The sequence below is a fragment of the Oryza brachyantha genome, chromosome 5, assembly GCF_000231095.2.
Source record: "Oryza brachyantha chromosome 5, ObraRS2, whole genome shotgun sequence".
NCBI lineage: Eukaryota > Viridiplantae > Streptophyta > Magnoliopsida > Poales > Poaceae > Oryza > Oryza brachyantha.
In genome coordinates, this window is record NC_023167.2 from 2,767,976 (window position 1) to 2,906,964 (window position 138,989).

General features: G+C 41.3%; 13 protein-coding genes across 20 annotated transcripts; 5 read left to right on the top strand and 8 right to left on the bottom strand.

Annotated features, from left to right (window-relative positions):
* Positions 1-1,456: 1,456 nt before the first annotated feature.
* Positions 1,457-2,668, bottom strand: LOC102721930 (fasciclin-like arabinogalactan protein 11). Its single transcript, XM_006654956.3, has one exon. The coding sequence runs from the start codon at positions 2,579-2,581 to the stop codon at positions 1,754-1,756; it is 828 nt and encodes a 275-aa protein (XP_006655019.3). The 5' UTR covers positions 2,582-2,668; the 3' UTR covers positions 1,457-1,753.
* Positions 2,669-4,441: 1,773 nt separating this feature from the next.
* LOC102703213 (E3 ubiquitin-protein ligase MBR2-like) lies at positions 4,442-11,789 on the bottom strand. 3 transcript variants are annotated; one of them, XM_040524699.1, is made up of 9 exons: positions 11,580-11,765; positions 9,909-10,042; positions 9,672-9,818; positions 6,852-6,992; positions 6,082-6,762; positions 5,294-5,754; positions 5,107-5,184; positions 4,886-5,029; positions 4,442-4,784 (listed from the first exon to the last, which is right to left on the bottom strand). In XM_040524699.1, exons 4-9 carry the CDS (start codon positions 6,931-6,933, stop codon positions 4,647-4,649), a joined length of 1,584 nt encoding a protein of 527 aa, XP_040380633.1. In that variant the 5' UTR covers positions 6,934-6,992; positions 9,672-9,818; positions 9,909-10,042; positions 11,580-11,765; the 3' UTR covers positions 4,442-4,646. The 3 variants fall into 3 exon arrangements, with proteins under 3 accessions (XP_040380633.1, XP_040380632.1, XP_006654083.1); XM_040524698.1 differs by having other exon boundaries at positions 5,107-5,205; XM_006654020.2 differs by lacking the exons at positions 9,672-9,818; positions 9,909-10,042 and having other exon boundaries at positions 5,107-5,205; positions 11,580-11,789.
* Positions 11,790-14,785: 2,996 nt separating this feature from the next.
* On the bottom strand, positions 14,786-19,769 carry LOC102722216 (acyl-coenzyme A oxidase 4, peroxisomal-like). The gene is made up of 13 exons (XM_015837813.2): positions 19,651-19,769; positions 19,457-19,549; positions 17,439-17,545; positions 17,114-17,191; positions 16,881-17,004; positions 16,695-16,768; positions 16,528-16,587; positions 16,312-16,421; positions 16,027-16,186; positions 15,834-15,910; positions 15,577-15,748; positions 15,362-15,454; positions 14,786-15,062 (listed from the first exon to the last, which is right to left on the bottom strand). The coding sequence occupies exons 1-13, from the start codon at positions 19,664-19,666 to the stop codon at positions 14,934-14,936; spliced, it is 1,293 nt and encodes a 430-aa protein (XP_015693299.1). The 5' UTR covers positions 19,667-19,769; the 3' UTR covers positions 14,786-14,933.
* Positions 19,770-35,494: 15,725 nt separating this feature from the next.
* On the top strand, positions 35,495-37,714 carry LOC102722496 (transcription factor bHLH51-like). Its single transcript, XM_040523904.1, has 4 exons — positions 35,495-35,664; positions 35,787-36,122; positions 37,154-37,479; positions 37,567-37,714. Exons 2-4 carry the CDS (start codon positions 35,826-35,828, stop codon positions 37,712-37,714), a joined length of 771 nt encoding a protein of 256 aa, XP_040379838.1. The 5' UTR covers positions 35,495-35,664; positions 35,787-35,825.
* Positions 37,715-39,942: 2,228 nt separating this feature from the next.
* On the top strand, positions 39,943-46,011 carry LOC102703681. Its single transcript, XM_015837472.1, has 10 exons — positions 39,943-40,240; positions 40,705-40,836; positions 40,909-41,060; positions 41,779-42,050; positions 42,137-42,267; positions 42,617-42,734; positions 43,046-43,138; positions 43,218-43,295; positions 45,574-45,661; positions 45,784-46,011. Exons 5-10 carry the CDS (start codon positions 42,185-42,187, stop codon positions 45,798-45,800), a joined length of 477 nt encoding a protein of 158 aa, XP_015692958.1. The 5' UTR covers positions 39,943-40,240; positions 40,705-40,836; positions 40,909-41,060; positions 41,779-42,050; positions 42,137-42,184; the 3' UTR covers positions 45,801-46,011.
* Positions 46,012-48,421: 2,410 nt separating this feature from the next.
* On the top strand, positions 48,422-63,150 carry LOC102722772 (6-phosphofructo-2-kinase/fructose-2,6-bisphosphatase). 3 transcript variants are annotated; one of them, XM_006654959.3, is made up of 23 exons: positions 48,423-48,783; positions 48,870-48,933; positions 49,564-49,862; positions 50,457-50,672; positions 51,008-51,214; positions 51,498-51,590; positions 51,933-52,031; positions 52,140-52,169; positions 52,750-52,803; positions 53,386-53,439; positions 53,513-53,590; positions 53,801-53,892; positions 54,222-54,279; positions 54,379-54,453; positions 55,093-55,140; positions 61,090-61,187; positions 61,414-61,489; positions 61,635-61,697; positions 61,783-61,874; positions 62,312-62,380; positions 62,511-62,574; positions 62,649-62,714; positions 62,806-63,150. In XM_006654959.3, exons 1-23 carry the CDS (start codon positions 48,544-48,546, stop codon positions 62,881-62,883), a joined length of 2,313 nt encoding a protein of 770 aa, XP_006655022.3. In that variant the 5' UTR covers positions 48,423-48,543; the 3' UTR covers positions 62,884-63,150. The 3 variants fall into 3 exon arrangements, with proteins under 3 accessions (XP_040379773.1, XP_006655022.3, XP_040379774.1); XM_040523839.1 differs by lacking the exon at positions 55,093-55,140 and having other exon boundaries at positions 48,422-48,783; XM_040523840.1 differs by lacking the exon at positions 51,008-51,214 and having other exon boundaries at positions 48,424-48,783.
* Positions 63,151-63,240: 90 nt separating this feature from the next.
* LOC102723057 (E3 ubiquitin-protein ligase ATL41) lies at positions 63,241-64,463 on the top strand. The gene has a single exon (XM_040523841.1). It carries the CDS (start codon positions 63,751-63,753, stop codon positions 64,246-64,248), a length of 498 nt encoding a protein of 165 aa, XP_040379775.1. The 5' UTR covers positions 63,241-63,750; the 3' UTR covers positions 64,249-64,463.
* Positions 64,464-74,620: 10,157 nt separating this feature from the next.
* LOC102703864 (phosphoserine phosphatase, chloroplastic-like) lies at positions 74,621-78,913 on the top strand. Of its 2 annotated transcripts, XR_001550247.2 has the most exons (9): positions 74,621-75,008; positions 75,827-75,959; positions 76,054-76,161; positions 76,603-76,693; positions 76,860-77,624; positions 77,715-77,901; positions 77,964-78,080; positions 78,488-78,561; positions 78,648-78,913. XR_001550247.2 is itself a non-coding variant. In XM_040523834.1 (5 exons), the coding sequence occupies exons 1-5, from the start codon at positions 74,960-74,962 to the stop codon at positions 76,881-76,883; spliced, it is 405 nt and encodes a 134-aa protein (XP_040379768.1). In that variant the 5' UTR covers positions 74,622-74,959; the 3' UTR covers positions 76,884-77,104. The 2 variants fall into 2 exon arrangements, 1 of the variants encoding a protein (XP_040379768.1); XM_040523834.1 differs by lacking the exons at positions 77,715-77,901; positions 77,964-78,080; positions 78,488-78,561; positions 78,648-78,913 and having other exon boundaries at positions 74,622-75,008; positions 76,860-77,104.
* A 4,131-nt stretch (positions 78,914-83,044) lies between these two features.
* On the bottom strand, positions 83,045-83,992 carry LOC102699508. Its single transcript, XM_006654961.3, has 2 exons — positions 83,135-83,992; positions 83,045-83,050 (listed from the first exon to the last, which is right to left on the bottom strand). Exons 1-2 carry the CDS (start codon positions 83,990-83,992, stop codon positions 83,045-83,047), a joined length of 864 nt encoding a protein of 287 aa, XP_006655024.3.
* A 12,381-nt stretch (positions 83,993-96,373) lies between these two features.
* On the bottom strand, positions 96,374-101,040 carry LOC102704057. 2 transcript variants are annotated; one of them, XM_006654023.3, is made up of 5 exons: positions 100,031-101,029; positions 98,208-99,778; positions 97,880-98,128; positions 97,043-97,426; positions 96,374-96,963 (listed from the first exon to the last, which is right to left on the bottom strand). In XM_006654023.3, the coding sequence occupies exons 3-5, from the start codon at positions 97,982-97,984 to the stop codon at positions 96,721-96,723; spliced, it is 732 nt and encodes a 243-aa protein (XP_006654086.2). In that variant the 5' UTR covers positions 97,985-98,128; positions 98,208-99,778; positions 100,031-101,029; the 3' UTR covers positions 96,374-96,720. The 2 variants fall into 2 exon arrangements, with proteins under 2 accessions (XP_006654086.2, XP_006654085.2); XM_006654022.3 differs by having other exon boundaries at positions 97,043-98,128; positions 100,031-101,040.
* A 184-nt stretch (positions 101,041-101,224) lies between these two features.
* On the bottom strand, positions 101,225-111,914 carry LOC102700341. Of its 2 annotated transcripts, XM_006654963.3 has the most exons (10): positions 110,992-111,903; positions 105,658-105,789; positions 105,419-105,564; positions 104,316-104,585; positions 104,096-104,226; positions 103,302-103,419; positions 102,694-102,786; positions 102,540-102,617; positions 101,680-101,767; positions 101,225-101,562 (listed from the first exon to the last, which is right to left on the bottom strand). In XM_006654963.3, exons 1-10 carry the CDS (start codon positions 111,791-111,793, stop codon positions 101,546-101,548), a joined length of 1,875 nt encoding a protein of 624 aa, XP_006655026.3. In that variant the 5' UTR covers positions 111,794-111,903; the 3' UTR covers positions 101,225-101,545. The 2 variants fall into 2 exon arrangements, with proteins under 2 accessions (XP_006655026.3, XP_015692818.2); XM_015837332.2 differs by lacking the exons at positions 101,225-101,562; positions 101,680-101,767; positions 102,540-102,617 and having other exon boundaries at positions 102,734-102,816; positions 110,992-111,914.
* Positions 111,915-119,493: 7,579 nt separating this feature from the next.
* Positions 119,494-122,072, bottom strand: LOC102700623 (zinc transporter 6). The gene is made up of 2 exons (XM_015837005.2): positions 121,102-122,072; positions 119,494-119,935 (listed from the first exon to the last, which is right to left on the bottom strand). Exons 1-2 carry the CDS (start codon positions 122,011-122,013, stop codon positions 119,621-119,623), a joined length of 1,227 nt encoding a protein of 408 aa, XP_015692491.2. The 5' UTR covers positions 122,014-122,072; the 3' UTR covers positions 119,494-119,620.
* Positions 122,073-124,288: 2,216 nt separating this feature from the next.
* On the bottom strand, positions 124,289-132,684 carry LOC102704517. Its single transcript, XM_006654024.2, has 12 exons — positions 132,663-132,684; positions 130,339-130,459; positions 129,206-129,369; positions 128,791-128,972; positions 127,030-128,697; positions 126,845-126,901; positions 126,046-126,391; positions 125,762-125,961; positions 125,335-125,411; positions 125,154-125,255; positions 124,855-125,041; positions 124,289-124,774 (listed from the first exon to the last, which is right to left on the bottom strand). Exons 1-12 carry the CDS (start codon positions 132,682-132,684, stop codon positions 124,685-124,687), a joined length of 3,216 nt encoding a protein of 1,071 aa, XP_006654087.2. The 3' UTR covers positions 124,289-124,684.
* Positions 132,685-138,989: the final 6,305 nt, after the last annotated feature.

Below are 138,989 nucleotides of genomic sequence, written 5' to 3' on the forward strand. Positions count from 1 at the left end.
AGTTTTCTTTAGACTCGATAATGAATATAACCAGTGCCAAATATCATTTTGTACCATAATTGGTATTTTCTTATTGAACTTAGGTTCTCAAATGGATATCTCTAATATTATGATATTAAGCCTAGCAATACGATTACTATAAAAAAACTTTTCAATGATAAAGAAACACACAATATTATTTGTGGCCTTATAAATGTTGCTAACCAATCTTTTATCATGTTTATAGGTTGAGTCATAAAAGACTTTGTTCTATGTTTGATTATACCGATGGATAGGAGCTAATAAAACTCATCATGTTTCCTACCCCTTATTTATTATCCTCACATGATTACTAGGGGGAGGTAAATCTGTAGACGGTAGACCAACAAAAGATATGTCAAGATTTTGTCATAGTAGGTTTAGGTTCTGGTGAGAGTAAGTATTTACGAAAAACACACCGTCTTTAGGAAATTTTAGGATTTTTCAGAAAAAATGCACGTGAATATTGTAAAATCTAAGAGGTTTGTTAATTGCTTCTACTAGTCAAAATAATTCGACGTTTAGGACAATCCGATTGGGTTAAACTTTAAAATTACAACCATCAATCTTGATGTCTTCATTTTAGAACAAAAGAAATGATATACAATAATTTATCTCAAAAAGCTATTGCATAGTACCATAAGTTTATTACTTGTAAACTTACTCTAATATGAATTGACTGTTAGAATCATGAAATTTTGATTGAATCTTGTCTACATATCAAATATTTATGACAAGAGGGAGTAGGATTCTTTTATGTGGTTTTAATTATATATAAAAAAGAAATCACGTACTGGTAAGAATCAAAACCACAATTGAAACAATTTTCCAACAAATAACTGACTCAAGAGAATCTCTTAGCACAAATTTATGTTTCTTACCAAATTTAATAGTAGTACAGGACTGCAAAATTTTAGAGGAAGCATTACGGTGCAAAGACTACTGTCGCATCGATTCAATTACAAAGACACTTCGGTGAAGTGTGAGTTTGCACTCTGCATGCATTCAAGAATAGAGCATAGATGCCTCAGATCATACAAGAATGCTAGTATATGATTCTAAGATCTTAGAGGTGGGTATTGCTTACCTAACGGAGTTATTTGAATCTTCACTAAACACATTGCTTTTTCTTTTTCTTTAAAGGGAGCACAACAAATTGTGATGGGTAAATTTCATAAAACTACATATACTTGCACTAAATTATCACAAAACTACGAATTTAAGATGTATCACGGAACTACATATTAACATTAACTTTATTGCAAAACTATAGATTTAATGTAAAGTATTGTAAAATTATAAATTTTGTAATTAGTTTATTACAAGACTATAAATTCAAACTCGATATTTTTGTGAGGAAAATAGATATTTTTTTTGGTGTCCAATGTGTGTTGTAGCTTTCTTCAACCAAGTAGTAATAAGAGTGAACTATGCCAAATGACAATGAAGTACCACAATATACAAGCACTTGTTATTACAAATAACAACCACAAACAACTTATTACAAACACACACACAAAAATAAAAACTCTAAAAGATCAAACAGGGAACACAAACATAACAAAATCCTACCAAATCATACATACAAAAAGAATAGAAAAAAAAACAAATGAACAAAACAATTTTAACACCTCTCCACAACTTCTTTTTTTTAAAAAAAAAAAAGAAGAGAAAAAAAAATCCCATGGTGAATTGGCAATCGATGTCCAGCTCCCACGTTCGCCGCCGTTCACCGTCACATGCCACACCACGCGACCGCCACGGCGACGGCCACGCCGAGCAAGCCGCGCCGCGCCGTCCCCCGCGCCGCCGCCTCCGACGCCGTCGTGGTGGTCGTCGTCCCCGCGGCGGCTGCGTCTCCCGTCGGTGCGTCCGCCACCGCGACGGGGCCGGCCTTCTTCTTGGCCTTGTCGGCCGGCGACGGAGCCGGCGCGGGCACCGGCGGGCCGTAGAGCGCCCACGGCAGGAGCACCTTGTCGACCTGGTAGACGACGAGCCTGTCGCCGGAGTAGAGCGTGTTGTCGACGGTGGCGTTGACGACGCCGGTGGAGATGTTCACCCTGGAGCCCTCCGCCGTGACGTTGAGCGGGTACTTGCCGGCGGCGGTCTCGCCGGCCTGCGTCCGGAGCGGGTTGCTCACCGTGTCGAACTGCGCCATGGGGAGCAGCTGGGACACGACGTGGAACTGCACCAGCGACGTCTTCTGCTGGTCGGAGAGCTTGTTGAGCGTCCCGGTGGGCAGCGCCGTGAACGCGTTGTCCGGCGGCGCGAACACGGTGAGCCCGCCGGAGGAGGCCTTCCCCTTGATCTGGTTGTTGATCTGCTCCCCGGCCTGCGTCGAGCTCAGCAGCTGCAGGAACTTGGTGAACTGCCCGGCCTTGGTCAGGACCGCCGTGATCGTCTTCGGCGCCGCCGGCGCCGGCGCCGGCGCGGCCGCCTGCCCGTTCGCCACCGGAGCCTCCACCGACAGCACCAACATCACCACCACGAGGACGCTCGACGCCGCCATGGACACCATCTTCTTCTTCTTCTTGCTCTCGCTGTTCTTGGCTAGTGCATACATGCGATTAAATCAATGGTGCAAATGAAAGTGAGATTATGCTAATTATATAGGGTTTTGTGTGTGTATGTGTGTGGTGTTGAGGAGTGAGATGGAAGGAGATTAGTGAACTAATGGTGGGGTGTCATCAAGAAGTATTAGTGAGCTGAGCTAGGGGAAATGGAATATTAACACCTTATTTTTCTTTTATGCTTGTAAGCTAGAATTTAAGTTTTCAACGTTAAATTTAGAGTTAATTTTTTACCGTATTTTATTTTCTAGATTTGTCTTGTTTGGTGATCATATAGGGTTTCGTGTGTGGTGGTGAGATGGAAGGAGATTAGCGTGACAAACAACATATTTGCAAACCAAAAATAATTTATAAATAAAAGTTTTATATACATATTCCTAACGATCTAACAGCAAGGACAAGAAAAAATAAACCTAAGCGAAAAAACCTTAAAACCAATTTCAAATTTAAGGTTAAAATTTTAAATTTTGACTTATAAGCATAAACGAAAAGATAAAAAGTCAGGGATGTGAATTAATGGTGGGGTGTCATGAAGAAGTGATTAGTGAGCTGAGCTGGGGGAGATGGAATATTAAGCCATTAGTTAGCTGGTGTGGTTGCTTGATGGAGCAGCAAGAGTGGGGTTGGGGTTTAAGGATCGGGATCTCTGACACTCGAGGTGGATTTAGGTGGTGATGATGGACACAACGACTGCTTAACCATGGACATCGATGGATCGATCGTTCCGCTGGAGATCATAATCTTCACCATTTCAGCAACTTGCCGGCCCTTTTTCCGAGCTGTAATCTAAGGTGAGTGATAATTAATAATGCATATAATACACTTTGTAGCCGTCCTTTAATTTAAAACCAAGGAATTTGGCAGCTGTCCTTTGAAACGGAGTTTTTGTAGGATTCAAATCGTATAGAACTAGATGAGTTCTGTATTTGATCCTTCAAAACAATGGATGGCCTCTTGGAGCTTTTAAAATATTGTAAAGTTTATTTGGGATGGCACAGTGATTTTCGAAGAAAGTTAACGCTCTTGAATTTTTTTAGCATGTCTTTTATCAGACGGACGTTTTTTTTTCTATTTCAATGTTTAATCTTCTTTCGGTCTTTTTTTTTCTATCAAAATATGACGTTTTTCTAGTACCACATTTTACTATTTGTACAAAGGGGATTATCCTGACTCGATCAAAACCCGACGTTTTCCCTATTACTACGTAGTTGTGTTCTAGTTTTTTCTTAGTCTTTTTCTTGACTGTTGTAAACACGATTCTTAAACTGTTAAATGATTTGTTTTTTAAAAAAAATCATCATCCCACATGTCTAAAATAGAATTTTAACTTAGTTAATTTCAGCATTTATACTATTAAAATAACTATCAAGCAATCAGAACACGTTTACGTTTCACCGTTTGTATGATTGGAAGGTCATCCTCACTTGAGATCCGGTACCAGAAATGTTTCTTTTTTATTTTTTCTGTGGCTTGAAATTGAGGTTTCCTGAGGTGGATTGTTTCTCGAGCAGGCACAACATTGCACCATCCACAACCAACTCTGTTGTTCAGTAGGGTGGTGCATCCATCACAAGCAGGTAAAATTGGTGTGGTAGCATGCAGCATGCAGAGCAGGAGATCAACGGCCAACTCGACGAGATGGCAAGCACTGTCACCGATGGTGAACACCGAACCATCCAGTGAGGGGCTGCAGCGAGCTGGCAAGAGAACAGCCTCATAACGGCCGGCCCCCTCAATCATGAGATGAGATAGATAGGCCATTGGCCCTTGTGCAGATGTGAACAGCAAAACCATCCAGAAAGAGAGATCTCCATGTTTGAATTAACCGCTCAACAATTGGATGCTTCGAGCAATCGACGAACTTGAAAGATTTACATTGCACACATGACAGCATGTTTTGGGTTGAGTTTTTAATAGTCTTGACTCACAAATTAATTCCATTTCGAGATAACTTATTCACAAGAGCCCAGATCGCGGAGCAACGAAGGCAGGCATAATTCGGCCTGACCTGAACAACTACGTCATATAAATGGAGGGGCAGATCAAATTGGTCCCTCATCAGCTGAAGTCATCTGCGGCAGCTGCTTTGCAAACTGGGCAGGTGTTCTTCAGCTGCAGCCACTTCTTGATGCAGTTGGAGTGAAACCCGTGGCCGCATTTCAACCTCCCAAGGGAGTCCTCGTGCTTATATTCCTCCTGCAGTGAAAAGAGGTCAGGATTAATTAACTTGTGTTGCGCCAAGTGCGCTGTGGGAACTGCTGTCATAGTAGGTAGATTGCTACCATCCAGTATCTTACCAGGCAGATTACGCATCTTTCAGTGTCCTGATCCTGCAAATGACTGTTGCTGCAGCAGGCTATCTCCATCACACAGCCTGAAATTTTTTCATCAGCGAGGCCAGTGTTCACATTTCCTATGCGCTCTTCCAAAGCCAGAAGCTCCTGTGTGTAGAAAAAACGCATTTGATTGAATAACATTCTGAAGCTGATGAATAAAGAGAAGTTTGAACTTTTTCTACCTCGTAGCTCATGTCATCAATGTCCAGTCTCATGTCCCAATGAGGATCGAATGCCTCTCTTGATTCATGGATAACTAACTGATCCAACATCATAAACCGCTTCAAAGGGTGTGCAAATAAATTAGACGCAAGTTCAAATTTTACATCATGCTTACAACATTAGAAGAGGACAGAAAAGAAAATCTACCTCAGCGGTTGATCTTCCCAAATTGTTGTCCTCAATCATCATATGATGAAAACCATGATATGAATCTCTCATCCTTCTACTCCATGCACTACCACTGGGCCCCACAGATACATGCCTCGGATGCCTCAAAGATGCAGCAGCTTCAGCATGAAATGGCTGGACACTCGATGATGCTGCAGAAATTGCAGGCGGATAGCTAGGGGCAGCAGGTGGATAACTAGGAAGAGCTGGCTCAGGTGGATAGTTAGAGACTACCCCAGAGTTGGAAGGCACAAAAGCTGGTGGGGGGTAAGTGCGTAAGTTGTTACAATGAGCTGATCTAGGAACATACCCACCATGAGCAAATGGTGCACTGTCACAAGAACTAGGAAGTGTTGGCACAGGTGCACTTATGTTGGTGCTCTGCGGAGCAGGATAGTGTGGCCTCTCTCGGAATGCTATGCTACTACTTCCATCAGTCCCTACACAAAATTAGAGAAAACTAACTTGTTGAACAATATCAAATTCAGAGAATGGGTACAACACCTTATTTGGAAGCACACATTTCATTAAAAACTGGACAAAATGGAAATTGAGGGAAAAGGATGCTATGCCTGTAAGGAACTAGTGGCATTTGTCTACTGTATGAATGATGGTCAGTTATAACTCATAAGACCTGAAAATAATCTCGATCAACAGAAGAAAAAAATTCTAGTTGACATCTAAGATATGATTAGTACAGTTCAAACTAAAGTCCACATCATATTAGATCAGTAGCAGAAGATAGAAGAGAAGAAATTAAAAGTAACCTGGAGGAAGAATCCTTGGATGCACAGTTAAAGGAGCTCTGTCACGCTGTACTGGTGTGCTTCGAAAAGGACCATTTGCATTTGGATGGTAGGGTGGCACACTAATGTTGCTTGATGGGCAAGCTGTAGCTGGATTTTGTTCGAAATGGACAGAGCTATGATCATGTCGCCCTCTTACATTCCTCTGAGATCCTTCATGATTAACATAGAAATGATCATTCCAGTGGCTCGAACCTACGTGTGAGTGCATTCGAACACAGGTCTCAGGTGGTGGAATAGGATTTGGAGGCATGGGATGAGAGAACTGAGGATTGGAAGAGCTGCCAGCATAATAGTTTCCAGCACCAAATCCATCTGTAGGACGATTGATGGGATTTCTTCTCTTCAAAGCAACCCTTCTGCCATCCACATGAGAACTTGGAATGAAATTATCCTCGAGTCCATGTGGATAGTTTAAAGCAGGCATATGTTGAGTATTGTATGGTGCATAGCTGCCACTAGAGCTTCCAGCAGGCGCATGGCCAGAATATGAAGCATGCACCGGAGCTCTATTCTGCTGACCATAAGCTTGGCCAGCATAACTTGAAGATGGAAGATCATTTGATCTCATTGTTGTACCCACACAACCAGATGATCCAGCTCCATTAGCTGGATCACTCCTAGGATGCATATATTTTTGACCTGAGACAACAATGCACAAGTGAAATAAATTACCATACTTGAGATGTATCATGAACACTTAAGGCAGTACTTTGGTTTAGTCCACGTACCAAAAGGTGGAGGTTCATTGTTTAGCCTGTCCATATGATCCATGCGGGACATCTTGGAATTGTTATACTGATGTCCAGCCATAAGATGTGATCAATCTTATCAAATATGGCTGTGATCAATCTGATCAAACTTGGCTTAGTCTGGAAAAAACAGATGCTCAATATTAGTTTTCCTGCAAACCAAGCAGATGCAAACGGACTGGAAACATGACATTTGAAAGAAGAAAAGAAGGGCAAGATAATATATGCATAAACTTAGCATTTCAACCTTAGAAGCATTATATTTGAGATCTGAGTCACACAAATCTGAGATGCCATAGCCAAATGATTCATCATGTCCAGTGTCTTAGTTAATTTTACACAAAGCATTCTACACATATGAAGTTCCTGTCATACATATCCAGGAACACTTTGAAGGAAATCTGAGCATTGTATTCAGACAAGGAAGCCAAAACAGAAAGAAAATGCATTTATCACATAGTAGCAGTTCCAGATGTAAACCAGAGAATGGGATTGCATACCAATCTGTTACAGAAAGCAATACTTTGGCACTTAATTTAAGAACCAGAGCATAAAGACACTGCTTTGATAAAGGCACAGCTGATAAACAATTTTAAATCCATCAATAATTCATTACTATTTTGCAGTATAACTATGATACCAATAAGATTTTCTCAGGATACTGACATATCCAACTTAAGTCTAAATGGTACTGAGAATATATTCTGCCCGTAATTGAGGTTTGAGTTGTACATATACAATTTATTTGCACCTTTCCATACACAGACTTGGTTATATTTCATTGTGGTGGGGTGGGGGGAGGATATAGTCAACAAAAGACACGGTTTATTAGATTGCAGCAATTTCATTAAAAGTGGTAGCTAAAAATATTGGTTATGCTATATGTTTAGATCCTAAGCATCTGGTGGTTTTTACTATGTTTCAACTTCAAGCTCAAAAGCCCAGATGCAACATTTTCACACTATTCACCTATCAATATAATTATTTTACATCTTCATGGATGATTTGAGACAAAATAGGCAAAAAGATGTAGACTGCATTGGCAAACCAACGTAATAGTGAATACATATTACAATAGCATGAAGAACATGAATCATTTAAAGCAGAAAACTGCGAATGTGGATACTGAAATAGCCTTATATTTCCTTTTTTCCCCAAATGATAGCAAGTTCAATAAGAAGAAGACATCAGAGCATCAGGAAACAGAAAAATGTACAGCAACATATGTAACAATGACAATACAAGTAGAGGAAGAAGTTGAAACAGATTTACAACTAATTCATGTGGCAACACTCTTCCAACAGTACAATTATTATTTAAATCTCAAATATTTACATGGCTAAAGACAAAGCCCTTGTCATAATGAGCTATGACATGTGGGAGAGATATTTGTACATAGCATTAGAAAAAAACAAAAGAACAAATTTGGATGTGTAAAGACTTTAAAGGTGTATCACTAGCTATTATCTTCAGAATAGCCAGGGAATATCATCAAGGTAGATGGTCATGGCATAACCGTGGAAACAAGCCCCATTTTAAAAGATGCCAGATGTATGGCGTTGCTAAGATGCCCGCCATGAAATTGTTGTGCTTGTTTATTCTGCTTATGAGTAAATGCATCTTGTTTCAAACACCATCAGTTGACCTATTCTAGCCCCTCTTTCCTTCCACTTCCCATCAAATGGATATCTCCAGAGAAAATGCTCTTAGCGCAATCAGTTCTGACCTGCCATTTCAAGGGTCCAGCTACCGCCATCATAAGTCAATTCTATATGCTAAGCTGATTTTGACTTGGGAAGCACCTTCGGATCAACTAGTTTGGTAGAAAACATTAGCTCTTAAGTTTTCTTTTCCAGATTTTACACCCATCTATTGGTGAAGTACCTCACACTCCTCCAATCAATACTTCCAAGCTCAAAATCCTTCTCTACGTGTTAGCAATGGGTCATGAGACTATCAATATGATCTTCATATCCACCATCACTAAAGAAATATATGCTAATCATCGTAGGTGTCCCCTTTCAAGTCGTCATAAGAACAAAAAATTCAGCATCGATTGCCAGTGGAGCAATTGCCTCTTCCAAAACCACATTGGAAGTCCTGACTTGTAAATTTATGATATAATTACTGTTACTATCTTGCAATAGGTGTCACTTTCACCACTCTAAGGGCGATACAACTCCATTATTGATGTTAAACCAATGAGCTTATACTGAGGACAAAGCACATGTCCTCAAATTGCATATATCAACTGGAAGAGATCTTCCATTTGCCGCACCAGTAGTCAGCATTAAGCATTGTAAAATGATTATGGAGCTCAAAACACCCATTTGTTTTTGTTTCACCTTGGTGCAAGCTTGATTTACCGAAATCAAGGAAAACAAAACTCTCCTTTACAGAGAAGGATCAACTAGTACCTGCAATGTCATTAGTAGCTCAGTTCAAAGTATTAATACCCTGGTCAAAAGGTATTGCATACCATTTGTATGACGAAAACTAGGTAAAATTCCCAAAGAAAAAATTCCTGTTGTATTACTTTTCAGCATTAGAGTTGGAACAGCAGTAACATGGAGGAGTTAGAGAAAACAAAAGAAACTACTAAAACAGTTTGAGAAAAGGGAGAAGAATGAGAAGGTATCTGCCCTTTTATAATAGTGACAATGGCATAAAGAAAAAGATTATCAAATATGATACCTTCCAATTTACTCATTATAATAAATATGTAACTAATATTTCTGGAACCAATCACAAACCTGAATACCTGACCTCAGATAATTGGAAGAAACGGCAATTGCTTACCAAACTAATTCCCGCATGTGCCCCCAATGTGGAGTCAAACAAACAACAGAACTGAATCATGTTCCAAAGATTGTGTCCAACTCTAATAGATCTTAATCACTGCTTTCAAGGTTGTGGGTTATTGTGGAAGCCAATTCTCACTATAGCCTGCATTTCCATAAGAAATGGTGGTTTCTGCGGCATTTCTAGTAAAATAAAATACTATATAGATAGTCTTGGAATATTAACAAGGAATACCTGAAGATTCAGAAGACATGTTGTGCAAGTGATATTCAATTTCAAAGCAAAGGACATGGAGTTGTACCTTTGACACATTGAATAATTCTGCTTCTAAGAATAATTTGAGGCTGTACAACTTAGATTTTCTCTGTCTGATGGAAGAAATGGAAATTAAGAACCAATATGGATGGAATAGTTTAAAAAAATGCCTTCCTTCAGGAGAAGGATCACGAGAAGAAGGTACATTTCAGGGCTGAGATATAGCAGTTATACATGATGTAATATATATATATATATATAATGCAGTGAACACTTAGATATTTAGAAATAACCTAGAGGAAACTTCGACCACATTAAATAGTGTAATGCCTGAACAGAAGGGTTCCCTGAATACAAGCTATGTGAGTCAAATGTCAAACAACTCGTTTTGCTTGAGTATTTCTAGATGGACAATATGAAAAATGAATGATCGCTTTAGTTGGTCTCATGTGTGGGTTTTTGAAGTAAATATTACAAGGTACTAGGTCAATAATGTGCCTAAGAAGGAAAACAAGAAAAATCTCCCAAAGCTATAGTTAGTGGCTCAAATATGTATGGGATTCTCGAACTAAAGAGTAAGGACTCAAAAAATGCTGGCCAGGAGATGCCGAGTCCTTTATAAAATCAACTGGTGATCTGTATAGTTTGAAAGCTTCGACAGGAAAGTAGCATATTTAAGTAGAACAAAGCGATAATCATGTTTACAACCAATACACCCAAAGGGTATATAGGATACAATGAAAGAATACCAAACAGTGAGTGAGGAGATGACAGGGAACACAACAGTGAGAGAGGAGATGGAAGAGATATGATAACCCAAATCTATATTCAGGCGACTAAAGATTATTATGTGTAGTCTTTATAGACATCAACCTAACATAGCTACAAAAATATTTCAGTGATGATGAACATTTTGCATTTACGGGGGACTATTTCCTATTTTCAGTGGTGTGATCTTAAAAGCTAAATCCCAGCCAGGCCAAAGACTCAATTTACTTTTCCGCTACATTCACAACTATAACCAATCCATAGAACCTAAAGCACAATGATGAAATTCCGACAATGATCAGGGGTGAAAGAAAGCTATGGCCGAAATATTTGACTGAGCTAAGGTAGAAACTCCTTCCATCCGAAATGGGACGGAGGGAGTAAATAGGTAATTGCAACTGGGCAAACAATAATAGTCAGGTATACACGATTGCTGCGAACAGCTTGTTAGCCATCAACAGATCGCCAATATTGAAACAAACAAGCTTTGGCGGAGAGTTCAGCACGGATTAGAGAGCGTTTCCAGTCCGAGGGGCCGCGACCTTCCTTCACAACCTAATTAGATGATCCCAAGCACTCTGGATCGGTCAATCGCACCATCGCACCACCGAAGCATCACGCCCTCCTCGTTAATTAATCCGACGAACTGAGTAATCCCCCCATCAATTCAACCACGACCGATAACCGATCAAGCAGCCCAAACCAAAAAAATAACCGATCAAGCAAAGGCTTCCCCGCTCCCGCTCCCGCTCCCATCACGCACCAACAATCAACCGCCGGAAACGGGATAAACCACCACCCGATCAGACAGACCCTCCGATTTATGCGGGGATTATGGGCAGGGGATCGAATCGGTGGGGGAAGGGAGGGAGGGGGCAGTACCTCGTCGGGGCCGGCCGATCCACCGGCGGCTCGTCCTCTCCGTCCCGCGCGCCGCGCTACGCCTCACCCCTCCCCCACTACCGGAGGAGGCGACGAAGCGAGGGTTTGGTTCCACTCCCCCCTCTCTCTCTCTCTCCTCCGCGCGAGCACGCAACCGCACCGATGGTTTCGTGGAGCGACGCCGTTTGCTTCCTCCACGGGGAAGAGAAAGAAGCCTTCCGGTATTTATAGAGAGGGCGGAGGGAGCGAGGGACCACCTGTCAGTGTGGGAGGCCGGTGCATTCGGGTCCACCTGTCAGTGGGCGCGGGCGCACGGGAGGAGCGCGTGGTTGGGCCCGCCGGTCAGTGGGGGTGGGTCGAGCTGGTCACTGTACATTTTTTGCGGGGGTTGCGACGAGGGGGAATGAGCCATGAGGATTGCGGCCGCTTTTCCGTGTCTGTGGGTGGTGTGCGGGCCCACCTGTCAGAGCGGCGTGCGGCTGGCGTCGACCGGGGGAGCCCGCCACGGTGGCGCCCACGTGGCACGGGCCAGGCCAGCTGCGACGCGAGGCTGGCCGTACGATCTGCTTTGATATCGGAAGCGGAGGCCCAAGGCCCACCAAGCTGAGAGGGGAAAACGTGGGGGAGGGAGGGAAGCAGCAAATTCCGGCGATGGCTGCGACCGCCTTCCGGCAAGGGCAGCGGCGCCGGCGGCGAATAGGCCAATAGGGCAGCAGCGGTGGCGATTGGGTCGTCCACCGGCGGCGGCGACGGCAGACGTGCAACCGGTAAAACAAACACAGGCTGCAGGGCACCTTGGTTGATTTGTCATCCTCCCAAGAGGCACATTTCCAAATAACACTTTCTTCGTGAACTTTAATATCATTAGTCTTATAGTTTTTGTTGATTCAATGTCATTTTTGCCTAGTTTTGTATGATTTTAGCTATATAGGATCTTTTATCTTGATAATAATTATTTTTTAATTGTTAATTTGAATTTAAAATTTTCTAATTATATTTTTACATAGAAATCATTTACCTATATTCTAAATGGTACTTGTTCATAAACTCTTTTCTACATAATATTTAATTTATAATTCAAATTCTATATACTTCTAAATTGTATTTATATATTGACCTTTTCTCTTAATTTACACATGGACCCTTTTTTATTTTTAAATCTTAAATTGTATTTCTAATCTGATTCACTGAAATTTTAGTTATTTACAAATTGTATTTATAGATGGACTCTTCTCTCAATATCAATTTTAATATCAATTGTTTTATTTGTAATAATTTTTAATATATAAATACAATTTAGAAGTATCTAAAATTTGAATTATAAATTAAATATTATGTAGAAAATATTTTATGAACAAGTAAAATTTAGAATATAGGTAAATGGTTTTCATGTAAAAATATAATTAGAAAATTTTAAATTCAAATTAACAATTAAAAAATTATTATTATTAAGATAAGAGATCCTATACAGCTATAATCTAGACAGAAGTGGCGCTGAATCAATAAAACCTGTAGAACCAGTGGCAAATAGTTAAAGTTCACGAAGAAAATAGTATTTGGGAATGCGCCTCCTGGGAAGATGGCAAATCATCCGAAGACCCTAGGGTGCAGACAGCCAGAAACCCCCCTTGCGTTTTGTTTGGATCGTGAATCTGCAATGCAAAACTTAGGACGCTATTTATTCTGAAATTTGAACTATACATGTAGATTTGAAATGTGTTTGAAGAATGCTGTCAATGATCACCGTCTAAATATAATTCTTATGTATGGTCAGTTATAGGTGATATTTTCTTATTGCCTTATTACTTAAAAGTTTATTTGCACTTGTGCACTCCACAGGCCGGGTTGAAATGGTTTTGATTTTGCTTGAGTAAATTTTTACTACTTATTAACTGTAGGGTTTTCTGTGCTACTGCCTAAATTGTATAATATCCCTTGCCTAGAAAGGTTCACTCCCTGTGTTACGTCACCTAGGGTACAATATTCTATTCCATCCGTTACATATTATAAGAATTTCTAAATTTTCATAAATTCATCTATTTATTCATGTATATATTTTATATATGTAGCTAAATTTATTTACATACATATGAATCTAGAACAGACTAGACTCTATAAGGTGGAACGGAAAGAATAGTTTATAGAGGTTACATACATAGCCATTAAGGTCTATAGTTTTATTTTCGTTCGTAGGGTACCTATTTTTTCAACCAAGATTATAGGGTACCTATTACCCCCATAAGAGCTCACCTAGATTCTAGAATGGTCAATAGGGTATTTTCATTTTCAATGTGAGCTCTCTATGATAGCTTGAAGAAATCTTGGCATTGGTGGCATTTCAAGTTCCAACAAACCCTGATCATGCATGCCTTCAACGGCCTGCCAACGCCTCCCCGATCACCGGCGACGAGGTCGACGGTGAGGCCCGCGGAAGGCGAAAGTGATCCTGACCTCCCGTCGATATGTGGCCACACGATCTGGCATGCTTTGAGATACGTGCAGGAACTACCCCCAAAGCCCGGGTGTTTTCTCTCAGCATTTTACTGGTTATTGTTCACTTGCAACTCTGCAAAGTTCATGTGGTCTTTTTTATTTTGTAATCCATGTTACTTCTCTGAGAATTTTACTGGTCATTCACTTGCAAGATCAGCCACATTCACATGGTTTTCGATTTGCTTCTTTTACATTTCATGCAAGTTTAAGCTCCTATTATCCATTCCCTAAAAAAACCACATTATTAGCACTTCTTTGGAGGCAATTGATCATAAACGGATTTGCTAATACTTTAGATCTTCAATGCCACATGTAGATATAACCTGATAAAAACGTAAAATGCCACATTTGAAATTTGATACTCCCTTCATGTGCTAATATATGACGTTGGCTAGTTCAATAAAAAGAAAGTTTGGAGGAAGTACTAGAATATATTTATGTTGGCTAGTTCAATAAAAAAAAGTTTAGAGGAAGTACTAGAATATCGATAATCAGACTATAAGCATTGAAATACTTATGCAAAATTCAAATAATTCGAAGTCTGAAACATACACTAGTTACATTTCCTGCATCTAGAATTTGATATTTTTAGACATTATGAACGATTGAGCACCTTGAAAGAGCTCATGGTTTTCTATTCAGACATCGCCCGCCTTTTTTTTTAACCTTTTGAGTTTTCCACCAAGAGAAAGAACAGAACCATTCAGAAGGAATTAGCAAAAGAATGCAAATAACTCTTGTTTTTCTTTTGTAAAATATATGATTTTCTATTCCTTTTATTGTTCCCATAAGAATACAGGGTGGAAGTTATATTTATTTGTTTGATTGAAGATATGAACATTTGAAATGAAAAAAAATATATTAAAGGCGGGATTTTGTTGATGTAGCAGGTTTGAAGCTCGCGATCCCGGTGATTTCTCTTCCGGTCACCAGACTGTTGATGTCATATGTGCCTTCGTACGAGAAGATTGGCTCAAGATCACAGAACGCCTGCAAAAATACGAAAGTGAGTATTGGGCCGTTGAAACATTGTCATGTCTAATATTTGAATCAACCTTTACCCAATAGTTATGAAAAAAACATTGATTCAAAGAGAACTGCAAAACTTGAAGTTGCTCGATAAGTTTGTCAAAGTGATGTTTCACGCTGATGCTTTCTGCAGCTACATGGATATCTTGGGTTCCTAATTACGCTCAAATGTGCAGACTGCAGTTGTATGACTGTATCTATTGCAAGGGTACTATTGAATTTGTATTTGTTGGGTCTTTGGGATAGCTTCCTAATTTTACCTTTGCTACCAGAAAATCAGCCAAAATTCCGTTGCCGCCCAGTAGCTCCCGGCCAAGAGAAACCACCTCCCTAGCCTTCCTGGATGTCCATGCCTGAATTAAAATATTGTCAGTACATTGTTTAAGGCGGCAAGTGAAAAGAAAACCAGACCAAACAACGCACGATCCAAAGGAGGATGCCATTTTTCTAAGTGCATTGTGAATTTTGTTATTACCTTGCCTAAACTAGCATGGCCTGGCGTCATTTTGCCTGATTCATACAGCTTGCACAGGCGCCAACCAACAAGAAGCATGGCTTGGATGTTGCCTAGCATCCGAACAAGCTTTTCTTGGTTGAGCTGAAAAGCTGCAAGCGGAGCTCCAAATTGCTTCCTTTCTTTCAAATACCTGTCCAATGGCAAAGAACGCAAGTCAATACATATTGTGCAGTACCAATTTGAAACTACAAAAGACTGAATTAAGGAGAATGCACCGATGACACATGTCGAAGACCCCCATTGATATCCCAATTGGCTGCCATGCCACCATAATGCGTGACATAGCAAGGACCTGATCCAGCAGTTAAAGTTGCAGCAAATAAAAATCACGTTAATGCACAAGGCAGTACATTCCAATTGACTTACGGAGAGCAGGATTGGTGCAATAAAAAGAGACTTCTTTGTTACCTTGTTTATGTCCTGAAATGAATTGATTCCAGTTAATCTATCTTCCTCAGGGACAAATACTTTATTCATAACAATGTCACCATTCTGAACCATTCTGAGTCCAATTTTGTTTTCAATTTTTGTACATTTCAAACCAGGAGCTCCTTTCTTGACAATAAATCTAGAGGAAGTTTATCATATCAATTATGGGTGGCCATATTGATGGGCATGGAAATGAGTTCATAACGGCATGTATACAGTGGTACACAAAATGATATCAACCATAGTTCAGTGGAAGATAATTACCCATTTAGTTGGTTTGTATCTGAATTCCTAGCCAAGATGATGAGCACATCTGCAAAAGTGCTGTTGCCTATCCAGCGTTTTTGGCCATCCAAATGCCAACCGCCAGGCACCTAACAAGGTAAAAACCATCAGACAACATATTGAGGTTGTGCAAAGATATTCAGATATTTTTCTTTACTGAGAAGTTAAAACTTTCATGATATGTATGCTTCAAACCTTGGTCGCTGCAGTCCTCAATGAACTTGCGTCGCTTCCATAATCCGGCTCTGTCAATGCCTACAGCAAGAAAGACATATTCTTCTTATGATGGCAATATATAAAACATCATGCTGAAACTTTAAAAGCTACAAAGGCTAACCACATAATAGGCGAATGCAACTCACCCAGCAACCAACTGTTCTAAACTGTGCCAGTGATGGTAAATACTTCTGCTTTTGAGCCTCTGATCCACAAAGTGCTATTTTTCACAGAAAATTGAAAGGAGAAAAATTGTGATCTCAGAAAGTACTTGTTCTTGGTCACTCTATAAAACATATAAACAAAATCTTTTGGATAAGTTATAGCTTTACCAATTGTGCTCATTGCCAAAGAGGAATGCACTAAAATAAATGTGGAGCAGCTTGCATCCACCCGTGCAACTTCTGCAATAGAAATAGCACTAGCTGTAAGTGAGAGTCCTGGGCAACCAAATCCCTGTAATGCCACGATAAATTCAAGAAAAAAAATCAAATTTCAATGAGCCAATGGGCGTATTGGTGAAATTTTACATTCAATGTAAAAACACACAGTTTACTTTATATACCTTTGTTGTCCCTCCAGCTAAGCCAAGAGCTGCAAGCTTGGGAATGGCATGGAAGGGAAATTCTGCTTTCTCCCAGTACTGCATATGAAAACCAATACAGGTTTATTAGTTATGACAAGATAAGCACCTAGCAGGCAACTGTCATTGTAACACAATAGCTAGTCAACCCAAGGGAGAGTTACCATCCATCAACGACAAGACTAAATTGTACTAGTCCTAGAAGATTTCAAATACATGTTTCATAATGGAACTGCTCAATATCATAAATATGTTCGGCAAGAAAACAGGGGATTAATAACAAAAACTATACATAGCAACAACATACCTCAGTCATAATGGGTGCAATTTCTCTCTCCATAATGCTGCGGACCTTCTTCCTAAGTGCCTTCTCTTCATCGGTAAGCAAATCATCAAACTGGTAGTAATCCGATACTGCAAAAGCAATTTATGAGCTTACAAACAATATGTAGTATGGAGTATATTGCAAAAATCATATGCTGTACATTTTCCTTCCTTACAAATGTTGAAAGATATGTTTTGATTTTTTACTTTAATGATGATTATATGAAGGCACATACAGTAATGGCTGTAAAATTTTTTGTAGATTGAATTTGCATGCATGCATGCATGCACAAGTGGCTTGAATTTGCATGAAACATTGAAGAGTATATTAAGCACAGACCAATGATTTATTAATATGAGCAACTTGGTCTTTTACCCTCTCTATCTCTTTACCTATTATAAAATTTCAAACTGTTTCTTTTGATATGTAAATAACTGGGCATATTCTTTTGATAAGCGTGTGAAGATTTTCAACTAGAGGAGGGCAAATTATCATATTTATGTTTTTCTAGAGAGAAAAGTCCATTTCACTCCCCCAAACTAATCCATCGGATCAATTAACCCCTTGAACTATTTTTTGGCTCATTTTACCCCCTAAATTATTGAAAACAGTTCACTTCATTACTTAATAGCATTTCTCTCCTTTTTTACTGTTAAAACAAGATGTATTTTAAACTGAATTTTTTTAGAGCCATAGATGACACCATTATCAAAGTTTAAAAATATTTTCAATATTTCCATGACTTTTTCTTGAACTTAAAAATATAGATTTTAAAATCAATCTAAGGTGCTTCCAACCTATGTAAACAGTTTGAAAAATCATAAAGAATTGGTGAGACGTAAGTTGTAATACATCTATCATCCCAACAAAATTTCAGTGCAAACTATGACTACTATAGAGAAACAAAAATAGAAGTAGCATAAGAGAGTAAAGGGAATTGTTTTAATAGTTCGGAGTGAAAAATGAGCAAAAGAATAATTTAGGGGCTAATTGCTTCAGTGAAATAGTTCGAGGGGAGTAAAATGGATCTTTTTCTTCTAGAAATGTAGACTCATTACTATTATTTTTTTCGTGAAGAAAGGCATTGCAGAGTAGTTTGGTGAAGTTGCATGGAAGAAATTTTCCATCTGAGTGGATGTAGAGAGCTCTTTTTTTTTATGAAGAGAGCTCTTTTTTTTCACCATATAGGTTTTGTAATTTTTCTGTTGTAACGCACAAGCACTTTGCTAGTTTCTTGAAATAAAATGTGCCTAACAAATCTAAATGGGGTAATGGGCAGCAATCCACGGATTGTTAGGAATATCCGGATAACATTGACTAGTATAAATGCCACGGAAATTAATTTCTCTAGCCAAGTAAGTTACAAAAGATTGCGAAAGAAGAGACCAAAATACTTGGCAACAACGTAAGAAAGGTACAAGACTAGTGCAAGCCGTGCAGGCAAGCTACACTACCTAATCACTATCCAATCGAATAAAGACGCGTGTATGGACCAAATATAGTTTTTAAACTTTTTCTACCAAGAAAACTAATCAGTTTTCTAAAAATCCATGCCCTAAATATTTTTGTTAATTATTAGTTTATTTAGAAGATTAAATGTAAAACTCCCTAAATAGCTAAGGAGAGAACCGACAATTTCCCAAACAAAATATCAACAGGGCTGAAAAGAGTACTCCAATAAGACCCCATTTTCCTCACCATAAAGTCCAATTTCCACTAACTTATAACAATACAAACGACGTGATATACAGAATTCGCCGAAATCGATCGGATCCCCAATCCAACAAAATTTCGATTTGTACGCCCCAGTTGAAGAACAGGGACCGCCACTCCCGAATAGTCAAATAATTGATGACCAATTCAATTTCGCCCAATTATTACAATCTCTCACTATATATTTCAAAACTGTAATATCTCGTTGTTATATCCAACAATGGGAAAGAAGAACACGCCACAGCTAAGAAACGAGAGCGAGCGAGCAGAGAGACGGGGCGACTCACCGGCGGGAGGGAAGAGGGATGCCGGCGTAGCCTGCGGGAACGCGAGCGCCACGTCCAACGCCGGCAACCCCACCTTGCCGCCGCCGCCGCCTCCTGCAAGAGAAACCAAACCAGCGATGCTGAGTCATCCCCAACGTTCCGGAGCACCGCCCCGCCCAGCGCACGCTGCGCCACCCCCACCCCCACCCACCCACCTGGCAAGCTCCCCATCTCCCCGGAAGCCTCCTGCGCGATCGGATCGACCAACCTGCCTCCTCCTCCCGCTCCGGCGAGGTGGCGTGGAGATTGAGAAGGAGAAGAGTCTCGGGCCGTCACGTCGCAAACTCGCAAGCAAAACTCTAACCTATTTTATAGTATAAAAAAGGAGAGGACGAGGTGGGCCCCCCCGGGAAGGCGGGATGTGCCCCCGCTGTCACTGACAAGTGGGGCGGGAGACGGCGACAGTTGCGGAGGCCCCACCTGTCAGCGAGGGTGTGGTCGGCAGTACGGTAGAAGAAAGGGGTCTATCTGTCTATCCAAATCCCACTGTAGTGGCGTGCACATACACGGCGGTTTCGGGCGGTGGCCCCAGCTGTCAGTGAAGGGAGAGGAGCCAACAGCTAGAGCGATGCAGGCCTCCGGGCATAGGCATACGGTTCCGTGTGGGTTTGATGTGACGTACTCCCTTTTACTTCGAAAACAATCAATTTTTGCTTGTTTAGTTCTCAAAATTTTACTAAAAACATCACATTAAATTTTTTGACACCTAAATAAAGCATTAAATACAGATAAAAAAAACTAATTGCACAGTTATGAAAGAAATCTTGAGACGAATATTTTGAGCCTAATTAGCCTATGATTAGCCATAAGTGCTACGGTAACCAACATGCGCTAATGATGGATTAATTAGGCTCAAAAGATTCGTCTCGCGGTTTTCAGGCTAGCCGTGAAATTCGTTTTTTCATTCGTGTCCAAAAACCCCTTCCGACATCCGGTCAAACATTTGACGTGACACTTCTTCTAAAAATTTTCTCAATCTTAACACCACCACCATAATAGTAGTATTTGGCTTTTCGGAATACTAAAAAGTTTAGGATTAATGTTTTTGTTTTTATTAGATGATAAAATATAAATAGTACTTTATGTGTGATCAATTTTTTTCTTAATTTCTTAAAATTATTTTACATAAGATAAATGACACTTGACACGAAAATAAAAAGGTTGGCTTTTTACGTATCAGTTGCATGTTACTGCCTCCTTGTAAACAAACGAAAACCATTTTATCGTTTCTATTTCCATGTCGGAATCGCAATAGAAAGCATTGCATATGAAAACAGAATGAATATAAAAACAAGACGAATGCGAATCAGATCGAATATAGTTTAGCAGTACACAAACCCTCGAACCGAGCTTTTATTTTTTTTCTAAAACAGTTAATAAAAAATTTCAAACGTTAGCAACTAACCATACCACCTTTTATCATTATAACTAAGTTCATTAGATCACTTTGTTAATGATTGTTTTAATACCAAATAAAGGTTATAGTTTATAGATTATTCCGAAGTACACATCTCACATATTATTACAAACTTTATATATCATATATAACAAAGTAAAGCGCATATTATACAAGTTATTATAAAGTAAAGTGTTTGTATATATGTTTTGACTAATTAAGGGCTTAAGGTTAACTTGTTGAAGCAGGCTGGGTTATTTGGGCTGATATTATGGATGTATGGTATATAGGCCAATAGAATTTCTAAAAAGTCTCTAAGAAAAATTTTGGAAAAATTCCAACCAGTTTCGTCGATAGCGTCCCTACCGTATCCGTTTAGAAAAAATCTGAATATGTTTCCGTTGCGAATAAATTTTGAAAAAAATCTGATCAACAATTTCAATCTCCCAAAACTAGTTCGGAATACGGAAATATTCCGAATGGTTTTCATCCCTAGGCCCCATCCCAATATAATTGTATTTGTGGATTTCCGTGTCTAATGTTTTACAATTTGTTTTATTTGATTTTTTAGAAAAACTTAAAAGATAGTCACACATAAAATATTATTTATATTTTATCGACAGGTAACAATAAAAATATTAATAATAAAACTTTTAAATAAGATGGTCGATTAAAAGTTCAACGTAAACAGTAAAAATATACTTACGAGGGAATTTACACCTCACTAAGTGATGTCAAATGCTTCGTAGGCTGATGCCGCTTGGCAAATGCCACGTAGGCTGATGAATGGTGGCGCTATTTAGCGTGCTGACGTATCTATATACAACAGTACAACACACCACAGAGCACTCCCTTCTTTCCGCTTTTCCCCATTTTTTCCGTGCTGCGCTCTCGCTCTAACCTTCGTAGGTCACAAAGTGCATGTACGTTGCAACGGCAAGAAAAACATTCAATTAAAACGGAAATACAGTTGCATGCTGTTTTTTTATTTTCTTAGCAAAAGGAGCAAATGGATCCAAAGAATTGTGCCATGCATATTGTATATCATAGCATTCTAAAAGTCAAAATAAAAAAATAAGCTAGGATAGAAACTCTTAAAATCAAATTTAAATTTTACCTTATAAGTGTAAGAAAAAACAAAAGAGAAGGAGCATGATGCACGTCTAACCAGGAGTATAGGATAACCAATGGCCGCACCGGCTCAGAGTGCTTGCAGGTGTCAGTATCCACACCTATTAAATGCCGTAATTAAATGTCTTTTGAATCAAGTGGTGGTTGTAAATTTCTCTCATAGGATATGTTCAACCCACAGACGGTGGTTGTCTCTAAACATCCCGAATCTATCATATAGACAGTTAAAAAGACATGTCATACAACCCAAAGTCTATTTCATTATCTATAAGATATTAATGTTTTTTATAGTTAAGATCAACAATAAATAAATTATTAAAAATTTATTATCTACAAGATATACAACAGTGCTGAACACATCTCTTCTCTCTTGAAACACGAGCCGTCGCCGTCACTTGGTGAGCAGACATGATGGCCGGCTGCAGGGCAAGCTAAGGGTTTTTCGTTACATGCATCAATATAAAGAATAACTGTCACCAACATAAATGCCAAGAAAGAGTTATAACCATCTCTTCATTTAGATTATCTAGGTGTATGGATGTATGCATGTAATGTGGTTGGACAATCTTGATAGTAAAGAATTTAAAATAAATCAAAATTAGAGAAAAATATATGATAGTTAATATATGCTTGCATACACACTTTATATTATGCAACAGAGAAAAAATAGTTATGTCTTATATTATGGGAGGAAGTATGTTTTTCGTTTTTTACTCAATTTTGTTATTTGCTACCGTGCATGGCAATAGTCATAGAACCCAGCCTGCCTACCTTCTAAATAGAGATTTCTAGTGGACTAAACAAGAAGCAAAATTCATGTCCAAACTTCTCATGCTCAAAGTAGCAAAAGCACCAAACCCGTGTTATTCATAGAATCAAAACTAGGATGCTTTCATATATAATACTTTTTCTGCTTTTCATACAACCTATACAAAAGGCAAAACTAGATATTTTGTCAAATTTTGAACTTTCATATTCCAAATTAGAATTTTCAGAACTATTCAAAATTTTATGGGGATCATCCTGCGTCAAACACTCAAACCACCTAATTTCGTGATTTTTATCGGTTTTTATAAAAAAAAACGTACACCCCCTCTTTTCGCTTATGATTATAAGCTAACATTTGATTTTAAATTTGGAATTGATTTTGGGTGGTTTTTCACCATAGTTTATTTTCTAACTTTACGATGCCATATGTCACTTATGAGCCTATGATCATGGTTGATAAATCGAAATTATATGCTATCATTGTTTCTAAATATATGATATTGTTGGCTTTTTAGCATGACATTTGATCATTTATTCTAAGAAAATCTTTGTAAGAACTATTTATTTTCTGGTAACTTATTCTATCATTACAAATATCATGTATGACTTGTCTTTTTATATTTACACTAAAACTTTTAATAAGACGACTTGTTTTCATCCCTTTCGTCCATGCAATAGAGTCGACAAGGTGCCGCCACAATTATATTTAAACTACATTTTTATTTTTTAAAATAATGGAATGGCATTTTGGCCATTGTCCAATAAACTACGACAAATTATTACAAAGTCCATAGATAAAACAAACTATACACACGTCGACATAATATAAAGAAAACACAAACTAAAAGACATCAACACAAGATAAAAAAAATCTCAATTACTGAATTCTATTCGAGAATCTCCATCCAAAGTTGTCAAAAAGGTGCACCATCGTCGATTCAAGTTTACAACACGTATAATTTATTAGCTTGATATCATCATCATACCTTTCTAGTTGAGTCCAACCACGAAACCAATATGTTGCCCTAAAAATACCTATAAATAAGTTTTCGATGGTGTCTTAAAAACCATATCATTTTTATTAATGCAAAGAGCCCAACATATAGCGGAAGTCCCTACAAGAATAAGTCTCGTAACCTTTTTATTAACACCCATTAGTCAATTACCAAACATATGAGAAATAATGTGTGGTGGGTATAATTCAAATGAGAATTAAAATTGATCTCTAAAGAAATCTAGAAAAATGACAATGAAGAAAAAAGATGGTAAATTGTTTCCTTCTTCATTAAAAAACAACATCTCAGACTACCATTTCAATTCCTCTTAGCTAAGTCATCTTTTCTTAACACAATTCCTTTAAGGAGATACCACATAAAAATCTTAATCTTAAGTGGCATCTTAAGCTTCCAAATGATCTTATTCCTCTCTATGTACTCATTATTAATTAAGGCTAAATACATTGATTTAACAGAAAAATTACTATTTTGATAAAAGTTCCATCAAAATATGTCATTCTCCGTTGTTAAATTAATATGTACAATTGATGCACACAAATTATGACTGTTGACCAAATTCTGACCGACCAAAGTTCTCCTAAAAGAAACATTAGACGGAATAGTACCCATAACACCGGCGACTAAAGAGATTTTCCTTCTAACTATAGAATACAACGACATGTATTTGTAAGAAGAATTCCCTAACCGCGTATCCTCTCGGAATCCAACTTGCTCATCATAATTAATTATCCAAGAACCATACTTAGAAAGGAACTCTTAACATTCGTCATGCCATACCAAAAATGGGAATCCCCTTGTTTTCTCTATAACTGGATTATTCATTTACTACTAAGTTATTTCCTCTTCAATATGTCATTTATTAATTTAAACAACCATCTGCTCAATAAACGCTGGTTTTGGATTTCTAAATTATAAACACTGGTTTTATAAAAAAAAAAAGAAACAATCCTGCTTTCTTGTCCTGCTCCGTGGTCGATGTGCATCAATGAAAGCACAAAAATTTCTAGAGCAATTTGGTACCGAGTTGAAGAATCGAGAGGTACAAATGATGCGGGGTTGCAGACGCTCATCGTTTTGCTATGTTTGAAAGGTAGCTGGTGTTTAGACTGAGAAAAATTCTGGAAGAAGTGTTACGTCAAATGTTTGACCGGATGTCGGAAGGGGTTTTCGGACACGAATGAAAAAATGAATTTTACGGCTAGCCTAGAAACCGCGAGACAAATCTTTTGAGCCTAATTAATCCGTTATTAGTACATGTTGGTTACTGTAGCACTTATGGCTAATCATGGGCTAATTAGTCTTAAAAGATTCGTCTCAAGATTTCTTCCATAACTGTGCAATTAGTTTTTTGGTTCATCTATGTTTAATGCTTTATTTAGGTGTCCAAAAATTCGATGCGATGTTTTTGGAAAAAAATTTTAGAAACTAAACAAGGCCGTAGTAGGGATTTTGGGAGTTGACCTTAGAGGCATCGGGCTTTTTGGCCATAGGGGTGTTTAGACATCGGATGTTTGGACACTAATTTGAAGTATTAAATATAGATTAATAAAAAACTAATTTCATAAATGAGTGGTCATCCGCGAGACGTATTTTTTAAGCCTAATTAATCTATAATTAGAGCATGTTTACTGTAGCATCATATGTGCTAATCATGGATTAATTAGACTTAATATATTCGTCTCATGAATTAGTCCAAGATTATGGATAAGTTTTATTAATAATCTACGTTTATATAATAAGTATTCAAATATTCGATGAGACATGGGACAAAAATAAATCCCTTGTCCCTAGGGTTGTAACTTGGCCGGCCCGCCAACCCGCTTATAGGCCAATTAAGCGGATAGCCCGTTGGGCTACTCGTTGGCCTACCCGCTTAATTGGCCTGTAAACGGGTACACAGGCTTGTCCACTTGTACCCTTACTTGTCCCAAACACCACTTAACACTCCACGGTGTTTACATTTCGGGAAGGAAAAGGTACTGCCCATATAGGAAATAGCTATGCGATACGACCTCTTTCGTACGATCCAATCCGACGCACACGGCGCTGGCGCGAACAGCGAACAGAAGGAACGCGTGACGTGCTATGCAGGCTGTCATTGTACACGGATAGTACGAAAACCATCGTACGTATATGCCTTGGTTTGATCTCCAATGTCTGGGCATGTCAAAGTTGTTCCTTTTTGTAGTTAAACCAAACTGCGGTTTTTATGAGGAAAACATTAACTTTGTCAACTTTTCGTTTAAGGTAATAACCTTTTGAATTGTACCCCTAGTTTGGCATACTAAATTTCTAATTAGAAAGTATTTAGCTCGATGGTGGTTTCGTCAGCTTATCGATAGTAATTATATGAAAGTTGTCAAATTTTGTCCAGAGAAACTGATGGTAATTTGTCATAATCAATTTATGAAACAATTGTTGGCTGTAGAAGGAACTCAAAACTGAAGCCAGTGGTTGATTTCCACGTCTGAAAGACAACTACCTGACGAGCAAGCTGGTGGTGTTTTTCTTACATGAACTTGATAAAACGAGAACAGTAAGCTGGTAGTGGTATATTTTTTAATAAAAAGTTATATATAAAAGTTACATTAAAAATTCAGATTAATCTATTTTTCTATTTTTTCTAATTAATAATTAATTAATTATATACTAATCTGTTATCAAATTTTCCGCACCGGTTATCAAATCAACATCCGAATGCGGCCTACGAGTGGTTCTACAGACATCACAATTTTCGATCGAGTGACACATAGGCTGCTGTAATTCTGTAAACAAATCGATCAATGCAGACAATGTATACGCATTAGATGATTAGATAATGCAGTGCATGTGTATATGCATGTTGGATTATACGAAAGAAAAAGGGATGAAGAGACATGTACAACTATGAGAAAATAGGAAAACAATCGTCTATATACGTCCACGTCAAATTAACAATCCTAAGTGACATCATTAACTCAAGAAAAACTAGATTGTCGTCTCTTCGTTCGTCTACTGCTTGACATGTACTCCTAAGTTGCATGCAATCTAATCTAGAGAAATACTTCATGCATTGATTGCATGCAATAAATATAAACATAAAAAATAAAGTATTAAATATACTACAGACAGCCAAATAGACAACCTATTATACAAACTATATATTTAGCTGTCTTTATATATCAAATAGACAATAACTATCTATACTGTTGTACATGCCCTGACAGTTTAGAAAAAGTCCATTTTTTTAGGGCAGACCCAATGAAAAAATCTGACATGGTTGTCATAGTATAAAAAATCATCTATAGAAATAATTTTCCACAATAGAAGTGTTTTCGAGTAATAAATGTTCTCTTTCTCTCCTAACTCTATATTATTCCTCCAATGGTAAGCGTGACACATGTCCCTTAGAAACTAGTAGTTTTCCTCCAATGATGAATTCATAATTTATTGATGTATTGGGTAAAGAGAAGACTTGATTTCTTCACGAGAAAATCATTTCTAAGTTTTTTCTTCTCTTTATTTATTAATTATATTCCCATGTCACCATTTTGCTTATGTGACCAGCATAGAAACCATCATTAATATATTATTAGGACTGCCTTATGCTAACGCCAAGGGAAAAAAATCACTGTTTGTTCTTCCTGGTTTTGTGGGCGATTGTCTGTTGGGTGAGGTGCAATTCTTCACCTGCCAAGTTTCGATGCGTCAAAGCTGGAAATGGAGAGAGGCCAGAATGTCAGTACAATGCAGGATTCGATCTGCCTCATGTTGATCAAGATTTCAGATATGGATATTGATATTATCCAATCCATCACATGCATGCGTGTCTCAATCTCTGGTCTCTTCTGTTCGTGGGGGCTTTTAACTTTTTGCCACTCTTACGGATTTTTATAACAGATTTGTCACTAGATCCATCTGTCATAGACTCATAAGGGTCCACACGTCATAGACTCACAGTGACAAATCTATTTTGACCGCTCGTAAGAATGGCAAAAAGTTAAATTTCTCCTGTTCGTGGGTCAAAGGCACAATTTGGTTGGTTTGGTTGATCTTACCTTTCTGCCTGCCTCTCTTCCATAGTGTGCCTGAGGTTTTCATCTCCTTCAAGATAAAAAAAATTAACTTAAATTGCATCTTAAACTTTATATGACACTTCATTATAAAAAATATGACACTTCATCGGAAAATATAGAGTAAATTTCACAAAATTGAAATTATTTTGTTAAAATATCACTTTGATATTAGTTTCAGATGGATTTCATAAATCTGTAACAATATCAAATAATTTTATCGAAAATTTAAAACTTTACTCATTATGTGCGTATGGTATGTGGGCCCGAGTTACACTATAACAAATAGGCTCAAAGTTTGTTAGACAACTAAAGTTGTGGCTTTTTTGATAAATCATATAGTATTCTTGCAATTTTCTTAAATGTCTAGCTAAAGTTACAATAAATTGATAGTTTTGATAAAAAAATTATAGTTATCTAAATTTACTCGAAAAAATGTGTTCTTGTTTTCAATAATATATATATATATATATATATATATATATATATATATATATATATAGGAAAATTAGATCCTACTACCAGGTGTAGCTACTCCCTACACGTCCATGATGAAAAACATGTGGGGATGTGCCTGAAATAAACAGGAATCCCACGCGCACAACTGTCCAGGATTCAGTTGCGCACAGAAAAGGTATAAAAGTACAAGCTCAACGAAAAAAACTTACTTAGCAGCGGAAGTATGACACGTCGGCCTAAGTTTCGAAAAGACCAACCAAGCAGGAAGCAGAAGACCCAACAACACCACAAGCGAGTCTGAGCGAAGGGGAGCTGACCCTAACACGTGCAACCTTGATGAAGACCTACTCTTCTGAACCACATTTTATACACGGGGTGAGTACAAACGTACCCAGCAAACCACGATCCAAGAATAGGAGCAGAATACATGTAAGTAGTACAAGGATATAGGGTTCATCAAGATGGGTTGATAACAAGCCTATTATAAATAGTTTTTCCCTACTTTGATAAAAGAGTTTATTTGTAAACATTTATAAATCGACAGTTTAAAACGTAGCAATATTAATCACCATCATTCTCATCTTGTTCCAAACCAAATTTTAATTATAAAATCTACTCATACCATAAAAAATAGAAATCACCCAATGACACATCTCCATTAACCGGGAGCACGGCGTATTCAAATACAATACGACTGCAGCGTCTGCCCAGCTTTACCCACATGATACCACGACTGGATCAGAGTCGAGATAACATAACCGTTCATTAGTCCCACTTACTACTAGTACCATCCAGTCGGATATCCTTCGTCCTAGCAGTCGGGCACTCGCTTGGCCACAAGCAAGGCATAGTAGATCGCTGCTTTCACGAGTGCCACTTTTGTGAGATCATATCAACTTGGCCCGCTGCCTCTTACACATGTCCACTCCTATATGCTCCTAGAGTCTCTAACAGTCGTTCGTATAGTGGGACCACATACTAGGTTAAGTCTGATTACTCGGTCCTGTGGATGGGCGCAAACTATATCATTTTTCATAGCATAAGAGGGTTTTTATCCTTATATCCGGGGAAGCAATTAAAATCATCACAACACATGCATATAATAAACACAGTAATACATGTCATAATATCCAGAACATCAACCTTCACCCAGAGTCACCTTCCACATCACTCAAGGCGAGTGATTTATATCAAAACAATATTTTATGCAGCCCAATAGTGTCATCATGTGACGACGGGCACAACAGATGTATGTGTGTAGAAGTTTGGTGGTATTATCCACTACAATATTAATCTGATGAAGTGTTCAACCTATACCTAGGTTATGAGGAAACAGTGTATGGTAGTTTATGGTATCGACAATAATAGTAAATTAAGTACAGGGCAATAACTAATGTAACATGATTATTTGAAAGTAATAATACGCCAAAATAACTGCAAATAAATAATGCATAAAATAACTAAGTGGTTATCTACTTAGGTTCTCAAAATGATCAAAGGATGGTTTCGTGGCTTGCCTTGCAATATGTGGTTTTCTGGGAGCTTTAATGTAGTCGTCTGGTCCGTGTCCGCTCCTGCAATTGCTTAATAGACTTCCTTCCATAAGATCTAGCGCACGCACACAAGAACAAGCAATAAATAAAACCATAAAACTAAAAAGCTATAACTAAACGATAAAATAACAATGAAAGTTGGAGCTAGCTGAAGAGAGATAACGGCTGAATAGGTGATTGGAGATATTTGGAAGGCTTTTAGATTGATCAAGGATTAAGATCATGATTCATGATTATACAACTAGATGGTTACGATCTAGAATAAGAGTGGTGGATGATAGATATCAAAAGTAAGTGATATCAAGAAATTGCGATATGATTTTATGTGGCTTCGCATAATACGAGATTGATTTATGTACAACATAAATGAAGATCGAGTATAATTTGGGACAAAGGTTGATTAGAATAGAAAGGGGACACAAATAGGTAATGCATGACTGGTTGAAGGTTAGGGTTTGTTAAGTGGTAGACACGGATAGAAATAAGAGTTTGAATTGTATTTAGGAGAGGCTATGTGGTAGTGTGTTGAAAGAGAAGACGATAAGACAAGAGAGGTTATTTTGTGATAAATAATGTAAACTCGGATTCAAGAGTATTGCGATGGCGAGGTCAATGTATGAGTGGTGAGGTCATAGTCGTATGATAGTTTGAAGTTGTGGTTCTTAAAAGATATCATAACAAATTGAAGTATGGATGGATTTGAATAGGCTCTGGTTGTTTCGAAGAACAGGATTAGGGTTAAAAGTCCGAATAGATATGGTTTAGGACTTATAAATGCAAAGATGATAACGGAGGCTAGGGTTATAGGCTGGGATGAATGTACTATGATCATATGTGGATTTATAAGATGACTGGGTGATCTCATGTGTTAAACATCGGACAAACTTGGTGTTTAACCCAAAATATTGTCATGGACAGACACAGATAAAGGAATATAAATGAGTTTATAGTTGGTGAGGGGTTATAGATGATTAAATTGGAAACAAGATTAACCGTGTGAATTGCATACACATTTAAAATTAAAATGCGTATTGAAAGAGAAGAAATGGATCCAGTATGGTTGGCTCAAATCAAAGTAATGGTTAGCCAATAATGGTAGACTGCTGAGCTATTGAATTAAATTAATAGTTCGAATTATATGCGATTTGGTGTATAAGGACAAAATAATTTAGGAATCAAATGGTGTCGAGTCGAAATGGATGATATGAACTCGACACTCTGAATGGCATCAATATTTTAGGATGAGCTCTAGATCTGGGTAATGTAATTTAGATAGATAAGGATATAATTAGATAGATAAGGACAGTTAGCCCTAAGAGTTTATCGGATCAAGGGTTGAACGGAAATTTGAATAGATTCAAAGTACTAAATAAATAGTAAACCCTAGGATTAAAATTAGGGTTTCGACTTCGGAGTCTTTGATGGCAATGAAATCGATGCCATTGGATCCGAAATAATTCAAGAAGTTAATTTTTAGAATATTTGGATCAATAGTAACCCTAAATAGAATTTAGGGCTATATCTTCAAAATTTTAGATGGCAACGGAACTATCGCCGTTAAATTTAGAATGACTCTAGGAGTCGGATGATGGTTTCAGATTTTAAATCTGAGATTTGAAGGTCAAAGAATTATTTGAATCAAAGAAAAGAATAATTTTCGAACTTATTTTGAATAGAAAAACAAATTAGAATGGACTTCAATTATTTTATTTTCTTTCAACCTTTTATTTATTTATTTTCTTTATTTTTTCCTTTTCTTTCCTTTTTTTTCTTTCCTCCTACTTTCTCTCTCTTCCCTTCTTCTTTCTGCGTTCTCCTTTCTTTCTCGTTCTTCTTCCTTCGTTCTCCTGTGCAGGCGACAGAGGAGGGGCTGGTGGCTAGGAGGGCAGTGGGGAGGCCAAGGGAGATGAGCGCCGGGGTCAGGGAGCCGAGGGGGTTCCATTCCCCTCGGTGGCGACGTCCAGAACGATGGCGAGATGGCCGCTGGCGGCGGTCTGTACAGGACGACGGCGGCGGCCATGGCAGCGCCAGTTCCGGCGAGCTCTGGTGAGGGAAGCGGCCGGGGAAGGTTCAGGGAAGGGAGGCGAATCTAGATGCAGCCTAAGCGGAGGCCGGGGCGGCCGGGAGCAGCAGCGCGACGTGCGCCGGTGTAGGACGAACAGAGGAGCGACGAGCGGCGGCGACGCTGGTGGGTTCCGGCGGCGATTTGGCTCGGGAAAATGAGGGGAAAGAGTAACACGGGCATGGCAAAGGTGATGGATATCTTGATTTGGAAGAAGAGACAACGAGGTCGACGAATTTCTCAAGAACAGTGCCGGCGGCTGCACTGTGACCGGCAGTGTCATGGCGTGGGCGGCGGCAACTCCGGCGGCGCGAGCTTGGAGAGGCTTCCGGGAAGGAGAAGAGAGAATCGAGAGCTTCACTTTCCTCTGTGAATGGTGCTCAGGAAGGATGAAGAGGGAGAGAGATAGGGCGGCAATGGAGAGAGACCGGCGAGGTAATGGATGACGATTGAGCGGACTCGAGTTCGAGTTGGTTCCGGCTACGTCGGTGGCGAGTCTGTGCGTGCAACAGTGACGCGTGGGCGTCGGCGTGGCTGGGAAGCAGCTGCGTGGCCGTGGTGAGGTCGGCGAAACGGCGGCGGCTGCTACGCACATAGAGAAAGGGAGATCGAGAGACCGGGAGGGAGAGAAAAAAAAAATAGAGAGATGATGGATGCTTACCTGGCTGGCTGGTTAGATGGCTCGGATGGATAGATTATCGAACGAAGCGGCGATTCGCGCGAAATCGGCGACAAATCAAAATAAACAAACTTAGAGATTTTTAATATTAGAGATGGATTTGAAATATTTAAGATATTCGGATAAAATATGAACATGAGAGATTTTGGTTTGGGTTATTTTGAGTAGATGGGTATGGCTCAAAATTTTGGTGGCGACAATTGGATATCGAACGTTTGCGGAAAAATTTAGAGTTGATGGTAGATGTTTGAGTAGACGGTGATGGCGAAAGGATAAAAGATAGAAAGGGAAAAGACGCTCCTACTCCGCAAAACAAAGAACGAAACTTTAAAACATTTTCGCAAAATTTTTACCCTGAAATTTCTAGAATGTTACAAAACATTTTCATAACTATTTCTACTTCCACCCAACAGAAAGTATAGACACTACTAAATCTATCTCATGTGAATGATACAACTACATTTATAAAGTTTGTACTTTCTGTTGGAAGAGAGAAGAAATATGTATAGATGTGTTTCTGCACCTTAGACGTGCAGAGAGTAGCTATACCTGTTAGTAGGATATATATATGTAATACTTGACTAATAATTAACTAATAATACATATCTTCAGTGCAAAAATTTATTTATGAATGATTGAAATCTGTTAAAAACAAGTTAAATATTACAAATATTTCACACACATGTGTAAAAACAGAACCAAATATGTTAATGCTAATAAAACAGAGTCAAATGTGCAAGGGTAAAGACGTTTACTTTTTGCTCCCTTAACACCATTAACCTAACTTAACGGAGTAGGGCCAAATGGGAGCTTCATTTTTAAAAAGTGGGGCCAAATCTGCAAAGTGAAAAAAACAGGGCTAAACCTACGATTGGCCTCTAAAGCAGAGCCAGTTATGCAATCGCCCCTTAAAAATATATTCCTATGATGTGATTTTAAATTTGTCGATAATACGATATAAAATTGATTAATGATCAAACCATACTATTAGAAACCATATATACATGCTTTCTCCTTTAGATTAGTAAACCCAAAGTAGCAGTTTGTATTAGGTGGTGAAAATCTGCATCATGTTCTTTTCTGATCAAGTAGTTTCTCCTAATATAAATTCCAAATATATATGTTTCTCCGACTTCCAAACATGCTTCTTGCTATCCTAATAGTGCAAAATTTGTCCCCATCTGGTTCAAGATGTACACCAAAAATTTTTATAAATAAAAAAGAGAAATAAATGCATGGAAAACCGGGATGGCCTGCATTTTCACGTGGCAAATATTAAGCCCAATGCAAGAACAACGGGGCCGACAAGTGGGTCCCACGGTATAGTGCCTCTTTGAGCCCCACGTGTCTATGATTATTCACCATTTATTACCATATTTAAAACAGATAAAATTGCAAGAATCATCCCAAATATCATTCTGAGTTCGAGATTCTAATAAGATGAGTTATTGCAATTACTCTATCCTAATTTAACTTGGTTTGAGATTCGTTGCCGGTGCCTTCGCGTAGTAACAAACTAACAATACACGGAATCCATATTATGTTATACTAAAATAAATCATGAGTATATGGGAGTGTCTCAAACTCAAAGTGACATTTGTTTCTCTCTTCTTCTTTTTTTAAATTTTTTTTTTGCAATTTCCAGTGCTCATTCAGATGGTAGGGTTTTACAGGATTTTTAAAGGAATACTGATTATGAGATTTTTTTTCCTTTTCCTACCATTCGGATTGCAAAAACCAATCATAGAAAAGAATTCCTATGTTGTCAATTCCATGGAAAATTCATAGGAAAGAATCCATCCACTCCAAGCTCATATTTTATTTTCTTTGTATTTCCCGTGTCTTTTTTATGTACATCCGAACAACGTATCTTTTGCTGTATTTTCTGATCATATGTTTTTCACCGCAATTCATTTTCTATTAATACAATTTTCTATATATTTTCTATCGTGCATTCCGAGGAGGCCCTCAATTCAGCCGAGAAGAAAACAGAGGAATGAACCACGCGCGCAAAATCAACACATGGTGGCGGCGGAAGCATCCAAGGGAGTTCCTGTGTGAAGCCGCAAAGCAAAGGCGATCAGAGTGTGAACCCAGAGTGCGGCTGCCTGTGCCTGTCACTGTTGGATTTGGATCCCACTGTTCTGTACTGTCCTGTCCCAGCTAGCTGAGCTAAGCCTCCTGTTTGTCCAATCGGCCTAATTGCGTGCCTTAATCACCATGTAATCCTACTCATCACACACGTACGTGTGCCCTTAATTAAATCATCTGGATGCAGAAAGACACCAGCTTTCCAGGCAATGGTGTAGCGGGAAAGAACTCTCGGCTTCTGACAGCTACGGCTTCTCTCGGAATTTCGAGGTTCGCAGAAAGCCTAAATTCTCACTTAGGTTGCGAGAATTAGTAGCTACAAATATTCAAAAATATTATATTAAGCATGATTTTACATTTTTATACTCACTGGCTACTGTTTGCCGGAGCACTTCTTAGAATCTTTAGCTCTCCTAAACAGCCCCTCGGCTAAACAGCAGGTTTTCCCATCTTTACAAAATTCAGTTATCTAGGACTAGTGAGTGATTAATCTTAATAACAGTGCATCATCCCTAGGTGGTGAAAGGCTAATTACCAGTAAAATTTATGATCTACTAGTAGTATATCATCTGCATGCATGCCAGTCCAAAAGGAGCATCACCTAGTGGGGATCAAATGTGGAAAAAGAATGCACCTAGGTGTGTCATGTGTGTGGCTGGTTGGCCAATAATGAATTGAAACACATGCAAATCTCTCTCCCTCTCTCTCTCTACATAAGATATATCATGAGGTGAGATATGATATGATCGATCATCCTAGTTTCCAAGAGCATATCCATCTATCTTACAATTAACAAATCAGGTCAGGGTGTACTAAGGCTTCTGTTCTATAGTAGTTCCTTTTCCAGCAGTTCAAGAAGCCCCTTAGCCTCTCTTCAGCCTTCACTTCACTCATCATATCAGTAATCAGTCATCAGTGTCACACTCCCTTTGCTCTTCTTGGACCGATAGAAATAATCATAGGTAATTAAGGTTTAAGGTTAAGGAGATGCGTAGCTAATCACTTGTGTTATCGGTCCATGCATCCATTTCATCGTTTTCTTCTTCTTCTTGAAGGCTGAACAGATTACTGAATCTTCTTGCAGCAAGCAGCATTGGGAACTGTGGCTTGATCAGATATTCAGATGGCTACATGTCAGCAGCAGCCATGGCAAGAAGGGAATCAGCAGCAGCAGCAGCTTCTGCACCATGGTGGCTATGGACATGGTCTTCCTTCGGTGTACAGAGGCACGGTTGTGCTGCCACGGCGACCGGGCAGCTTGGCGCTGCCGCCGCCGCCGCCGCCACCATCGTCGTCGGGGAGGAGCGCGACGGATCAGGCGACGGCGCTGAGGATCCACAGCGAGGCCGAGAGGCGGCGGCGGGAGAGGATCAATGCTCACCTGGCCACACTGAGGAGGATACTCCCTGACGCTAAGCAGGTCTGAAAAACATTCTCTCATAGTCTTTATTGTTGTTTCAGAGTTCAGAGCAGGTAGTCCAATGGCATTTTCAGGCTAGCAGTGATGCAGGGGCGCGGTACAGTTAGATTAATAAATTAGAGCTGTTCAATTTCTGAAACTAATAGAACTGTTATTCATATTTAATCAATTGCATTTTGTTGACATGCTTCAGATTAGGCCGTGTTTGTTCCTCCCGGTCAATGACTCAGATTCCGTCGTTATTCACGCGCGCACATCCCAAACCGTTAAAATGTTTATTTGTTAAAGAAAATTTTCTATAGGAATGTTAATTTAAAAAAAATAACAATCAATTTTCAAATTTTTTATAATTAATAATTAATGATATGCTACTCCCTGCTACGTTTTTCATGTCGACTAGTTATCCTAACCAAGAACACGGCTTAAACTTTACGCATGCGTAGTTATACTATTAACATAAAATTAATAAAATTAGTAAGAAAGTGATTTGTCATTCGCTTTCCCTACTTGAAGCATATGTTAGGAGGCGCATTATTGTATCGTGGCTTTTAGATGGTTTAGAATAAAATTTTTATTTATAAATTATTTTTTATTTATAAATATATTATTTAGTTTTTTTCTATAAAACGTCCAAACAATTAATAAGAACTTGAAATATACTGAAGCCTTGTTTAGTTCCCAAAATTTTTCTTCAAAAACATCACATCGAATTTTTTGGACACATAAATAAAGCATCAAACGTATATGAACCAAAAAACTAATTGCACAGTTATGAAAAAATCTTGAGACAAATCTTTTGAGCCTAATTAGTCCATGATTAGCCATAAGTACTACAGTAACCAACATGTGCTAATGATGGATTAATTAGGCTCAAAAGATTCGTCTCGCGGTTTCCAGGCTAGCCGTAAAATTCGTTTTTTCGTTCGTGTTCGAAAACCCCTTCCGACATCCAGTCAAACATTTGACGTGATACTTCTTCCAAAAATTTTCTTAATCTAAACACCACCTGAGATGTTTCATTTGGTTGACAGATGGACAAGGCCAGCTTACTGGCGAGCGCGGTGAACCAAGTGAGGGAGCTGAAGAAGTCAGCGACCGAGGTCGCCGCGCCCGTCCCGCCGGAGGCCAACGAGGTGACGGTGCAATGCTACGCCGGCGACGGCGAGCACGCGTGCACCTACGTCCACGCCACCGTCAGCTGCGACGACCGGCCGGGCCTCCTCGCCGACATCGCCGGCGCGCTCCGGCGCCTGCGGCTGAGGCCACTGCGGGCGGACATGAGCTGCCTCGGCGGCAGGACGCAGCACGCCTTCGTGCTGCGCAGCGAGGAGGAGGGAGCCGCTCCAGCTGCCGGCGACGTGAACGCCGCCGGCGGCGCGCCGTCGGCGAGGTCCCTGAAGGAGGGCGTGAGGCAGGCGCTTCACGTCGCCGGCAGCGCGCCGTCGGCGAGGTCCCTGAAGGAGGGCGTGAGGCAGGCGCTGGCCATGGCTGCCTTCCCTGAGATGGTGTACAGCAGCAGCTCCAGGAGCAAGCGACAGAGGAGGATGCTGGAGTCCCGGTACTCCACGGTTCTGTACTCCCATGGTTGCTAGCACCATTTCATCGGTTTTCGTAGGTAGATTCGTCAACTGTTTTCAAGAAATCCCAATATACTTCCTCTGTCATTACATATTTGACGCCGTTGACCATTTTATAAATATTTGACTATTCGTCTTATTTAAAAAAAGTTACATAATTATTAATTATTTTATATTATGATATTTATTGTTAAAAATATTTTTATGTACATATGACACGTTACATATTTAACAAAAAAAATTAAATAAGACGAGTAGTCAAACATGTATAAAAAAGTCAATGACGTTATTTAAGGACGAAGGTAGTATATACCAGTAGCGAGCGGTTCTCGGATATGTTTAGAGAGCTTAAGGTTATGACAAACAAATAGTGATAAGTCAGTTTTAAAATTAAAAAAGTTGGTTTTTAAAACTTCAGAGTTACAGTTCTATAACTTCATATACTCAAAAATTGAGTACCGTATGAGTAAGCTTTTAACTTCTGTAGACTTTACGAGAAATCACAGCTATTTTTGGATGTCGAGCCAGCTTGACTCGTTATAGCTCGTTAGGTTAACGAGCTAGATCGGTTCTGCTTGTTAACTAAACGAGCTAGCAGACCAACTCAGATTGGCTTGTTAGCCAACTCGAGCCAGCTTGTTAGTTTTGTGAGTCATAATATTTACATGGATTCTTTGCACCGTAAATTTACAATGACCATAAAAATATATTCTAACTTTAATTCAAATATGAAAAGACAATCTAAATTTAATTTCATGCCTTTATGATTTTATGATCAAGATTGCTTAAATTATAAATTATAAGTACCAACGCATAAAATAAGCTAGAAAATTATTTTGATGCGACTTGTTTAATTCATGAACCGCCCGTGAGGCTGGCTCGTTACTGCAAACGAGCTAAAACAGTGGCTTGACTCATTAAGAAATTGAAACGAGTCGAGCCGAGCTACCGAACCACGAGCTTTTCGTCTAGCCCTAAACATAGCTGCTAGAAACTTTTCAAATAAACCCTTTACCCTATATCGGGGTTACGAAGCCAACTTGGTAGAGTAGAGTATTTTAACAAATGTAGAACCGTAGTTTTCTTCGGTGTTTCGTGCTTATGTTAGAGTTTCTATGATACTTGTGTTCGAAGAGTTGCCACTCTTAAAAGTGGTAAATAGTTAAATTCTCTTCTCTCCCCGAAAAAGTCTATTTAGCGAGTTGCCACTCTTAAAAGTGACACTTTTTTAATTTTATGTATATAAAGTTTATATTTTTTAATTTTATATATATTAAGTTTATATCTATAATATTTTATATATATTTGAATGTATAAATATACATATATGATTGTGTTTTAAGTTTATATGTCTAAAATTTGTATGCATAAAGTTTATGTATATATATATGTATGTGTGTGTGTATATATATATACACGTATATAATATAATATATAATATATATATATATTATATATTATACACACACACATTACATAAAGGTACGTACGTACTATATACTCGTACGCGTCCGATCGCGCCCGGGGTGTGCGCGAATCAAGACCGGTAAAGTCTAATTCGCGCGGGCGCGGTCCTGCCTGTCTGCTCCCCTCCTGCGCCCGCGCCGGCCTGCGCCTCGAGCCCTCGACCGCCCGCCGTCCGGCCCACGCACGCCATTGCCGGCTGCCGCGCCCTCCTAGCGGCCTCTATCGCCTGCCGCGCCCTCCTCGCGGCCTCGATCGCCTGCCCTCGACGGCCGTCGTCACCCCGCGCCTGTCCCCGCCGGCCGGCGGCTGCCTTCGCGCGTCGTCCCTGCGAGGCTACGAGGACCCCGATCGGGGACAGGGACCCGGGAAGGCGAAATCCTCCGGTGATGCCAACGACACGACGGCGCCGGAGACGGAGGGGGACGGGATCTGGGCCGGCGAGTGGCCGGGACAGCCACGGCGGCGGCGGAGGCGAGGGTCGGCAGCATGCGGGGGCGACCCGCACGCCTGATGTGCCGGCGCCTATGCCACTGCCACGGCAGCCTCACCTTTCCCCGGGGCGGCCACTGCAGAGCCCGAGCATCGACAGCGGGGGTTCCTCTTCGGAATCGGATAACAGGTGGTCATGGCAGTACGGTGCGGATAGCGGCTCCTCCTCGGATGTGGATATCAAGTGGAAGACGATGATCACCATGGCAACGAGTTCGAGATCAGCTAATCCACCTCGTCCACCTTCCGCTTCTGTCCCCGCAACGAAACCTGTTACGTCGTCCGTGCAGGAGAGGAAGAGGCGGAGGAGGAGGGATATGGCCAGCACATCTTCTCGCCTATCTCTTCCTGATCAGTCTTCGTCCAAGATGCCGCCTCCACAGTTGGACGCCGGCAAGAGCAGTGAGGCGGCAGCTGCAGCGGCTGACATTGCCTCCTCTGAGTTCAGCTCTCCAATTCATCGCCCAAAACCTCTTCTGTTGAGAAGAATCAATAGCAATGGAGATGTGGATTACGTTTATAATTCTGATCAAGAGGCTGCAGATGTCTAGCATAGAGACTATCTCAAGTACCAAAAAGAACGTGGTATGATTTCCTTCACGTTCACCTTCAATTTTATAGTTATAGATAGGATTGATAAACCTTGAGAGTTTTTAATTAAGATGGATAAAGCTTAGGGGGTTTGTTATACATGTGCATGATCATGATGTCCTTCGGAATTTCCCCATTCAATTTTTTATGAAAATACTCAAAATTATACATAGTGATAGCAACATCTACATTATGATATCAACCTCAAAGAAATATTGTCACTCAATAATTCATGTTTAATTTGATGACCTATAAAATTTTTGCATTTATCTTAGTTTAAATGGAAAATTGAAGAGTTTGGCCTTATGGTTACTATCAATGTTCATTGAGTTTGTTGTATAATCCTAATTTTTTTTGGAAGCCCCATCAGGGTGTATATTCATATAAGGAGAAAAAACCCTAGGAGGGTTACAGAATATAATCCTAATTTATGCCTTGCAATCTATGTATATATATAGCTTGTCTAGAACAGCTGCCCATGTTCAAGCAGTCCGTGTATCACCGAAATATCATTGATTGGCATGATTTAAGACAGAAGAATGCAGCTCTGGATGTAGCAGAATCCATGTTGAGCCTTTCTTCATCTTCTGGTATTACTTTTCCTCTGTTCATCTATGCATGTCCACAAGCCACTGTATTCTCATCCATCAATTAATGTACAGATGGTAAAGCAATAGACCATTGTACTGGTTTTATTATTGAACATGATAAAGTCCATGGATCGGCTGTCATCGTCACATCTTCTCAGATTATATGCACTAAGAAGTCATTAGATGATTGGAAGGATAACAATGTTTATTCTCCTGATGCCAAGGTAAATTTCTGAACAATCTTAATACTAATACCTAAAGATATTTCGAACACACCTGTGCATTCTGCAATTTGGTAACCCATCAGCATATACAAAGCTTTTGAATATATGCTTGCACTACTAGGTTAACCTTTCTTATTCTGCTATGTGGTTCCACAGTCCCACAACCAGTTGCAACTGCTTGTGTTCCCAGCTAAAATTTCTTAGCAATTGAGCAAATGAATGTAACTCTGTAAGGATTTATTCAAAATATCTTTTAAATTATGTATGTTCTCTTCAGCTATAAATATTGAATTTTCACATTACCAATGCAGCATGAAACAAACAATTTTCACATGTTGTCGAGCATATACTAAGCCCTGAACCCTTTTGCATGCCTAGCATGGTTACCTACGAGGCAAACAATTTACATTCACTTCTTGGGCGCATTATGTGTTAAGCTTTTTCGCTTGATTGACATGTACCAATGGGAAAACAATTCTCAATTGACGTGTTCTCTTGTAGTGTACTCATCAAATTCCCATTAATTTATAGCTAACATGTTATCGAATGTTTCACAAATATTTTTTGATGACATTCTAGTTATGTATTTGCTTAGTTTTCCTCAACATTTCATGAATTTTTTATCTATACTTTGATATTGATATTTCTTGTTTGTTTGTTTGTTATGAATGACATTTCATGATGTACATTTGCTTCCAATCACATCTTTCCATTTCAGGTGATTGCACACCTATGGGATGGGACCTCTTCTGAGTTGCAGTTGCTATGCTTCAACAGACACTATGAGATTGCATTTTTTATTCCCTCAATGGAGGGCAACTCCAAAAAGTTGCACCATTAGATCCTAATTTTAGATTTGGTACTGAGGCTTGTGTCTTAGCGAGGGACAAAGATCTTGAGTTAATTTGTAGGCGCACAGTTATAAAAGCATTGGATCCTTGCGAGCACCAAAGAAATCACTATTTATTTATCGATGCTTTAAAGTGTGAGGTAATAATAGATTTGATTCAATCTGTTAATTCAATTATTTCAATACAAGTTAGCTCACGCAACTTAACTCATATTCTTCGATGCAGGGTTGTAGTGGAGGAGCATTGGCTAATTTTGATGGGAGTATACTGGGAATGGTATTATATGCTCGACCCAATGTTGCTTTTCTTCCCAGTTCTATTATTCTCAAATGCTTCAAATTGTGGAAAAGATTCAGGTATTTTACTCTCTTGTCCTCAAGTGTTTCATATTTTGATCCTTAACCATTTTTTGTAGTTTATAAATTCTAAAAACTAAGAATTATCATAAGACAATCTTAAAAGATTATTTTCTCATTTTTTTTGTTTATTCCTATAAAAAGAGTCTAGTCTAAATACTTTGCAAAGTGTTTTTCCTTATTTTCAGTTATTATCAATTGATCATTCGATACTGTGTTGATTTGGAAACAAAAAACAATAAGAAGGTTTATTAATGTTGTTTTAAAATTTCCTATACAGTGTTGATATCTTTGATGGGATATGCTTATCACATGTTGAATCTAATAATTCCATCATTTTTTGGTATAGGAAACTTGCCCGACCTAATCTTGGTGTAAGGCTAAGGACAGTGGGCTTTTTGGACATTTCACATTTGGACAATCTGTCTCGTATTTATGGAGTGAGATCTGGTTTGATTGTAGCAAAGGTATATATATATATTTTCCGAATTTTCTGATGATAAAATTCTCAACTTGTAGGTAGCATTATAATTCAGACCTATGTTTTTTCCCCATTTGATTGTATCTACGCAGACCAACAAGTGGGGTCAATCTTTCAATATAACAACAATACTTCAAGTGTAGCTGTTTGAAATTTAGGCAAATAAAGTGTTATAATATGGAATTGGTGCTTTAAAATGTGGATTTGTAATAATTTTGGTCAATTGTAGTCTAGTTTTGTGAAATTAACTCTTTTTAACGTAGGTAAATGGTTACGATACTTTTAACTTAACTGTAGGTGTCTGTTGGTTCTCCTGCTGAAAGAAATGGCATCAGAGTTGGTGACATCATTTTCCAGTGTCAGCGAGAGTTTATTTCAACCATAACCGAGGTTCTATACATAATCCCTAATTGTGCCAGGGTTATAAGGATTTATTTTTCATGACTTAATTTAGTTGTTTTCTTTTCAGTTTGAAGATATGTTGCTAGATGTTTGTGAGAATCAATTTGAGAAGGGAACCAATGTGAACTCAAAAGTAGATATCGAGGTATGCTTTTGTTGAAATTCTGTTTTAATTTTCTATTACAATTTGATTTGTTTTTGGTGCATATGTTATGTTATAGTATAAAGTTTGCAGAACTACAACTTTGTTGCTATAATGATGAAAAAACTACAACTGTTTAATGCACAATTACATATTTTACAAAGCTACACATTTAACAAAGTGACAATACATACAACCTTTAGCTTGAATACCTCCCTCTTTCTAGTAGCAGTAGTGTGAGGATAAGAGGTGATCCCACACAATCGGTGGAAGCAACAAAGCTTGACATATTTGATAAGTATTTTCCCTATAATTGTAATTTTGTGAAACATGAAACAGAATTTGTATTTTCATATACCATAACTTGCAAGCACTTCCATCTCTTAGGAAAAGATGTCCCTGATTCATCATTTCAATCTTCAAACACTAGATAATTGTTTGATCACAACAGGAGCAGAAACTGTGATAAGTAAAAGCTAGACCATGCAGCCACAATACATTTTTACTATAGAAAAGAAAGTGTGAAAAATGACTATGGCAACATCAAGTTAGCAAAACTCAAAGTAGCTTCCCCTTATTAATTGGTTATAGCCATTCCGATCAATTTCTAGTGGTTCCACTCTCTAGGAATGCTAGAGGTTCTCTTAGCCTCATCGTCATCCTTATCTTTCCCCAAACAACCTACATATCTGTCCATGCAACTCGATTAAAACACAAATCATCGTCCACTTTCCAATTAGACCAACAATCCCCAGATCAACAAGGTATCTAGATAGTTTGTTCAATTTTACGCTGATGGCATTTTGAGTTCCATAAGCCCCTTTTGATCAATTCAGTCATTAAAAGGGTTAACCCATTTTCCTCTTATGTTACTTGAACAACTGGGACCCTATATAGTGCTCTAGATTGGGGGTGAAAACCAAGTTATAAAGTTTTGAAGCATAGTAGCAACAGACTAATCCATCTTAACTTTGTCAGCAGAGCTTGTCCCTCTGTTAGCTTTTGTCATCATAATTTGTGAATCCTTTGCTTCTTTGAGATCCACTATTATTCCCCTCAGTATCCATATGATCTACTTTGGATAATCTTTTGCATCCCCACTTTCATCTAGGTCATCTGAATCATTATCATCTGGTTTAAAGTAATCCTAATCCTGCCCCACATTGCAGTTGATCAGGTTTAGAATATTTTCCATAGGCATAACAAGTTCGGTGGGAGTCTTATCAGGATCTTTGTAACCAATTTTAATTCTCCCTTATCTCGTAGGAACTCGTAAAAATTCCAGACCAATCAATTTGCAGCAGCACACCTAAAGATGAGGCAATCTGAGCAATTACTTTCCATCCACACCACTCTGGAGGAATTCCTCTAATCTGAATCCAAACATGTTGCAGCTCACCTTAAGGACCCAGAGTGCCTTCCTTGACTGTCATCACATTTTTTACACTAGGCTTCTTATTCCTATCAAACACAAAGTATAGCTAAATCATGTGACATTCTCAGTTGGTGGGAACCTAACTGAAAAAAATCTCCACCATCTAATTTCTCACTTGCCAGGGTTGCATTGTCAAATATACCTGAAAACTTATGTTTTACTACCTCCGTATTTTAATAGATTACACCATTGACTTTTTAAGTATATGATTAATGATTGGCCTTATTAAAGAACTTATATAATTATCATTTATTTTGTTATGCTTAGAATTATTATCAAATGTATTTTAATTATAACAATTTTTTTTACATATTTGTAATTTTTTTAATAAGATAAATAATCAAACGTTTAACAAAAAGTCAACAACGTAATCTATTAAAATACGGAGGGATTATCTTGGACATGATCTCAACCTTTGAATAGTAACCACACCACAATTGTTAAAATTCAAACTAGTTTTTGCTTAAATTCTGGACTAATAGCATGGAACAAACCCAAACCCTGTTTGCACTTTGCACTGCCCACATATTGATGTTAGAGTTGCTTCTGCCATTGAGGGCATGCATCCATTTGATGACCAGGGTGATCACGCATGAAATATATCTCGTTCTTGCCACAAGTCTCCACAAAATGGCCTAGCTCACCACAACTGGAGCAAGCCATCTTCAGAGATTCTGGATTGGTGTTATTCCCTTTCGGCCGATCTGGATTTTGGTTGAGCTGATTTCAACACATCACACCATCATTTTGATTCCATGATCTGGCATCTTTTGTTGGTCTGACTCAGATAATTTTAAACTGAAGTATTCCACCGTTTCTATTGACAAATTTACTTTGCCTTTACAGCTTGGTGTTTACAATGTACGCAAGCGTGCCAGGAGGAATATCACTTTGTCCGTAGAACTATCAGATGGCATGGAGGTCATTGACGAAGGTAACAATTTTTTTTTTGCCTTGTGTTACTTTGGATTCCGTTATTGGTCTCCACATTTCTAGTGGAAATGTTTTTGTTCCTTACAAATTATTCGTTCACTTTTTTTTCCTAATATTTTGCAGGCTTATGGGATGACTAGGACCACAAATTGCTTTCTAATTAATGCGCTGATGCCCTTGCTTGCTTCAATTTGACATTTTGACCCATGCATTCTCATTCTCTTTGCGCAAGTGGCACTCAACTAGACAGAAACCTTTATTATTTTTGTTCTCCCTACCAGCTTGTACATTGAGAATTGTGACAAAATTCTGGACGACAAGATAAGTAAATGAAACTGAGCTGGCGACCTATTTTTGTTGTGTCAATGATCGAATATCTATTACTCCCACCGTCCAACGATATACTCCCTTATCCCAAACCGTCCCAAAAGAATCATTTTTGAGGATGAATATGGACAATTAAATGTCAAGATTTATTATCAAAAGTTGGTTTTTCTGCGACAATAAGGTTGAGTTTAAGGGTGAGTGAAGGAGAAGAGGATTGTGCAAAACAAAGTATTTTATTAGTAATGATAAATTAAGTACTAGCTAGTGTACACTTGAAAAACAGATTAATATGATATTTTAAGCATCTCTTAGGTAATTTATTTTAGAAACCAGTGGTTAGCAGTTTTCGAAACATGCTAGGGGAAAAAGAGGATTTCTCCCAACGAACAAAGGGTGATTTTGAGAGTGGGTGAAGAGAAGAAAAAGAGTATAACAAACTAGATATCATATCAGTGAATGATAAATAAAATATTAGCTATTACAAAGTTGAAAAATGAATTGATACATTTTTAAAGTAATATTTAGATAGAAAGTTTTGCAAGAAAACACACTATTTAACATTTCATGAAATATATGTCTTTTTTTCCTTTCCGATTGAATGGGGACTAAATATTTAAAATATTTATTTTAATTTAGAAATATAAACATTACTCGACTATACTGGTATTACTTGTTTGATCGATCACTTATATAGTTATATTTGATGTTACTCTTAACTGTCATTCCACCACATCCATCTCTCTTTGGGTCATTAAAATCTTTTTTCTTAACTTTAATATTTGCTAAACATTTAGAAATATTTACGTTGTTGGTGGATGAAGGAAGTATTCTATTGCCTTCAAATCAAATTAAAATTTTAATGGGAGATATCAAAATTTTTTCTTCACAACTTTAACATTTACTAAACAATCTAGAAATGCTTATATGGTTGGATAGATAAAATCCTATTATCTTCAAACCAAATTTAATTTTAATTATCATTTAAACATTTTAGACTCAAAAATATGTTAGACATAGTAGTAGCTATTCCCATCGCCGTTTTATATTATAATTCATTTTATGTCTGTTCAAAATTAAACCTTTTTTCCTTTTGAATTCATCTAAGTTTATAGGAAAAAAATATAATATAACATTTTGAATACACAATAAATATACTTCTCCCTAGTTTTTCTTTAATTTGATATCGTTGACTTTGACCGTCTATTTTATTTAAATTTTTATACAACTATGCAAAATTATAAGTTACTCTTAAAGTTTCTTGAGTGGTAAAATTACAAAAAGGTAACTTATAATTATATAAGTTTTTTAAATAAAAAAATGGTCAAAATTAGGCAAAAAAGTCAACTGTGTAAAAAGACGAACGGGGTATACAAGTTGTTGATTTAACTAAACTAGTCTAGTATAGTAGATATTCACGTATTATCCTATTAATTTGATCTCGACTAAGAGAAATCCTATGGGTCATGTTTTGCTTTTTTTAGGAAAAAAGTAAACGATATATGCAAATAGAAAGTAATTTGTGAATAAAACTTTTATATACATGTTCTTATTGATCTAAAAGTAAAGAATATAAAATTAACTCCAATGAAAAAAGCTCAAAAATCAAGTACAAATTTAAGGTTAAAAATTTAAATTTTGATAAAGGGTGTAAAGTGATTGATAATATAAAATCGAGGATATATTTATATAGTCTCACCACATGAGGGCGATAAATTCAATGATTTCATACTTTATTCGTTAACAAATTATCTATGTTGAAACTCACGACTATGACATACGGTTAATGGCAGCGAGCCAAGATGTGAAATAATCCCATCTCATTTTGGTTCTTTTGAAGATTATTGACAAAAGATAAAAGATTATTTGATTTTATAATAATCATTTAATGATATAAATAACGGAATTAACTGCTGCAAAGTTGAAAAATAGAAAAATTTAACTTTTTGCCACTCTGACGAACGGCCAAAACAGATTTGTCACTCGCTGTCTCTGATATATGGACCTCATTAGTCTACGACAGGTGAGTCCAGTGGCAAGTTTGTTATGAAAATCCGCAAGAGCAACAAAAAGTTAAATGCCTAGAAAAAATCTACTTTTTAAAATTAAGATGACAAACTTCTCTATACAATTTTTTATAAAAAATAAACCATTCAACCATTGGAAAACATGCATGTAAAAAAAATCTGACAAAAATCGAAGGCAGCCGAACGTGAAATAATCAAATCTCTCCCACAGGATCACTTGCCCCGCCGCTGCCGGGAGGGCGCCGCCACACGCCAGAGCTCGTGGGGAACCAGTCGCTGTCAGGTGGACCCCCACGCCCTTCCCTGCGAGCTCCGAGGCCTCGACCGACGTGACCGCGACGCGAGCTGCGAGCTGCAAGTGCAAGTGCAAGCGCAAGCAAGCAGCACCACTCCCATCGCTCTCCATCGCCATCCGCTCTCCCCCCGATTCCTCGCCGCCCAACCCCCAACCCAATCCATCCCGCGAATCCCACAACCCACCGCCACCGCCACTAGCACCACCACAGCGAGCTCACCACTCTCGACCGGGGCAATGGGGACGTCAGGGTCGAAGGGGATCGACGGCGTGGGCGGCGCGGCGGTCGGGGGTGGGGAAGGGGGCGGCGGCTTCGGCGGCGGCGGCGGCGGTGCCGGCGCGGCGTCGGGGGCGTGGCACGGCGGCGCGCAGCTGTACGTGTCGCTCAAGATGGAGAACGCGCGGATCAGCGGCGACCTCGTCCCGCACGTCTACGGCTCCGAGCCCATCATCGGATCCTGGGACCCCTCCCGCGCCGTACGACCGAACCTCCGTTCCGTTGTGTCGCTCACAAAATTATTTTCCCTTTTTTTGCTTACTGTTTTGGTTAATTTGAGCTGCAGCTCGCGATGGAGAGGGAGCTCGCGTCCATGTGGGAGCTCAGCTTCGTCGTGCCGCCCGACCACGGTACGGTGCTGTGCTGTGCTGTGATGTGCCGCTTGCATGTTTTTTTTTTTTGTGTTACTACTCCCATATTTGGGTATGTTGATTGCAATTGGTTATCACTAACTCCTTTTCTAGCCTCGCTTTTCTTAAACGCAAAAAGTCCTGTCCTTTTGTTCTTGGTAGTTTTCACTTGGTGGTGGTATTTTTTTTACTTTGTTTTTTGTCCTGTTTTTTTTTTAAAACTACTATTGAGTATAGAGATGGGTTTTGCGAGCTTGTTTGATGGGCTCTACTAAGTCTACTTGGGGATAGTTGGACTGCTTACTAGGCTACTGCTGCTTGCTGTACTTTCAGGCCACCTTTCTGATTGTAGTTACAAGTAAAACAAACATTACTAAGGATTTTTTATGTCTTTGTTTTTCTGTGTATTGTCCTGAATTTTTGTTACTCAGTTCATATATGACGTTTTTTACATTATAATGTGTGAAAAACATCATATATTAGTGGCTGGAGGGAGTACTTTTTTTGTTGGCATAAAAAAGTTTCTCAACTCAGTTACAAGCCCAACTGTTAGATTTCACTTACATTGTGATGCAAATTGCTGTGCTCATGCCTTTTCCTAACGATTGCAACTTGCGGAATCTACCAAAGAAACACTCGACTTCAAATTCTTGCTCAAGCCCAAGGATGCACCGACCCCCTGCATCATTGAGGAAGGTCCAACCCGTCATCTCACTGGAGGCATGCTTGAGGGCGATGTGAGGATTGCATGGTTCAAGGTCAATGGGGATCATGAGGCACTTGAGTTCAGGGTGTTCAATAAGGCGGACATTGTGTCTCCACTTGATCTTGCAGCAAGTTGGAGGGTGTTCAAGGAGAATTTTCAGCCTTCCAAAGTCCGGGGAATCCCTGATGTCAGTATAAATGTCGCACCTGCTCATGGAACTGAGGTGATTTCAGTAGTTGATTTTCTATTTGCATTTGAAATTTCTCTTCTTGTGCTTTCATATGAATATGATGGTCCAATTTGCTTGCAAACTGTTACTATTTAACCTTTCTACTACAATAACTTATTTACTGATATCCTATGTTTCTCTATTGCCAAACAAGTAGCAAGAAAAAAGCGAAGCACTGCATTAGCTGGTTAAAACATCTGCTTCCTTTGAAAGTTCTCTCTTCAGAAAGCTAAGTTTTGCTTGTTCAAAAGGCATGTTTAGGGGAAGAAATCTGACAGTTCAGAATTCAAATGGAAGAGATCCCATTGTATATGTTATTATAGAAGATACCAATGACACTCTTTTCACTGGGATGGAATATTTGCTCCTTTTCTATTTTCTTCATTTTCTCTGGTGATCATCTTGGTGCAACATTTAGCATTGTACACGCTTAAGAAAATTTCGAAACAAACGAAACGCCCTTTTCATTCCTTCACCTTTTTCCAGTAAAAATTCCAATGCTTGCGTGATGTTTTGACTTTAATGCTGATAGCTGAGCTAAGTGATTTTCTGGTATCTAACAGGTTTTTATTTCATATGTTACTGCAGGATACATCTGCTGAAAGTTTGGAGCTTGACTTGGAGCATTACGTCATTCCAACACCAACTGCACCACCATCTGAATATGCAGCAAACCTTGCTGCGAACCCAGCATCCTTGATTCAAACCGGAGCTTTATGGACAAATGACATGCTTCTCAGTGATGGCATCCAGAGCCCAAGCAGTGCTTCTGCAGCTTTTGAAGATCATAATTACGATAACAAGGTTAGCCATAATCAGGTTGAATTGGTATGCTAGAATATTTGTTCCACCAATGAATTATTTATCCTCCCCACCCCCTACCCCACCCACCCTCCAAAATAAATGAAGTGTGTTGTGTTTTCACTTTAGATCATATTTTGATGTGACATGTCGCCATAAAAGACCATACCTTTTATTGATTATAGCATTTGCGTTGTCACTTAGTTAACTTCATCTGATCTTAATTGATTATCATATAATTTGATAAATTATATTTTTGTCCTCTCAACTGCTTTTTTTTTTGTCAAACAGAAATAGCACTGAATATAACCATGACATGCCAATTTGGTTCGTTGTAGGATAATGTGGCATCGCCTGCAGATTCTTTTAAGAAGTTGCAAGTTTCTGGAATTGTAGAGTCAAAATCATTTGACACCTTCACAACATTGCAAAAGCAAGATGGTCAAAAGGGACTTTTTGTAGACAGGGGTGTTGGCTCTACTATGTTTGGAAAATCATCCAGTGCATGTTCCCTGGCTTCTGGGCTTAATTTTGGAACAGGAAAGGTCAGTACTTTTCCTGTCCTTAACCAGCTGGAGCTGTGCCAATAAAACTAAAAAGGAAGAAAGTTGCGTATGATCCTAAACCCTAAATAGGTCCGTGATTCAATGAGTAATTATGAGTACAATTGTTCAAGTTATTAAAAGGGTAATTGAGATGTTGTGTGTGAACCTATATAATGCATATCACGATCCATCTATATATTTATCAACTTTTGGTTGTTAAAAGAAAATTTCCATCAGAATGTAGTTTGTGCTTGATTCTTTCTTCTTATTGACATATTGTCAGGCCATGCCAGAAGCAGCAGGAGCTGTTGCAGCAGCAGCTGTAGCTGATCGGTTGCATGGGTCAAAGGAGGACCGAAAACTAGCTATTGTTTTGGTAATTTCAGCTGTTATTTCCTCTCTTATACATCTTTTAGTATTAAATCACCAGACATCTTGTTGGTTGTTGCTATCTAAAGCAGATCCTTCTACTATGTTTTATGGTTTTAAACACATAAATGAATAAAAATACATGAAACTATGAAAGTATGCTCTGAGTAATCTGAGAGCTAAAAAGCTAATATCCAAGTATCCAACTATCACATTAGTAATTCTCATGTCTTCTAATGGACTGTCTTGATGCTCAAAGTATTTGTTATTGCATCTTAATATTCATTTGTGTCACTCCTTGTTTTGAAAGGCAGATTTTTCTTCCTAAACGTGTCTACTTGCAAACTAGGTTGGCCTACCAGCTCGTGGTAAAACATTTACTGCAGCTAAGCTTACGAGGTACCTTCGTTGGTTAGGTCATGAAACCAGACATTTCAATGTTGGAAAGGTGATTATACTCTTTTCCTGGTTAATTGTCTAGCCACAGTGGAGTACATATTGAAGGATTGTTTGACAAGTGAACTAAACTCTCTTTTGGTTGAAATATGGTGTGCAGTACCGCCGTCTGAAGCATGGAGCAAATCAGGTACCAACCACTGATTTTCTGCAACTCTCTTTGCACTTTCTGATTGTCTTTGAAGTATTTCTTCTTGTTAAATGCTACCATAGCAGAAAAAAATCATTTTCAAGTTTTGTAAGCCAATTTTATTTCAAGTCATTCCATTTTTCTATATTGCATTTGTAACATTGCTATTTATTTTGATTTATTAAGAACGATAATATCCTATGCTCTGATTCATGAGATGCATTCCAAATTGTCAAGTGCTCACATGGAAAAATAAACTTAACACCCCTGTAGCGCTATGCCTAAAAGAGCAGATGCTCCACCAGAGAGCTATCAACCAATCTGCTCCGCAATAATGTATGTGCCAATTTATTAAAAAACAATATCTGTACCAACTGGGCCAGAATGTCAGAGTGCAAATTCATTATCTCATAATTTCTCTTACATTTTTTATTATATACATGGATAAATGTGTCTGCTTATAGTCCTATTGCAGATTTCTGGTACTGCTCGTTTGCATATATTTCCTTGGAGTTTTTAGTGCAGTTACACACATTTCTGGTGGTAGAATAATCCTTTTTTTTTGGTTTAATTGCTTCAGTCTGCAGATTTTTTCCGTGATGATAACCCTGAAGGGATTGAGGCACGTAATGAGGTTAGCATGCTTTCCTGTACAATATTTTTGCAACCATATCATGCTTTTGAAGATTAGATGCAAACCCAGGTGTCGTAGTTCAGAAATGTATGCTGTTCCTTTTTTTAGAATATATAGCATGGTAATAAGACAAACTATTAGGGATACCATGATAATTTGAGCTACAAATTAATTCTGATGACCGTCTACAACATCATTTATTTTTAGGAGAAAGGGGGTTACACTTTCTGCAGAAACTTAATATAGATTTAAAACACATCATATTTGTAATTTACTAATTTTATATCTTGTTTTGTCTTTTATAATCTGTTCCCTGCCCCATTACATAGTCTCATTTTGCCATTGTTCCACCCCTTTAATTTCATGCTAAGGCATGTCATTTGAATTATCCTTTTTCCAATGAGAACTAAACCTATATTATTCTCATGAAAGCACCACAAAGTTAAAAAAAATCAATATACACACTAAATTTTCAGAAGTCAAATTTCATTGCTCATAACCAAATGCTATGAAGAGAATATTAACATTAATAAGATATATTTTTAGTCTTACTAGCAATTCTCAACATTTACATTTTTCCAGGTGGCTGCTTTAGCAATGGAGGACATGATAGACTGGATGCATGGGGGAGGTCAGGTAAGCTGGTTTCTATTGGCATAACCTGCCTGAAATGTAATGTTCGTTCTGACTGGGACCAGTTTGTGTTTAGGTTGGTATATTTGATGCGACAAACAGCACAAGAAAACGAAGGTATATGCTAATGAAAATGGCTGAAGGGAACTGTAAGGTAATTTGTTTCATTCAGATTCTGCATCAAACATGGTTCATTTACCTTTGCTTCACTAAGTTTCTCGAGCCAAAATTTCTTTTTTGGATGGAAGTGAACAATAATACTGTCATGCTGTTGGTAGTTTGTCAGTTATTTTAACTAATGTGTTCTGGTGCATTTTTCATCTATTTGTGGCTTTAAAATTTTTGTTCCTTTCATCTTCTGCAGATTATATTTCTGGAAACAATCTGTAATGATCCGAATATAATCGAAAGGAATGTACGTCTAAAGATACAACAAAGTCCTGACTATGCTGACCAGTGAGGATCTCTCAGAATTTGCCCTTTCCTAATCTTTACTGCTATAAAAGCCTCTAGTGGTGGCGGCAGAGAACACCTGCTCCCATTGCATTTTTACAATTTACCCCCTTAACTTCGTAATATTAAAAATCAATTAAATCTAGATGGATATCCACATAAAATCAAATTGATATGGATATTTTCTATATAAAAAAGATGGTCACATATTTCATGGAAAATATTTTTCTATTTATTCTAGGAATAACATAATATGTTTTTATCTTTGCAAAGCACAGGCATTCAGCTAGTATAAGTGAATTCGTGACCTGTATCCTGTGGAAAATTTTCAGGCCAGATTATGAGACTGGAGTGCGGGACTTCAAGGAACGCCTGGCAAATTATGAAAAGGTTTCGCCTAGCTAAATTCGGTTGAACCACTTCACACTAAGTAAATTCTTGAGCTCAATGAATCATTTAGTATTGATTAAAACGGTTTTCCTTCTGTAGGTGTATGAGCCAGTGCAGGAAGGTTCTTACATTAAAATGATTGATATGGTAAAAGGGCAAGGTGGCCAGTTACAGGTATGTTCTGTTATGCCTTGCCATATTCTGCACCAGACAGGTTGACAACGTAACATGACTATGGGATGATGCATAGGCAGATAAGGGGGATGCCTCTTGGGCACTGGCAGCCCCCAACAAGTACCATCTAGTATGTATGCATCGGAGAGAGTAAACATTAATTGCAAAAAATAATCAATGGGGAACAAGGACTGAAGAGACGTTTTTGTTATTTGTAGGCTTAGATTAAACTGAGTTGATCAAGTTTAAACCTTATTTTTACTTGTGCGTATGAAGATTTTGAATTTTTTTCCCTTGAGACGTGTGGGTACTCAGAATGAGAATTTTCTGGTTCCACCACTCAATGATGTATGGTATTGGTACCAATTCTATTTCATGCACCTTCCAAAACACTGAAGCATGCATCCAATGTGCTGAAAAATGTAATTATGTTATTGGGTTCTTCTTGTTACTTTTGAAGGACATAAATTTTATCAAGGGTCATAGGCTCATAGATTTTGGGATCAATTCATGACATAACACTGTTTGACTTTATTATTGTATGTTTTTAGCTTCTGAAACTTGTCATGCACTCGAGCTTTATTTTGATTAATGATTATTTTTTGGGAAGTTGTTAACTTGTCCTGACCTTTTACCCAGGTGAACAATATCAGTGGTTATCTCCCTGGGAGGATTGTCTTTTTCTTGGTATGTACTTCAAATCCAATGGTCAGAAAGTACAAGAAATCAATAGCAGAAAGTACAAGTGTTGGAATAATCACAGAATTGCCATTGGATCCAACCCTAGAAGGGGGGGATAAAACACTGATACATGGGCCTCTAGTGGGCCCTACTGGGCCTCACAGGCCATACACCAACACCCCCCGCAGTCTGAACTTACCGGCGCAGCGGAGTTCCAAGACTGGACAAGAAGTAAAATGCACACACACCCCCCCACAGTCACAACTAGCCACAGGCAACGTTGAGACTGGAACGGAACTCCGAGAAGGTCGAGGAGGGGAGTCCCTTGGTGGAGATGTCGGCAAACTGGGAGGTAGTCGGTACATGGAGGACCCGAACATGGCCAATGGCAACGCGGTCGCGAACGAAGTGCAGGTCGATCTCCACATGCTTCGTCCGCTGATGCTGAACTGGGTTGGTGGAGAGGTAGACGGCACTGACGTTGTCGCAGTAGACGACAGTACTCTTGGCGAGTGGACTGTGGAGCTCCGCCAAGATCTGCCGAAGCCAAGACGCCTCAGCCACGCCGTTAGCCACTGCCCGGTACTCGGCCTCTGCACTGGAGTGGGAGACCACAGGCTGTCGCTTTGACGACCAGGAGACGAGGTTGCCGCCAAGAAAGACGGCGTAGCCGGAGGTGGAGCGTCGAGTATCCGGACAACCAACCCAGTCGGCGTCAGTGTAAACGACAAGCTCGGTGGAAGGAGACCGGTGAAGGACCAGGCCGTAGTCGACGGTGCCACGAACATACCGGAGGAGTCGCTTCATGGCAGCAAGATGGGACTCGCGAGGATCATGCATATGGAGGCAGACCTGCTAGATGGCATAAGTGATGTCCGGCCGAGTGAAGGTGAGGTACTGCAAGGCACCGACAAGGCTCCGATACGCAGTCGGGTCAACAATCGGGTCCCCCAAGTTTGCAGAAAGCTTGGCCTGAGTGTTGACAGGGGTGGAACACAGCTTGCAGTCTGTCATCCCTGCTCTAGGATATCAAGGGCGTACTGTCGCTGATGAAGAAAGAGTTCGAAGGGGCGAGGCTCAACAGTGATACCCAGGAAGTGATGAAGCACACCCAGATCTTTCATAGCAAACTCCAGCTGTAGTGACTGAATGATGTGCTGGAGCAAAGAATGACTAGAGGCAGCAAGAATGATGTCGTCGACATATAGCAGCAAGTATGCAGTGTCGGTGCCACGACGGTAGACAAACAGGGAGGTATCAGACTTGCACTCGGTGAACCCCAGAGAGGCCAAGAACGTGGCAAACTGCGAGTACCGAGCCCGAGGAGCCTGCTTCAGACCATAGAGAGACTTGTTGAGGCGACACACCATACCAGGATGACGGGAATCTACAAACCGCGCTGGCTGGCTGCAGTAGACTGTCTCAGACAGAGTACCATGAAGAAAGGCGTTCTTCACATCCAACTGATGCACTGTCCAGGAGCGACAGAGAGCAAGCGAGAGGACCGTGCGCACTGTGGCAGGCTTCACCACCGGCTGAAAGTCTCGTCATAGTCCACACCATGCCGCTGAGTGAAGCCCCGAAGAACCCAGCGAGCCTTGTAGCGTTCCAAGAAACCATCAGCACGACGCTTATGTGTCCAGATCCACTTGCCGGTCACCATATTGCAACTAGACGGACGCGGCACGAGGTCCCACGTCTAGTTGGCAAGTAAGGCAGCGTACTCCTCCATCGCCTGACGCCAGTGAGGATCAGTGAGAGCGTCGCGGACTGAGGAGGGGAGCGGCGAGATCCCCGGCTCATTCGAAGTGGCGGACAGGGCCAAAGGCCGAAGAACACCTGCCGCCCGCCGTGTCACCATGGGATGAGTGTGGCCAGGATCCCTATGGACGACGGGCGGATGATACACCACCGGGCCGAGGCGAGAGCGAGCCCGAGGGTGGATCGTCGGCGCGAGTGGAGGAGGCACTGGGTCCGTGGCCGGTGCCGTCTTGCGTTGGTAGACAAGCAGGGGCCGGGTAGGAGGCTCCAGGGCCGCGCGTGGCGCGGGAGGGGGCGTCGGGGCCGCACGTGGCGCGACAGGGGGCTCTAGGGCCATGCGTGGCGCGGGAGGGGGCGTCGGGGCTGCACGTGGCGCGGGAGGGGACGCTGGGGCCACGCAGGGCGCGGGAGTAGGCTCCAGGGCCGCGCGCGGCGCAGCGGAACCCACCGGAAGTGGAGGCGGTGTACCCGGGAAACCTGTAGGAAAGGGATACACAGGTGGCTGGACCACCGGGTCAGGCGGAAACACGGATTCTAACTCAGGGTCAGGAGTGGGAGTAGTGGAGGTGGAGTAGGGAAAATCCGACTCGTCAAACACAACGTGGCGAGAGACAAGGACTCCGCGAGTGGTGAGATCAAAGCAGCGATACCCCTTGTGATCAGGGGAATAGCCAAGAAACACGCACCGAGTCGAGCGAGGCGCCAACTTGTGGGGAGAAGTGGCAGAGGTGTTAGGATAGCAGGCGCACCCGAAGACACGGAGGTGATCATACTAAGGAGGCGTGCCGAAAAGAGCGTGGTGGGGAGTGGGAGCAGGGGAGGCAGTGGAAGGAAGGCGATTGAGCAGGTAGGTGGCAGTGTGGAGCCCCTCAGCCCAAAAATGGGCAGGAAGGGAGGCCTGAAGGAGGAGGGTGCGCACAACATCGTTCGTAGTGCGAATCATCCGCTTAGCCTTGCCGTTCTGAGGGGAGGTGTACGGACAAGACATGCGCAGTTGAACACCACGGGAAAGGAAGAAGGCACGGGAGGCGTGATTGTCGAACTCACGGCCATTGTCACACTGGACAGCCTTGATAGTAAGACCAAACTGAGTGGCGACCCAGGCAAAGAAATGGAGGAGGGTGGAGAACGTGTCAGACTTAGCACGCAATGGGAAAGTCCAAGTATAATGGGAGAAATCATCAACTATCGCCAGATAATATTTAAAACCAGAAAGACTGATGTTAGGAGAAGTCCATAGGTCACAGTGAATAAGATCAAAGGCATGACTCGCATGCGAAGAAGAAGAAAAAGGAAGTCTAACATGACGACCTAATTGACAGGCATGACAAAAATGCTCATCAGGCGTTCTAGTACAAGGAAGATCTGCACTACGACGAAGACGAGCCAAAACGTCGCGGCCGGGGTGACCAAGCCGGCGGTGCCAAGTCGTGGAAGAAGAAGTGGCAAAAGCAGCTGACGGAGGTGAAGTCGATGGCGGAACAGCGGAAGCAGAAAGGCGGAGGGTGTAAAGGGGAACCTGGCTATCACATCGGAGAAGAGGACGGCGGGAAGCCAAATCCTTCACAGTAAGACCAGAAGAGTCAAATTCAACAGAACAAGAGTTGTCAGCAGTAAATTTGCGAATGGAAAGAAGATTGTGAACCATCTGAGGCGCAACAAGAACATTGGGTAGACGAAAGGAACCAGGAACAGTGCCCATCGAGGTAACAGGAAGACAAGAGCCATCCCCAACCATGATGGCGGATGGACAAGGGTGGGGGGATGGACAGAGGAGAGTATACCAGCATCAGGAGTGGTGTGATACGAGGCTCCCGAGTCGGCGATCCACTCCGCGCTGACCGGCAGGGTCAGCTGCATGGTGCTGAAGGACTGAGCCAGGGCCGCCTGGTCCCACCTACCCGGCCAGGTCAGGGGCTGGCTAGGTGGAGCAGGAGGAGGCCAAGACACCGGGGAAGCAGGGCCGACGAACATGGCCATGGGAGGGCGAGCCCCGCCTCCCGAATGCTGGAACAGCCACATCGAGATGCGCCCTGACCATGGGTTGCTGAAGGATGACCAGGGAGCACCTCCAGGAACGGTTGCCGCGGTGGGAGTACCACGACCTCCGCCACGGTACCCCACAGAAGCACCAACAGGAGCAGCGGTCGGCGGAGTACTGGCGCCATCACTTTGTCCAGAGCCACCACCACCACCGCGGCCTCCCCGGCGACGGCGTCCAGAACGACTTCCCCCACCCCCGCTCGGCCCGCGGGGAGGAGCGCCAAGGAGGGAGGTGGCAGGTGGGACCGAGGAAGCCGGTGGAGCAGCAGCGACGAGAGCGGTGGAGGTGGACGACCCGGCATGAGGCCCCGGGTGATCTCGTTGAGGCTGAGGTCATCCCGAACCTGCAGGAAGGTGGGGAAGGGCCGCTGCCGAGGGAGCCAGGTCCTGAGGAGGTCGTAGATGCTGTTGAGACCTCGCAGGACATGGAGCACCAGAATCCGGTCACTCACTGGGCAGCCGAGGTCATGGAGAGCATCCGCCATGCCCTTCATTCGCCGGCTGTACTCACCGCAGAGAGATCCCCTTGCACGAAGGTGCGGAACTGCGCGTCCAGCTGAAGAGCCCGAGCCTCGGCGTTGCCGATGAACTGGCCTTCGAGAGCCAGCCAGGCCTGGCGAGCGGTGCCGCCGGGTGTCCGGACGATGTCCTGGAGATCGAGGGATATGGTCCCAAAGATCCAAGACAAGACGATGCTATCGAGGTGCAGCCAGATCCCATCCCGTGCCTGAACAGGAGCATCGGCAAGGACGTGATCGTCGAGGGCATAGCGGCGGAGAGCGAGGACCTGGTCCCGCCAGCGGCCGTAGGAGGTGGACGAGGTGTCGAGGACGACCGAGACCAGGGCTCGGATGTTCTGGACCCCGACCGCCTGAAGGTGAAGCTGGGCGACCATCGGGTCACGCGGATCGAGGTGGGGAGCAGTATCGGGTTGGGGCTAGCGAGAGGAGGCGACGGTGTCGGCGACGTGGACGATTGGCGGAGGCCCGGTGGAGAGGAGCAGGAAGTGTTCCGCCTCGGCAACCCGGCGAGCGAGGGCATGTCTCAGCACGCTCACGCTCCCAGGCGAGGGCGGCCGCCTGCACCCGCTCCTGGGCCGCCAAGGCCTCGGTCTTCGCCGCGAGAAGAGCCGCCGCGAGGGCGGAGTCGACAGAGGCGGCGCGGTTGGGCGGCGTCGAGTAGCTCCGGCGGCATGCCCAATCCGGTGTAGGAGAAACCAGGGGGTAGGCTGAGGCGGGCAAACGCGGAAGGAGCCGTGCCCGCGGTAGTAGCGGCGGTTCCCGGCGGCGGCGCACCGGCCAGGGCAGTGGCACCGGCGGCGGCAGCGGCGGCAGATGGTGCGGCCGAGGGCAGCGCCAGGACGGCGGCGTCTGGGCCGGCAACAGAGACGGGCAGAGGGGGCGCGGCTGGGGGCGGCGGCTTGGCCAGGACGGCGGCGCCTTGGCCGGCGACGGTGGTCGGGGCGGCACCGGTAGCCCCGCAGGCCCCCCGGCCACGCGTGCGCCCGCGGCGGTGTCCACGGCAGCGGCGGCGCCCGCAGCGCCCACAGCGGCGCCCACTGCGGCAGTGGCGCCCACAGCGCCCGTGGCGGCGGCGGTACCCGCAGCGCTGGCAGGGGGCAGGGCGGCGACGAGAGCAGCAGCGTAGGAGGGAGGAAGAGGAGGGAAGGAGGAAGGGGAGGGGGGCGGCAGCCGGCGGCGGTTGGGCCCCCTTGGACCGGCAGCTGAGAGGGGAGGCGGTGGGGAGGAGAGAGAAAGGAAAAAGACTAGCTCTATATCATGTTGGAATAATCACAGAATTGCCATTGGATCCAACCCTAGAAGGGGGGATAAAACACTGATACATGGGCCTCTAGTGGGCCTCACAGGCCATACACCAACAACAAGAAATCAATAACGAAACAACCCTAGTTGGCAGCTAAGTCAAGTGGTGCCAATCCTCTAGTTCCTGCTAAAAACCATAAATATCCTTCCCTCTTTTATCTGCCTGAGAACAAGCTGCACGCATGGTGAAGGTCCATTGAACATGCAATCATTGCAATGCTTCCACAAGAACCAAGCGATAATATCTTGTTGTTTAAGATGACTGTATCTATGGCTTTTAATTACTAGTGCATTTTTGTGATACATCTTTCTCAACATGCAACTGCAGGTGAACTCTCATCTTACACCTCGGCCTATTTTGCTTACAAGGCATGGTGAGAGTTTACACAACGTCAGAGGAAGAGTTGGTGGTGACACGGTCCTGAGGTTTGCTTTTCCTTTTTTTTACTAACTTTCAATATGACACATTCAGATTATATTTTTTTCTACTCTATTATCATCATTTTGAAATATGGAAGTTATAAGAAAATGCTGAGTAATATTCACCAAGCTCATATTTACAGAAAGTGTACTCTGAAAATGAAGACTCATTGATTTGTAGGAACTGAATTTGATGTGTTGAACTAATAGATTTATAATTAATCGTGCACAGTGAAGATGGAGAACTTTACGCAAAGAAATTAGCCAACTTCATAGAAAAGAGGCTCAAATCTGAGAAAACTGCATCTGTAAGTAATCTCTTTATTGAATTTCATTATTTTCTAATTTCTAGAGGCAACTTGTTATGTCAGTATTAGAATTTAGAGATGATGAATGTAAATAAGATGAGCTAATAGAGTAAGGGCTCTAATTTCTGATTGTCCTAACGTTTAGATATGGACCAGCACACTTCAGAGAACAATTTTGACAGCTAGTCCAATAGTTGGATTCCCAAAGGTAATCAAGAATGTTTTGGAATATCTCTTACAGAACTCTTGCAAGGTTGTTAGTTATTTGGGCATTGCTTAACACTTGTTGACAGATACAATGGCGTGCTCTTGATGAGATAAACTCTGGGGTGTGTGATGGGATGACATATGAAGAGATAAAGAAAGTTATGCCCGAGGAATATGAGTATGTAAAATTGTTATCTTTGGTTACATTTGTTTGGAAGTTCTTTTTTAGTAATAGTTTGGCGCAATTGCAAATTTACTACTGGTTTGAATCATTATCGCAAGACTACCACTAGAAAATTGCAAAATACTACTAGAATTGTTATTCGAATGGTATCCTTGCAAAATAGAAAAAAAACAGTAGTTTACATGTCGTTCTCGTCTGCTAGACTGCTGATTGTCAATTTGTATCTTTCATTGCACTATAAACTATCATGGCAAAATAAAAAAAAAGAAAATCACAATTTGAGTAGCAAAAGATGGTGCAAGGTAGTATAACTGTACAAGGCACAGTTAATGTACAAGGCTTGCACTTATCACCGGCTGGTCCACTTGCGTTTATTGAATGCTTGCATCTGAAAACACTTATGATGCTTTTCCAATACTTGTTGCAACCAGATCACGCAAGAAGGACAAATTGAGATACCGGTATCCCCGTGGAGAATCTTACCTTGATGTCATCCAGAGGTTTAATCATTTCTTCTAATAGTATTCAGAAAAAAAAACCTTTCACCGTTTACTAGACTGCACAATGCAGTGGAAATATTCAATTCTAGATGTACGTCTGTAGTAACTTGTGATCTACTAAAACCCTCAGATTGGAACCGGTCATCATTGAACTAGAACGCCAGCGAGCACCAGTAGTCGTTATCTCCCACCAGGTAAATCTCTATATTTTTCATGAATTTTTTCTACTGCAGAGCCGTTGATCTTAAACAATTTATCCTGTCTGTAGGCCGTATTGCGGGCACTATATTCATATTTCGCTGACAGGCCTCTGAGGGAAGTTCCAGATATTGAGGTCACACATATGATCTTCTCTTGTTTATTGTTGTGCCAGAAACCTAAGAAGTACATAAATCAAACTAATGCACTTTTAATTTTCCATGCAGATGCCTCTCCACACCATAATTGAGATACAAATGGGCGTCACAGGTGTTGAGGAGAAGAGGTACAAGCTCATGGACTGAACATACATCGAGGCTCACTGGCTCAGTAGGACAGAAAGTCTGCTGCTTTTGAGATAGCCATACAGTAACACACACATGTATACAATTAAACCACTACAGCAACCACACAGCCATTTTTCTCCGGACGGCGCAAAACCAAAACTGGCCCGCTCTGGTGTAAAATTGTAACCCCAAAAAAAAACCTATGAATCACTGTAACAAGAAGCATGCTACTAATCAGTAGCAGTAAATAACTGCAAAAAAAAAACATACATACTGATACTGCCACTAATAAGGAGTACAGATACTATACATATTCTCAAGAGGTAACAGAAGCTGTGGCTGACCCATCACTGCTTATTTTGGACTTGAAACTGACCTGCCAAACTTTTGAACTGTCTTGTCATCCTGTGCCCATGTGAGGACACAAGGCAGGCAGTTTCTTGCTCCAGAAACTCTGCCCACTTTGATGGCATCAAGCTCAACAGTGTGCCAAAAACTTCCTTGATTCCATGCGGCCTCCATGGCTGCTGCTGCTCACTTGTCCCTGTCTCTTCACACCTTCTATCTAACAAATACTAATACTTTGTTGTTTGTAAGTTTGTATGCCACATTGCCACTCAATTTTCTTTAGATGACATATAATAGATGTGAATATAATATCATCAATAAAAAAATTAACAGTTTGGATGATCAGCACAATAGGAGCTGGCATCCACCTGATTTGGATTGACTAAAAGAGTTTTCCTGTAATGTTAGGGAGTTTCACATACATATATGGTCCATCTATCCATGGTTTGATGATCAATAGATTGTGCCATGATGATTCCATGATTGATCTGCATATATGATAAGCATATTGCATCATATGCACTGCACTGGTCAGCCATGTCTGCTGCTGCCGCCTACAACGCCAATGTCCTCCTCGCCGCGGTGACCGCGCTCTCGGCGGCGATCGCCTTCGTCGCCGCGCTCCACCTCTACGCCCGGTGCCTCCTGTGGCGGCGTGGCGCTGGCGGCGCCGGCAACCCTCACGCGCTGCGCCGCCCGCGGACGCCGGGTGGCCACGAGCTGGAGGTGATCAGCGTGGTGGCGTGCGCGCAGGAGGGAGGCGGGCTGGACGCCAAGCAGCTGGGCGCGCTGCCGGTGTTTACGTGGGGGTCCTCTTCTCCGGCGACGGCGGAGGCGGCGGCCGTGCAGTGCGCGGTGTGCCTCGGGGAGATGGAGGACGGCGAGCTGGGGAGGCTGCTCCCGGCGTGCCACCACGTGTTCCACGCCGAGTGCATCGACACGTGGCTCACCGTGAGCTCGACGTGCCCGGTGTGCAGAACGGCGGTGGGGACGGAGGATGAGCCGCCGGTGACCGGCGTGTCGCCGGCGAGCTAGGTCCGTCGAATATCAGTGTACATTGTATTTCTAGAGTTGCACATCTATACACTTGAAAACAAGATTTGGGAGTTAGAGAGGACGAATTTTAGGAATAAAAATAAATTTTGTAGGATTTCTCCGAAAATCTACATTGCAAATGAAATCGAGTACTAGCTCCATATTCCGACCTGTGTTAATGAACAGATTGAGAACCTCAAAAAGGAATTATATTGATTCAGATTAGAGCGACCGGATCGATTGAGATTGATTTAACCAGATCTGCTTCAAACAAATACTACTAATCATCTCATCAATCCGGCAACAAAGCCATAAAAATTGCTATGTGTACGATTCTATCTGACTTACGTACGACCCAATTAATCAAACGGCTACAGTGCCACTCACTACTTGACCTCTTTTGCCTAATTAATGGTCAACCTCAGCTCCAGATGTTGGAGGCTGGGGTAACTCCGGAGCCGGGACGGACGACTACTCAACAAGAGAGGTCGGCGTCGTGTCGGCAGGCTTGATGGCAGAAGAGGTGGAGACCAGCGCTAGTGTCGGGAGCTTGGCGACCTCTTGCCCGACATGACTGGTCAGGTCAATGTTACTATAATTGAAGTTCCATCAAACTTTATACAAGACAACATGTGCAGAGTGTGAATTTCTTACCTCGACCCCTTTCCGAAGGCTGGCTTTCGAAGATGCCTTAAAGGGGGAGAACTCGGAGACCGAACTGGAGCATCACCATCCTCAATAGCCTCTGGTAACTCGACATCACGGTCGAATGCTGCCCTCTTTGCAGCAGGCTCATCAACGGATGCCTCCACAGTCCTCTTATGGTCGGGGCATACCCGATTTGGAGGGTATGAGAGGTATTGATGGTGATCCTGGAGAAGACAAGAACACACAGTTAAAATAAGACATGCAAATCCCGACAGAACAAGTAAGCTAGCCAAATTGACAGAAGGCAGAACTCACCGCTGGAGGGGCGTTGGCAGCATGGAAAGGAGACGGGGACCCGACAACATTGGTGGGAATATGAGTCCCTGGCTGGAAGAGTCGTTGGACTCGGGTCATGATAATATCATTCTTGAAGACTTGGGCTGTCTCTCGAGTCGGGTATTTACTCCTGCTGTAGTCAAACACAAAATGTACTTGGTCCTTGAGGGGCTGGATCCAACGGCGAATAAAGTACCAAGTGACCCAAACACTAGTCAAGCCCGAGGATATCAAGTGTTCAATGAGGTTAAGCAAGGAATCGACTTGTGACATTTCATTGAGAGATGGCTAGGAGGACCATGAGTCATGGACCACGGGAGCATGCCCGACAAAAAGAGGGAGCGAATTGTTCAAATTTGAGCTGTAAAACCAGCTCGAGTGCCAGCCTTTGAGAGATGTTTTCGATGGCAAGCTGAACCATGAAGTCCCAGGGAGACAACCTAGAAGAGGTGAATAGGTGTCCTGAAAAATTCTTCAAATCGCAGTGGTTAGTAGGGCCGGTCCATCCGGGCTCAGAGGCCGGACCGTCCGGTTGGGGCTCCCGGGTTGGGTCGAGAGTTCTGGTCGGACCATCTGGCTATGAACACTGGCTATGAACACTGGACCGTCCGGTTAGTGAAAGGAGAGACTTTTCAGTCATCCTTTCTTGGTGAAGTTCCTGGTAACGTGTAGTGTGTGTGTGGAGAATATGAACTCAAGAAGATCACACGAACAGCTGGAAAGCAAGAAAAGCACAAAGATTGACAACGGAGATTTTTACCCAATGTTCAGATCTTTCGATCCTACACTCCATTGAGGCGCTCCACTGAGCGGGATCTCTCTTGATCCTTTTCCTGTCTTGGCTTCCTCACAAAATGTCAACATGGGTCTCCGAGTTCACCACTAGGCACTAGCAAGCCCTTGATCGACCACCAAGGTCAAGATCAAAGCACCTTGCCTAGCCCTAAGATGCAACCTGCTCTACCCGACAACCTTTTAAGAAGAAACACAAGAATCCACTAGAGAACTTGCCTTTTTTCTTGCGGAGGTTAGGCTTCAACCTTCACAAACTTGATCGCGGATGATCCAAAAAGCTCGGAGGCTCGTGGATGACGCCTATCCGTCTAGGAGCATGAACTCCAAGAGTAATAGGTCTCCACGTCTTCACATGCATCCATTTGTCGCTCAAGATCACTCACAAAATCACAAGATCACTCAAGAACACTCAAAGTCACTCACTAATCCCTAGTCTCACAACCTAGCCTTGATTCTTGGTTTAATCACTCTAGAAAGTGTAAGAATAGTGGGGGAGGCTTGGGAATGGCTAGAACACACCTAGGAACCCTACTGTTTGAACTGGAAGCATCACCAACGGCTAGAATCTTGAGGTGACATATATAGGGTTGTCAAATGTCAGCTAGCCGTTGGATAAAGTTATATGGGTCGGACCATCCGTCCGACGCTTGTACTCTGGCTAAAGCCTGGGGCCGGACTGTCCGGTCTAGGCTCTCTGGAATATTTAGTCGACCAAGTCTCTATCACTCATTACTCCCTCATGGATGCATGTATTGACTTGGTGACCCCTCTTAATAGTACGGATTATCCTACGACTCAAAGCGAAAAAGAAAAACACCTTCTATTGCTTCGACGCCATTCGCTTTTTCGCTTTAGAGATCACTTCTCGTCTTTTTTGAATTTGCGCATTTAGAGCATGAGTCAAACTTCTCTGCATTCACAAAATGTTAGCGCACACATGCTTTGATCAGAATTGTCATTAATCATCCAAAACCCACTTTAAGGGCTAGATGCACTTTCAAACCAAACTTTCTTGCATAGTCCTGAAGTTATGCCGACACCCCCAACAACAACAAAAGGCTTGAGATGCCTTGGTTAGGGTTTCATAGTGAAGAGATGGCGAAACAGATTAAAATGAGGGGGGATGTCGAGGAATGTTTCACAAATATAGACAAAAATTACAAGATAGAATTGGGGTTCAGGTGGTGGAGTTCGATTCCATACAAATCGATTAAACCTCGAAAGGAGGAGACTGGAAGACCGAATCCCCGTTCAAAGAAAGACTCAAAAACTACAATCTCGTTGGAATCAGGGGCGGAAACTGCTCAGCTAGAGCGCATCTGCACATGAGAAGCGCCTTTACCGGAAGCAGTCTAATCCTTGTCATGGCTGACAAGTTCTCGGTGTTGGTGAAGGTCTGCTAGGCACCTAGTGGGAGCTCCTTCCTAGCATCTGTGGGTGCGGCCATGGCTTCTAGACTTTTGGATTAGGGTGGAGAAGAGCTTCGAACCAGCGGAAATGTCGAGAGGCAGCTTTCGGGAACTAAAAGCTAGGGTTTGGAGCGCGTATAATCACCAGAGCGGTTGTGGGGAGAGAAGCTGCGAGCGTGGGAGACAAAGCAGTGGTGGCGGAGAAGATGAAGAGGCAAAGCGACGAATGGGCTAAATGGGCCATGAATGGGCCAAATGGCTAAAAATCTCCGAAAAATGGCTAAGTGTTACTATGATCCATAGTGGGACTAGCGGGCCGACGCCTAAAAAGCTCGGTGCTGATACGGTCAATACAATGCTAAAATGGAAATATTACGGGCTTATGGTTAGCCTAAATGGTAACATAAATTCAGTAATTTCTTATAACTTCAGGTATCAACGGTGCACTCATATAATGAGCCAATGGTTGTTTTTACACTAGCGGAGTTTGATTACGCCCAAGGCACTTAATGTGCTATAAAGCTTGTGCCTAAACATTCATTAAACCGAATCTACTCGGTGTTAACTATTCGGCTGTAACGATTACACTCAATCAATATTATCTACTCCTAGGGCAATATGATTCTAATTATCCTTTTGAGGAAATTTGTCACGCCCAGAAATTTACACCAATTTCTAAACAATAGTATGCATTAATCTCGGTTCAAGAATCAGCCCGAGTACTACACAGTTCCACGTCTTAAAAACATATAAAAATAATTGTTTATCGAATGCAGCGGAAAAAGAGACAAACTCAAACTATCTAATCTCGTGCTTGCGAAGATGGCTCCACACCACATGCATGTCTCGACGGTAGGACGAACTTCACTCCTACGAATTACCTCCTTCTGACTCATTCTCTATCTCTGGTGGGGGGAAATTAAGCAGGGCTAAGTACAAACCACGGTACTCAACAAGTAGCACCTAAGAGGGAAAAAATGAATGCAATTGACAACAAGAAGAGGCTAGGGTTAGTTTGCATAAAGCATCAATATTTAGCAAAACAATAAATTTAAAAATAGAATGAATAAAACAAAGTAAATATTTAAAATAATCATCCACTGTCCAACGTTATACCATGTTGCAACGGGCCCAAACTACTGTCCAACGTTACACCATGTTGCAACAGGTCCAAACCACTGTCTAACGTTACACCACGTCGCAACAGGCCCAAACCACTGTCCAAAGTTACAGCATGTTGTAACGGGATCAAACCAGTTTCAAATTAATCAAGTTATTAAAGGTGAGACTAATCCCAGTGAGTCTGGCAGTTCACCACATGACCTTGGGCACGACTATTTAAATAGTTTTACTCTAATCAAAGGTGTACAACTTTACCCATAACAGATGGTCTCACACACGTTGCCGTGCACTGACGTATCAGCATGATACCACAGAATGGAAACCATGATAAGACATTTCACCTAACCCTCTCAATCCAATCGATATCACACCACATGTTTCACCCCCCTCGTTTACACCAAGTTAGGTGGCCCACTCTTTTGCCTAGCTGAATCCGAAAGTAGCATAGACCGTCACGGGGTTCATCCATACTCCACCATGCTCACCTACATGCGGTAATGACAGATTAATTAGGCTCAAAAGATTCATCTCGCGGTTTCCATGCCAGCCGTGAAATTCGTTTTTTCATTCTTGTCTGAAAACCCCTTCCGACATCCGATCACACGTCTGACGTGACACGCAAAAAATTTCATTTCACCGAGTAAACACCCCTACGTACTCCTTAAAAAATCAATAGGCCCATTTGAGTAATCAAATCAACGTAACACAGTTGTGAACAGTGTTCATAAAACCACGTGATAACTGTGCTGCTGCTAGTGCTCGGTAACAATAACCATGTGGTTTGATTTGATTTGATCAATATCCTAACTCACTTTTATTTTTTTACAAAAATGATAAAAATCCAAAGAAATTTATACTAGTAGTACTTGATTTCTATTATCTGGCGAACGAAGTTACGTCATATTTTGGGTCTCCACAAAAATTAGGAGAAAACTTATTATTCTACTGTAAAAAAATATCCTATAGGTTATACCAACCAATTCGTGCAAGGTTACATTATTTTCTAGATCTATAAATAATTTTTAATACAGTTTCCACATATTTTTTGTGTTTTACTATATTTTATTCTTTCACATTTTTTCTTTTTAATTTCGGTGCAGCGTAGTTACCGCACCAAGCTACACGGTTACCATGGTGAACCGCAATTTTCATGGTAACCGTAGTTACTGCACGTGTTACCATGCATGTGTTACCATGTTACCGGTGGGGATGATATTGGTACCTGATATGGTTTCATGAATCGTAGTGAGATGTTTCGTGTCTTGCCATTCGATAAGCTCAAATTTAATTCCTAACAGTAAACTAAGGAAAAATATTGGTGAATGATTTTTGGAAAAATTTGCTACATGATACTGAAATTCTGCGCTCTTTGCTAGAGGGCACCGCAAGATCGCGTTTTAGCCTGAAGACATCTAAAAAAGTGTAATTTGCCACTTGACACCGCCAACAACAATTTATTATTTCTGCTACACTTGAAGAGAGGAATATGGATGAAAGGACTGAAATGCTCTTGTCTCTTTCGTTTAAACTGAGTGAGTCTAGCCACGTTGGGTTGCAGCCAGAAGCTCCCCGATTCCCTTCTCCAAAAACCCTAGTGGTGGCGACACCCCACTCATCCACGGCGGTTCGTCCTCGTGGGGCCCTTGCTTCGAAATCCTGCGGCCACGGGCCCTCAATCCCAGCCAATTCACCGTTTCCATTCTCCCAAAAACCTTAGCAGTAGCAGCGAGCACAACGACTTAGCAGTGGTTGTGCGGAGACTTCGTGTAAGACCATATGAAACAACTCTGGACAACAACTTGTGTTTATTTTGTGTTAGACAATGTTGTGTGTGGAATGTCTAAAAATTGTATTAACATGTGCAATTTCGGTTCACTTGTTTTCATTATGCCAAAATGCAGCCACTTTGTCTGATTCACATTTGCCATGTATCCCTTTATGCAAGCAAGGTGTTGACCGTAAATGAGCTGATGCCAAATTACAGTCAGTTTTATAAAGATTTTGTTAATGGTGCCAAAATGCAACATCTATATGCCAAAATTCAATCACATTCTCCCAACATGCTGTCACAGTCTGGCAACAGTCACACACCTTGCTGTCACACCTTGCTTGCTTGCAAAACAATCTGGCAACAATCATCCATACTGGTTCATTTCAAACAGTCACAGAATTTGCATTCATTCATTCCAGGATTCGCATTGCAGTACTACTAATAGACTACAAATTCCATATTACTGCATCCATCAATTACTTAGGGCTGGATAACGAGCCAGCTCGGCTCGGCTCGGTCTTAAGATAACGAGCTGGCTTGGCTCGGCTCGTTATCGTAACGAGCTAAAAACCCAGCTCGGCTCGGCTCGTTATAAAGCTCGAGCTGGCTCGTTAGACTCGTGAGCCATACATAAAAAGTTAATCTAAATAATTTTTTTAATAGGTTATACAAGCAAATTTTTATTTCAAACATGCAAATCATATGAAATTGTATTTAAATATTAAAGTTTGAACCAACAAATCACATGGTGAACCTATAAAGTACTAAATACATGCATTCTAGGGTAAAATCAATGAACACCGGTGAATCTTGTGTCTTTGGTCTAGCTCGTTAGGCTCGCGAACAGCTTACGAGCCAGCTCGAGCTGGCTCGTTATCTCTAACGAACTAAAATGCTAGCTCGGCTCGTTAGAAAAATAAAACGAGCCGAGTCGAGTCAAGCCGAGTTTGTCACGAGTCGAGCGAGCTAACGAGCCACGAGTTTTCTGGGCACCCCTACAATTACTTACTAATTATCACAACCAAGATTAATAACAACAGCATAGCTTGTACAACTGATAGATACACTAAAACTTGTTCTCCTGCACTACAACCTCTCATTCCAAACTCCAAGTGACTCATTGATGGCCTAGCTTGCGCTGGATGACTCCCCACTTGCTGCATCTCCTTTACAAATTGTTCATATTGACTTTCCCACATAAAAAAACTTGCACACCCACTCGGTCTGTGATGAATATACGCAAGATTAATCACCTTTTGTCAAACGAGAAAATAACACAAAAACAATTTACTGTTACTACTTACATGTTCAAGCTTTGGACATTTGATGAACACCTTGTTTGGGTTCGCCGAGGTTCTTGATGGTCCTCACCTCTAGTTGCGTACCACATATGGGGCATGCAATTAGGGTAGCTCATCTCTGCGTGGATTGTGCACTGACGACGGGCCCCCGTAGAATGAGTCATCCATACCACCCCCTTGTCCACGGCAACCGCCCGCCGTCGCCGGTTATCCTCGCGTACCTAAAACCAAGGGTTCCAGAGAGGGGATTTGGAGAGTTAGATGGACGGAGTTAGAACCAGCTCACCTGTTGGGCGCACGCCTCCTCTGCCCCCTACCCACAGCCAGCACGTTGTCACCCACCGTCGTCGGCCGTCCTCGTCACCGCAACGCCTCCATCGTCTCCCAGCCCAGAGACGGCTCGGTTTCGTTCACCCTCACTGGTTGGCCTGGATCTGGTTCTAACAAAACCGTGTGGACTGGATATGAGTTGGACCAAGGACAATACTGTCTTTTTAAAAAGTTTCTCTCTCCAAATGTAGCGAAAATAATAAATTACTGTCGGCGGTGCTCAGTGGCAAATTACCCGTTTTTCGGATGCCTTCAAGCCAAAACACGATCTTGAGGTGCCCTCCAGCAAAGAGCACACAATTTGAGTATCATGTAGATAAGGTGTGACCTCGAGTACCACATAGGCTTAAACCGTGTGTTAATTTTTCTCTCCCATAATTCAACGCGAGATAGTAATATTTTCATATATCAGTTTTATTCTCTTCATGTTTATGGACAATGAGTCACTTGTGGTGGTAATGGTCCTTGCGCCATTTGCTTTAAGATATACTCATATTTTTACGACATGGCAGCCTTATTCCTATGTCCTATGTATTGGCAGGAGGTGGCTAGTGATATGGCCTCGACACTATCTTTGTGTGGTGGGTTCCACAAGGAGACGCTCAAAGACACGATTCAAACCTTCAAGCCAGCGAATGGATCCACCATCACACGTAAGGTATCAGGTACCGTGCATTTTCTTCTTCTACACCATCTTCTCTCTCCTAAGGTAATTGTGGCTTCTGAAGGGAACACTCACCCTGCAAGGCCACTCCTTCCTTCCACTGTGGTATCTAAGTCTACGTGGATGCGGAGGAATATGGTTGAAGTCACACACTGGAAATGCTCTGTAGTGTAGTAAATCTCTCAATGCCGAAATATATGGCAGACGCATGTACTTCATCTTCTTCATCTTTGGTGTTAAGCCAAATACTTAATTTCGAAATGATTTGAATAGAGGTTTATTGGTACAATGGAATAGAGGGTCTATTAGTAAATAACTTAATTTACAAAACCGTCCCTAGCGTCCATGTCTAGCACCAAGGACCTATTTGTAAATATAAGTTATTTAGTTTCTAACCATTCTAAGGGCCTATTTGTAAAATAGGTTATTCACAAATAGGTCCCGGTGCCACTCTCTTTGGCACAGAAGGGGGGCATTTAACTTTTTGCCAATCTTAGAAATGACACATATTATATTTACCACCCGCTGTCTATGACATGTGGACCCTCATGTGTCTATGACACGTGGGCCTAGTGGAAAATATTAGCACCAATTTTAAAAGTAGAAAAAAGTTAATTATTCCCTCTGCATCAGTGCCGGCCCAGGGGATGAGGGTGTCGGTGCCCATTACCCTAACGTCGAGAAAATGGTCCATTTCAAAAATAAGTTTTATAAGGATCTATTTATAAAATAAGTTTTTAAAAAGTCAAAGCGTAAAAAAATAGGTGTGTGCACACAGTCTTTCGTTTTGCATCAAGCATTTTATTCCAATTCCTAAATGTTGAAAATGGAAATGGGAATTGCATAGTTTTTTTTTTACATTTTAATAGCAAAGTGTTTTCATTCAAAGTTTCTTGGGGAAGGAGAGTAGCGTATAGGACCAACAATTTGTCCGAATGAAAAAAAAAACTTTTTTCCCTAAAGATAAGGGGAATCCCGGAATTTGCCTTGATAGAGGCTATAACCATTTATTACAATGGAAATAGACATCTTCCAAAATAAAATTTAGGTGATCTACAATGCTATACTGGTATTAAAACTAATCTAGACTATTTTTTTCCTAATCTAATAGATCAAATCTATTTATACTACCACATCAACTACTGGTAGGATAATATATTTTTTCTATTTATAGTAGAACTCTAAATCAATAAATAAGATGCTTCCAACAATGATAATATTGGTATTAAAATACTAATAGTAGACAGCAGTATAGCCAAGGTCAAGAAATCTTGGGATGCATAATTTTTTTTGGTTTCGTATCAACCTTTCATTCCAACTCCGAAATGTTGAAATTGGAAATTGTATAGGTTTTTTGTTTACCGTTTTAGCAGCAAATTTCCGCCGACAATCTATCAAAACCTAAGCTTCATCAAGATGTGTAATTAAGTTTTTCCAACAGACTAGTTACATGCCCGTGATTTACAACGGAACTATATTTAGCGAGGAAATAGTTAGCTCAAAACATAAATTACATTTTTAGTATAACAACAATAAATAATCTTTTTATAATAATAATAATAATAATAATAATAATAATAATAATAATAATAATAATAATAATAATAATAATAATAAGTAACTATAGCACAACTGCACACGGCTAGAAATGATGAATAGCTGTTGTTTTAGTCTCAAAAAATAAGTTCCGCTGCAAGACATATGTGCAATCGGAAAAAAGAATGTTTATCAACAAAGCTCCACCAACCTAAGTGACTGAACGAAAGTAAATGCTCTTTTCATATGAGAAAATCTAGCAGTTCTAAAGATTATGCATTTGTGAAGCATTATAGACACATTTTAATCTAGTGTAGACTAATATAAAAAGAAAAGGTAGTTTATTCTTTTTAATACACCCAGAAAAGTGTACGCAGATGTTTTCTAACCGTCGGACCTATCATCTAAGGATTAACCTTCTAATTAAGCCCTGCAATTAACAGCCGACGCACACCACACCCACGCGCCCCCTGCCCCTCATCGTGTCGTTAGCCACGCGCCCGTAGCCGATCACCGCGCCGGTCGCCGCCGCGCCTCCCTCTCGGTCGCCGCCCCTCAGCCCGCCGTCGATCCCTCCCTCTCCCGGCGCCCTCCATCGCCCCTCCTTGCGTCCCTGTACGTCGCGACAGCCGCGGCCCTGTCTCTCGCCGGACGGCGCGACCGCTATATCCATTGCCGGCCGCCGCCTCTGCCGCGCTGCTGCCCCTCACCCCACCTTCGCCGCCGCTGCGCTGCTCCTCGCCGGACACCGCGCTGCTGCCCCTCATCCCGCCGTTGCCGCCGCCGCTCCCTCGGCCCGATGTCGCCGCCGCGCCTCCCCCTTGGTCGTCGCTCCTCAGCCCGGCCAGGTTTGTGTTTTTTCGTAGTTACGATTTACTGTTTCTTTGCTGTTGTTTGCTGGTCCTTGGATTGATAATCGCTAATCTAATTCTAGATTTTTGTAATGATAGGTATTAGCCCGTGATGTTACAGCATTAGTTTTTATAGTGCCAATTCTTGAGTGCAATCTTCAAATTGTGATGTTTTCTTTGACTAGGGATGCTAAAATATCTGTTCTGAATCCCGCATCATCACATTGTGTGAGTAGCTTGCTTGAAATGCAAATCTGAATATGGTAATAGTGAGCCGAGATATTCGGCCATGTGGATCTGTTGGACCCATAGAGGACTAAAGACAGGACCAGAATGCATTTCGAGAATTAAATTTGTGCCTTGTGCATCTACCAAACATGCGAGTCGAGAACGACTTGTATGCTTTCAGAATTGCCAGTCTGTCCTTGCATAAATTTGTTTCCAGGTCATGATCCACATATTATATTATACGCCATAATGGCACATGCAAACTGCTTATTTGTTGGATCGAGTTAGCTGTCTAATTTCATCCTTTACCAATCACTGCCAACCAATTGACAGTATAGTCAATTTAATATGTACGCTCAAGTTTTGGATATATTCTGAAGCTGCTATTGATTATATTTTTTAGTTGTGTTCTATGATCTAAATTGCTTCAGCAAGGCCTCAAAAATGTAAAACATTTCGTTTATAGAACTAACATGTGGATCCACAATTTTAGCTGAATTCCTTTTGCTGAAGTGATTGATGTGTCTCTGAAGGTTATTGCGTCAATTTTTAAATATTTATGTAACTTTCACTTGATTTGTGTTCAGGTGTTCTTGACAAATGGCGTGATGCTGATGCAGTATGCTTCGATGTCGATAGCACAGTCTGCTTGGATGAGGGTATTGATGAGCTCGCTAATTTCTGCGGGGCTGGGAAGGCTGCTGCTGAGTGGACTGCAAAGTAAATGAAATGCTTTGCAATTAGTCTTTTAGATTGTGTTCATGCCTTAATTCATGAAATTTATTCAACATGCTCATTGGTTCAATGTTCTTAGGGCAATGATAGAAACTGTTCCCTTTGAGGATGCACTAGCTGCCAGGCTGTCGTTAATCAAGCCCCATCTCTCCCAAGTTGCGGATTGTTTAGTGAAGAGGCCTCCAAGGTCAGCTTATATGAGACCCAACTTGTTAATTGAGATGTTAGGGAGGTGTTTCTCTTTACTACTTTTTTATGTCATCAGGCACTACTCCAACTATTCAACTTTAGGAAATCTCTGGATATGTTCATTTCCTTCCACTCTTTTTTTTCTTTTTTGAAGGAAAGAAACCTTCCATTTTAATTTTACTTGCTACTGAACAGAACGTAATGTGTTTTGGACACCCCCTAATTTTAGCCACAGTTGAATTTATATAAGTGACCACAAGAATATCTATTTTGTCTAACTTCCCTCGTATATTTGTGAGAGAGTATCAAATATTTCTCTTGCAACAGCTCAAAGTTTGGATAGCTTTAATCAGCCATATATTCATCACTGTACAGTATAACATGTATTTCTGTGTTACAAAACTCAAAAAATCACCAAAATGATGTTTTCTTACTGCAGGATTTCTCATGGCCGCAACTTGATTAAAAAGTTGAAAACTAATAGTACTGATGTATTCCTTGTGTCCGGTGGTTTCCGACAAATGATCAAGGTAATCAGACGTCTGGTAGTTCTGGAATATCTGAAGATGGTTAGGTTGCCTGGATATTAGAAATTCTTCAATTTTCTGCAGTTGTGATGTATTTTAGTGCTGGAATTGGTATGCAAATTGACAAAATAGCAGAAGGAATTGTGATGTATTTTATATACCCATGCAGGAACGCTGCCATTCGGTTAGTTAGGGAGGTAGAAGCGATCAGAGGGAGTGTCTTTGCATCTGCTTCTTGCGAACAGATGAGCTATACTTATGATGCACTGAAGTGTTATGCACCATGAATGGTTGAAGTTCTCATTGATAGTGTGCAGAACTCAGCATTTTTAGAATGAGAGGTCAAAGAGCATGTACTTGGAATACTGTAATACATAAGTAAAGTTATTATTTAATGGTCTAAACAATCAAAAATGAAGCATATCTTTTCGTAATATTGTTGGAGACACGATTTTCTGTTCGTGCATAGAAATTTTGTAGCTGAAGTACACAGCTGTTCCTGGCTACCAAGCAAGTCTCATGATTTTTTTCACTTTTCAAGCCCATCACTGTTTGTTTAATATCTCTAAGCTCATATCTGATAGACTGACAAGATTTAAGATACCATCATGCATAAATATTTGATGGGCACTGTTCTTGGTTAATTTTCTTATATTGGAAGCATGCTGGAACGTAACTGGACTACATACTCTTACATTGGAATACTTTAATTTGGTAGGGTAATGTTCCAAAAAGTGAAGATAAGGGAAGTCCAAGTGATCTACAAATAATTGAGACTCCAGTTGACATAAGAAAATCATCTAAAGCCTCACATGGGATTGAATCAGATAAATCTCTGTATTCTAGCACCTGGAACAAAATTAACAAGCACAGATGATTTGTTGGGTGCGCTTTGCAAATATATCATGTCAATAGACTCCCAAGAATCTTTACAGTATGTCAATTTTCCATTCCCATATTATTATATTCCTACTATTAAATATTGATTACATATTATCTCTCTTTAATTAATTGCTTTTTATAGGAAAGAATGGATTCGAAGCATTGAGCCATATCCAATTTCTTTGAGTCTTAAAAATCTCCAAGATATACTATACGTAAAAAAGCCAATGGACAAAGATTGCTTCAATATGGCCGTACGGATGCTTGCATGCAATGAGTTCCTAATGTTTTTAGATGATACAATCCACTACATAGACCTTCAATTCTGGGTAAGTTGTTTGGTTAAAACAATATTTAATGTGCTACTAATTTGAAATATTGGACAAAACAGACGATATCTGATTTTCATCGTGAGCCACGCCGTCATGCAAAGCTTGATATCAGACGGTTGGCAAAACTGTTTGAATGCTGGCTTGGCATAGAGTACAAAATTTCACAGTGTAGCAATGTAAGCAAATTTATTTGGCTTTTCGATTCTTTCTTCGGTGATACGTTGTGTTTCTCTTGCATTTTTTTTAGGGTTCTATTGCCGCATTCATTCCTCGCTCACTTCACATTATTTGTAATAGACATGAAGGCCAGAACTATTGTTATATTGGACCTTCTGCCAATACCTAATTCATATGGGGTCATCCTCTAACCATGTCCTATGTTCACAAGATAAATAATATATCCATGAATGTTAACCTTGCCATGAAAGTAGCCAACCCAACTTGGAAAGATAACATTTATTTCTGAAATAGAGAAATAACAACGGGTGTCCCAAAAACAGATGACTGGTACATGCTTACAACCTAAACCTAAGAAATTTGTCTGTATTTGCCTGCATAAATTTAACATTGTATTTCTATGTAGGGAAGTGTCAGGCTTCTTTGTTCTTTGACTTCATGCGCTCATGGGATGGTAAAAAACTATCATCGATATACTCGGTGAGTATAGTAGATTATATACTACTGCTACTCAATTACATTAAATGTGTGTATTCTGATATTCATCCAAAATACAATATGTGCAGATGGGATTAAATTGAGGACCAAGTTTTTCATCAGCATATCGAAGTTCAATGAAAATGAAGCTAAAGAGAATATTCCTGTAGACACACAAGAATTCGTTGATCGCATCAGGTGTTAGATAGATGCGAAATGTTAGATATTTGCTTATGTAATTATGAACCGCAACTTTGTTTAAGTACCGCAATTCTTGGAGCAGTGGGGTTGTACCTGATTGTGATTTTAACATTTTTTATTTTATATAAGCACCCGTTTTAGTGCTTACCGTTGAACATATCGGTTTTAAATAATCCTTTTTGCAATCATTTAATAGGGGAATATATAAATAAATTTATGATTGAATCATAGATACACGGTGATCATACGACACCATTTTTCCTTGCAATCGTTTTTAAAGGATCATTTTAATCAGTGGATTAATACCCTATAACCGAGTCCCTGCTGACACATCATGCATGCAAAAAAGCGTCGCTATGAATAACTCCACGTATCTACCCTCCACCCTCCAGACATATTGATCTTTATGAAAAAACTCAAATAAATTATGGTGCATATATTTTCCGAGGGAGCATTTTAAAATCATTTAATACTGGAGCAGTGAGGTTGTACATGATTGTGATTTGATTTTCTAAATTTAAATATTTGTTTTCCTTCCAGTAAATTAAATCAATATAATATTTAGATACTCTCCAATATTTATCGTAAGTATGTGTGCATCCAGATGTTCGAGACAACCTATTAAACAACATTCAAATCTATTATTATCTGAAGAATGGTATCAGATGTAGGACGCTCCAAACAGAAAAACACTACTTCACTTCATCTGCTGAAAGGAATTGATCAGCTAGTTCACATGACATAACGAAGGAATAAAATGTTTGTGCATTTTTTATTCTGTTATATTGTAATACAATTACGATAAAACACCATCTTTAAGCATGACACAAGTGATACAAAATTTTATTTAATAAACTCCATCCAATACATGTCGACGTGCCTTGCACGTAGGGCCAAAAACGGAGCAGATAGTTTCCGTCCGCTCCGGCAAAAAACGGATACGGAGGTAGCTCGGAGCGGATATTTCCCGGATAATTCGAATACGGATACGAATACGGATAATTTTCTTCGGATACAAATACGAATACGGTATGACAGTTTCTGACAGATATGGATATTCCGACGAATATCCGCAGATTGTAAGGAGTGGATATCCGCGAACACCTAAAATCAGTTCAGTCGGCTTGATTCCAGGTCTGACCCATCAAGGCATCAATCAATTTACTACAAATTGCTTCTGTGCTATTAGACTACCAGTATTTTTTGAACTCATTATATGCTATGAGGTGGACTTATGTCACTTATCTGTTACCCATGAAACTAAATGTAACGTGTTTAATCTATGATGAGGCCTAAAATGACCACTATCTCGATTAAGTTAGCTATATATATGTGGTGCTATTTGTCTTTACGAACGGTTTGACTGGTTTGTATGTTTTGAGAAATATTTGTTTTCGTATTCGTGTTCGACTACATCCGATCCTTATTCGTATTCGAGATAATTTGTATTTGTTTCCGTATCCGAGATATTCGTATCCGTTTCCGTATCCGTCTAAAAATATGAAAACAAAAACGATACGTGTATTATCCGTCCGTATTCGATTCGTTTTCAGCCCTACTTGCACGTGGACACTCACTCACTAGTAAAACTAAAAGCACAGGTGGGGGCAGCGGAGGCGGCGGCTTCGGTGGGGGCGGCGGCAGGGCGAGTGGCGTCGTTACTTTTTGTGCTTGTGTGCGACTATGTTAGGGTTAAGCTGCTTTTTTTTTTTTTCGCTTGTGTGCGACTGTGTTTGTGGGGTTTTTTTTTTCTGTGCAGATGACGACGTGGGAGTTTTTTTCTTCATGTGGAAGGACCGACGGATGAAACTCATTTTAAAGTAGTAAAGACATGCAAAAATATCTGGAATTTTATTGGACCATACATACACACATCAAACCTAGCACCAGCCTATTGAATTCCAAACGATAAATTTCTCCTAATAAATCAATTAATCTAACATGAGATAAATACCTTTCTGGTCAGCACTAATAGAAAACTTGGATAACTCCATGACTCGCTAGTAGCTGATTGGAAAAGAGAACTATTCTGACGATTGTCCTCTGAAGCAAAATGTACTAAAACTATTAACATAAAAATGCACATCGTATATACAAACTTGGAAGTGAATTAACAAAAAGACATGAACTGAAAACCATGTGAATCCAATTTAGTTTACCCAGTAATTTTTTTATCGTGATACTTCTGCCGGCAGTGGGTTATCAAATGTTAAAATATATTTTGAAGCATCACTGCATCCATGTTTATAGCAACTCAAAAGATGAAAACTTTTAGCTACACACCGTTCTTAAAAAGAGCAATTAGCTACACACAGTTTCTAGCGTTTTGAAATCTGAAAGATTCTTAGAAATATTAGGCTATTAAAAATGTTACAGTAATTAAGCTGCATCAGCACTTATGCTGCACAAACGGAAGCAGTTTGTGGCTTTGTGCCCATTTTGAACAATGGCGACTGTTCTGTTGAAATAATTAGATGATGCGATTCTTTGATTGACGTTTGGGCATGCAGAACAAAATTTGTTACCTAATGTTGCAACTGGTAGGTGGCGGCGTGGCTATCAGGAAAAGGCAGACTGCCCATCGAGTTGGAGACGCGGATGCAGAGACGGCCACAGGGGTGTGGTAGTGCGCCATGCTTGACCGGCTGGCGTGATAGAACCAAGGCGCCAGACTCGATTGTCCTCCCCGCAGGGCAAGTTGACGGCTGGGCTTTGGCACATGTGGATTGCGCGACAGCGGCGACGGGGATCAGACGGAGGAAGCGGCCACGACGGGGATTGCGGCGGAGAAGCGGAGGCGGTGATGTGGATTGGGCGGCTGCGGCGACGGCGGCGGTTGAGAGATGTGCGTGGGTGCGAGCGGTCCTTAGGTACGAGATGTGTGTTGCGTGCGTTTTTTTTTTTTCCGTGCATGAGTAGTTTATTTTTTCATCGTTCTCCCTAAGAGGGACACATGTCCCACTTGAAGCATCCGCTCATCATCCTGTCTTTCATCCTAGAAATAGAGGATAGTGAGCTCTAGCACAACATCTATCTTATCATCTATTTTTAGATATCATCCATATTAGAAGAGAAACTCTATATTTAGATGTTCTCTTTTCAATCGATATAGATGATGTCATATATAGATGATCTGCTGTAGTACAAAGGGATATGAAGGATGAAAGTGTTTTAGATAATCATCCAAATGAAGATATGGATGACCAAATTTTGATGAGCTGTTGGGGATGCTCTTAAGGGAGGGAAAGGACGACGACTTCGCTCGTAAGCAGTAGAGATATCTTTTTTGCTACTAGCTTTACCGTTTTAATTCCAATTTTGAGAACTATATGGTTATGAAAATGATTTGAGTTTCTCCTTTTTTTTAATCGTTTTTATCTCTGGTACTAATATGTGCATGTGTATCTTACATCGTAGAAAAGATGGTTACATTGAAGGTCTACATATTTGATAAATAGCTAGGCTGGAGGATCACCACTTATGCTGCTGGGCAACATTAGTGCTTCTTCACCACGTCGCACCATATTTAGTTTAGTTTGATAAGCAATTTTATAGTACTTAATAAGATACTATGATGTATCACTTTTTTCTACGTAAAATTTAAATATTTCTAGATACCTAGGTATCACTAGGTATCAAAATTTACATTAAAATTTTAGTATCTTTTGATACTACTTAATGACTATAAAATTGCTCTAGTTTGATATATGTATATGTCCCGTCATCAATCGAGCTTATCCGCGGCTGTAAAATTGAAGCAAGTGGCCCCATCAGCTTGTGACATGGCCAGCTCCCATGCACAAGAGTAATCAATCAATCATATATAAATGCAAGGCAAATTGCTAGCGGTGTTCATTCCGGACATAGACAGATCGTCACAGAATTTTTTTTGTTCTCCCGAAGGACTCGATCGAATATAACAAAACTGAGAAGCTTGACAGGAGCTGTTACTACTGAGGATCAATCTAACAAAACTGAGAAGTTGGACATGAGCTCCTTCTACTGAGGATCATCTAACAAAAGTGAGAAGTTTGACAGGAGCTGCTACTACTGAGGATCATCTAACAAAAGTGAGAAGTTTGACAGGAGCTGCTACTACTGAGGATCATCTAACAAAACGACAGAAGCTGAACTGCTACTACCACTGAGGATCAACTAACAACACTCAGAAGTTTGATGTGACAGGAACTGCTACCACTACTGATTACCGAGGATCCATGGTATTCAGCGAATCCACCAATATTCATGATGAAGAAAGAAGACAGGCGTTCCCATCCCTGAAGATTCAAACCTGCACACAGCACACAAATGAGTCAACACGGTTCTTACGGATGTAGTTTAGTAGTAATTCTACAAAGTTGTGATAAAGTAGTACCTCCTCAGCAAGGACAGCATGGTGACAGAACTCGTAGATATCTGCGGCAGATACAGCATATCCCGTAGCTCCAAGACGAGCGTGGTATAAGCCGACGACATTCGCACGATGATTCAGCACTGGCCCACCAGAGGTGCCTTCTCCTCCAGCCACATTTAACTCAACTAGATGCATATTGTATCCTTTTGACAAGTCCTGTGTGACCTGACCATACTCCCTATCTCCTCCAACCACCTGGCCAATCACGGCTGAATCTTTCCGGGTTGCAGGCCAAGATACTAACATGATATCATCTGTAGGACGAGGTAGGACCCGGGCAAGATGAAGAGCCGGGTGTGGACTCCCACATAACAGTGTAGGGGTACCATATAACAGATTCTTCTTCACTTGCAACAGCATTAGATCTTTACGCTCCTCCAATCTGACAATACTTGCAGGTGCATAGAGTCTTGGATCAGTATCTGGCTCCTTATAAAGGTTAGGGTAGTTCACAATCATGTGGCTCTCAAAGTGTTGACAAACGACCAAAATGTCAAACCAGCCCTCTAGCGTGACAGAATCAGCTTCGACATTGTCAGAGTAGAAATCCTCAAATAGATGAGCACAGGTCAATATGTAAAGGGAGTTCTCACTCTCAATTGCAGTGAATCCTGTAGCCACCATAGGAGTATGAATATCAAACTTTCCCTTAAGATTTTTTTTTCTTAATCCAAAGGTACGTGGCAGGTATTCCTTTACTTGAGTCTTAGAATCTTCCGATGACACTTGCACCTTGATCAAAAACAGAGAGTCGGTTCTCTTTCTCCCAACCAAATGATGAGGTATGTTTGAGAAGATGCTTGGCCTGAGATCTTCCATCTAGATAAGACAGCAAAACAATAAGTTGTTACTTACTGCTTCCGTCCCATATTAAATCTATTTTTTAGTTTTTAGATACAATATTTTAACTCTTTGTTTTATTTGAAATTTTTTATGATTAATATTTTTATTATTATTAGACGGTAAAACATAAATAGTACTTTATGCGTCACTAATTCTTTTAAGTTTTTACAAATTTTTTAAATAAGATAAATGGTCAAAACGTTGGACACAAAAATCAAAAAATAAAGTTATTATTAGAAACGGTAGTACTTACTTTACACTATTAACAACAATAAAGAAAGCTTGAGCTATCACATCAATCATGTTTTATAGTAATACTAATACAAATGGTTAGTAAAAATTCCAATCCCAGTGGATGTGACATGGTATTAAAGCATCCAATCCCAGTAGGTTCAAACTCTAATTTGCTCGATGGATAATAAAAACAGCAAGATGACCATGGGCAACAAAAATAGCAAACAGTGACATGATAGCAACTATAAAGACATCCAATCCCAGTAGGTTCAGTCTCTGATTTGCTCCATGTATAACAATCAGTGACATGGTATTAACTATAAAAACAGCAACTATAAAAACAGCTAAATGACCACCATGGACAACAAAAATAGCAATCAGTGACATGGTATTAACTATTAACTATTAGGGCATCCAATCCCAGTAGGTTGAAGCTCTGATTTGCTCCATGGACAACAAAAACAGCAACCTCGCAAACGGCCCTGCGATGTAGCCGCTGCTCCCGACAACACCACCCTCAACATGGAGTCCTGATGTTCAATGACATTATTGACATAGTAGGCTACTACCAACTAGGAAGCCAAGTCAGCGTCGTCGCTGGCTCGATCATCCACAGACAAAATGCCCGACAATCCCGGTGCCAATAAAATGCTCGACGAAATGCCTGACAATCCTAGCGTCCATCAAATGCTCGACGAAATGCCCGGCAATCCCAGCGTCATCAAATGCTCGACGAAATGCCCGTCGTCCTCACGCCCATCCACAACTCCGTTGTCAGTACGCCCTCTAGCCCCTCCTCTCCCTAGACCATGCACAAGAATATATGCCATGAAAAGCGAGAAGGCCCGCACGACAGGAAGAAGGCCACGAGGTTGCAGTGGCGGCGGCACCACAAGTCGCGGCCACAGCTCCTCTCCAACCGAAGAGTGCCCGCATGAGCAGCACGGCGGCCGCCGTGGACGAGACGAGAAATCGCAACCGCAAGATTTTACCTCCTTGGGGCCGCCTATGGCAGCAAGAAAATCCGCTCCAAGACGCTGATCGAACGCACCAGCAGCAAAACCCAACCAAAATCACAATCTATCGACACCACATCAATGATCGATCTCAAACAAAGGAGAATGCACCAGCTAGCAGAACCACCCGGCAAAATCAATCATATCAAAATCGTGGACGCAGACGCAGACGCACGGCATCACTACTAAAATCAACCAGCAATACGCGCACAAACGCAAGCCATCCATCCATCCAGCCGAACACAAGCAAAATCAATCGGGCCAAACACAGAGCGAGCGGGGAGCATATGCTCACCTTGAACACCCCCACCGATTGGTTGGTCGTGGGTGTTGGATAGTAGAAGAGAAGAGAACACTGCGAATATTGGATCTGTTGTATTGAGCCTCGGGGGGCCGGTATGTATAGGAGTATATGGAGAAGAGATAAAGAAAGATTACAGATATAGAAGGAGTCCACATAAATCAATCTTATCCTAATACGACTCTAACTGTCATATCTCTAACATCCCCCCGCAGTCCAAACGTGAGCAGCACGAACACTTGGACTGGAGAAGAAACCAGCAAGAGTACTCAATACGGATGATAGCCCTTTGTGCCGTTGTCGACGTAGCCAATGCGATGGGTGCAAGAGAGTCGTGGTCGATGAAGCCGTGCGTAGAGTGGCCGTGGTCGATGTAGCCGAAGTCGGGAAGCTGATGTCGAGGTAGCCAAGCCGCAGGGTGTGCATGGGGTATCGTAGAGTGGTCGTGGACGCACGGGAGGGCGTCATGGACCAAGGTGCGCGAGGATGTGCTGAAGACGATGACGGTGACACAATCGCGACGGTCGTTGAGGAAGATGACGCCGAAGAGCCGATGTAGTTGAACCGTGAAGGACGAGACGTCACGCCAGGTTTGCTAGACCTGGAGACAACTCAGGAAGAACGCGCGCAACGGTGTTGCTAATACCGCGCAGGCTAGGCAGGGGACCACCATGAATCATCGCCAATGTCGAAGGAGACTAGCACAGAAGCCCTTCGGGACGGTCGCGGCGCGAGAACGGCATAAGGGGGGATTGCCGAAGCAGCACGCAGTTGCCGGAGAAAAGCGAAGTGTAGTCGAGAAAGATACGACAATGTTGGCGATGAGGCATGGTGGATGAAGACGAAGAGAAAGTAGCGGGACCAACGGCCTGGAGCAGCAACGTCGGTAGCCATGTAGAATGGGCTAACTATCGCCCTAGGACAGCGGCGATAGTAGCCTGGAGATGCGGCGGCGATGCACGAAGATCCTGAGTGGCTAACGATGACCAGTGCGGACGATGAGGATGTCGATGCGCGAACGGCGATGAAGACGACAAAAGCGATGAAGCTGAGGTCCGAGAGGGCAACACAACTGTAGCTCCATGTTGATGCAGCGGCGAGAAGTCCACGGGTAATGTCGTCATGCTGAGGAGGACGTCTCTCAGCACTGCAACAACTAGTGGATGTGTGGACCACAGGCAGTGGCGCTACGACCGAGAGGGGAGACGCAGCGGCAATCTGAAGCTTGATAGCGTAGACGTGTAGTCGAAGACGATTGGCACCAAGTTGTCTGTCGTTGTAGCCGGGCGCTTGAATGGGTGATCAATCCGTCGATGTGCGGAGCAGGACGATGTAGTTGAAGCCAATGTCGAAGACGCGCAGATGTTGACGAGGCGGTGGGGCGACGCAAACCCGATCTCTGGTCGGGAAATAAAAAAAAAACCGATTTGAGTCATCGGCGACGCGGCTCTGCCTGTACACCGTGTTCAGGACCTCTCCACCTCGAGGCAGCACCCCTGGTCAGCAGCAACTCCCAGTAGATGTCCCAATAGATGACGTACTGCCCCGGAATGCGCTTTGTGCAGGCGTGGCTGGTGTACTCCACCACGGACACGCCGTGCGGGCGGAGCAGCGCGGAGGCGCACTCCATGGCGTGCTGCAGCTCGGCCGCATCGGTCTTGTCGGACTTGATGGAGAGGAGCACGTTCTTGCGGCGCACGAACCTGAACTGCGGCGCCGCGTTGTGGAACCACATCACACGGAGCACGTCGTCGACGCGGTACCAATTCAGCCCGGCGTAGGTGGTGATCACCAGCTCGTACTCGCGGCCGACCTCCAGCGGGCGAGGTCCACGAGGTGGCTGGCGTCGCTGGACGCGGCGCCGTTCTCGTCCACGGAGAAAAAGAACGGAACGACGGTGACAAAAACAAAAAAAAAACGGGTGGCCGCCCCCGGGAGATTAGATCGCTCCCGGGGGCGACGGTGGCGGAAGCGTGAGCGGCGACTCTAGATCGTTCGCTCTGATACATGTTGGACAGTAGAATAGGGGGAGAGCACTGTGAATATTGTATCTGTTGTATTGAGTCTCGGGGAACTGATATATGTAGGAGTACATGGGGAAAAGATAAGGAAGAATTACAGATATAGAAGGAGTCCACATAAATCAATCCTATTCTAATACGACTCTAACTGCCATATCTCTAACGGTGGGGAAAAACCCTAACCCTAGCAGCGCGCCACGAACCAAGCGCAGTGTGGTGGTGGTGGCGGCGGCGGCGGCGACGGCGACGACGATGGAGGGGGGAGGGGGCCGGGGGGTCACCAAAAAGCAAGCGGGAGAAGCAACAAACAAGACGTCCCTGATTGGCTCCGCTCTGTCTCTGTCTGGTGGGCCCAGCTCGCCAGTGTCTGTCGAATGTTGCTATGTACTCCTCCGTGTTTGACTTTTTTCTAGCAATATTTGACCATTTGTCTTATTCAAAAAATATGAAAATATTATTTATTTTGCATGTGACTTACTTTATTATCAAAATAACTTTAAGCATGGCTTGTCATTTTTTATATTTCTACTAAATTTTTGAATAAGACGAATGGTCAAACGTTGCAAAAAAAAGGTCAAACATCTTATATTATGAAACAGATAGCGTAGCACTATATACATTATCTTAAAATTATTGAGGCTGTGTTCTGCGGAGGGAGGAGAGGTAAGTTAACTTACACGGCACGAAAAATATAGTAATCGATTAGTACATGATTAATTAATTATTTAAAAAATATAAAATAGATTAATATGATTTTTAAAATATTTTTTTTTACAAAAAATACACCGTTTATCAGCTCGTGCGCACCATGGAGCTATCCCATCGCCGAACGTAGTGTGCACGCACTCAATAGACTTACGGAGCGACGGACCAGCTTCCTCTCTCTCCTAGCGTCACGAGCGGCACCAGCGGCGCACAACACCACCCTGCCGCCGGCTACACCGCCCGCGCTGGGCCACCCTGTCGGCTCCGCCGCCCACGTCGGGGTCTAGTTCGGCCTCGGTCGTCCCCTCCGCATCGCCGACGTCCGGGGGTGGGGGGAACTCGCCGCCGGCCATGCCCTCCGCGTCGCCTCCCACACCGGGGCCTACTCTAGCCCCGGCCATCCCCTCTGCGTCGCCGCCATCGGCCCCGATCGGGCCGCTACCCCGGCGCGCCCTCGGACACGTCCTCCCGCCGTCATCCGGGGGTGGAGGGAGGTCAACGTCCACACCTGGACGGCGCCGCCGACCACGACCACGCCTTCCTCATGCCTCGTCCATGACCGCCGCGCCTTGCGCTCGCGCTGCACTACGCGCGTCGCCTTGCGCCCGCGCCGCGCCGCGCCTTGCACGCGCTGGACTTTTGTTTTTGGAGAAAAGTATATTTTTGTGTTAGAAGTAACTTTTTGTATAGAAGTAACTTTGTTTTCAGATAAAAGTAACTTTTTGTTTTAGAGAAGTAACATTGTTTTCATATAGAAGTAACTTTTATTTCATATTAGAGTAACTTTGTTTTATGATAAAAGTAACTATTGTTTTGCAAGAAGTAACTTTGATTCCATATTAAAGTAACTTTGAGACATAGGTAAGTTCAGTTCTAGATAGAAGTAACTTTGTTCGAATCGAAATAAAAGTAATTTTGGTTCCAGATAAAAGTAACCTGGTTTCGACCACGCAGGATGCTAAATAATTGGCGCTGTGAAATCTGAGCTGTTGATATTTTTTGGCACCACCGCAGAAAGAAATTATGCTTTTTTTTTTCTCTCTTTTGTTAGATGCACATGGGATGTAATGCCTGTTTTGGGTGGGTGTTTGTTTAGCGCTAAATGGCTACCACACGCGACATAACAAGTTTACTTCTATAATATATTATATGTAAATTGCTTTCAGGCTTTATTAAATTTTATTTTATGACTAAGAAGTAATTTAATAAAATCTAAAAGTAATTTAGATATATCATAAAACATAATCATGTGTTATCTTGTTTTAAAGATTTAATCTTACGAAATAATCGAATTGTAAATTGGATGGACAATTTAAGAATAAAAATACATGCAATTTTGGGTATACTAGTAGCAACTAGATATGAGATTGAGGTAGTTGTTTATGACATTACACTCAACAATCTCGTTGTTGAGACGTCCGCGGGAGAATGTGCAGTTCTATTTTTGATAAGTCGGCTTGTCGCTAGTTAAGCCTAACACGCCAGTGTGCACTATGTGGCGGCATCCATATATTATATATACTACTCGCTCGATCCTAAAATTTTTTATTTTTCACTCGTCCCACACATATCAAAAAAAAAGGGGCAATTTCGTTTTTACCCATATTTCAAATTCTAATACTAATTTTACCTCTCTTTTTTAGGTTTTCATTTTGACCCCTATTTTTTAACTGAACCAACAATCTCCCCCCTCTTTTTGGATAAAGGGACCTAACGGTGTTAACTTAAAGGTTAAAAGTACTCTTTTACCCTTCTCGGGAATTTTATTATTTTTAGCCTTGTTTTTTATCGCTTGCTTTTTTGCCCTCTATTGTAAGTCAGAACCGTATGTATACAACAACAGGGCAATAAGCAATCACAAAAAAACATGGCTAAAAATGAAATTCTCGAGAAAGGGTAAAAGAGTACTTTTAACCCCAAGTTAACAATGTTAGGTCTCTCCATCTAAAAGAGGGGCAGACTATTGTGTCACTTCAAGAAAACAGGGGTAAAAATGAAAAACCTAAAAAAGATGGGTAAAATCAGTATTATAATCTAAAACAGGGGTAAGAACAAAATTGTCTCGATTATAATACTCTTCAATTTATCAAATCCCACTATAATTATTTTCAACTTTATCTACTTTCCAATACATTTATTTTTCATTTTTACAAGTTCAGGTGCAATGATGGTTTTTGTTGACGTCAAAAGCTGACCGCTGATGTGTCACACACGAAGGTCTAAAAGTCGTTTCTCAGAATACTCTAATGCAGTACCTAAATTATTAGAAGGCACGTGGGCGTGCCAGTCAGTTTGATCCTGCAACTGACAAGATGAAGAATAAAACATGCCGATCAGCTATCGAGCCGATAGGTAACTAATAATCCAGCAGATCGGATGTTGATGTAACAATACTTAGCCGATAGGATGAATGATCGGCTGTTGAAGGCTTAGATCGGCTAGAAACCCAATAGAAATATACTTAAATAATAATGAAACAATGAATCATGTGCTACGATCGGCCAAGATCAATTGACACGTACGTCTCATAAGCCGATGCAACACAAAATAATTACCGCTCTATGTAAATCAAGCTGATTGGTATAAAAATAACACATTAAAGCAATCAGTTACTCTATTGATGTAAATATGACAAGCATGTGGATCGATAAAAATCGTCGGCTATAGAGTATAGACGATGGACAAACAACCAAGATTTATAAAATATCTAGCCTGGATTACTAAGAATAATCATAGAAGATCGGACCCAATCGAGACAGTTCAAGATTACACCTAGCAATGTCAGGCTAGATACTAAACAAATCTAAATTTCTATCAAGCTAACGAGAGCCGATGACTGATAACTTATTGGCTGGTACTCCGATAAAACAGCGAGCATAATACATTGATCTGATATAAGCCATATGATAAAAGCAATCTACTGGATCGGACCGAACCGAGACAGTATTAGATTGAATATGTCAAATAGCAAATATCAAACCAATGTAGATCGCCCAAGGTTGTCGACCATATCAACCCAAGATACAGATGTAACTCAAGTTGAAAGTGATATGATAACTAGCAATCGCATAACCAAATTAGAAGATTGGACCTAACCGATACAGTTTTAATCTAGTCGATAAAATTACCTTGGCCGATGGAACGTAGGACTTACCCCTCCACCGAAGATCGATACGATACAACCCCGCGTTAGGTGCCAAGTTCCGCTGGAGTTGAAACCTCGGGAAGGAGGATAGCGATGCGCCGAAAGTAATTGATCTAATTGATAGGTAGATGGTTTATAATGACCCAGTGCATATATATTTATATCCTCGGGTGGATAATAGTCCATATCGGACACAACACATGACTCCTAATAGATAAAAGAAAATAGCAAACTTTATCTCTAATATGATACACATTTTATAATAGATAAAAGAAAACAAACAAGTCCCGATCGGACTCTAACTCTCTTAGAGATAAAGTAAAAAATCATAAACTAACTCTACTGACAGATAGAATTAAGTTACACGGACTGTGATTATTCCTGAACCTATCTAGCCAATCGGACGCTACTTCTTATCCGATCCAGACTACATCGGCAAAACCCGAGTCGCATTCCAATTGCTTCTTGTCCGATTACCCTATTTTCTATCTGATTCGGTCATTAATCTCGTTTTAGTTTCTGACGATAATTTTCTAAATTCTGGCGTTAACAGGTTCAGAAATGAAATTATTATGGAATATACAAGATAAGATAAAAAAAATCTTGTTTTTGGACCAATCTAGTATCAATTCTATTAGTAGCGGACTGTGATTGACCCTTTCCTTTTGCAACGACACGTGGTCTTTTGGGCTGTGTTTTATTTTATTAAAAAGTCAAATGACATATTTACAAATAAAAATAATCTGTAAATTTATTCTCAGTGATCTAAAAGCCAAATCAAAAAATAAATTACGGTGAAAAAACCTCAAAATCGACTTTAAATTTTAGTTTAAAATAAATAAATTTTAGCTTATAAGCATAAGCGAAAGAAAAGATGGGGTGTAAAATACATATGCTTTATAACCAAATAACAAGTTTCATAAGCTATCAATTGTTTCATGGGTCGTTAGGAATGGATCAGTGCAATCATTATAAGATATATATAGATTCGAAACCAAACTCTTAAAAACTCTTTATTTTTACTGTGTGAATAGTAGATGACTTGACGGTATAGAGGACGAAACCATATAAGTTGAGGCTTTCTATAGTCCAACAGTACCTCGCAGTACCGATTCTTGACCGTTGGATCCTGCTAGCAGAGATCGATATCGCGGGGCACCGGTTTTATCCTAATGTGGTACTGCATAATGAGTAAATGTGGTAGGGTAGGAGAGTAATTTCGCGTGCAGAACAGGGAGGCGAATGGGGCGGTGAGGCGCCGGGATGTGGTGCTCAAAATCTTTCTTCGACGCCGCCGTAGCCGTGGCATCGCGCAGCCGCTTCACGGCCACGACGCTGCCGTCGCCAAGCACTGCCACTGGTGCTGAGGTCCTCCAAAAAGACTTTTTTTTTCCCCGCTCAAGCATGCCACCAGCTGCCATGACCACTCCAGCGGTGCCATACGGGCTGGAGGAGTAGATGATCTCCCTCTCCCTCTCGCGAAAACGCCTGGCGCTTCGCCTGCCGGAGAGCCGTGGCCTGAAGTAGCAGAACAGGCTGAACAGCAGATCGGCCACAGGCCCAACCACCGCAAAAATCCCCGCTAGCAATTGCCACCACTGCCGCGCGACTCGTCTTTCCCTTGCCGCTGGCCAAGTGGCCGGCGGCGGCAGTGAGGCGTCGGGGGCCACAGAGGCGGTGGGGCCGGGGGAGCGCTCCACATTTTCTTTTTCCCATCGTGCCCTCCAAAAATGAATGGCCAGATGTATTTTGGTACCTCGAGGCCCAACTCGTAACAATGTTTGGACCGTAACAATGCTTGTATAAGTTATGTACCAACTGCAGACGTGCTCGCACTTGAAACATCTCTTCGTGCCATGTGTGCTCGACCACGCTTCCTTGCTCCGCTGCCTATGTGCCGCTACCTAGCCGCGATACCTCTTGGCACGCAATTATCTTGTATAATACTATGTAAAATATGATCATGTACAGTGATACTAAACATAAGGAACACATGATATCAGATGATATCAAGTTGTTCTAGTTCATTACTAAAGTGGTAGTTGATGAAACCAGGTGATACTACCCGGTAAACACATATAAATTGATCATGTATAGTTACCATGTATAAAAGAAACATCATGTAAAATGTAGTTCTTTGTAGTGCTTATTTATACTATCATGTAAAACTGTATCATGAAAAAGAAATAGCATAGATAATAATAATAATAATAATAATAATAATAATAATAATAATAATAATAATAATAAGGGAGTAGTATCAAGGTGCTTAACTTGGTACCACATGATATCATGTGGTATCAGGCAGTATCATATGGTTCCCTAACCAAGTTGTTGCTAGGAAGAGGAGAACGACTTGGAACCATGGCGAGATGCCCTGGGCGTGGGTGGATAGGGGTGGGAATGAACCAAGACCCGTTGGTTTTTTCCTAACCCTATTTAATTCTAAAAAAAATTTAGCTCAAAACTCTTTACAATTTAATTTTCAATTTGTTTTAAACTCGACTCTTAAATTTTATAGGCAAATTGCTTAGACCCACTACCACCCCTATGGGTGGATGGAGCACCGACAGGAGATTCCAATGGTCGGGATTCCCCGGAGCGTACAGGAAAGTATGGTCAGAAGAAATGCGCGACAGGGAGGCGTGAGTGGGGAAGGAGAATGGCTGTGGTGAAGGAGAAGAGAACGAAGGATTATGGCTATGTATGTGTCGAACCAACGGTTAACGATTCCAAATAAAATCAAACCCATCGGAACCGAACGACGTCCCATAGTATGTCCGTTACTTTTTAGGGTTAATTAGTTCTATGTTATTATAAATATATTAGTTTAGAAAAATATCATTAAAATTTCTGTATTCGCACCGATGCCATTATAAATATTTTTGTTATCTAGTTATACTATTTCTTTACGCTCTGGAGACCACTCGACCCGTCACTCTAATTTTATATTGCTTAAAATGCTCCTGTCTCCACTCACTGACACGGGCCCCCCACAGGCCAGCCCCTCTCCTTGCCTGGCCCCAAGTCGACGGCGGCAGGTCGAGTCCACGGCGGCAGTCAATAGGCGCGACGACGAGGGCGGCCAGTGTGTGGGGAATGGGAGACGACGATGACGCATCTTGCTATAAATGGGAGTGACGGCGGCGCCATGGGGGCGGTGCTCCGGGCGGCGGAGTTGGAGCCGGAATTGCCGGCGGCGGCGGCGGCGGAGGTGCCTCCCCCGGGCCCCTGTGCAGCCCTGCCTCTGCCACCAGTTGGTTGTTGGGCCGTCTCTGCGACGCCTGCTTACCTCTCAGCGCTCAGACTCTCGCGTCGCCGCCTCAGACTCGCCTTGCCGTCGCCGGAGGGGAAAACCGCCGACTCCCAGGTAGTGGGGGTGGGCGCTCGCCATACCGGGGGGAGCCGCGACGACGATGACGGGGTCGACGACGGGCAGCGGTGACGGGGAGCGCGACGGGAAGAACGAGGACAACGGGGATGCGGCGTCGTCATCGTCCATGGCAGCAGATTTGGCTCCCTGCGCCGGCTGCGGCTGCGGCTGCGGACGACGACGCGTCGAGGCGGTGTAAGTATGGCCAGGAGGAGTCTGGCATGGCCTTCTCGACCTTGTACTTCTTCTTGTTGCACTGGACGTCAGACTTGGGCTGCTTGGAGTAGCCGTCGCTGCTTGGATGAGGATTGCGACGGCGAGGTGGTCGGGGGAGCCGCGGCGACGGTGACGGGGTCGGCGACGGGCAGCGGGGACGAGAGCGCAACAGGGAGAGCGAGGACGACGGGCATGCGACGCCGTCGTCATCCATGGCAGCAGACTGGTTTCCCGCGCTGGCTGCGGCTGCAACGACGATGCCGCCGGCGGAGCGCGGAGAGGTTTCGGAATCAGCGTCCTCAACTCCCATACTACTGAAGAGATGAAGCAGGGTATTTTAGGCTGTGGAAATACAAAAGAAAAAAAAGTATACTTTGACTCCCTCAACTATGAACCGAGTATGAAACATGCCCTCCAACCGCAAAACCGGGTATATCACATCCCTCAATTGCTTAAACCGGTGCAAATCAACTACCAGACAGTATTGTGGGTGGTTTCGTCCGACGTGGCGGATTGACCCTGGTCAAAAAGCCGAGTCAGCATGGTAGTTAGGAATAAAAGCACACACCTACCATTCTCAGCGACTTAGGCGGCGGAGGCGAAGGCGCCGGCGGCGGCAGTGAGCTTGAGCAGTGCAGGCGGATATTGCCAGTTATCATAGCGAGGCATCTTCCGCTTCTTCTTCTCGTCGCACATCAGCCTCGCCGATACCGTATCGCGTGGGGCCAATGGAGTATCAACCTCCGGTGCTGTGCAGATGCAAAGCGAAGTCGGCACGATGGATCTCGTGGAGCCGTGACAACCCGGGGCGACGATACTACAAATGTCGCAATGCTCGAGTAAGTTTTTATTTTGATTCTATTTGTTGGATTGGATTTCTCGTTGGGACTGATTTCTAGGGTTTGTGACCCCAGGATGGTGGATGCGATTTTTTTGACTGGCATGAAGGGCCAACAAGCAGTTTTCTCAGAGATCTGTTGAATGATTTGCGCGATGCGGTGTGGTCACTAAGGAGGGAGAAGGATGAACTTGTTGTTGCTGTTAGGGAAGGGCAAGCCATGGCTCATGATGTAGATGCAGCTAGGGGGGAGTTGGCAGCGTTGAAGAAGCATGCTGCTGAGACCGATACAAAATTGATTCCGTTGAAAGAACAAAATCGTAGGCTAGAGAAGGATAGGTGCATGCTTTTTTTTGTTTTACTGGCAATCTGTGGTCTGTTTGTCATGGTTTGGGTGATGAATTGAGTAGTATCAGTAAATGTTATTAAATGAAGAGTGTACATATACAAGTTATGTATCATAAAGTTGGGCAATTCATCACATAATAATATGCCATAAGTCTGGCATAAGTTGGGCAATTCATCACATAATAATATGCAATAAGTCCGGAATGTAACACTTAATATCTTGCCTTTAAGTCTGGCAATTACATCACTAAATCAGCCATAGTCTGGACATAAGTCTTACATTACATGACATATAGCAGCACACATACTTCAAGTCTGGCAATATAATGCCTCAGAACCTAACATGAAGTCTGGCAACTCACACAGAAGTCTAGCATTAAGTCTTGCAAAACATCCTAGGAACTTCAAGTCTGGCAATATAATGCCTTAGAATATTACACATAACATAACATAGCAAATGGCAACACAGTTTGCAACAGATGACATCACAGCCTTCAACAAATGGCATCATAGTTTGGCAGATTCCCATGGAGGTATAAGTAGCAGTGGACCAGGAGTAGGTTTCTTTCCCTTGCCATTTCCTGGTTCTTGAGCTGATACAGAAACAGAAGCTTTCCCAGACTTGATCTGTACTGATGCACTTGTCGATCCCTGAGATCCTAGTACAATGGCTTGCAAATTGACAGTAGCGGAACCACCTTGATGTGTTGCAACTCTTGCTGTTGCATTGACCCTAACAACTTGGAATGCCTACAATATTTCAGAATTAGGTAAATGAATAAATGGTTTATTGTGCTATGAATGTAAAATTGACTGACGCTTGACTAACCTTTTGGTTGCTAGGAATTTTTGTCTTTGGCATGCTTGCAGCACTGATGGTGGCAGATGCAGCTGACTTCCTCTTCCTGCTTTGAGTTGAGCTCTGTGGTGTGTTTGATAGCACTATATGTTGGTCTGGGTTTGGAACTTGCTGAAGCATTGAAATGGTACTACCTACACCATTATGCTTATCACAAGTAGATCTGTTGTGGCCTACTTGCTTGCATTTCCTACATCTGATGATTGTTCCAATCTTGCTTGCCCTGGTTGCTTTGGCAGGTTCATGAGCCTCTCTTCTCCTCTCTGTCTTTGGCCTTCCTGGCATCTTGATGTACCCAGGAGCATTTAGTGGCTGTCTACCATCCTCTGGCCAAGAGCTCATCCCTTCTAGTGGCTGTAGGCAATGTGCATAAATCTTCTTAAATGTTTCCACTGAGTAGCAGTCAGCAATGTAACCATCAAGTTGACTAGTCTTATAGAATATGCAAGCAATAGCATGAGGGCAAGGCAATCCAGATAGCTGCCAATACCTGCATGAGCATTCCTTTTTGTCTAGTTGCACTGTAAATCTATGCTCATGATGTTTCACCTCATATGTCTCAGCCCCATTTGATATTGCATGACAAAATGCAGACTCAGCAATGTAAACATTCAACTTCTTTAATATACCAGGGCAAATAACTGTGTTCCATCTATTGGAGTTTGTTATTTGGTCCTTGATCCTAACCATTACTTTTCTTCTAATTGTCTCAAGCATGGTTATAATTGGGAAGAATCTTGCCTCTAGGATCCACTTGTTAAATGATTCACACAAATTATTATCTACAGAATCACAGTTTGAACCTACCTTAAACCAGGCTCTACTCCAATGTTGGGGATGTGTGTTCAAGATGGCTTGTGCTCCTGCATGAGTGACCAGCACCAGCTGTGCCCTTGCCAAATTGAACAGCATGGTGCAAGGAGCTTTGGCACACCTCCAAAACTTCTTTTGGTATTCTTTGTCATGGAAGTGCTTCTTCTAGTTGGCATAGATGTGTCTAGCACAATTTCTATATTCAGCCATTGGAGCCCATTTTTGAACAGCATTGAGAATCCCCTGCAAGCACAGATCAAGTCAGTACAAATGAAGATCTCATAAAAGACCATTAATACACAACATTATCTTCATTTCATACCTTTTGTTGGTCTGAAATGAAGACCCACCCTTCTCCATCACCAACATGCAAATCAGTACTCAATATATCCATGAACCAGTCCCATTCCTCATTGTTTTCTTTGTGAACTACTGCCCAAGCAATTGGATACATTTGATTATTTGCATCCCTTCCTAGAGCACAAATCAACTCTCCATTAGTTGCACCCTTGAAGAAACAACCATCAAGCCCTATAACTTTCCTGCAACCTGCTAGGAATCCTTTCTTCAGTGCACCTAAGCATATGTATATTCTCTTGAATACAGGTGGATCCATTCCCACCACTCTGTTCAAAACCACTGTGTTGCCTGGATTACTTCTAAGAAGCTCTAGCTAATAACTATACAACTTTTGGTACTGCCCTTTAGTTGCATCTAATGCTGCCTTCATCACTAATTGCTTTGCTCTTTTCAGACATCTCTTGCACCGTAGCCTTCATGTGTGCCAAGTTCCATGAAGGGTTGGCAAATATAAACTTGCCATACTTCTCAACTATCCTCCTTGAGGTCACAAGCTTATTATCTCTTCTGGGGGGCCATGCATGACAATTGTCCAGAGTAGCTATCTGCCAACTGTCAGACCTTGAAGTCTTTGACAACAAACATACCCAAGGGCAGTTGGGCCAGTCACATTTTGCTCTCACTCTTTTTGGATCACTTTTGATGAAGTTGATCACCTTTATTTCACTCAAGGCATATCTTGTAATGGCTGTCCTGAACTGAGCTTTGGAGTTAAACTTCATCCCAAGTTCAAAATGTGGAACAGTTGAATCCTCCTTGAACCTTGCATAATTGCTTGCTCTAATAGTAACCTCACCATCACTGCCTATCTCCTCTATGGACTCATCAGAGTCACCTTCTTCGTTACCACCTTCTTCAGCACCATCCTACATGACTGGATTGGTTTTATACCCCTCAAAAACAACATCATCCAGAATGTTTGCTTCGCCTGCCTTTATCTTCTTCATCAGCTGTTTGTACCGCTTTTTGATGTTCTCAGCCTCTTTCCCTTCATCTGATTCAGACTCATCCCCAGGAATGTAATTACTGTCTGTATCACTATCATCTTCTGCCTCAAAATTAAGCATCTCTTCTTGTTGTTTGTAAACAACCAGCCTCTTCTCAGACTCAACATTGTCTTCCAATCCTTGGATAGCACCATGTTCTTTCTGCTCATGTATACCTTGCAAATCTGGTTCACAATCTGAAACATCAACCACAATTGGCTCCTCTGCATATATCTCAGCCACACCTCCCACACAAATGCAGTCCGACATGAAATTGCACACCTTGTCGTCTACTAATGCCCGAAGCCCATCATCTAGCTCTCCCCAGGCACCAACCAGTGAAGAAGCGTGCCATCCATTACTTCGTAGTGGTCTCGTAGATGTCCTACTAACTCACGAAGGGACACCTTATCTCGGTCTATGTAAGACATTGCCTCCCTCCCACCACAATAACTCTTCTCTTTGCCTTGCACAACAAAAGTTCCCTTGAAATGAAACCGCACTGCAAGAGTGTCAAGTACGTTCATGGCTGCACCACTAGGGTTTCCTACATGCAAATTGGACAAAAATAAACCCTGTCAATGCACAGATCAAACCTAAATCCACATCCCAACCACCTTTTCGAGGCACTACGAAATAAAATATTGCCAAACACTAAACAATGCCAAATCCACATCAAATCCAAGATAAAAGTACAGATCCACTACTATATAAAACGACACCCAAATCGATAAACCACACAAATGTGAAGGAGAGAAGGGGGAAGGGGGAGGGGGGAAGGGGGGAGTAGGAGGCGTACCTACACAGATCCAGCTTTGGCTGACCAAACCGACCGCTGCGACGCCCTCCCTTGCCACCCCCAGTGTCGCCTTCTTCTCACCTTTCTCGTCGCCCCAGCACTTCTAGGGTTTTACTTGATCTGTACGTGCGACAAAGAGAGCAGGAGGAGTTCACGCGTCCTTAACTGAAACTCGTGCTGACTCGGCTTTTTGACCGAGGTCAATCCGCCACGTCGGACGAAACCACCCACAATACTGCCTGGTAATTGATTTGCACCGGTTTAAGCAATTGAGGGATGTGATATACCCGGTTTTGTGGTTGGAGGGCATGTTTCATACTCGGTCCATAGTTGAGGGAGTCAAAGTATACTTTTTCCAATACAAAATACCCTGTGGAAATACACGGGTTTGTACGTGGGTCCAATTGTCTCCGAGATATGGGCTGGGCCACACACGTGCTACAATGGCAATGATCATAGGAAGCAGGGCTGTAAGTCAGAGCGAATCCGAAAAGATTACCTCAGTTCGGATTGTTCTCTGCAACTTGGGAACATGAAGTTGAAATCGCTAGTAATCGCGGATCAGCATGCCACGGTGAATATGTACCCAGGCCCTGTACACACCGCCTGTCACACCCTGGGAATTGTCCTGATCTTTGTTTGTCCCCTCAAGAAAGGTGTGAGAGGACGTTGCAGATGTCGGGACGGACACGACTTCTAGCGCTAGAAGACCACAGGAAGAAACCCGGGACCAGAGCATGGCATGAGAATTATAATGACATCTTCTATTAGATGAATTATAATGATATTTTTCTAAACTAGCAAAATTATACATGGTTCCCAAATGGATAAATGCGGGGACTCCTTGACAGTGAGAGTGGCAGAATATCCAGGGAAAAGGTAAAATTAAAAAAAAACTTATGGGATTTTCTTCTTAATATGAATAGGGAGACAAATCCTATATTCCTTCCAAATAAAACAAGACACAAGTTACTCGTTTTGGGTCACCCTAAATAAACGTTTGTATTTAGTTATTATAGAAAACATAATGATATATAAAACTCCAAGGGTGATTGTTTGGCTATTTCATGCGACATATTTATAAATAAAAAATAATTTATAAATAAAACTTTTATTGCGTATTGTTAACAATCTAAAAACCAAAGTTAGAAAATTAACTTTGGTGAAAAAACATAAATAAACAATAAATTTAAAGTTAAAATTTCAAATTTTACTTATAAGTCTAGGCATAAAAAAAAGATGGGTGCAAACTAGTTTATCCACCGTTACTTCACGGGACCTCACATATATGCATAGGAATCCACTGCACGACGTCAGGGTATGAAGCTCCCTCTCTCACACACTCTCTCGGTCAATTACGATGAAAGAAAACTAGGGAACAAGCTATAAATCCTAGTAGTATTATACTTCTATTTTAGACCGACAATCGTAAGAAGCATTTGAACCCGAGCTCCAAAATTTTCAACATGGTATTCCTATTACGAAATAACAATTACTTGAGAGCAATTTGCAGTACTAGTCGTGCCACAACCCTGCAAAATATTAGAAAACATGACTGAATAATTGGTAAGAAACAAAAAAGTTTGACAGGAAATGTTGTGGCCAAAAACAGGACCCAGACAGGGGGCAACAAGGCAAAATTTTGTTACCATGGTCTATGATCTCTATGCCATCCGATAATTCTACGGATAAACTGACAGTTCTCCTGGAACGCTTGCGGATGTGATAAACATCAAGCTGTAAAGGCAATATAAATTTGTCAACAGAAATGTAATCCTGATTTTGGTTATCTGAAACTAACATAGAGTTTACTGATTCATAATAGTTTTACTCAAATTTGAAATTTTAAATGGCACTGTCTACCGGCACTATTGGTGATATCTTGGTTGGAATAAACAAAGACATCTTAGATACTACTTCAGTCAAGAGGTAAAAATAGCATGTTTCTGTTCTAGATTGGCTTCCTTCGGAACATGTGACTGTCTGTGGCCTTTCCAAATATTTGTCAGCAGGTAATAAGATTATAAGTAGGATGTCTTGGTCCTTTTCTATCTCTCCTTTGTCCTGTACTAGAACTACATGCTGAAGGATCTAGCTTTTTCTCATTCTAGTTTCTGCTCCTGTCAGTTATAATTAAACAGTGTTCTAGTGCCAAAAATGTAAGAATGTTAAACTGAAGACATTTGTTTCATTTTCATTAATAATGGAACAGAGGATCTGCCCTTCTACTGTAAAATTATTAAAAAACTCTGATGCTTCTGTTGTTGACAGCACGGATCACTTATTAGAATAATAATGGAAAGAGGGAGATGTTGAAGATCAAAGTTGTATAGTTTTTACATTACTTTTGTCAAGTTGCAATTTCTTGAAAAATAAAAAAATGCACCTCTATTGTTAGCCCAATAGAGTGGTGGTTTTGAGAAATTTGTATTAGGAGATAATATATGTGCCAAAGAAAATAACTTGTACTAAAATAAAAACGAAGAAATATCAATAAATAAAACCTTACCTCAACATTAACTTTGGAGTTCAGGTTGATTCCCTTCTCGAAATATTTCTCACAAACATCTAGCAGTACTTCTTCAAACTGAAAAGGAAATAGCTCAAGTCACTGGAAACAAATCTCGACAAATCTAGCATCTATAAGGCTAACATATTTCTACCTGAGTTCTAGTTGAAACGGCTTCTTGTTGACAATGAAAGATGACATCTCCAGCTCTAATACCTTTACTCTCAGCAGGAGAACCGAGAGATACCTAGAATCAAGTTAAAAGCACAGTAACAATCTACATCTGTGTTAAAACGTTAATTTCAATTAAACCACACTAGATTTGATAAAATCATCACAAATCCACATTATAAACATCAAAATTCAGATAAGTACGCCTTTATTTGCTTAAATTTCATATAGCTATGTTTTAACTATTGCGATTATTTGAAAGAATTGTCCCACTTCTTGGACTCACAAGTCCAAACCCTATTCAGATAGTCAAACAGAAAAGGCGAGGGCTTATGAGAACTGTGAACTACTGGTTGGTTCATTAGAAATTACCCAAACAATTACAAGTATAGTCCTGTGTGTAAGAAAGAAATGCTTATGAGAACTGTGAACTACTGGTTGGTTCATTAGAAATTACCCAAACAATTACAAGTATAGTCCTGTGTGTAAGAAAGAAATGTAGTTTATTAAAAATAGTTAAAAAAAAAGAGCATGGGTGCTGCATACAGCTAACAGAACTTATGTTTAGAAAACATGGAAAAGAAATTATACCTGTGCTACAATCAGACCAGAACTAATACCATAAACACGAGAAAGATGCTCTAAAATTGATATGTCCAGAAAAGTCACAGTCCTTAGCTTCAAACCAAGATGAGGACGACCAAGTTTCCTAAACCAAGTTACCATCAAATTATTAGATTCAAATAAATGGAATTTGTACAAAGCAAAGACAACAATCATATGTGAAAGTAAAAATCTTTCCCACCTGTTACAGTTTTCATACAAAAAAACTATCATATTTCAGTTGAATGTAAGCTGGAACATTTTACAAATCAAATGTCTAATTTACATTCCTTGACTATTTGGTCGGTTTAATTTCCGTCCTCCAAATATGAAATCAGAAAGAGAATGTCCTCCATCTATCTAAACCAGAAGTACGTCCTTGCACCCATTTGAGGGCGCTCATGGGCCACATTGGCATGCTAATGGGGTGCTTTCGCTGACACATCAGACAGGCACTAAACCCCCCGTGTCCCCTTCTCTATTTGACTAGTCAATGCATTCACCATTCACCTATCTTGCAAAATCTGTAACCTATTGCGTGTAATCATGCTGCTTGCTACTTAGAAATGGGTGGTTGCGGGGTGCAGCAGCACATGGAGACAACCAAGGAGCAACTGCAATGGAAACTAGACTTTGGTTTGCTCTAAATATATTCAACATCATCTTTTTTGTATAAATATATATGCAAGAATTGAGCAGATAGCTTTGCAGGCCACTTTCTGCTTGTTCCTTGTCATTTATTAGAACTTAGAAGCTTTACAAATAATCAAGAATTAAAATACCTGAATTTTTTCCATAATCTGAAACACTTGAGAATAAGGGAGCTTGGGATAAAAGCAACATTGGGGAAAGCATCTATAACCATTCCGGCAACATTCCCATTAAAATATGCCAATGCTCCTCCGTTGGAACCCTGAATAAATTAGGAATTAAGTTACAGCAAACAAGCTTATCTGAATAATAGTAATAATAAAGGAACCAAACAATTATTCATAATATCACCTTACAGTCCGAAGCATTAATGAATGAATAGAAATTTTTTTGGTGTCCACAGGGGTCCAATGCCAATAAACGTGTGCGTCTACAGATCAAATCAAGATTCTTATCTCTGGCTAGCACACACCCTTCACCACCAAATTCAAGCTCAAGATCTAACAATGCAACTTGTAGATCTGATGCTCCATTAACCTTAAAAAAGGCAATCTCATAGTGCTTGACAAGGTAGAGCAATTGCATCTCAGAGGTGGTCCCATCCAATAAGTGAGCAATCACCTGAAATTATAAGATGTGATTGAAAGCAAATGAAATTCACAGAACATTATTACACAAGAACTGAAATATAGAACAAACTATAATCCTTGAGAACATGGTGAAAACAACAAAGTAAACAAGAAACAAACGGCAATAAAAGAAGATATAGATAAGAATATTTTTAAGATTTTTTTGTGAAAAATAAGTAAATTCCTAGCAAGGGATGTCATTGAAGAAATATTTCGGAAACTATTGGTGAATGTATTAGCTAAAATATATTGGCCAGTCAATGAGTACAGTACAAGAGTGCACTTGGGCTGGAAATTTGTGTGTGGATGTGGGAGGGACGCTAATTAAGTCACTAATTCATTTCACATTAAACAAGCTAGGGACAGTTTATATCTAGTAGAAAGATGGATTTTCAATGAAATTTCCAATCATTCTTAACTTCAACCTGTGTAATATAATAAATGCTACAGCAGATCCAGCATGGATACCCGTAAACAAGAGAGAGGTAGTGGAGAAAAAGATCGGGGAGGAAGAAGGCAATGAGTCCCCTTCCTCCACCTGGTTGGATACATCCATGATGCTACCGAGATGAACAAAATATGCACTAAATCATCACTCGCCACTACCGAGATGAACAAAATATGCACTAAATCATCACTCGCCATAGGTTTCCTATTTGTATCACCAATAACTGAAGTATGAGACTACCAGAGGAAAATAAGAGCAACCACAATATAAGGTGAAATAACAACATCAAGGAAATACCAATAAGCAAAGCCTAAGCTAGTCATCAACAAAAGAATATGAAGCAGTGATCCAAGAACTAAGGTTGTTCACAAAGTTACCTTGACGTTGGGAGCGTAAATGTTGTTATCCTTCCAATCAGCCGATGCCTCTTTGGTGCATATGATTCGAGAAGAGGTGACAAGAATAGCAGATTTTTCATCGTGCTCAATGATGATACCCGTGCAGCGTTTGATTTCCTTCTCATCTATATATCAGTAAAAAGATTAACAAATTGATATATATATGCATATATGCATAAAGTAACTAAAAAGCAGTACCAGAGAAGAAAAAGTAATACCATGAGTCGATGAAAGACTTATAACTGATTTGGCTATACCAAGAACTGTACTCTTCTGATTTAGATTATGCCAATCGCCGATATTTTCAAAATCAAGGGATGGCTTGAGTGTAGGCAACTGTTGTTGAGCAGCTAAGACAATCAAAGATTACATTGATTAGAAACTGCATATAAAATTCAATGAAAACTAGAATTTTATGTACTCAATACAATAAAATGTGCTACATAATCAAAATTAGAATTCATCATTGGTTGGACATGTTTCTTTTTCCATATATCACTGTACAGAATTTCAGAAAACTTTCAAGAAAATAAAGACAAATTTGAGTAGACTTGTTTTAGTTTCAAAAATTGAAGTGTGCTCTCACGGGGGAGAGCAATTTTATTCTGAATATCTCAATCTAAATACAAATCCTTCAGATAGTAAGCAGAATTAGATATATGCGGAGAAAAAGGAATGGGACTAGCGTTGTTCTCCAAATGGAATACATCGTTCTCGCGTGGTTGTTCAACACTATCTCCTCCGACCTTCTTTAGGATATCCTCACCGCCGACACCACTGCCCGCGTCGTCTGGCGAGGTCTCGAGTACCAATTCCTTGGGATTCAGGAGCAACGTGCCCTCAAATTGAGAACCGAGTTCCACTTGAGAACCGAGTTCCACACGCTACAACAAGGCGACCTCACCGTCTCCGAGTATTGCCACGGGATGAAGGCTCTCATTGACGACTACGACGAACTAACCGCACACTCGTCCTCAACACCCTAAGTGGCATGTCCGACAAGTTCGCCCACCTGCTGTCACCCATCCTCATGCAACACCTATTCTTGACGTTCGCCAAGCTCAGCTCCATGCTTCACCTGGAGGAGATCACCAAGTCACCGCTCCACCACTCCGTTGGTCGTCTTCCTCGCTAGCACATCCAGCAGGAACAACAACGACAAGGCCACTAATCCAGCGAATGCGACTAATTTCGGTGCAAGGACTCAACGCAACGGTGGCACAGTAACAACAACTCACACAATCGCCGTCATCGCGGCGACGGCGGTGGCAACGGTGGTAGCGGCAACAATCAAGGCGGCAGCAGCGACAATCAAGTCGCCAACACTAGCGACACCAAACCAGCCTCGGGCAGCGCCCCACAGTAGCCGATGCCACTCAACCCATGGACCGGCTCGATCGATATGTGGCCGGGTCTTCTGGGCCGCGACGTCCTCGGCCCACGGCCGATCGGCCCACCTTTCGCGGGTGCTGCTTTTGCTGGCCCAATCGGCGCGCCACCACTAGCCCACTAGTGGCAGGTCGCCTAGGCACCAACACTTCAAGGAATATTGGGCCGACCGGCTCAGCAGGTGGTGTCTCAACCGCCCACCCCCACAGGCTTCCAGCAGCCCATGGGATGGTTCACCAGTTCTTTTCTCAATGGGACCAAGTGTCTCTCGTGGGCTCCTTCAACACCATGACGCTTCCACAACCCACAACGAATGAATGGTACATGGACATCGATGCTACGGCTCACATGACATCTGACTCTGATACCCTCCTTCACACACCTTCCAAACCCCAACTCTCCCTCCCACATAGTCGTCGGGAATGGCTCCACTATCCCAGTGTCTTCCATTGGGCAAAAAAGCCTACATCACCCCAAGCGCTCCTTCACACTTCGCGATATTCTTTGTTCTCCACTTATTATCAAAAACCTAATATTCATTCATCGTTTTGTTCTTGATAATTGGTGTTCTGTCGAGTTTGACCCTTTTGGTTTCTCTGTGAAGGACTTGCACACCAGGTCCGTGATTGCCAAATTCAATAGCTCTGTTCCACTCTACCCTCTCCACCATGCCATGTCTCCATCCACAGCCACCATAGCCCTCGCCACCACCACCACCGATATTTGACACGTCGTCTCGGTCACCTCAGCCACGACGCGCTCGCCCGGCTCTCCTTCCTTGTACCTCTGGTCAAAGGTGGATCCTCTGGAGTTTGCCACACTTGCCAGCTTGGACGGCATGTCCGTCTTCCCTTTGCCACCTCCGTCACTAGGGCTTCGGCCAATTTTGAGTTGATACATTGTGATTTGTGGACATCTCCTATCGTTAGTGTTTCGGGTTTCAAATATTATCTTGTCATTCTTGACGATTGTTCGCATTATGTATGGACTTTCCGGCTTGACTTTAAATCCGGTACTTTTTCCACCTTGTCCCATTTTTGCCTATGTTAAACTCAATTTTCCGCCACCATCCGCAACGTCCAATGTGACAATGGCCGTGAGTTTGATAACTCCGCCGCCCGCACTTTTTTCCTCACAAATGGGTGTTCATCTCCGTATGTCTTGCCCCCACACTTGTCCCCAAAATGGTAGAGCCAAGTGCATCCTCCGTTCCCTTAAATACATTGTTCGCTCCCTAGTATTCCAAGCTAGCCTTCCTAACACCTTTTGGGTTGAGGCCCTTCACACCGCCACTTAACTCATAAACCGACACCCGACCAAAACACTTGACCACCGGACCCCGTCCTTTGCCCTTTATGGAGTCCACCCCACCTATACACACCTCCACATATTTGGATGCAAGTGCTACCCTAATCTCTCCGCCACCACCCCCCCCCCCCAACAAACTTGCACCCCGCTCCACCATGTGTGTTTTCCTTGGCTACCCGCTCCACCACAAAGGTTACTGATGTTTTAATCCTACCACAAATAGTCATCATCCCTAGGCATGTTGTGTTTGATGAGAACTCATTCCTGTTTACTGAGGGTCCCACTAACTCTTCTAATGCAGCTGATTTTGAGTTTCTGGAGGACTTCGCTGCCCCTGTGTAGGCCATATCGGCACCCTCATCGGCTTGTAGCTCCTCTACCGGCTAACCACTTCGGCGCCCCTACACCGACGCCTCGGCAGGGCGCCCCTACACCGACGCCTCGGCAGGGCGCCCATTCACCTGGGTCGGCAGCCCGCTCGACCTCTTCAGCCAGGCCAACGTCGCTCGAGCCGCAATCGGTTGGGCCGACAACACCGCCACAGGCTGCCCACTCAACTAGGTCGGTCACCTCGTCCCCAGGTCGGCGCCCTGGTGGACCGACGAAGTCTGAGCCACACTCCACCTCCACTTCAGCTCGGCCAAGCCACAACTAGGCTCCTGGGTCATCGACCTCTTCCTCATCTCCACGACTGGACGGCCTATGTCTTCCACCGCACCCCACCGTCCCCACCTGACCTAGGTCGGCTCCGGTTGATGATGCCCCGGCACCACCGTCCGTGCTGAATGCCTCTCCTATCGTCAATGACCACGCCATGGCTACTTGCGGCAAGCATGGCATCCGCAAGGTTCCGAACTGGCTCAACCTCGACGTCGACACGCTTTCTCCCTTGCAAGGACATACAAGGTCGCCCTCGCCGACCCACACTGGCGCTCTGCCATGGAAGAGTTCTCCGTTCTCCACACTGGCGCTTGTTCCTCGCCCTCCCAATGTCAACATGGTGACTGGCAAGTGGATCTTCAGGCACAAGCTACAGGCCGACAGCTCCCTCGATCGCTACAAGGCTCAGTGGGTCCTTCGAGGTTTCACGCAACACCCTGGCGTCGACTTTGGCGAGACGTTCAGTCCCATCAAGTCCGCCACTGTGCACACCGTCCTCAGCTTCGCGGTCTCTCAGAGGTGGCCTATCATCAGCTAGACGTCAAGAACGCTTTCTTGCACAGTACCCTGCAGGAGACAGTCTACTGCATCCAGCCTCCCGGCTTTGGGGAAATTTAACTTTTTGCCACTCTTACAAGTGGTCAAAACAGATTGTCACTCATCTATGACATGTAGGCCCTCATGAGTCTATGACATGTGGGTCCAGTGGCAAATCTGTTATAAAAATTTATAGGAGTAAAAAGTTAAATGCCCCCTGACTTTGTCGACACCGCCCACCTTGACATGATGTGCCGACTCAACAAGTCCCTCTACAGCCTCAAGCAAGCACCCCACGCGTGGTACAGCCAGTCCGCCTCGTTCCTGCTATCGTTCGGCTTCGTGGAGGCTAAGTCCGACACATCCTTCTTCATTCTTCGTCGCGGCAATGACACCATCTACCTGCTCCTCTACATCGACAACATCGTTTTGACTGCATCCTCCACCAAACTTCTTCGCTGGGCAATCTCAGCAATGCAGTCCGAGTTCTCGATGAAGGACCTAGGCGACTTACACTACTTCCTCGGCGTTCGGGTTTCCCGGCAACCCTCTGGCCTCCTACTAAGCCAATGACATTATTGTCTCAACATCCTAGCTCGAGTAGGCATGACAGACTACAAGCCCTGCACCAGCCAAGCTCTCCACCACCGATGGTGTCCCAGTTGCTAACCCGACAGACTTTCGCAGACTTGTCGGGGTGCTCCAATACCTCAACTCCACCCGCCCTGAGATCGTCTAAGCCGTCTAGCAAGTCTACCTCCACATGCATGAACCCTAGGAGCCACACCTTTGCGCCCTTAAGAGCATTCTTCAGTACATCCACGACACGCTGGATCTCGGCCTTCACATCCAGCCTTCTATAGTACTGGATCTCGCCATCTACTCCGACACCGACTAGGCTAGTTGCACCGACACGAGGCGCTCCACATCTGGCTACGTTGTCTTCCTTGGCGACAACTTGGTGTCTTGGTCTTCCAAGCATAAAGTCACGGTGTCTCGCTCCAGCGTTGAGGCCGAGTACTATGTCGTCACTAACATTGTTGCTGAAGTAACCTGGCTTTGCTAGCACCTTCACGAGCTCCACTCGCTTCCGCCCAAGACCACCTTGGTCTACTACGACAACGTGAGTGCAGCCTACCTCTCCTCCAACCCGGTGCAACACCAGCGGACCAAGCACATCGAGATCGACCTCCACTTCGTTCGCGAGAAAGTGGCGGTTGGCGCGATTCGGGTCCTTCATGTGCCCACTTCCTCCCAATATACCAACATCTTCACCAAGGGGCTCCCTTCGCCGGTCTTCACGGAGTTCCATTCCAATCTCAATGTCCGCTAGCATGGTGTTGTGACTACGGGGGATGTTGGAATGTAAATCGTGTTTCCTCCATTACCGGCTTCCCTTCCATCTCCTCCTGATCTTGTCTCCATAAATCGTTAGTATGGAAGGTGAAGGCCTATACATGTAATGTTCCGTGATCAATCTATCATCACGTTGAGTCATTCTGTCAAACATGTTTTAGTTCAAAAAACTGTAGTGCGCTCTCCCAGGAGAGAGCAATTTCAGTCTGAAAATCTCGATGAGATGCAAGTCCTTCAGGTGGCAAACAAAATTGGATGTATATGAAAGAAGGAAGTGGGAGTTGAGTGTGTTGTGTTTATACCTAGTTTTTTCTGGTACTTCAAGTATCCTTCACGGTAGATCTTGCCCGCCTCCTCATCGTTGTTATATTCGCAGACCAGAACTCCACGGTCGGTTCTTGTCGACTTCACCAAGAGCGATTTCGGGCGACGAATCGGAGAACTGTACCCAGATGAGTCCGAAGAAGCAGCACCATCCTTCTCCGTCGTCGATGTCGACTGAACATTATGCTCTCTCTTCCTCTTCCTCGCCCCCTTCCCCCTCTTCCTCTTCCTCTTCTGCGCCCCCTTCCTGACTTGCGGCACGGGTGATGTAGCAGTGGACGACGGGTCTGCAGCCCCGGCAACGGCGGAAGGGCGCAGAGCAAACGAACCCTCCCTGAACCTTACGGTGGCGGAGGCGCCCAATCGAGAGAATTCTTCCGACGAAGACTCGTACTCCATCCGAAGCCACCGTCGCCCACCGGACCCCGACGGATCATCCCCGGGCGGCGCCGGCGCGGGGGCCGCTGCCTCCTGATTCTCCAGACGCTGGCCATCGCCGCCGGACCCCGAGGGCGGCGCCGGCGTGGGGGCCGCTGCATCCTGCTTCTCCGGACGCTGGCCATCGCCGCCGCCGGACCCCGACGGATCATCCCCGGGCGGCGCCAGCGCGGGGGCCGCTGCATCCTGCTTCTCCGGACGCTGGCCATCGCCGCCGCCGGGCCCCGACGGATCATCCCCGGGCGGCGCCGGCGCGGGGGCCGCTGCATCCTGCTTCTCCGGACGCTGGCCATCGCCGCCGTTCGCCGCCTGCGATGCCAGCCACATTGATCTCCGCCGCATTGATCTCTCCGCTTCGCTTCTCAAGGACACAGGGAGGAGAAGATGCGATGCTTCGTGGTTTGTATCTAGTCCGTCCGCCCACACCTACTTTCCCCACGTCGCACAGACCTGGTGCGATTTAGTCGGGCAGGTCGATCGCTCCCCCCAGCGCTAGCGATCGGATTTTTCATATCACCTGTGTCGTGATCAAAGATTGTTATAGTAATTGTATTATAATATAACAGAATAAAAAATGCAAAAACATTTTATTCCTTCGTCATGTCATATGAACTGGCTGTCATGTGAACTGGCTGATCAATTTCTTTCAGCAGATGAAGTGAAGTAGTGTTTTTTTGTTTGGAGCGTCCTAGATCTAATGCCATTCTTCAGATAATAATGGATTTGAATGTTGTTTAATAGGTTGTCTCGAACATCTGGATACGATAAATATTAGAGACTCTCTAAATATTATATTAATTTAATTTACTGGAAGGAAAACAAATATTTAAATTTAGAAAATCAAATCACAATCATGTACAGCCTCACTGCTCCAGTATTAAATGATTTTAAAATGCTCCCTCGGAAAATATATGCACCATAATTTATTTGAGTTTTTTCATAAAGATCAATATGTCTGGAGGGTGGAGGGTAGATACGTGGAGTTATTCATAGCGACGCTTTTTTGCATGCATGATGTGTCAGCAGGGACTCGGTTATAGGGTATTAATCCACTGATTAAAATGATCCTTTAAAAACGATTGCAAGGAAAAATGGTGTCGTGTGATCACCGTGTATCTATGATTCAATCATAAATTTATTTATATATTCCCCTATTAAATGATTGCAAAAAGGATTATTTAAAACCGATATGTTCAATGGTAAGCACTAAAACGGGTGCTTATATAAAATAAAAAAATGTTAAAATCACAATCAGGTACAACCCCACTGCTCCAAGAATTGCGGTACTTAAACAAAGTTGCGGTTCATAATTACATAAGCAAATATCTAACATTTCGCATCTATCTAACACCTGATGCGATCAACGAATTCTTGTGTGTCTACAGGAATATTCTCTTTAGCTTTATTTTCATTGAACTTCGATATGCTGATGAAAAACTCGGTCCTCAATTTAATCCCATCTGCACATATTGTATTTTGGATGAATATCAGAATACACACATTTAATGTAATTGAGTAGCAGTAGTACATAATCTACTATACTCACCGAACATATCGATGATAGTTTTTTACCATCCCATGAGCGCATGAAGTCAAAAGAACAAAGAAGCCTGACACTTTAAATTTATGCAGGCAAATACAGATAAATTTCTTATGTTTAGGTTGTACCAGTCATCTGTTTTTGGGACACCCGTTGGTATTTCTCTATTTCAGAAATAAATATTATCTTTCCAAGTTGGGTTGGCTACTTGCATGGCAAGGTTAACATTCATGGATATATTATTTATCTTGTGAACATAGGGCATGGTTAGAGGATGACCCCCATATGAATTAATTATAAGCTTTCATATTATTATGATAATGAAATAATTGCATAACTAGATGATTGTTAAGTTTAAAAGGCTTTTTTTGGTTTATTAGTTCCACTTAGTGGAAGATTTGAAACAATTTAGAAATATTGCATTACTCGTATTTCGAAGGAGAGTTTTATGCTCCATTACCTTTTCTTTTCTAATCAATTATTTAAAAATATCACCATCTAATATAGCACCGTCAGCTTTAGAAAGGTCGGCAAACTCATGTATGGATGGATGTCTGCCGACTATTCTTTCGAAAGCACGAATTTCTTGTAAGGCTAATTGGTCTTCAGCCGTTAAAGGTTCTAATGGCTGGTCATCATCGGAGTCTGTAGCATACTCCTCTTGATATGTTTCGACCACGTCCTCCTCACAAATAATTTCATTCGCAGGCTCGTCATGTCCCTCGTCTTCTTCTCCATCAGTCCTCATGGTCTTCCTGTTCAGCCTCCTCATCACAGTCATCATTTTCGCCACCTTCCACTCCCTCCTCCTCGTGCTCAGGTTCATCCCCTCCTCATCACACGCCGATAGTACTCTCCCCTCATCGGAGTCTTCTTCACCCTCCTCATATTCATCCCCGTATTGGCCCCGGGTCATGAAGTATCACCTCCGTGCGAGCAAATACCTCTATACATTTAAATTGTGACTCTCTTACGAGTTGTACGTAAATCTCCCATCCCATTTGATCATTCAAGCTAACAACGTACTTATGGCCTTGGCCTACATCATAACGACCACCGATCTCCAACATTTCATTTTTATTTGTCCATCCAAGAGTGTCTCTAACTCTGGACTTCAGTTGATCTAGGGTTGGGTGTGCATTGAACAACAAAACTTTCATACTCATTTCCTTAAAATCGACATGTCCATCCATGTTTGTTTCTACCACTCTGCCACCGTAGTACACACGGACAACTCTATCCATCTACACCATAATTTGATTTTACATTAGCCAACTACTTACATACCAATGTACAAGTGGTGCTATATTCGTACCGCAGATAACTAACAAATATCTCATGCCATGTCAAAATTATCGATATTAATATCACATTATTTGTACGTGTAGAAAAATTATTGATTTGTACAAACCATACCAACAAAATTAAACAACAAATATGCCAATGTTAACTAATGAGACAAGTCAATTGAAACATATTATTACAAATGTACTCCTAAATGCACAAAGTTTTTTTACCACACCATTTCTTCGGTACTCCCATGCAAATATTAACAATCCATTTGTTTCATCAACTCACATCATTGCTATCTCAACATTCATACATCACAACAACTAACTAGCCATGCACTTTCATCCATAGGTAGGCAAAAAAAAAGCAAAACAATTATGAAAAAAACACGAATACAATAGTTCATCCATCACATTATCAAATCCCATCAAAACAAATGAGCATTTCACACTACATTGGCTAGAAACAACTATTTTTCCAAAACAAACAATTATAAAAAAACGAAGTAAAATGGTTTGATATTGAGGGGATTTGGAAGGGATCGGGGAGAGTAGGGAGAGAAGAGGGAGGCTGCTGCCTGCCTCAGGCTGGAGAGGAGAAGAGAAATGAAAGGAGAAGGGAGAAGGGAGGGTGGGGGAGGGGAAAGTGGCGCCGGCCCCACTGCCAGGGGTCGGCGCCATGTTCCATGGCGTCGTCCCCCCCCCCCCCCCACGTCAGCGCCACGTAGGATACCCGCGACCCCAGTCAACAGGGCTCGGTGCCGACTAACATGGCGCCGTAGTGTACTACTTCAACGCCACGGGGCGTGGCACGATCTATAGATATATTCGTGGAATATGTTTGGCAAGGAGTCCATTTATAGAATATGTTTCTGAAAAAGGCTACAGTGTGCAAATTTTTCTCAAAGACAAGATAGCGGTCAATCCAACCACAACCCAATGAATGGATCCACTCGGTTGCAACATCATGTGTAAGGTATTATGTCTTGTCTTCGTCTATACTCCCATTGTTGTGAGGCCACTCCCACTGTGGCATTTAAGCCTACGTGGATGCAGGAGCATAGAGCCGAAACCACACGCTTTGAATGCTCGGTAGTGTTGTAAATTTCTAAATACCAAGTATACTACACACGCATTTCTGTTAATAATCCAAAGATTTAGTTTTGGAATTACACACTCGTCTTTTTTTTCTGCTTATACTTATAAACCAAGATTTGAACTTTTCATCTTAAATTTGGAGTTGATTTTGGGGATTTTACACTTAACTTTATTTTTCATTGTTGGCTTTTAGATCACTAATAATACGTATATAAAATTTTTATTTATAAATTATTTTTTCTTAAAAATATACTCTTTTTCTATGAAAAAGCCAAATAATCATCCCTTAATTTGAATGGAGATTTATTGGTAGAATAGCCAGTCGCCTCAAGTACTAATGCGTCATGATCTGTCACTTACATGAAATCTAAAGATTGAAAGGCCTTGGGCTAAAGAATGAAAAAGAATCAGGCGCAAAGAAGGAAAAGTTTTATACGTTTTGTAGGAAACAACAAAATTTCGTATGGAAAACCCAATGTTGCAAATCAAATCAAGCATGAATGAATATAGTATAATAGGCATTGGTCCAGAGGTTTTTAACAAGATTTTGTATGGAAATCCAATGTTGCAAATCAAATCAAGACTGAATGAATATAGTGTCATGGGCATGGTACCTGGGGTTTTTAGTCCCATAGGATACCCCTTATCCTATTATTACATTAGTTTAGTTGGACAGAGAGTTGAAATTTGTTAGGACAGAAACAGGATTGGATTGGTTAGAGCATGACCAATAGATGTCCAAAAACTTATTATCAAAATTGTATTTATAGTATTTTTTAAGTTAATTTTAAGACATAAATAGATTATTTTCTCCGGTAAATATCTAAAAACTAAACTCCCAATAATAAATAGTAGGCCCACCTAACAAAAGAAAAAGAAAAATGTGTTATGCTCACTCACACATAATGCTATCCGTCTCACGCACATTTGTCTTAGGGCACGTACAAAAGTGTTTATTAGCTGACTCTCTTAATCGTCACATAAGCAAATTTGGTGATCTGAAGAAAATAGAGGCAATGAGAGAGAAATGTTGTTGTCATACATGACAACGGCTTAGAGTTGACTCTTAGCATTTATTAAAGCAAACTTGATTACATGAGGGTGGATAAAAAAGAAAGCAGTGTAATATAATATATGTTATTGCATTAATAAAGAAATCATATATGACTCTACCTTTATACGTACTATTATAAAATAGGTTTTTATTATTAACGTGAATTAGATAAGAGTCCATAGCGGGCTCTACCTTTGAACATGCCCTTAGGAGCCGACGCGCTTCCTCACTAGCGGAGAGTGAGAATGGGATGCAAAAGAACTATAATTTTGATATTTTTGGTCTTTTTTAAAAAATATTTTATAAATAGACTATTAAAAGAACTTATTATACGAATGTATCTTTTTGACCATGCAAACATCATTGACGCCGTCGTTGAATAGGATATTGATCTTGGGTCCCTTTCTTGGTGGTCACGTAGGCATTAGAGTTGACACAGTGTCCTATCCTAACAAAACTATCAATATTTTTTTCGTTTCTGCTTATGCTTATAACCTAAAATTTAAATTTAGTTGATTTTAAAGTTTTTCTCTAAATTTTATTTTTTATCTTAGATTTTGGATCGCTAAAAATATATAAATATTTTTATTCATAAATTATTTTTTATTTAGAAATATGTTGTTTGATTTTTCTATGAAAAAAACGAACAATCACCCCTTAATAACAAAAGAAAGGGTCCTACGGAACTAAAAACTTCGGCCAAATGCCCACGACACATCAAAAAAACTTAGAATTCCTAGATAAATTACTTCATGCTCTCTGTAAAATTCCAATTAAAAACCTTTTTATTCCAAACATTCACATAGACTACAAGTCAAATTTGAAGGGCTTTAATTCTCCATAAAACCAACTCCAGGGTTTTTCAGTGCTTGATGCCTAAAAGGCCAAGCCACAGCAACATTGACAACTACGTATCGATCAGTTCAAAGGAGATCACAGAATTACGTGTGCAATCCAGAAAAAAACTCCAAGGTCCTCGATGTATCTCCCAGTCCCAGGCTACATCGGTAATCGCCAGATTTCCCAGTTTAGAATTCTGAATTTGACGCAGACAAATTTGCCTGTTGCAGTTCTGAGGTCAATTGGCAATGCTGTCATTGATGTTCTTGCAGCTCTGGACAATTCTCAAATATCTGATATAACTGTAGTTCACCAATTACAGGCTTTCAGGTCATACACCTTCTATGGGAACTTAACACAACTAAAGATACTGGTTCTCTCGCTAAATAATCTCTAATACTAAATTTTCACAGATTGCACGCGATACTTCAATCCATCAGCAAATCCAGATATTTTGTTTGCAGGGATAATTCCAGAGTTTGTCTTCATAATACCTGTATTGGAGCATTAAGATCAAACCAGCTTTCAGTCCCTCTTAGCGTTCTTCCCAATCAATCTTCGGTTCTTCATCATTGGCATTGATTGACTTGGGAAACAATAACTTAAAGTAGATCCATAGCACACACCTTTCATTTGGAATTAAACAAAACTGACTCAGCTCACCCTCTCACATAATAGTCTGACAATATTGTATGGAGAATGGTGTTTTTGTCTTCTCCTGACTTCAAATGATATAACTAGCAATTTTTGAACATAAATGAGCTCCTATTGTTCTTGAGTTTTTCAAATAACATCAGAATCTTTGACTTCTCAAGCAACTGAATTAATGAAGATATACCCAAACGGATATGGCCATGCGGCGGCTTAATCTCTTCTACTAAGTGGCATCAACCTCTCTACCCTATTACACACGATGATATATCAGCAGTTGATCTCAGTTATGATATGCTTCAACGAATCATGCACAAACTATAAATTACATAGGATCCTTGCTCTTTCAACCCATTTGGAAGTCTGCAAGAATTAAAAACCCAAAGTCAAGAATCAGGATGTATTAGAAGTTAAAGACGCAAAAAAAAAAAAAAGGATTCCTTTTATCCTATTGAAAAGTGATCATGGTTGCCAGTAAGCCCAGGAAAATACTGTGTTCTTTTTAAGCATTGATGAATGATAAATGAATGCTAAGAGAAACTATTGTAATGCATATTTTCCAATTATTGTGATAAGGATATGTTGTTAAGATAACTTTGGGTCAATCAGCAGTTGAGCACCAGTTCTAGACCTTGACCTTCTAAATACATGATTAAGTTAAAAAAAGGGCAGACCAAAGAAATTAGCACGTACTTCATTTGACTACAACCTACAAAGAAACTGGAACAAAAGCATCTGTACACCCAAAAAGCTGAAGCAGAAAAGAAGAAAAATAAACAAGCACAAAGTATTCAATTACTAGCTGTCTGAAATTTGACCTTACTGCCTGGTTACTCCAGGTATTGCCTGCTCCTGGATAGATAAACAAACAATTGATAACCAATCCACTCACTTCAGATTTGCTCAGCAAAAAGAGAACCTTAAACGAATTGAGTATCCATACTTTGACCATTTGACCTTACTGCCTGGTTACTCCAGGTGTTGCCTGCTCCTGGATAGATAAACAAAAAATTGATAACCAATCCACTCACTTCAGATTTGCTCAGCAAAAATAGAACCTTAAACAAACTGAGTATCCGTATTGTGACCATTGTAGTATTTGAGTTAACCAGGTTTTGTTGAATCTAACTGAGATGGTAGCATTTTGCCTGTGATTCTGATTAATTTTACCGCACAATAGTCTGTTACATATTGTCATCTGACAAAAAAGTTAAGCATGAAAAGTGGAACTCATTACTTATCATATGCACAAAATGGATTTGTAAAAACAAAAACAAGAAATCTGAAAGGAAATAAAGTAGAGATGCTCCATTAGGTAATATATAGAACTGATTGCACACACTCGTAGATAAATGTTGCATAGTTTGCAAATTGCTGCTTTACATGGACGAGGGTTCCTTCTTAATATGAACCCAAATGTGAAAACAGGACAATTAACATGCACAAAATTTCCAGCCTATTACATTATTTAGTATACACAAACTGAAAATTAAATCACTGACGCTTCGCTTGTCCATGGTAATCAGGGATTCAGGGGGAAAAACTAGCTCGCAGTAGCAAAGGGCATCCGAGAATTTTTCAGTTTCCCATTATGTGGAATTTTCAATTTACATGAGGGAAGTACTGACTCCCAAAAACATCCATTTCTTCCTACAAAGGATCGGTACACTATATTGCACTCTGATTGCACTAACGACCTATGCCCAGAGAGCTAATAAAGACATGGAAGCAGATCCAAGCACTAATGTGATATAAGAGATCTTCTTCAGTTTTAGAGAGGATGACATCATCTTATTATGAAAGAAATCGAGGGAAATGAGATCAACAAGTGCCATGTAGACAAGGATTCCAGCAGAAAGTGAGCCAAGAAGCCCTTCTATTATTAGGGCATTTGGACTGCTATCATCATAGCCAGTCATATGGAAGATTGCCATTCCAAGAAGTATTCCCAATGGTGTTGTCACTGAGAACATCACGCACATGTAACCCACAGTTGTAATCCCAAAACCAGCCTGAGAGAAATAGAAAAGTATTAATTAACTCATCAAGTAAGATCACAAGAATCTTTAGTTGGTGCTTTTGTGCTATTACAAGTTGTAGAGGAAAGAACTGAAGTAAATCATGACAAGTTTCAAATAACTTAGGTGAGAATGGCAGGTTATGCCACTGGAAATTAGAAATTGCTTTAAAGGACTAGTGACATCTAAAGTTTGAACTGTTTGACAAATGGGTATATAAAATGGCTATCTATTTCAGGTGCTGACTTTATTTGATGCGATGTGTGAAAATGATAGAAACTGTGGTAGTGTCACTGTTAAAACTGGAAATTTAGAGGCATGCCTCCAACCACTTCTCTTTACCTTTTTTTTGTTAACATGTCAAAGTGTTTTCTGGAGTGGCCTCCAACAAGATACCACTAAACAAAAAAGAACTTTTAAAAGGTGTAGTGCTGTTTTTCTGCCACTTCCCCTTTGTGCATAGTACATCGACCACAATTCCCTCTATACTGGCATGAGGACAAAAATTAAGCAACCAAGAATAACACAATGTTGGTTTTAAAATGGATTTGGACAAACAGAAGTTGATAGTTAAAAGTTATCTTCAAAGATAGTTTGGTGTTCATGGGTTTACATGTGTAAAAGGTTCAGCCATCGATACTTCCACTGCTAAAGTAGATGTTATCGTGAGTACAAAAGGTTCTGGCTGCTTGTGGTGTACAACAGGGATCCTTGCAGGCTTCCACCATTCCAAAGTTATAGAAATGGTTCAGGGGGTATAGGGGGATTCATAAATCATTTTCAATCATTCAGCACCTAACATATAGTGATATATACAACTTGTGAACTCTAAATTTTAAACAATAATAACATTACAAGGTCTACTGTGAGACCAAGAAATCAGATACAAGCCAGAATATGAGAGAATAAGCATGTGGGGGTGTTTATGTGCAGACATTAGTAGCTACTACTAACTGATCCATATTATAAGACTGCAACTATTATTTTAAAGAAAACAAGTCAATATGAATGCCAGGCAACACTGACATGAAAGATTCATGCCACTGAAACACTAAACCCTACACTCAATTAATTATTCCAAGAATCAATTCGAGCAACAATCCACTCCGTTAAGAACATTAATTTCATGGAATTCAAGCATGAATGATGCAATTGCAAACCTGCGCAATGCAGCCGCCGAGGCCCATCCCTTCGAACACCTGGTGGAAGGAGAGCGCGACGACGAGCGGCCGGATCGAGCACACATCCTGCGACATCCCCATGGTCACCCCAATGATGACGGAGTGGAACACGATCCCAATCTCCAGCACCTTGGACACCATCTTCTGCTTCCTCCTCGCTGCCTCCTCTTCCCCTTCTCCCTCCCCAACCTCCACCACGTCATGCCCAACTCCATGTCCATGGCAATCGACACCGGGGACGACGACGGCAGCCTCATCGCTGCGGGCCAAGTTCTTGGCCCCGAATAGCGCCACGTCATCACGGTCAGCGTCGCCGCCGTTCCGGGCGGCGGTGGTGTACGGCGCCGGGTCGTCGCGGTCCTCTAGGTGAACCCGCTTCTTGGGGCTCATCTCGCCGGAGAGCTCGAAGACTGGAGTTTTCTTGGTGGGGATCGGGACGTAGGGTTGGTGGGGCTCCTCGTCGTCGTGCTGGTGACCGCCGCCGACGTGGCCGTGGGCCTCGAGGTGGGAGGAGGCGGTGACGTCGACGAGCAGCGCCAGCAGCGCCCCGACGAGGGAGAAGAGCCCCGAGAAGGGGAAGTCCCGCCACGGGTGGCGCGTGGCGACGGCGCAGTCGGCGAGCGCGGCCTGCGCGTCGGGGAGCACGTGGACGAGCGACGTCGACAGGATGACCCCGGCCGCGTAGCACTTGACGAGGAGGAGCCCCCGCGCGTAGCCCTCCTTCCCCCGGAACGCCCGCGTCAGCGCCACGGGGAGGCAGATGCCGACGGCGCTGGCCACGAGGATGGCGAGCAGGGACCCCGTCTTGAGCCTCGCCGCCGCCGCCCCGTCGCGGCACACCCTCGCCACCGCATCCAGCTCCCCGGGGGGCAGACACCCCGTCCCCGACATGGCCGACGCGCGCGCCCGCTCTCGCCCGGAGCCCGAACCCCGCGACGGCGGCGACGGCAAGGAGGAGGAGGAGGCGAGCCGAGTCGAGTCGGCGAGTGGACCGGGTTTAAAACGGCTCGATTTTTTTTTCTCTCTCTTTGAATTCAATGCGAGGTGGGGCCCGAGGCGGGCGTGCGAGATGGGTTTTTTTTGTGGAATTCCTCTTTTTTCTTCTCTCGTTGAATTTTCTATTGGTTCTTCGCGAAGGAGGAGCAGGAGTGCCCGCCATGCTGTGAGTCACATGATGGGTTGGTGACACGTCACGCTCGCTGACATGTGGGCCCAGTGGGTTCGGTTAGTGTGTAATTTTGGTCCTTATTGTTACTGGTGCCGTATGACTGTGTGGGCAATACTTCAAAGTTCATGTGTGCAGCAGTGTTGCAGACTTTATTTTCAGCACCCAGGAGTCTCAGGGTTCAGTTTTGACATTTTTATAACAAGCAAATTATTGTTATCACATAATCATAAAAAGTGTTGGCGTAAACGCGTACGGTGTCATGAATTTTATGTACTAGCAAAATACACGAACGCTATTACTGAATTAAAAAAAATTGGACTGGTAAATTTATTTTGAATTTTAGTGCTTAGTTTTAAAATTAATTAGAGGTTTTTGCTTGCCCATGCTTCCGCTCTTGTAAAAAGGCTCTATTCATTATTAGTGTGCAAAGATGATCGTGATTAAGAGTTACTCACTCTAACTCTACTTCTATAATTCTTGTCGTAACGTATATTAGTTTTCTAAATCAATTACTGACTAATGAAATTATATTAAAATATAAGAATTAATGTGCTCTTTACTACTAATCTATATATGTCCTAGTTTTTTCAAACTAAATATTTTTAAAATTAATAATAGTCAAAATTTTAAAAGTTTAAACGCATCTTTATTCAGAACGACAAGAACTATTAATAAAACCCTACGGATTATATGTTTAGTGCAGAAGAGACCCTATTTGCTTGCCAAGGTTTATCAGTTGGTGGTTGGGATGTTGTAGACGCTCACTGTTATATGTTTGATAGGAGTATATAACTACGGAGTACTACCGGGCTGTATAGACGTGGCTAAACTTTTTAGCCCCATGTCACATCGGATGTTTGGATACTAATTTAAAATATTAAACATAGACTAATAAAAAAAACTAATTTCATAAATAAGAGCTAATCTGTGAGACGAATTTTTTGAGCTAATTAATCCATAATTAGCAAAAGTTTACTGTAGCCTCACATAGGCTAATCATGGATTAATTAGGCTCATTAGATTCGTCTCGCAAATTAGTCCAAGATTATGGATGGGTTTTATTAATAGACTATATTTATTATAATGAGTGTCCAAACATCCGATATGACTAGGGGCTAAAGTTTAGCCCTTAGAAATAAACACCACCTACCTCTGTCATAGGACTCTAACTATTCACCTATAATTTTTGATCATTCGTCTTATTTAAAATTTTAGTGTAAATATAAAAATTTATAAGTAATACTTAAACTACTTTTAATAGTAAAAAAATAATAAATAAAATAAATAATACTTTTAATTTTTTAATAAGACAAGTAGTCAAATATTGCAAATAGAAAATCAAAATCTATTCTAATCCTTGACCCAAGGAGTTCTACTTTGCTCTGCAAGTAGTTATGCCCGAGCAAAGTACACGGAAAGAAGTAGCAGACGCTTGATGATTCAGCTCAGGAAAAAGTTAATGCGAAGCGATTGTGTATACTCCTGCCCACACAATTGAACAGCGTACTACATGTACGAATTATTTTACTGAATTGAGTGACGCAGCAGCCATAATATTCATTTCCTAGTGCATTGCGTGAAGGGATGCACAAGCAATGCAAAAGTTATGGCGATATACAAAGTTTTGTAACTATCACATATAAGATATGTATGTATTTCCAACTATTTGGATCAATAACAGATGGGCTCTAAGAACCCTAAACCATCTTTAGTTCGGCAAAACCATGTGTGCTTGCGTTGTTCTGATCAAAACTAACTTGAACCTCTATGATGCATGAATCAGATGTGATCTTATCAGGAGCTTTGATTTGATTAAAAAAACAGTGTTATGTTAACATGATGCTGAAATTCAGACAAATCATCAGTGGACCATAATATGCAGACGTATCACATAAAACATCTACGGTGCAAGAACCAGGTGTTGATCTTATCAGGCTATCCTTGATCGGGACAGTGCGATATGAACATACGATGCTGCAATTCACAAACTGACACAATCAATCATCACAGTGAACCATATTATGCAGACATATCACGCAAAAGTATAGTGCAAATATGGGAGGGCAACAGAGGATTAATAAGTCATCCAGAATTTTTAGCCGTGATGCATTCCGCGTGATGAGATGTACCTGATAAAAAAGGTTCTCTCCCACCAACAGTGATTATAAATATGGTTTCAAGTATGTAGATGAGGATCTAAACTTTTGGACAGGTGGCTGACTAGTGACTACCTAGCTCCAAACTATGCTGACTTTCGCTGTACATGAACCAGAATCGCAGCAGAAGGGCAGATTCACCCTCAAAATGCTTTTCGGAAAACACGGTTAGGGTTCCTCACATGGCACAAAATTGTTAGAGCTGATTAAGTGAGACGAGCACTGTGCTCCAAACAAACTACAGGACAGCTGCAGACGCGAAGCACCTCTTCCCAATTGAACAGAAACCAGGCACTGACCAACCACAGTTCACATTGTAAACTTCCACCTGAAACAAAGGGGGAGAAACTATACTTAAAAAGAGTGTGGAATTGTGAAGCTTGGGGAGGAGGTGGTTGGTTTACTTACAACATCCAGAATATGTTCATTGGACTGCAGACCGCCAATGACAAACACATTATCACCCACAGTAACCGTAGAGGCGTATCCTCTTGCAAAGTTCATGGAATCACCCATCCTCCAGGAGTTAAGGCGAGGGTCGAAGATCTCTACAGTGGACACCATGCTAGTCCCATCATACCCTCCAATGGCATATCTGACAAGTCAAGTCAGCACATAAGTTCTATTTACAAGATTTAAGTCCAAGACAGCATTACTTTTTCAGCATTCAGTACGGCATAAAATTTTTACACGAGGAGGTTACTCACAGGACTTCTCCAAGAGCAGCTACAGTGTGGCACCCTCTCTTTACATTCATACTTGGAAGTCTAGCCCAGAAACCCTCCCTTGGGTCGTACCTTTCTGCTGATCTGCATATGGCATGTTTATTATCTACTAAACAAACTAAATCATGTAAAAACATGGAGGAAAATCGACAAAATATCTTACTGTAAGTACTTGCAACCATCATATCCACCAATAGCATAGATGACGCTACCCATTTCTGCTGCAGCAAGAGCAAATCGCTAGAACATATGGTAGAATGTGTAAGATACCGGGTGAAGATTATTCAATTTACTCAACTACTTATCCTGCTATTATGTTGTTGCAATAAATATATACAGTATGCGACAGATTAACGGAGGTTGGAATGTCGGAACCTAATTTTTCTGGCAACGTTATTATGCAGAAGACAGGCACTATTAAGCTGACACTAGATTACATGTTCCAACATAAATACATGTACCGACTTATTCTTACAAGGTCATTAAGATGATCAATCATGACACTGACAAGGGTAGAGTATAAGTGGTAAACAAAACAGGTTGCAAAATATAAACAAGATAACTTTACAAGCAAGAGGCTGATAACATACAGAGTTCATCATAGAAGGACTGCATATCCACTTTCCAAGGAAAGTATCGAACATCTCAACATCTGAATAAGTTATAGTTCCATCTCCTCCACCAATAGCATATATTTTTCCATGAAGACTTACTCCAGCAAGACTTCCCTTTTCATGGTTCAAACAGGGGCACACCATCCACTCGTTATTCATTGTATTATAGCACTCCACTGCACAAAGAAAAAGGGTAAGTAGCTGCAATTTGAAGCTAACAGAAAAGTTTACAGAGAACATTCAAAAATACCAGATTATACCTGTGTTATACCATAAATTGTCTTGCCCACCACCAAAAATGAATATACAACCTTCCAATTGAGCAACAGATGCATATGAACGAGCAGAACTCAATGGTGTGAGAGGCACCAGTATGTCTTTCTCTGGTGCAAAAGCATCAAGAGATGATAGCCAGGACACACCATTATAACCACCCATCAGGAATATTGATGGCTTGTCCAGAGTATTGCATGCATTGCTAACAAGAGACAATGAAGAGTCGAGTTTGAACTGTAACTCGTCTATACAGTATTCCAGTTGCTGTAATTTTGTTCCTGAGTCTTTAACTACTTCACTCAGAGAAAGTATTTCCTCTTGTGACTTAGTCTGGAAAATTACAGAACCATGATAAGTAAAAACCTATGCATTCAGCATTTGCATACAGAACAAAAATGGCAGCTAGACACTGTTCTGATTATGAATACATCTAGCAGGAACAATCTAGATGACCAACTACAGGTACCCAGGTCACTCGTGTGTTGCAAGAAAAAATATTGTATATACAAGCTAAATGGACCTTACAAGAAAACGTAGTGTTCACACCAAAGAAATTTGTGTGCTACTTGAACCTACATCAATTGTTGCCACAATTAGAATATTTGGCAAAAGAACCATATTGAGCATCCGCAATTTCTTGTAACTGTTGAGAATGTACTGCCAAGTCCCACAGAACCAGATGTAATTGGGAAAATAAATTCATTTGTGTGTTTCTACCCAACAATGAAATAAGACCTTAAATCAACTATTTACATCACACATGTTCAGGAACAAATGACAAACCTGTCTCTTATCCAACGCATCAGTTTTCTCAATTAAATCAAAGACGATTTTCATCAGCTGTAGAGGAGTGAAAAGAATGACATGAGAATATTATAGCAATAGGCATCATTTGAGATGCTGAGTTATCAACTGCATGAGATAATGAGAACTAGGGAACAGGTGAACAGAAAGGAATAGCATAGCACCTCAGCATTCCCTTCATGTTGCTCAAAAGATGTATTATCTTCCACCGTAGCACCGAATGGGTGTTCGGAAAGGCTTGCATTGGTCTGTGTTGCTTGTTGAACAGGACAAGAAATGACTGTAGTGACCTTTGTTTCTTCTGGTACATGCTGATCTGAACATGAAAGGCTTGCATTGACCTGTGTTTCTTCAGGAACATCTTGTTCTGGACAAGAAATGCCTGGAGTGACCTGTGTTTCCTCTGGTACATGCTGATGTGGATAGGAAAGGTCTGCATTGAACTGTGTTTCTAAAGGAACATGCTGGTCTGGACATGAAAGGCTTGCATTGATCTGCATTTCTTCAGGCACATATTGCTCTGGGCAAGGCAGGCTTGCATTGTCAGCAGGTGCACGTTGCACTGGACAAGGAAGGCATGCACTGACCTGTGTTTCTTTAGGTAAATGTTGCTCTGGACAAGAAACGTTTGCATCATCCTGTGTTTCTTCATGTACATGCTGCTCTGAACAAGGCAGGCTTGCCCTGGCCTCTGTTTCTTCAGGCACATGTTGCTCTGAACAAGGAAGGCTTGCATTGTCAGGTAAATGTTGCACTGGATGAGAAAGGCATGCATTGACCTGTGTTTCTTCAGTTAAATGTTTCTCTGAACAAGAAAAGCTTGCACCATCCTGTGTTTCTTTAGGCACATGCTGATCTGGACAAGAAAGGCTTGCATTGGCCTCTGTTTCTTCAGGTAGATGTTTCTCTGGACAAGAAAAGCTCCCATCATTATGTGTTTCTTCAGGTACATGCTGATCTGGGCAAGGACGGCTTGCATTGGACTGTGTTTCTTCAGGTACATGTTGCTCTGGACAAGAATGGCTTGCATTGACTTGTGTTTCTTCAGGAGCATATTGATCTGGATTAGGATAAAGGGAATTCTGATCAGACAGTTCTGCCTGATGTCTTAGAACAACCAACTCCTTAAGTTTTTGCAGGCTGGACAGTCTTCCAGGCTTTATCACGACACAATTTGGTTCATTCTGAACCTCACTCTCTATTCCATCAGCACACACTGCAACTGAATGCACATCATGTGAGGTCACAAGCATGTCTCCATCAGAACTTTTGATTTCTCCATTCACAGGATTGACAACTGAATGACTGCATTCTACCAGTTCCGCTCCTTTGGCAACTGTGTTGTATGAGGAGTTTTGATTGATCTCATCTGGATTTGAACAAAGACCAAGTTGGTTGTGAAGAGCATTGTCATCCAAATCCTCCCAATCAGAAACTAGCCCCCCAGACTCCTTCTCATCTGAAGTTCTACTAATGCTGCCATTCTCCACATCAGAATCAGCCCAGTTATCTGTAAAAGCACCACCTGATTGTGACAGAACACTAAATGGGTTGATGTCCTTTGGATTGGTTGACCCTTTCTTTTGGTCAGGGATAACTGGTGCCTGGCTTTTACTTGATGGTAAAGGTGCAATAGTCCTTTTGGTCGAAACAGCTGGAACTTGTGTGAAATTGGCAGGAGCAAGTGCTTTAAATACAGCAATCAAAGCTTTTGTTTGGGCATGGTCTAACTCAAAATAGAAGTGGTGGTGGTTATAATAGTTGTCACCAAGCACTGGTCTAAATTGGCTCTCCATCAGTGGTGGATAACGAGTCTTTGTGCAGATACGAACCTGAAAACACAAATGGTTGCTTTTCGTTAGTACAAATGAACTGGAACTTAACTACACATCAAATAAACTGTGCCAGTTCAAATTTGTTGATACCTGTGCAGGAAAACATGTCCTTAAAGAACCATCCTGACTCCATGCATATGGATCAATATACATCTGCCCAGGACTTGCAGCCTCAAAAATACCATGCAGCGTCCTGTCGCTATAGTTGAATAGGAATAAAGGTAGGCCAGGTTTGATATTTCTCACATATGAATAGTGGATTGAAGGCAGACCTGTAAAACAAGCAGGATGCAGAAACTGATTTAAGATGTGAAATCAAACAAAAGTTCAATGCTCAACAAATCTTTACTTCACAATCCTCATGATTACACCATGGTAGGTAGTAATGCATATAGTATCATATTATCTCAACAAAACATGCATGGTAATATCAATCACCAAGCGATACAAATGGAAAATAACAAATCTGTTGAAAGCAAGAGGTGAAAAGCTGGAATTCACAAACCAAACAGTTGTTTGTTGAAGCATTCTTCAATTGTATTGTGCTTGCAACCAAAGATCACTCCTCCTAGCTGGTTTTCCCGAAGACTTCGTGCAGGATCCACAGACTGGCTGTTTAGATGCTGCCCCTGCATTGTGAGACCGATGGCCTCTCTTTCCTCCAGCACCCTGTAGATGCAAAACGGTACAAATCAACAACACTGGGGATGCATTCGCATGCACAACACACATCCTTCACAGAATTGAAGCACAGATGCTCCAATCATCGGCAACATGTGGCATCTCTCGTGCGAACAACTTGAAATTTGGGAAACAAGGACCGATTTAACCGGATAACAGTACTACTCACTAAAAAAAAGTACAGAGGATCCAATCATCGGCAACATATGTCTTTTCCAGCACGCAAACAACTTGAAATCGTCAAAAAAAAAAAAGGCAAACAAGAGCACAACACGTAGCCAGAGCCAACTAAAAGCAACAAAATCAGAAACAATTACGGGGCGTCACAACCGAACGATCGAACAGAAACAAAAACCTGTGCCAAAACAACTTGAAAATTTCGAAAAGTTGGTTCCAATTTAAACGGAAAACTCAGAAAAGTTCCCCCACAAAAAAAAAACACGAGCACAACGTGTAGCCAATCAAAAGCAACCAAATCGTAATAAAAAAAATATTGCGGCGAGTAACAACCAAACGACGGAACCGAAAAAAAAAATGAAAACATGCCAAAACAGTACCCCCATCCATCGCGATCAACGCACCGATCACCACCTCCTCCAACCCTAAACCCTAGCGCGCTCACCTACCCACCAACCAAAACCCTCCCCCCCAACACACACAGAGCGAGAGAATGCACACTGTTAGGTAGAATCCCCGCGATGATCCGATGATCCCCAAAAATCTCGCAAACCAAACCGCTAAAACCTCTACCAGTCTACCCCCAACACCACGCCCAACCAAAAAAAACCCGCGACGAACTGACTACTCGCATATCGAAGAGATCGAGAGAAAGGAACACCCCGAGCAATGCTGCTACTGCGGTTTCGCCCTCCGCACCAGCAACGATCGCACTCCGCGTCCGCCGCCGCCGCGATGGGGGGAGAAGAAGGGGAGAATTGGGAGGGTTTTTTCACTCGCCTGCGGATGATGATGGCTTGATTACGGAGGTGGTTGGCGACGTGCTTTTCGCGTTCGCCTTTTTCCCGTGTCGCGTTTGCGTGTAGCAGCGGCGCACGCAGTGCGCGTGAGAGTGTGTGTTCTTATATACATCTCCGATCCAAAATAAACTAATTTTTCACTTTTTTTTACCAACAAGTTTTGACATTTTATCTTATTTAAAAATATTTATAATTGATATTTTTATTTTTATTAGATGATAAATTATAAATAGTATTTTACGTGTGACTAATTTTTTCTAATTTTCTAAAAAGTTTTTAAATAAGACAGATGGTCAAACATTGAATACGGAAACAAAAAATTAGTTTTTTTACAGGAGTAGGTGTGTGATTGGAGAAAAATTAACACTGTACCATTACCATTCTCAAGAAGTTATTTCGCCGTAACGTTATTTATAGTTTTGATTTCGTTAAAAATGTTATTTTCAAACTATTGCAACATATTTAAATACCATTCGCCTCATTTTTTTCTAAAAAAATTAATTTGACACTTTTTCTTAGGGTGAGATGACATTTTTGCTCCTAACCCATTTGACTTAAACTTGATTCATCTTGCAAATTTAAATAGAGAGGAAACGCTAACCTAAACTTTATAATTACATGTACTTTGTTAAAATGTTAATTAAGCTAGCTACTTAAATATTATTGGAACCCTTAGAATTATGCTTCAGTGTTATGTTAGTGCATATAATTTTATTTTATTTTTTATATGCATTTTAGTTTGTAATAAATATATTGCTTGATTCACCACCTTATTTAATATTATAAGCTTTATTATTTTTTAAAAATATTTCTCTAATTACTCACACCATTAGATTTGTTGATCTACCGTGTTACCTATACTATTAGGGATAATTTGGTAAACTTACCAGAAATAAAAAGCAAAAAATATTTTCTTTTGTATCAAATAAATGAAAATGGTAAGGTAACGAAATCAAACCAAGAGTGTTATTATAGCGAAACCGACGATGGCAAAATAGAAATTTTACACGGGGGCTGGGGGTGATGGGTCACTGACTGGTGGGGGCCAACGGGCGGAGGTTCAGGGGAACTCGGGTCACTGCTCACTGACTGGTGGGGTCGAGACGTACAGTATGATTGGAGTAGTACTGAGGATTTCAATGGAGTTTTTTGCCACGAGGGAATAAAGGAAAAGGAGGGAATTTCGCCTCTTTGTCACAGAACTTTATTTTTTACTTTATTTTTGGAATAAAGCCACGTTTAGTTTTCAAAATAAAATTTAGAAGATACATCGGTTATACATTTCAATTTCAAGTATTAAAATAAATCAGGGCTTAATCTATGGAGGCCGTTGGCGTTGAGCAAGGTGGAGTTATGCTACATCGATATTGTGGAGGAGAGCTTGATGGCGTGGGGGCGGTGCCGATATAGCTGGCTCTTGCTCGCTGCCATTGCTCGTCATTTGGAGAGACCGAGAACAGAAGGCAACGAGACAAGGAGAGACATTTTTTTTATTTATTTCCTTCTGTCCTTTTAATCCTCTAGGAAAGTCATTATAAATAGCCTAATTTTATAGGCGTTAAATAGGTATCAAGAGGTACCAAAATATTAGTGTAAAATTTGATACCTTTTCGTACCTACGATACCAAAAGATACTAAAATTTACATAGAGAAAATGGTATCTTTTAGTACCTTCCCAAGGATAATAAAATTACTCTTATAAATATCTTACATCTTTTATAAAGAGGACCCTACAAAACAAAAAAAATACGAAATGACTTTTATCCTTTTATACAAAACAACACGTTGGAAATTGGAATTCGTGATTAGATCATTGATGATGTTGCTCGGGTGGTTATATTTTGATATTTTCATCTATTTATGCAATTCAAATATATTAATCATAATGGAACTAGGAAATTTTTGTGTTTCCGTAGTGCAGATTTATGTACACTTCTACTAGTACTTTAGTAGCGTCATAGCTCGATTTGTCTCCAAAAGATGTCACACTGGATTTTTTTTTCCCCAGCAGTTTTCTTGCAAAATCAGCACCGTAGGATAGTTTCTGTGTTTTTCTTGCGCACGAATCCTCTAGCACAAAGTAATAAACAGAGCCATTTCATATAGGAATTGTAATCCTTCGTTATTACTCTCTTAGCTCCTGTTTCTTTTACCTTGAGATTATTATAATCCAGATTATTGGGAGTAAGCTGAAAGAAATAGATAACTTATTGAAGCAGCTTATTATAATCTGGAGCCCAACTTATTATAATCTGATAAACTCATTTAGGTGAGCTTTTTTTAGATTATTGGGTAAAAATTTACCCATCATGTCACTCCACTCCATCTTCAGACTTGTAAACCCAATAATCTAGACTCTAATAATCTAGAAAAGAAACAACTAACGGCTTATTCTACTACAAATTATAACAATCTAGCTTATAGTAATCTGACTCAATAATATAGATTATAATAATCTTAGGCTAAAAGAAACGGGGTCTTAATTCTCCTATCTAAACAAGCTCTAAAGGAACCAAACCCAGTGATTGACTTGGGATCTCACTAAAGAGTGTCTGGATTAAAAAAATGGATTAGCAGAAAATAATATGTGATTTTGGCAGGGATGCAAGTACCAAATAGAGGATTGCTCTTGCTAACTTGAATCTACATGCATTGAGCTGTTACTTAGAAATTTCTTAGGACAAATTCATGTAGAATTTAAATATTAGAGCTTCTTCAAAATGTAGGATATGAAAAACATAGTAATAGAAAAAACAAATAAATACGATAGAATTCCATGTGTAGAATGGAAATATAGGAAAATTTGAAATTTGGTGTTCGGAACAAATTAATTAGCTAAACACATGAATCTTCCTAAGCAATCGTATAGTTAAACAAACTTGCTTATGTTGTTCTTAAATGGTAGTCATTTGAAGTTTTGAGGATTAATTTACCTTGGACTAAGCAAAGGAAAAGAAAAAAGAGGTTATAGTGGACGTTCAAATTCCTATGTTTTTATATGATATCTATTAGAAATGACTGAATAGTATCAATTCTTATAGAAACTTGAATTTTCCACTTTTCCTCCAAAAATCATTCAAAACGAAAATGCCCTTATAAGATTATTATAGTGCACACCAACTCTGTGCTCACCCCTCTGTGTAGTACGGTGCATGTAAATGTAGATAACAAGATACCATATGGATATTAGTGTAATTTGACCACATATATGGTATTGTCGCTCTTACGAGATAATCCGGGATTATTTATAATTTTTAAACGTCGCAGACTTTGATATATATTTGATCATTTGTTATACATATATATATATATATATATTAAAATATACGTTCATTTACCTTTTTATGCTTTCTTTTATCGTTAAAGATGATCTAAACATGGCATGCTCTTTTATATTTTTGCATAATATGTGAATAAAATAAATGGTCAAACATATGTCTAGAACTCAGTGAAGTAGAGAATAACATACCTCTCTAGTTTTTTATTTGATGTTATTGACTTTTGGATCTACGTTAGACCATTTGTCTTAATTATTTTTTAAATATGCAAAATTATAAGTCATTCTTAAATCTCTTTATTAATGAAAATCAAATCATAACAAATAGTTATATAAATTTTTAAATAATATAAATGAACGCGTTAAATAAAAAACAGACGGAGTTTCTTTTTTCTTCAAATGTTTGAAATTGTACAGACTACACAGTAATCTGCATTGAGGGTTACCACTGCCATCATTATTTCTGTGCCCTCTTGCACAGCCTCCGGGTCGCTGTTGTCACAGGGGTATTTGAAAAAAAATAATTTATAAACAAATTTTTTATACATTTATTATTAGTGATTTAAAAGTAAAAAATAAATTCCAGTGAAAAACCTAAAATTAACTCAAAATTTAGATGAAAATTCAAATTTAAGCGAAAACAAAAGGACTGGTCGACATTGTTTATGCTGGCAGCGCTAGATCGATCATCACTGCTTCTTGCCCGAGCGCCAGAGGAGCAAGAGTGTGTGATTATGTTTCTGATTTTCTATATTTATTTAATTATATAAATAATAGGATTAACTACTGGAAAATTAAAAATCTAGCTATAATTTCTTCGTTCAGTAGGTTAAAAAACATGTTTAAAAACCGATAAAAGTAAAATATAGAGAAGCACGCAGCCAGATGGCGGCGGTTTTGTTTCACTTGTTTTCAGTCCATCAGAGATGAGAGATCGCATGACGAGAGCACAAGATAGGTCTTGCAAAAGAAGAATTGATGAGATCGATGAACTGGAAGTGTGCTCATGTGAGCAGCAGCGGCAGGAGTAGGAGCAGAAGAAGAAGAGAGAGGCGAACGTTTGGGCTTTGTTCTCTCCACCCTTCTGTTTCTCTCGGTCTCGGCTCTTCCCCCACTCTCCTCGGCTGGCTGGGCTCACTTTGGAAGCTGGGCTTTTGATGACAGCGGTCGGCCTTGGGGGGATCTTTACACAACTGTTGCCGCCCACTGTTGACTTGTCAACCTTCCCCTTTTTTTTGGCTGGGTTTATTTCTGTTATGTTTTAAAGATAGTTAAATATCCTTGCTTTGCTACGGATTTTATGATGTTTTATTAAATTTTTTATATGAAATAGTCGTCTTAATTTAAATTTATATGTAGATATCAATCTATATTTATTTGGTTTTTAATATCAATAAATTTGAGGGCTAAATTATAAAATTGTAGTGATAGCAGGTGGTCCACCACTACTCTTTTTGTAGGAGTATACATGACAGCTTAATTAGTGCATTGTCTGTAATTAATTACACTTACAAATGCTTAATTTCTCGTAGGTAGATAGAGAGTTGATTGTTTAGCTTATTTCGGAAAAAGACCAAACAATATATTTACAAATAAAAATATTTTGTGTATTTGTTCTTAATGATCGAATAACTAAGACTAAAAAAATAAATCATGATAAAAACTCCAAATTTTACTTAAATTTAAGATTAAAAAATATAAGCAGAGGCGGGCTAAGAGTGATCATGCACATATATAGCATGCACCAAGCGCCAAACAAGTACCGACACTTATTTTGTTAGGGCATTCATAGTGCGACGGACGTGGCGAGTGGTCTCACCATGCCACATCTGTCGCCGGTCACCGTGGAGGAAAGAGAGGTGAGACGAGTAGCTTAAGGAGGCCGCTCGCGTCCTCTGCAGGGTGCGTGGAGCTTGGCAGTGGTGAGTGCAAGGGCATGATGGGGGTCGCATTGTGGAGGTCGGGGCTCCGCCTCCGCGTGCTCTAGCCAAGCCCCACCGTCGACCATGACCAGAGAAATGATAGGACGGGGAGGCAAGCGAGAAGGGTGAAGTGTAGAACTGACCTCATCGAGCTCCATCCTCGGCGCCGCCTGCCAGACCCGCACCACATTACGCCACTCGATAGTCACCACCACTGCCTGAACTCCGCCGCCGCTGCCCAAACTCCCCCACCGCCTGATCTACGCCGTTGTCGCCTGAGGCTCGCCGCCGTCGCCAAATCTATGCCGCTGCCCCATCTCCCGCCGCTCGATCTGCATCGCTGCCCCATCTCCCGCCACTCAATCTGCATCGCTGCCCCATCTGTCGTCGTCATTTCTCAATCTGTATCGTCGCCGCCGTTGGGCCGAGAGGGAAGGGGTGAGAGGGCATCGACAGTGGAAGGAGGGATGTCATGTGACTGGAGGAAAGGGGAGGGGATAGGTCGATCGGTAGCTGTCGGTGGGGTTTTTAGATTGAAATAAATAGTAATTTTAGGTTATCGGGTTTATTGTGTAAAATTTTGAACTTCTAAATAAATAAAATAAATCTAATGACTAACTTGAAAAATATTAAGGGCTAACATGCAAAATAAAAGACACGGTCGAAGCTACTTGCACTGTATGACACAGTTTTTTTAACGAGTGGTCTTAGCCTACGTGGCATCTGAGACCATACGACTGAGGCCACTCACACTTTGAATGCCCTTAGAGTAGCTCTAATGTATTTTCTAAGAAGGTGTACGAAAGAGAGAGAAATATATGGGATGGATGCTATACATTGGATAAATGGTGTTAAAGCTAAATTTTCTAAGCACCTATTGCTTATTTAGATAACTAGTGTTGCTTAGATTAAAAAATATTGTAGCTAAATACTTAATGTTGCATGGTGGGGAAATGTGAGAAAGATGATATTTGTTTATCTCAGTAGGTTTTACCTTAGTCTAAGCTATATAAGTCTAATCATTAGAGCACAATTGATCAAACTAACACATTATAACATATACGACGTTAAAACTTATGGCATGTTTAGTTATCAAAAAGTTTTCCTAAAAACATCATATCGAATTTTTGGACACCTAAATGGAGCATTAAATATACATGAACATTAAAACTAATTACACAGTTATGAGGGAAATCGTGAGACGAATCTTTTGAGCCTAATTAGTATATGATTAGCCATAAGTGCTATAGTAAACCATATGTGCTAATGACAGATTAATTAGGCTCAAAAGATTCGTCCGCAGTTTCTTAGCGTACCTATAATTTATTTTATAATTAGACTATGTTTAATACTTCAAATGTATTTTCATATATCTAATATGATATTTAAAAAAAAACAATTACAAATGAAGTAAGTAAATATACAAATATGTCCTTAGGCCTCCTCCTCTAGCGGAGATGCATCATGTGCATGGGAAAGTGGGGGAGCACGTGCGCCCAAACGGCGATGCACGTGGGAGGGCCCACCGGTCTGGTCCACGTCGACCGGGGCTCGATGGTACGAAGCTTCCGCCACTTCCCACGTGCCACTTTCGCCGTACTGTACGATCATACACTTCTCTTCCGTGATTTGTTTTTTAGGTTTAGAAACTATTAAAATTTTAGCTATTAATAATCTTAAAAAATTAGTTTGAAAACACCATGACAATATATACAGATGAGTCTAAAAAATATTTTAATAAAATTAATTAATTATATATTTTAGTATAAAATCATAGCTAAAGATAGGTTTAAAAATTATGTCATAGTCTAAAATAATAAGAATTATCAAAATGGACGGGGTAATAATAGTGGTGGTAGTTTTACAACATCTCAACATCACTTCAGGTTTGTTTCACAGCTAAATATGCCTAAACATTATATTTTTCCATCATGGAAAGAAGCTATTTTTACTACTCCACCCTTTTCAAAATATAGTTATTTTTTCACCCACCAAACTCAGGCCGCGTTTGGCGTGAGAGAAAGAAGGGTTAGTTATCCAGCACGAAAAACACAGTAGCATATTAATAGTAATATATGATTAATTACAAGTAAACTGTACAGTGAGAATAAGTTTAAAACTGCATGCATGCATGGTTCTGCTAATTTGCCATTAACCAAACGCCACAACTTTCACTAATCACTTATATCTAACCTACGTTGGCCTTCCACTGAGCATCCGATGAATGGAGAAAACTTCTGTAGATGCTGGTAAGAGGGGAAAAAAAAAGGCAATTACATAGTATTTCTACAGCCTACGATGAACTAAGGGAGCATGCTGTATTTCCGAATTTACCTAAGCAGTTTGTTGCAGGAAGTGTTCTGAATGTACCACCAAAGATTACGCTCTTCCGAATCCATCTCAACCATAATATAGCACTAAAGCTTCTTTTTCTAAAGTTCTGAAAAAAAAAACTATTACCTCCGTTTTATACTGTAAGACTTTTTAACCTTGTCTAAATTTATCAATTGATAAATGCATAATTTATATATATATATATGTCTAGATTTATTAGCATCCATATAAATTTAGACAAAACTAAAAAGTCTTCTAGCGTGAAACGGAGGAAGCAACATAGGAGTTAAAAAGGAATATCACTGCAGATCTCCCTTTTGCAGCCCCATCGTTTGGCTTTTTAGTGAAAAAAGGTGAACAATATATTTGCAAACGAAAAACAATTTTGAGTAAAAGTAAAGACTGAAAAAATAAACTATGACGAGAACCCTAAAATCGACTCTAAATTTAAAGTTGAAAATTTTAAATTTTGGATTATCAGCATAAGGAGAAGTGAAAAGATGATTAGGGGATTTGGGTTATGCTTATAACCTAAAATTTAAATTTTCAACCTTAAATTTGGAGTTGATTTTAAGGGTTTTTTTTCATCGAAGCTTATTTTCTAGCTATGTTTTTAGATATGTACACGTATATAAAAGTTTTATTCATAAATTATTTTCCACTTGTAAATATGTCGTTTCGTCATTTCTTTTTACAACCCTAAAGATAACACCGGATGCCCTTGGTCAATGGTAGTAGAAGAAACTGAATAGCAGTTTGGACTGAGCATATCAAAGATTCAAATATTTATATGAGCATGAATTTTAAATTGGATATTTGAGGGATAAGTCTTTTACTTGGGCTAAGTTCTAAAAGTTTTCGAAATAAAAGTAAGACCGCATATATCTGGGTGGATACAGAGACCAGGTAAAAAAAATAGCCTTTCTCTTGAAAAAATATCGAAGATTCAAAACTGATGTGGGACATATCACATCTCGCCATGGAAGGACATATCACATCTTGCCATGGACACAGACATTTTGGTCTACTATAAGCTACTAATTGGCAAACAATACTTGTTCTACGTTCAGCCTGTTAAAGAATACTTAAAATTTCTAT

Coding starts and splice junctions, on each gene's coding strand:
- LOC102721930 (XM_006654956.3), bottom strand. CDS start 2,581: ATGTATGCACTAGCCAAGAACAGCGAGAGCAAGAAGAAGAAGAAGATG.
- LOC102703213 (XM_006654020.2), bottom strand. CDS start 6,933: ATGGCTGGACATCAGTATAACAATTCCAAGATGTCCCGCATGGATCAT. Junction 6,763..6,851: donor CAATGAACCTCCACCTTTTG/GTACGTGGACTA, acceptor TTGTTGTCTCAG/GTCAAAAATATATGCATCCT. Junction 5,206..5,293: donor TGGGAAGATCAACCGCTGAG/GTAGATTTTCTT, acceptor CACCCTTTGAAG/CGGTTTATGATGTTGGATCA.
- LOC102722216 (XM_015837813.2), bottom strand. Junction 17,546..19,456: donor ATCCCTCTTCCCTCCCGCCG/GTGAGTCGCCCC, acceptor TTGCTTTTGCAG/TATCGGATTACTACCAGTTT. Junction 15,749..15,833: donor GTCTTCGACATGTGTCATCG/GTGCATTCTCCT, acceptor GCCATTGGACAG/GTATTTGAAAGAAAGGAAGC.
- LOC102722496 (XM_040523904.1), top strand. CDS start 35,826: ATGGCTACATGTCAGCAGCAGCCATGGCAAGAAGGGAATCAGCAGCAG. Junction 36,123..37,153: donor TACTCCCTGACGCTAAGCAG/GTCTGAAAAACA, acceptor TTTGGTTGACAG/ATGGACAAGGCCAGCTTACT. Junction 37,480..37,566: donor GCCGCTCCAGCTGCCGGCGA/CGTGAACGCCGC, acceptor CAGCGCGCCGTC/GGCGAGGTCCCTGAAGGAGG.
- LOC102703681 (XM_015837472.1), top strand. CDS start 42,185: ATGGTATTATATGCTCGACCCAATGTTGCTTTTCTTCCCAGTTCTATT. Junction 42,735..43,045: donor CTGGTTTGATTGTAGCAAAG/GTATATATATAT, acceptor ACTTAACTGTAG/GTGTCTGTTGGTTCTCCTGC. Junction 43,139..43,217: donor TTATTTCAACCATAACCGAG/GTTCTATACATA, acceptor TTTTCTTTTCAG/TTTGAAGATATGTTGCTAGA.
- LOC102722772 (XM_006654959.3), top strand. CDS start 48,544: ATGGGGACGTCAGGGTCGAAGGGGATCGACGGCGTGGGCGGCGCGGCG. Junction 48,934..49,563: donor CGTCGTGCCGCCCGACCACG/GTACGGTGCTGT, acceptor AATCTACCAAAG/AAACACTCGACTTCAAATTC. Junction 61,490..61,634: donor AATCTGAGAAAACTGCATCT/GTAAGTAATCTC, acceptor CCTAACGTTTAG/ATATGGACCAGCACACTTCA.
- LOC102723057 (XM_040523841.1), top strand. CDS start 63,751: ATGTCTGCTGCTGCCGCCTACAACGCCAATGTCCTCCTCGCCGCGGTG.
- LOC102703864 (XM_040523834.1), top strand. CDS start 74,960: ATGTCGCCGCCGCGCCTCCCCCTTGGTCGTCGCTCCTCAGCCCGGCCA. Junction 75,960..76,053: donor GCTGCTGAGTGGACTGCAAA/GTAAATGAAATG, acceptor CAATGTTCTTAG/GGCAATGATAGAAACTGTTC. Junction 76,694..76,859: donor GTTTCCGACAAATGATCAAG/GTAATCAGACGT, acceptor ATACCCATGCAG/GAACGCTGCCATTCGGTTAG.
- LOC102699508 (XM_006654961.3), bottom strand. CDS start 83,992: ATGGAAGATCTCAGGCCAAGCATCTTCTCAAACATACCTCATCATTTG.
- LOC102704057 (XM_006654022.3), bottom strand. CDS start 97,984: ATGCTGTTCAATTTGGCAAGGGCACAGCTGGTGCTGGTCACTCATGCA. Junction 96,964..97,042: donor AAATTCCTAGCAACCAAAAG/GTTAGTCAAGCG, acceptor GAAATATTGTAG/GCATTCCAAGTTGTTAGGGT.
- LOC102700341 (XM_006654963.3), bottom strand. CDS start 111,793: ATGCGGCGGAGATCAATGTGGCTGGCATCGCAGGCGGCGAACGGCGGC. Junction 102,787..103,301: donor CTGGTCTGATTGTAGCACAG/GTATAATTTCTT, acceptor ACTTGATTCTAG/GTATCTCTCGGTTCTCCTGC. Junction 102,618..102,693: donor CCGTTTCAACTAGAACTCAG/GTAGAAATATGT, acceptor TTTCCTTTTCAG/TTTGAAGAAGTACTGCTAGA.
- LOC102700623 (XM_015837005.2), bottom strand. CDS start 122,013: ATGTCGGGGACGGGGTGTCTGCCCCCCGGGGAGCTGGATGCGGTGGCG. Junction 119,936..121,101: donor TCGGCGGCTGCATTGCGCAG/GTTTGCAATTGC, acceptor TATTTCTCTCAG/GCTGGTTTTGGGATTACAAC.
- LOC102704517 (XM_006654024.2), bottom strand. CDS start 132,684: ATGGAGTGGAGTGACATGATGG. Junction 128,698..128,790: donor GGACATGTTTTCCTGCACAG/GTATCAACAAAT, acceptor TTGTGTTTTCAG/GTTCGTATCTGCACAAAGAC. Junction 125,412..125,761: donor GTCCTTCTATGATGAACTCT/GTATGTTATCAG, acceptor CATATGTTCTAG/CGATTTGCTCTTGCTGCAGC.